The 138532-nt window shown below is 45.7% G+C and overlaps 1 protein-coding gene across 2 annotated transcripts; it reads left to right on the top strand.

Moving 5' to 3' along the window:
- The first annotated feature begins 49566 nt into the window (after positions 1-49566).
- mogs (mannosyl-oligosaccharide glucosidase) lies at positions 49567-85904 on the top strand. Of its 2 annotated transcripts, XM_084319391.1 has the most exons (6): positions 49567-49613; positions 61592-61625; positions 61810-62172; positions 67013-67236; positions 73708-73901; positions 80436-85904. In XM_084319391.1, the coding sequence occupies exons 2-6, from the start codon at positions 61610-61612 to the stop codon at positions 82201-82203; spliced, it is 2565 nt and encodes an 854-aa protein (XP_084175517.1). In that variant the 5' UTR covers positions 49567-49613; positions 61592-61609; the 3' UTR covers positions 82204-85904. The 2 variants fall into 2 exon arrangements, with proteins under 2 accessions (XP_084175517.1, XP_084175518.1); XM_084319392.1 differs by lacking the exon at positions 61592-61625 and having other exon boundaries at positions 80436-85903.
- The last annotated feature ends 52628 nt before the right edge of the window (positions 85905-138532 follow it).

Here is a 138532-nt window from a genome sequence, read left to right as displayed (position 1 = left end):
TCGCTGTCCACAACGCCTGATCCCCACCCATCAGTTTCCCACCCCCTAATACTGCCAATGTGTATTAGTACGGACGACCAGCTAAACTGAAAGCAATGTGGAGCGCTGGGCTCGAACAGGCGAACCCAGCGTCTCCGTCATTCGTGGCGAGCGCCTTTCCCACTGCACCACAAGTTCCTCCTTTCTGTAGTGTTCGCCGTCTTTCTCGACACTTTTTTTTGTTTGTTCATGGTCCGAGTGGATGTAAGAATAGTACAATATCACGATGCTGGAAGAATGTTGGAGCAGCGTGAGGCTGAAGTTGCATTTTCTTTTTCTCAATTCCTGACTATTGTGGTGGTACAGTGTCTTCAACACCCATGGGGGTAATTTGGCAGTATGTTTTTATGGAACTATCATGCTGAACTTAGTGTAAATAGCTGAGGGAAATTAATCTTTAATTTTGTAACATCTTTGTTAATCAATTTTAAAACCATTCTCACCCAGACAATAATTCATGCATGCAGCAGTCTCCTTGTCGAGTAATGTGGATTTGTCTTGGGGGGGAGGGGGGAGGATGTTTAGGATCTCCCTTCAAAGTTATGTATTTCTTATTGATCGGACACATTCTGAAACACGTTTATTTTTTATTAGCAAATTGTTCCAAGCTCCTTTATACAGTATAAGAAGTCCATGACTGTATATTACAATAAAATGTAATATTCCCCTCTTTACTGTCAAATTAGCATTTTGTACAGTGATATGACATTACATATGACACTATGAATTGAAAATGGAGGACCCTGATGTAAACTAGACAAACGTCTTTCTCTGGTCTGCATCCCCTTAACAATTGTGTGTATTGTATTGAGACGTACTGTATTGTACCCATTCTGCAATCTGTTAAATAAAGTTTTCAATACACACACGGAGAGAAGGTAGAGCGGACGACTCAGCCCTGCTGGTCTCTGACAAGAACAAGTTACAGGTTGAAAAAGCCCTCAGCTCGGAACTAGGCAAAATCTGCATATGGCTCGCCGACAACAAACTATCATTACACATGGGCAAAACAGAGTCCATTCTCTTCGGTTCAAATAACAAACTCAGCAAGACCGACGGCTTCTCGGTTACAGTGGGTGACAATATTATCACAAGGAAAGATGAAATTACCTACCTGGGTTCCATCCTAGAGGCTAATCTTTCCTGTGACAAAATGGCATCCAATGTAATAAAAAAAGTCAACCAACGAACGCGATTCTTGTACCGGATCTCCTCTGGTAAACAAGAATACCCTGAAGACTCTAGCAGGAGCACTCATTCAAGGGTACTATGACTATGATTGCACCTCATGGTACCAAAGCACCTCAAAGGCACTAAAAAACAAATTACAAACATCTCAAAACAAGCTAGTCAGACTACTACTTGACCTGACTCCTAGAACCCACCTCACCCCTGCCCACTTTGACAACCTAGGATGGCTTAGAGTAGACGACAGAGTACAGCAACTTGCAATGGGCCTGGTCTACAAGATACACTACGCGACCAAGGTACCCATGTACATGTCAAAATACTTCCCAAAGGTCAGTGAATACCACGATCACAACACCAGAGGGAGCTCCACAAATCATGTAAAACCCAGATTCGGCTCAAACAAGGGACTAAACACGTTTCGCAATTATGCCACATCAATGTGGAACGCCCTACCTAAAGCTGTAAAGGAATGTGAATCACTACCCACTTTCAAAAACACTCAAAAAAACACCTACGTGAGACTGCAATTCGAAACTGGCCCCTACAAATGTCCTAACCTAGTTGTACAGTAAATGACCAAGTAAGGCTTTGTCAATATTCCAATGTACAGTGTAAAATGTGTGTGTCCCCTACCCAACCCCCCCCCCCACCTCCAATGTACAGCCCTCACCCAACCCCACCCCACCCAACCAACCTCCTCCAATGTACAGTTTCTACGCCAAATGTATATACACTCCTTTTCTCGACACTTTTGTATCACAAACAGTACTGTATTTGCAAATCTGATATGTCATATATGTTATGATGAATTGAAAATGGGGGACCCTGATGTAAACAAGACGAAAGTCTTTCTCTGGTCTGCATCCCCTTAACAATTGTATGTATTGAGCTGTACTGTACTGTACCCATTCTGCAATCTGTTAATAAACTTTTCAATCAATCAATCAAAGCAGCGTGATTTCGAAACCTAGCCGCATTTCTGGCAGACGCTCTCTGATTGGCCACTGACGCGTTTGCCCAATCGCGTGACGAGCTGTGTCTTTGCCCATTTCCACGTCAAACAGCCTGCAAACTACCTGGCGTTCTATCGCCATGCTCTAAGACAAACTCTAACCTTAACCAACTTCGAAAGAGTGCCTAAGCTTAACCAGTGTAGAAACGTCGGCCAATCAGAGAGCGTCTTCCCAGAAATGCGGCTAGGTTTCGAAATCACGTAGTCGAGCAGCGTCTCTACATTTCGTAGCCGCATTTATTCAGACCCCTCTCTGATTGGTTGAGCCCATTTCTGCAGACCCCTCTCTGATTGGCCGAGCGCGCGCATGAGCCGCGACAAGCTCCTCTAGCCAGAGGCTGAAAACCCACAGTTCTTGCCCGACGGATGGGAGCCGAATCCCGGATCCGAGTTTTCTGATGAATAGCCCCAAAACATGGAGGTCGCGAACGCAATTTATACGCATGGAAGTATTGATTACGCCATAACGAATCATTAAAAAAATATACCGTTAACTGGAATAGACAGTCCATTCTCTTCGGTTCAAATAACAAACTCAGCAAAACCGACGGCTTCTCAGTTACAGTGGGTGACAATATTGTCACAAGGAAAGATGAAATTACCTACCTGGGTTCCATCCTAGAGGCTAATCTTTGGCATCCAATGTAATAAAAAAAGTCAATCAACGAACTCTATTCTTGTACCGGATATCCTCCCTGGTAAACAAGAATACCCTGAAGACTCTGGCAGGAGCACTCATTCAAGGGTACTACGACTATGCTTGCACCTCATGGTACCAAAGCACCTCAAAGGCACTAAAAACCAAATTACAAACATCTCAAAACAAACTAGTCAGACTACTGCTTGACCTGACTCCTAGAACCCACCTCACCCCTGCACACTTTGCCAACCTAGGATGGCTTAGAGTAGACGACAGAGTACAGCAACTTGCAATGGGCCTGGTCTACAAGATACACTACACGACCAAGGTACCCATGTACATGTCAAAATACTTCCCAAAGGTCAGTGAATACCACGATCACAACACCAGTGGGAGCTCCACAAATCATGTAAAACCCAGATTCGGCTCAAACAAGGGACTAAACACGTTTCGCAATTATGCCACAACAATGTGGAACGCCCTACCCAAAGCTGTAAAGGAATGTGAATCACTACCCACCTTCAAAAACACTCTCAAAGAACACCTACAGGAGACTGCAATTCAAAACTGGCCCCTACAAATGTCCTAACCCAGTTGTACAATAAAGACCAAGCATGGCTTTGTCAGTATTCCAATGTACAGCCCCACCCAACCCCACCCCACCTACCCAACCTCCTCCAATGTACAGTTTCTATGTCATGAGTGTACTCTGTATTGAGCTGTACTGTACTGTACCCATTCTGCAATCTGTTAATAAACTTTTCAATCAATGCCTTTACACATATGTTGGATAGGCTTATGTAATTGGTTTGTCATTAAAAACCAATACAATGTACAGTTTCTGACAGCTGGCTGAATGAATGAATGAAAACTTTATTTAACAGATTGCAGAATGGGTACAATACAGTACGGCTCAATACATACAATTGTTAAGGGGATGCAGACCTGAGAAAGACGTTTGTCTTGTTTCCATCAGGGTCCCCCATTTTCAATTCATATAGACATTTATGACATACACAACATACATGACATTTATGGCATAGGGACATATAGGTATTTAGTACTGATACATTTGTGACATAGGCGGTATTCAAATATACAGTACTGTTACCCCTAGATCCTGACAGAGTATATACATATGATGGGGAGGGGACTGTACATTAGGAGGGGGTGGGTGGGTGGGAGGGAAATATACATACGGCGGGGAGGGAATATATACATGCGGTGGGGAGGAGACTGTCTATTAGGAGGTGGTGGGGGTTTTGGGCATTTACGGTGGCCAGTTTCGAATTGCAGCCTCCCGTAGGTGCTCTTTAAGAGCGGTTTTGAATGTGGGCAGGGATTCACATTCCTTTACAGCTTTGGGTAGGGCGTTCCACATTGTTGTGGCATAATTGCGAAACGTGTTTAGTCCCTTGTTTGAGCCGAATCTGGGTTTCACATGATTTGTTGAGCTTCTGTAGTAAAATCCCACAGACTTCCTACAATAATTTGTGGTTATTGTAGTACAATACAATGAGATTGATTATCTGGACGGAGGAGGAAAGATTCATACTTGATAGAATGGTTGGTCTCCTCATCTGGCTTAATGCAGATGAAGAATAAAACGTGTACGCCAGACAAACCAGAATTGTAGTTCAACTCAGCTGATTTATTTGATCAGAGCCAGGAGTCCAAGGTGAATAGAAGGTTGACTTCTACATACAAAAGATGATCAGATAACCTTAACAGCTGTCTGTTGTACAGAAATATCACAATCAGGTTTGCATCCCAAACCTAAATACTGCACATCAAACAGTCACTTGGTTAACATAATTTGAACATACATGGTTTACTGTACACATTATACATGAGTAAATCTGGTTTACAGATCAGGGATCTGTACAACATTACTCTAATCTATAAACAACCATTTGGTGTTTCCCATGATTTTACTCACGTAAAATGCAATCAGCTCACAGTTGTTTCTGGGTGGTTTCGAAGCGGTGGGGGAGCCCCCAGACCCCTGGTTGGGTCCGAGAGCCCCAGAATAACCCTATGTAGGGCCTTATATCCTATAATTTCTAGCCAATAATACATATGGCTGGTCCAATCCAGCGTCTGCTTGTGGGGGGTGTCCTTGTGGGCGCTGGCAGCCCCCCCCCCTGGGGTTGTGGGGACGTGATGGGACAGAAGGGGCCCATCGGTGGCCCACGTCCGTGTGATCTTTTGCTGAGATGAAGGGACCTGGCTTGTCTCACGAGGGGGGGTGTGACATGATCGCTTTAACCCTTTGGTATGGCTATAGATGTCTAATATCATCCAAGTACAGTCAGTGCTTTCTAAGACTGATACCAGACATCATATGAGACCTTTTGATACTAAACAGTTGATTAATCGATTACTTTGTTTGTGAGTTAGTGTCCATGCTTCAACAAGTCTAAACTGGTCTGCCCTGTGGTCAACCCAGCTTTCTCTGATCAGCATTTACATATAGTCAGTTCGAGAAGGTGTCGTTTGTTCTCTAATTTAGTCATTGCTTGAGTGGGGGTTGAAATAACTGTTGCAGCTGTTATCTGATGCAGCTGTCTCAACTGACAGTTGAGACTGTTTAACCACTGAGTCCACTCTGCTATTGAAAGGTACATCTGGCTTTATATTTATGGTTCTCCAATTTATTCACACATATTAATTATGAAATTCCAAGGCAATATTACCACATTTCCCCACTTTGACAATTCTCATTGTCACATACTGTATATTGACTTGATTTTCTATACATACTAACCATACAATATAATAATAAAAATCATTTTTTCTTCAAATTTCTCAATTTTTATTTTTTCTCATATTTTTTCTTTTTCATTATTCTTTGGTACATATCATCAATTAGTTTCTTCTTGTCTTCTTCTTTTCTCCCCCACATTCCCCTGACTATGGCCCCCTCCCGGGGAATCCTGGTGACCCCTTCATCCAGATCCCCAATTAAACTATTCTGCCTTTAATGAAACAGTGTTTACCACCTACTATCATCAGGCTTTGTTCCTCTGGGCTCACAGCCAGAGGCTTATTTGTTGAAAACAATTAAAACAATGTAATCTAAACATTACACATTAAAGTAAAACACAATTTTTTAAAATTATGGTATCCGTTGACATGATCTGTGGAGACACAGAGATTATTCTTCATTCTTTCATACATTTTGCTTCTCCTCTCCTGTTAATTCTTTTTCCAAGTCAGCCCAATCACATTTTGCATAATCAACCCAGTTGGTCTTCTCACCTCTCCCCCCTTTTATGAACATCCCTATGGACATAAACCTTACCACCTCTGCGCACAGACGGACAGGGAGGGCGGAGCCCCACGCAAGGGAAAAAAAAATTTCCACCACGTCGGCCATAACCTACACCTTACTTTTTACTCTACCTATGTGTATGTGTTTAGTTTAGTACTCTTGCGTTGTGTCATAATCTATATCAGTTGTTACCGTTCAGTCACTTCCCGTCCAACACACCAATCAATCACACAGAGGCCCTTGTTCAACGCTTTGGTTGCACAGTCTCCGACCGTTTTCGCCCCCCCCCCCCTCCACCCCATGTCGGCCAGCCTCAGCTGAAGCCACTGTTTTTAGGCCTGGACCTCGTCATATTCTGTCCCATGACTGTATTTCCATGGATCTACAGACGAACGACTCCGTCAGTCTGGAGGTATGTCTCAACCTCCGGCCTTTGTATTCGGGGCTTATATTGAAGGAGGGGTAGAGTCCCAAGCGACCTCTCTTCATAATCCAACAATCTCCCACAGGAACTGACTGAACGGGTCACACCATCGTGTCATAATCTAATGAAATGTATTCCTACACATTTTCCCCATGATCCCCCCACTCGTGATGGTCCATCCTCCCTCTCCGCCTGAACTGCAAGGGAATAAAAACACAGAACAAATTTTCCTTATACAATATGTCAAATATTTCTCAAGAGACGCCAAATGGTTAATCATTATGCAAAACGTAATGGGACCACTTAACTGCCATTGATCTGATCCAATGTATCTCACGCTCCAACCGTCCTCTCCCCAGATCATAGAGAAACAACAAACAAAACGCAAATAATCAAAAAAAACATTCCAACAGATGTCACATGTAGACCACCTCAATGGTTATTAAAAAAGAAAAGAAAAGAAATTTAAAACCTTTCAAGCCAGCACAGTCACCCTCTACAGGCTCCATTCACACCCATTCAGGCCACACAATCATAGATAAAAATAGAAAAGAAATCCAAAAATTTAAATTCAATACCTCATCCCTACAAAACATTCAACAGAAATCAAATCAAATGCAGTAAAACAAATGATATGAAACAAATGATAATGGTATAACCCAAGTGGTTCGATACACTCCTTACCTAAACACATTTTGTTATTTTTAAGACTAGTCTCACCTTAAGTGAAAGCTAAGTTGCGTGTGTGCATGCATGTGTGACCAAATTGTGTGAATGTGTGTCTGTGTGTGTCTGTGTGTGTGTGTGTGTGTCTGTGTGTGTACGTGTGTGTGTGTGTGTGTGCGTGTCTGTGTGTGTGTGTGTGTGTGTGTGTGTGAATGTGAATGGGTGTGTGTGTGTGTGTGTGTGTGTGTGAATGTGAATGGGTGTGTGTGTGTGTGCCTGTGTGTGAATGGGTAGACAAAGCCCTCTTTGCCCCCATCCCCCGCTCAATCATTCACTAAAGGACATCTCAATCTCACACATACATACAAAAATTAAATTTAAATAAAAAATACCATCTGTACCAGCTCAACCAAACTCCACTCTCACAGTGCCACAACACATTCTCACAATTCAACATCATCCACGCCTCATTCATATTATAAACATATATCTCTCTCATACACTCGTTAATCAACCACAGACCGACAATGGGTTAGTTCCCCTGCGCTCATCTCTTCTACTCTCTCATCCGGCTACACTCATCCCTGGCTAATACAATTCACACTTAATTTCTACACTCCTACCTACTGCCAGAGAGAGTCTAGGAACTCTCCCTCAACGACAGAACCTCAAAGCAGTCCTAGTACCCTGAGAGTCCACCGCTCTTCCCCCTAACCAAAAAGCTAGCCCTCCAAAAGTCATAATCCCATTGAACGACTACCTCCCTGATTGTCTCACTCACTCACCCATGTGTGTTCTGTATTAGCGCTCTTCCTGTCTCAACATTTCCCCTGTCATAAAAATACCTGTGACCCTCTCTCTCCTGTTGCATCTAATCTCACGTCATCCTGTCATAAAAGAACAAACAGCCATTGTAAACAACAGCTGTACATCCTGACCCCCCTTGGGCCTATTGGCCCGCCTCAAAAGGATTCCTACCCCCCTGGGTAATACAACCCTCCATCTGTAAATCATTAAACGGTTAATCACACTTCTCATCTTCCCAGAGGCAAGCGCCCCCAGGTTTTTGAATTAATCAAATTATTAAGGATTAATAAAACACTCATGTCAAAATTTGTCATCTTCAGCAAGCCTCCATCAATAAATTATCCTACTAGTCGAAGGCTTGTGTCAACACTTTAACACTATATCAAAGATTTTAACAATCTAAAACAAGCATAAACACATGTCCTAACCATATCCACAGTGTATTAAAGATTTAACAATCTAAAACAAGCATAAACACATGTCCTAACCATATCAACAGTGTATTAAAGATTTAACAATCTAAAACAAGCATCAGTAAATTATCCTGCTTCACAACCGGGCTTGTATCAAATTCCACTACAAAAACATTTAGTAAATAATATAAACATTATCCTATTTAAATCTCCAGTGTTATTAAAGCTATAACAAGTATCAACCTCTGACATTTCAACATCAATGCATTCCATACAAGCATCTTAATACAAGCTACATAAAACAAAGCATCATTATTCCAAGCATACAATTGTACATGTTACACAAATTTAAAAAACTGGAAATGTCCATCAACTCTAATTATCATACATGTAGGCATCCTCCATCTCAGCATAATTTCTGTAGTGGTTAGTCCTAAATGCTCCTTTCTTCATACACATGTGATAAATTGATTTTACTGCAAGCATTGTGTAACTCTAGTGTAGAGCCATTTTCCAAATTCAGCCTATAACTACTCTCAAACTACCGTTTATATCATGTATGCAATAAAAGTTATGATGTATTTTAACACGGGTGACTGAATTTGCAAATCTGGTATGTAGTTGCAGCAGTACTGACTGACTATCTGATGAATTGAAACTGGGGGACCCTGATGTAAACAAGACAAAAGTCTTCCTCTGGTCTGCATCCCCTCAACAATTGTGTGTATTGAGCTGTACATATCTCTAATCAATCCCTATACATGTTACCGCTTCCCCTGCTTACACAAAAATACAATGCACAATATACAAACACCGCCATATTACATAATGCAGAATACCCTCTTACCCGTTTCTATCCCCTGAGCGAACTATTCCGAATGCACGAGACCCCATCCACGTTGTACCGCGCATGCGCAGTGGCAACCGAAGCGGCTGTTAACGTTGCTATGACAACCAAGGTCTGCCACGACAACATAATAACATGCCCCAATACTCATAATCTGCCACGACATTTATCACGTTTCTTTACCCCTTCCCCAACATCTTTCTCAAAACTCGAAACGTAACATATGCCGCCCCCCAAACGCCACAAAACAACGGCATGCAAGCTAACTAGCTTTAGCCAGCTCTAATGCGACGTTCAAGGCCCTCACGGGAACCGTGCCTTTCAAGATCCGTTCATCCACGCAATTCGCTCAGTACCATCCAAAGCATAAACAATTCACACAAGCCTAAAATAGCCAACCACTCTAACAGAAAATAATTTTTAAAACATTCACACCAACCAACGCCGCACACATAGTTCAACACGAACCCTTTCTCCTACCTTCTCCGCCTCACTCCATAGCACCGCGAACGTTACATACTCTCCACAACACCATGACGTCACCAAGCAGCGAATCCTCAATATCATTTACCACGTTACCGCATTAATAATAACCCTCAAAACGGCCACAATTTTGCCACCCTGCGTCTCAACCGCCTCTTACTTGTAATCGCCGCCACAGTGTTTAATCAATTCTCTCATAACGCCATCGTAACGTCCCCAGCTTCACAGCGGACTTTTCCACAGAGCTAGCCAGCTAGCCCCAACCAACAGCAGGGACTCGCCTCAAACATAATATGTCCGTTGGTCATTAAAATATCATAACAAAACCATTAAGTACTTATCAGCCAGTTCGACCGAATCGTTTTTGTATCACAGCGAACGTAATTAATCAACAGGCCGGTTTCGCTCAAGAGAACGTACTACGCACCCTGAACACGCCGGCACCCTACATTTCCATTAACTACTACGTTTTAATCCTGCAATCGCACAGACCCCTGCGCTGATCATGCCAGGGTCTAACAACCTTTCACCATACTTGACTCGTATGTTCTGAAATAGTAACAGAACCCTTAGCCCGACGCAATTATGCCCATACTGACCCGTCACTCACGGTCCCCGTCCCGCTATCTGTGACTACAAGCAGGGACACAATGCACCTTGGACCCAGCTCCCCTTCCATTTCAGAACAGTCAAATCTCCTCGTCTTACCTGCGCCCTCTTCCTGAGAATAATTTTAGGGCAATTATATACTCAGAACGCGCCCCTGTCGTATACAACAGAATAACCGTGCTTCCTAGCAAGAAAAGCCTTTTACCTGCCGTCATGCGACGCTATCTTCCACAACATGACCAGATAGTCTGTGCGCCACCACCCTTCTTGGTGCAACTCCCCCGTATAGTTCATAACGTACATTCCATACGAGTTAACTAACCCCCGTGGCCCGCTGGGCCGAGACCGGCCTCCTGTGTCTGAATGAACACACAAACACAAAAAGCCTACGTTTGCATGTTCACTGCACAACAAGCGCGATCGTCATACCTCCGGACACACAAGCTAAGATATTGTTGTTGTTGTTATTCTATTGTTAATAATATTGCATTTACCGCTCCAGTTGTTCCCACCGCAACCCCCAACCCTGCATGCAGACGCCATATTCACCGCGGGCCCCAAACAGTGGCGTACACAACCAACCTCCATCCTTCTCCTCTCCCTCATCCATTCAGACAACAAGCCCATCGTTAATCACTTCAAACGCAGCAACACCCCAGCTCTTCGCCCCGTGTCCCCAACACACAGCAAGATCCAGATATGATACATATAACAAGACCCTACCGCACCTTTCCAGGGGGAGACACGAAGGGTAGGGCATCACGGCACCATTTCTGTAGTAAAATCCCACAGACTTCCTACAATAATTTGTGGTTATTGTAGTACAATACAATGAGATTGATTATCTGGACGGAGGAGGAAAGATTCATACTTGATAGAATGGTTGGTCTCCTCATCTGGCTTAATGCAGATGAAGAATAAAACGTGTACGCCAGACAAACCAGAATTGTAGTTCAACTCAGCTGATTTATTTGATCAGAGCCAGGAGTCCAAGGTGAATAGAAGGTTGACTTCTACATACAAAAGATGATCAGATAACCTTAACAGCTGTCTGTTGTACAGAAATATCACAATCAGGTTTGCATCCCAAACCTAAATACTGCACATCAAACAGTCACTTGGTTAACATAATTTGAACATACATGGTTTACTGTACACATTATACATGAGTAAATCTGGTTTACAGATCAGGGATCTGTACAACATTACTCTAATCTATAAACAACCATTTGGTGTTTCCCATGATTTTACTCACGTAAAATGCAATCAGCTCACAGTTGTTTCTGGGTGGTTTCGAAGCGGTGGGGGAGCCCCCAGACCCCTGGTTGGGTCCGAGAGCCCCAGAATAACCCTATGTAGGGCCTTATATCCTATAATTTCTAGCCAATAATACATATGGCTGGTCCAATCCAGCGTCTGCTTGTGGGGGGTGTCCTTGTGGGCGCTGGCAGCCCCCCCCCCTGGGGTTGTGGGGACGTGATGGGACAGAAGGGGCCCATCGGTGGCCCACGTCCGTGTGATCTTTTGCTGAGATGAAGGGACCTGGCTTGTCTCACGAGGGGGGGTGTGACATGATCGCTTTAACCCTTTGGTATGGCTATAGATGTCTAATATCATCCAAGTACAGTCAGTGCTTTCTAAGACTGATACCAGACATCATATGAGACCTTTTGATACTAAACAGTTGATTAATCGATTACTTTGTTTGTGAGTTAGTGTCCATGCTTCAACAAGTCTAAACTGGTCTGCCCTGTGGTCAACCCAGCTTTCTCTGATCAGCATTTACATATAGTCAGTTCGAGAAGGTGTCGTTTGTTCTCTAATTTAGTCATTGCTTGAGTGGGGGTTGAAATAACTGTTGCAGCTGTTATCTGATGCAGCTGTCTCAACTGACAGTTGAGACTGTTTAACCACTGAGTCCACTCTGCTATTGAAAGGTACATCTGGCTTTATATTTATGGTTCTCCAATTTATTCACACATATTAATTATGAAATTCCAAGGCAATATTACCACACTTCCTCTGGTGTAGTGGTTGTGGTATTCACTGACCTTTGGGAAGTATTTTGACATGTACATGGGCACCCCGGTCGTATAGTGTATCTTGTAGACCAGGCCCATTGCAAGTTGCTGTACTCTGTCGTCTACTCTAAGCCATCCTAGGTTGGCAAAGTGGGCAGGGGTGAGGTGGGTTCTGGGGTTCAGGTCAAGCAGTAGTCTGACCAGTTTGTTTTGTGATGTTTGTAATTTTGTTTTAAGCGCCTTTGAGGTGCTTTGGTACCATGAGGTGCACGCATAGTCATAGTACCCTTGAATGAGTGCTCCTGCCAGAGTCTTCAGGGTATTCTTGTTTACCAGAGAGGAGATCCGGTACAAGAATCTAGTTCGTTGGTTGACTTTTTTTATTACATTGGATGCCATTTTGTCACAGGAAAGATTTGCCTCTAGTATGGAACCCAGGTAGGTAATTTCGTCTTTCCTTGTGACAATATTGTCACCCACTGTAACTGAGAATCCGTCGGTCTTGCTGAGTTTGTTATTTGAACCGAAGAGAATGGACTCTGTTTTGCCCATGTGTAATGATAGTTTGTTATCAGCGAGCCATATGCAGATTTTGCCTAGTTCCGTGCTGAGGGTTTTTTCAACCTGCAATTTGTTCTTGTCAGAGACCAGCAGGGCTAAGTCGTCCGCAAACAGGAACAAATTGCAGTCACAGGCTGACGACATGTCATTTGCATAAATTAGGAAGAGTAGCGGTCCTAGTATGCTTCCTTGTGGAACACCACAGCTCACTGTGAGGGGGGGGGATAGAGTACCGTTTACCTCTACCATCTGTTCTCTCCCCTCTAGGTAGGATTGCATCCAGCTCACTGATAGGCTATCAAAACCAATTGCTTTTAGCTTGTCCATTAGAATGGAGTGATTGACAGTGTCGAAGGCCTTTTGTAGGTCCAGCATGACCATGCCGCAGTATTTGCCCGCGTCCACCTCTTGTTTGATGTGGTCGTTCAAATAGAGGAGGCATGTGTCAGTGGAGTGGGACGTTCTGAAGCCAGATTGGAATTCGTAGATTAGGTTTTTTTTTCCGCCAGGTACTTTTCGACCTGTTCGTAGACTATTTTCTCCATGACTTTCGAGATGGAGGTAAGAATAGAAACAGGGCGGTAGTTGCCTGGGTCTAATTTGCTGCCCTTTTTGTGTAGAGGGGTCACTCTCGCAATTTTGAAGTCCTTGGGGACGTGCCCCTGTCTTATAGAGAGGTTTATTATGTGCCAGTGGCCTTGTTAGGTTGGAGGGCGCTAAATTTTTTGAGTAGCTCATCGGTTGTTACCATTTCAAGTTTGAAGTCGTCTTTGTGGTGAGTGTGAAATGTGCATGTGGTGTGTTGTGAAATGTGCATAACGTTATGAATAAACCGCGAAGTCACGCGAAATAACGTTATACGCGATTGATATGATAACATTACATCCGCCTTTTACTGCGTGACGAGCTAAACCAATCAGAGAGGGGCTTCGCTCAACCAATCAGAGAGGGGTCTGCAGAAATGGAGTTCAACCAATCAGAGAGGGGTCTGCAGAAATGCGGCTACGAAATGTAGAGACGCAGTAGAGCAAGCCCACATGATTCAGTGGTTAAACGAGGCAGTAGCAGGAAGTAGCCAGTAGATCATTAGCTTGCAACGGATAATGAGCAGCTGAAAACCGGACAATTTTACAGGTGAGCGATAGTTTCATTCACCATCATTGGTTAATCTTCTGTTAAGTTGCTAACGGAGAGAAAACGTATTAAAGGACCCGGGAAGTGGGGGTGCGGCGGCTGCGCCAGCACCCCCTGCTGGCGGGGAGTGTAACTGCAACTGCAAGGTTGTTTTGGCTTTTATTCCATTGTAATACAGAGGCTACTCAATGTCACAGAGCCGAGCGGCACTGCAGATTTACCCTACTCTTGGAATTCATTGCCAGATCCTCATAGGGGCGCTGTCTCGATAATGCAGTGTTATTAAAGCAGCGTGTAGGCGGTCAGGTGGCGTAGCGGAGATTGCGTTCGTCACCAACACCGGAGACGCTGGATTCGCCTGTTCGAATCCAGCTCACAGCTCCGGCGTTGTCACCAGCTTGGCTGGCCGTTCACACTAATATAATTGGCTGTATTAGAGGGTGGGAAAGCTGGCGGGGTGGGTCCGGGTCGTTGTAAACAGCGACTCCTACAGTTCGGTTGGGGCGCCTGCTCAGCGAGGATAGGATCTAAGGGGGGTAGTGTGATCCTTCCACACGTTACACCCTCTCAGTGAGAGTCCGCGCTGCCAGGTGAAAAGAAGCGGTTGATTGGCTAGACGTGTGTCGGAGGAAGCACGTGATAGCCTCCACTCTCCCAGACCGACTGTGGGGGGTAAGTGCACAGCGACCAGGAAGGGGATTGGGAATTGGCATAACGACTAACATTGGGATGGGAGAAAATCTGAGGAAAAAAAGGAGGGGGAAAAAGATATATAAAAAAAAAAAAAAACAGCGTGTAGCCGAACCAGTTGGGATTCGAATAGACGCGGCCTGGAAGCGTCAAACCGCGGAACTGGAAAAAAAATATCAGCCTGGAATAGTTTTTGGGACGCTCAGACAATTCGCAGTAAAGGAATATATCTGTGGTTTCCTTGGCGGATGGCGAACAAGCCAGCAGAACTATCCGAGCCCCCGGGAGGGTGGTCGAAGACCTTTTGCATGTCGGCGATGTTGTATGCGGGGAACGAATTGCAGAGGGAGGACTGACTGAAGTGGAGAGCTGCCTGTCGCCCATTCTAACGCAGGAGTCCTGGACCCTTGAGCAGACCCGACAGGTAAGGTAAGCGATTTTAGATGTATCACTTTGGAAGTGTGCGGCTGTTGTCCGAATACTAGTGAACATTGAAAAATAAAGGCACGACATTTAGAGACGTCCCCGTCGTAGCGTTCTGGTGCGGGGACATGGGGCTCTCTGAGGGGGCGCACAACAGGTGGGGTAGGCTGGGCAGAGATGTATGCATCAAAACGGTTACATCCGCAGAGCTGAGCGTGAGTGCGAGGAGTTGGGCAGTGGTCTCCTCTAGTGAACGAGAGTGTTGGTTTACCAGAGTGCTAAACCTATGACGTTATTATTATATCACTTATCTCAGCACCCCCACTGCTGACTGACTTCCCGCGTCCCACTCAAGCCACGGTAGTCGAAGACCAGTGTAGCTTGTTGTGACTGTAGCGCACTATACTATAGCCGGACATCAGTGATAGTGACAGTCAGGCTGCTAGCTTACAAGCTAACGTAAACTGATGCCGATAGCATGGCTCCAAGTGTTTCATTGTAACGTTTTCAGCAGCTGACTGATTGATTGATTGAAAACTTTACTAACGGATTGCAGAATGGGTACAATACAGTACAGCTCAATACATGCCACGCAGTTTGCCCCTCTCATACCACTCTCTGCCACCACTCTAAGCCTATGGAGATGTTCACCTTCTTTGCAGGGCTATAACTTTTTAAATTGTATTGCTAAATTGACATTACTATGGCCCATTCAACATCGATTATCTATCGTTCAGGATGTAGGAACGTTATACTTTTTCATTCATAGATTCATACGAAAATACCTTCTAGAATATAAATATGTTTTTATTGTTTTCTGCAGTAATTCCTAGAACGTGAGTTATAGGCATAAACTCATATATAGATTATCAACTGCCGTTTGTTGCCGATCCACGCTATATAAAAAATGTCAACTGTACATGATCCTAAGCGTTATGACCATGATCATGCGCGGCTGAACGGGGGGGGTCGTTTATAATTCCGTGATCGTCAGTAAATGCTTTATGTAGTATGGGTGATATATTGATCAGAGCAGTTTGCATTAATAATAATAAACACTCACGCTGAAAATGACGTCAGTGTCCTCTTACCATTCACCGATGAGACTGGAGGAAAAAGATCCCACTTATTTGACGTGGATCGACTCGATCCATTTCCGGTTTGTATAAACGCCCAAATCATATCGATTATTGAGTTATGGCAGCGATCCATATACACGATGTGTGTCTAGAGTCCCGCAACAATATGTGAGTGCCGGACGCATTTCCCCGGTGCATCGAGATCACCAGAGATCCATTTCCGGTTGTAACTCGCCGATCATCCACCAGGCGGCAGTATTGAAGCGTTGCAGAGTTGTGCAGGCTCCCACTGCATCAGACCAGGCTCCGTGAGGGAATTATGAATAACATGGCGAAAAAATGAAATATGATCTCAATAACGTCGTACGCCGTGGAATGGCAGAATTAGCATGACCTTGAAACACGTTGTACGACGTTTTTGGCGCAGGATGTGTTAAGGGGATGCAGACCAGAGAGACTTTCGTCTTGTTTACATCAGGGTCCCCCATTTTCAATTCATGATAACATTTATGACATACACAACATACAGATCAGATATACAGTACTGTTACATCCAGACATTTATGACATACAAGATATACAAATATACATAGCTGTCAACATTGGGATTTGAAAAAACGGGAGAGCTCAGCTGCCTTGTCGCTGCCATCTGCTGGTCAAAACCTGTATGTACCCAAGGACTGGGTGAACTACTAATATTGCTACATTAAATTAATCAGATACCTGGTTGAAAGTTAAATGCTGTGTACATCCCTGCATTAAATTAATGGAAGTGTCAGTGTTTCCGTAGAGGAGATGGAACGCCTGCCTGCTCTTGTTGGCACTGCGCAGCCGTGGAATCGCAAGGCCATAGATTTAGAATAGATAGAAAAGGCACATTGTGGTGTATCATAATTAATTTGTTGAATACAATAGGATTTTTATAACGTTGACACAAATTAAGGAATATTTACACTAAGTTCTCTTTGACCTCTTATTTAATTCATTCATTCATTTAATTGTAGGTACTGTTTATATTGTACATAGTCCTGTGTGTTGTATATTGTGTCCTATGTTACTTTTGTGTTTATTGTCGCTTTCTATATACACCGTGGGAAGGGGGGCACGTAATTGAATTTTTCTGTATGTCTTGCACAAATTGGAAAATGACAAAGTTGACTTTGACTTTTAACATGTGTCTATAGTGTCACACTAATTGCAATGTTAAAAACGGATACTGCTGTAATATAAAGTGAAATTCTACCATGCCTCAATGTATCAACTTTAAACATACACTAAATGTTAATGTTAGAAATGTTAATTTCCATTATTTCCACCATGTGCAACATTTCCTAAGAACAGCAATGTCCATTCTATCAACTCCAAATCTGTGCTATGAGCTCAATTCTCCCGGTGCATGCAGAAGTAGAATTGCTGTCTTGTTTTGGATGAATGAGTAGAAATGAAAAACGGAAATCTTGTTTTATTAAAGTAGTTTTGACATGTGATATAGATAAAGATATTGTTTCATTGTGTATTGATTAACTTTACATTTGCGCTTCATTACTTTACAAAAGTTATACTGGCACCAGGCCATGTGAGCGGATCGGAGCGTGAGCGGCGCGGGGAGCGGAGCGGGCGGTTTTGACGTGAGCGAGGAGTGGGTTTTAAAATGGGTCGGCGCGACGTCCGGAGCGAGAGTTCTCCTCCGCTCCAATCCACTCCGGGACGCTCACACCAGCGTTTCCGTTAGAACATATTCGTGCCGGTCTGGTTGTCCTGCAAGATTTCTATCCCCGGACATATTCCTGAAATTCCGGTCAGAGTTTTAAACAGCAGTCTGTTATAATCACATTCTTATGAGCTAACGAATTCCGTTATATTGGACATTTGTATTAATTACATCAAGCGAAGAATGAGAAATTGATTTGCAGAATCAAATTACTATCTCTCGCCTCCCAAGTTAGTGCGATACGCTGATCCAGCATCAAGCTCCCGCGCCCTGCTCTCGCACTGCAGCAGCTGTCACACGCACCCCCAAATGAATCTCGAGTCGACATCGCTTCACCTCGTTGTATCAGACACGTCACGCATATCATAATGTTAAACTTCACACACAGCAAACTGTAGTTGATCATCACATTGCCTCGTTTGCATGCAGAGAGCGAGAGGACGAGCCACATGCTCGTAATGCGTTTGTTGATTTCATTATAGCCTACATTTAGTTATAATCAATTATATGCATTACTATGTGACACGGCAGTCAACCAACAGTTGTATTATGATTAAAAAATGTCAACACTTACTCACCCCGTCTCGTTCTGCCTATCCGTTTTGTACCTGCGACTAGATCCCCATTGCATTGGAACAGGTGGACTTCTGCGAGGCTCGCAACGGTAGCAGCAGACTGGGGATGCTCTTTGTGGTTCAATCAATAAAGTGTACTTTGTGTACGTTCAATCAATGTTATCTCTCGTACATCATAGACGCTAGACTACTAGACTATAATGTCGTACCTCAGCCAGGAGAATTTAACTTTCCACTCGGGCCGCCGCCTGAACGCTCGACATTTGTTTATTTTCCGCGGGAGCATCTGCGGTCTCTGTGACTTCAGAAGACTCATCTTCGTTGTCAATGTCATTATTATTAGACCTGCTTGTGCTTGGTTTCATGAAATATTTGTTAAGTTTAGCTTGTTTGGCCATCTCTCTCTCTCGCTCGTATAGCTGTTTGTCGTTTGGCCAGACAGGCTCAAAAAAAGAAAAAAAAAGATTCACATCCGAGCGGCGCCATCCGCGCTTTATTAGAGCGAAGCACAATGAAACAAATGTAATGATTGTTTCGTCCATCGCATAGGCTATTTAATTTTAGCCTATTTTAATACAATTCAAATAATAAAATTGTGCTTAGAGGAATTATTTCCACCGGACATTATGACCGGAGATATTTAAATATTCGGACTTCAACATATTTTGCCAGTCAAATACCGGTAATTACCGGCTAACGGAAACGCTGGCTCACACAGTGGTTTAACACTGATGTAATAATATACATGTAGTACAATGCCAAAGCAACAGATGGCGATGTACAAACATGAAGGCCATTTTCAACCAATGAGAATTGAGAAGGGTGAACCTGTGATATCCTGTTCAGGCTTCACTCCTCCTCCTTCACTCACTCCTGTTAGAAAAGTATCGACGCCATTGTTGTTGTCGTTAGCTTACATGCTAACGTTAATGGCAGCGACCATAGCATTGTGGCTCGGCTAACTATCATCGCTTAATAGAGCTAGTGAATGGATAAACAACGTTATTTAACATTGCAGAATGGGTACAATTACAATGCTGCTCAATACAAACAATTGTTAAGGGGCCCAGGGGGTGTAGACTGTTGTAGTTTGAGCTCATTTACACCATGCTCCAAAAAAAAAAAAAAAAAAAAAGCAGAGCGATCTGGCGCGGGGAGCGGGGAGCGCTCGATTCAAGGTGAGCGGTGAGGGAGCGGAGAGCGACTTGGGGGCGGGGTCAACATGAGCGATTAGCGGAGCGGACCAAGCTTTAAAGAGCGAAGAGCGGATTTCTCGGCCGCGCCGATCCGCTCACGTGGCCTGACTGGCACATGGGTCTAATACAGCAATGGATTATGGGTAAATGCAACATTAAAGCAGTGCCAATGTAAGACTGACTTTACATTAAACGAATGACAATAATATAGTATAAAGTAGGGTATTATTTGGACTAAAGAATGGTGTAGTCTCACCCTACTCGCATGTTGAGGAAGAGCACCATACATACACTGAGAAACCACGGCCGAGAGTGAGCTCTCTGGGAACAACCCCACTTTGCCCAACCATCTTCCAGTCTCACTTCCTGTGCTAACGTTCTAATGGACACTACTGCCAACAGTTGTCACGGAGGGGAATTGCAGACATTTTGCATAAATAAAAAAAAAAATGGAAGAAAACGTGAAAATATTTTAATGGTGGGACGGCGGGAGAGCAGGTTGAAATACGGGAATCCCTGGAAAAACGGTAGGGTTGACATATGCAAATATACAGTACTGTCTGTTTATTTACAGACAGTTTCTAAAAGAATATCAATATATACATTTGAGGGGTATGGTATGGTATGGTATTTATTTTAGACAACAAAACATACAGATCATTACATCACATATTTGCTTTTGTCAAGGAGAGGAACGAAAAGCCAATGACTTATTTACATCGTTGTCCTTGGAAGTCAAGGATGCTTGTAAACAACACATACAACTCATTACAGAAAATCATTCACAATTATACATTTGCATAGCAATAATGGCACAACCCTTAACACTTTCAGTGCCCAGCAGGGGGCGCACGATTTAGTGCTTGAATGCCCACCATTCACTTCAATGTTAGCGTTAATATCGCCTAATCTATGTTTTAAATTATGCTATGTGTCTAATCTGCTCGTCGCTTATCAATGACTCATTTTCCAGTCAACATTGTCGAAGCGGATTGTTTTTTTATCGGTTCATTTCCGTTTTATAGCATCTTGAAAAGCCCTCATTTTCAAGGAAAATAAAAATATTCCATAATAAACGGAATATTCTAGAATACACAAAAAACATTCTCATTTTTAGGCCTATTTATGAATAGTTTTCAAATAAACGCTAGATTATCGATAGTATATGTGTACGTATGCACGCTATATAGGCGATCTGATCTGATATATTTCCTGATCGCTCGCACAGCCAAACAGCCATATCACACAGGGGAAAAGCTTATATCTCCGTGAAAACAGGTCTGATTATCCTAAGACTGGTAAAATAGATTCCTTACCTGAGATCAGATCGTATCCAAAAAGATTATTCCAATTCCTGATCGCCATTCCAAAAATCGATCCTTTTATTGATCCAACGCTACATACTGTAAACACATACACGCTGTTCTGATGGTCCACAATGACTGGGATCATCTCTGGTTACATGCGTGAGAAGTAAAATGTGGATTCCGGATTTCTTTTTCTCATCCATTTTCATTGAGTCCATTCCAAAAGGGTGCATTACCATCTGGGAGACGATAGGGGGCGCTTTTTTCACATCTCAGCTCCTGATGGGGCTGGTTTACCAACGGTAGACTCGGTTGATGAAATATCAATTCTGATCGCTAATAAAAAAAATGTCACGCTAATTGTCGTGCTGGGCATTCAGATAACACGTGTTATGTCGTGGCTGGCATCCAAAGTGTTAATTAATACAAACATGTACATTTGTTGAAACATGTTCATCTAGCCGTGAGTTTGTGTGTCTCTGAGCACCCCCAGGGGAGGGGTTGGTGGGGTGGGAGGGAGGACGGAGAGAGATTCCGGCTTTGACTAATTACAGTTGCCATCAGCCATTCCCCCGACTTCTTTGTTGGTGAATCAAGTCAAATCCTAGGTAAGCATATATTGTGCGTGTGAACGTTGACATGAAAAGAAAAGAGGTACACTGAGGCATAAAGTGTTTAATACGGATCGATAGGCATTATATTTATAGACTTCTGGTCTCTGAGGAGGCAATAATCCAATATTGATATTGGGAACACTGGAATATTCTGGACTCTTCTCTTGACTACTCTGGGCACAATGGAATATGCTGGAAAACACTAGTAGGTCATAACTCCTGGGTAGGAAGATCATTCTGGAACATAACAGCAGTGTCTACGAATTTACAAGGGTATTCTACAACCTTCTAGAATATACTGCACTCATACAATGAAGGCCTGTAACTTTAACATCCGGTATTTATATGCATATGATCAAGTGACGGAAGCTCAATAAGCCACATCTAAAGGTATAAGCATGACAAGGTTATTCTAATATTTTAAACAATTACTCCACTGCTTTAGGGATTTGCATAATTTAGCTCTAATTTTTTTTCTTTTTTTTCTTACTTATTTTTTCTCTGTTGAGTTTTATTTTAATTCTCACTTTTTTATGGTGTTAGTATTTTTCTCCACTCTTTTCTTTTTTCTGATGGTTCCAACATAAGTTAGTAGAAGGTTCAAATGAATATATCAATGAAGGTATATTTTTCATTTTTCACACTATTGTTATTACATTAATGGGAAGGCGCAAGACCAAAAGTGACATTCTATTGAATTAGAATGAAAGTTTTAGATCCTATGGCAATTAGCATAGGAAGATTAGGGTTAGTAAGCTCATTTTGGGCAACCCGGTGGCTTAAGGGAGGGAGTCATACGCGTACGTGTCTATGGAACACAGTCCTGTACAACTCCCGGAGGGAGGGGGAATTAGGGGATTATTATTTGTATATATGTATGTTTTTAAGCTCGGCTCTCAACGGGACCTCAATAGTTGGATGTATATCTATTGTAGCTTCGCACTCCAGAAGCATTACCAACAACTACACAACAACATGTATAGATTATGGCTAGTTTGAATATAATGATCTGCAACACTGGGGGAATAAATAATCAACACAAACACAAAAGCGTGCTCACACTGATGAAAAAAGAACAGGTTGACGTGGCTCTGCTAAGCGAAACGCACATTTTAGAGAAAGACATAGATACGTTAGCGGACAACACATATCATAACATTAGTCACTCTTCCTTTGGAACAAGAACTCGTGGAGTTGCCATAGTCGTTAGACGGAAGTTGAATATTGAATTGAAGGGAGTATGGTCTGATGCAGATGGTCGGATAACTATAGCTAAGATTGTACACAAGAACAGGAAAATAGCGTTGGTAGCGGTATACGCCCCAAATTTGTACGAAGTTAGTTTCTTCACTACACTTACCAGAGCAATGTTTGACCTTCCCGAATACTCATTTATAATTGGTGCGGATTTTAATGCCATTTGGAATCCAAGGATGGACAAATCTTACCCCTCCTTTTCCAACGAACAAAAAAATTCATCTAATGCTTTAAAGGATTGGTCGAAGATTACAGGTGTAAATGACTTATGGCGATCACTCAACCCCACAACCCGGAAGTACTCTTGTCGTTCTGCGAGACATAACACATTATCCAGAATAGATTATGTTTTTGCATCCCCGAGACTATTTGATAACTATGATGTGGAAATGATACCCAATGCATTATCAGATCACTGTTATTTACTCCTAAAAGGAACATTTGGTATACTATCATCCCGAGCCCCAAGATGGCGATTTAACTCGATGCTGCTTAATAACAAGGAATTCATTACACAAATCAAAGAAGCTCTTACAGTATTCCTACGGAGGAATGCGAACTCGGTGCAGGACCCTAGAATATTATGGATGTCGGTAAAGGGAATGATCAAGGATTTCACTGATAGCTTTTCCTCCAAAATACGCAAGAATCGATGCTCAAAACTGGCTGAACTGGAAACGCTTTATTCAACGTTATTTAATTCTTTACAATGCAACAACTCGGTTCTACTGGAAAATCAAGTTAATGTACTAAAAAAAGAGATTAACGCCATATACAGACAACAATCTGAAATACAAATACGCAGCGCAAGACCAGCAGTACTCTCAAGGTTCCAAACCAAGTCACCTATTAGCTATGCGATTAAGAGTTAACGCAAAATTTGCAGATATAACTACCATTAAAGCACACCAAGGACTTGTTACAGACCCTAAAAAAATAAACGCGACATTCAAAGAATTCTACTCCAACTTGTATAAATCAGAAACGACGTTCGATCAAAACAAAATGGACACATATCTCAATCAAATTAACCTCCCTAAACTTTCAGAGGATGACGCTAAACAGTTAGAAACACCGATCACACTAGAGGAACTCAAGAAGGCCATATCCGAAATGCAAAGTGGTAAGGCTCCTGGAAGAGACGGTATCCCACCAGAAATGTACCTCTCTTGTTGGGACATAATTGGACCCTTATTACTAAATATGATTTTATACTCAGTCAAGGAGGGGAACTTCCATAAGAACGACAATATTGCACTCATAACAGTCCTCCTTAAAAAAGACAAAGACCCCACGAGTGCGGTAGTTATAGACCCTTAAGCCTCCTCGGAACCGATATCAAACTGTACTCTAAGGTATTAGCCATCAGACTACAAAAGCATATGAAGCAGGTGGAACAACTCAGGCAGGATACAATCATTGGCCTCAAGCAGATCAACAACACTGCTCTCCCTGGGAAGCTGAAGCTGTGGTGCTTTCAGTTTGGACTGCTGCCCCGTCTCATGTGGCCAATTGCCATCTATGAGGTCACTCTATCCCATGCCAATCGGCTGGAGAGACTGGTGAATGCACATGTGAGGAAGTGGCTTGGACTGCCGAGAGGCCTTAGCAGCATAGGCCTGTATGGCAACGGAGCCCTCTCCCTACCAATCTCAAGCCTGGTGGAGGAGTACAAATGTGCCAAATCAAGGCTGGAAATGACTCTCACAGAATCCCGGGATCCATTCGTCAGAGGTGCTGCTCCAACCCTAGCAACGGGGAGGAAATGGAAGCCATCTGCAGCAGTTGCAGTGGCAAAGACCGCCCTCAGACACCGGGATATAGTGGGGCATGTCCAACATGGCAGAGGGGGCCTTGGATTGGAAGCAACTACACCCACATGGCAAAAGGCTACTCCAACCGAACGGCGGCACATGGTGGTGGAGGAAGTGCGCCACCAGGAGGAAGCAGCCAGGTGTGCCAAGGCAGTCTCTCAAGCCCAGCAAGGCCGGTGGATGAAGTGGGAGGGCGTGGAGAGGAGGAAAATCACGTGGAACGAACTGTGGAGCATGGAGTCTAATAGGCTAAGCTTCATCATCAGAGCCACATATGATGTCCTGCCCTCACCAACCAACCTACATCTCTGGTATGGAGAGGACCCAGCCTGTCTCCAGTGTGCAGCCCCAGCAACCCTCAAACACATCTTAGTGGGTTGCAAGACCAGTCTAACTCAAGGAAGATACACCTGGCGCCATAACCAGGTACTGAAGTGCTTGGCTGCCGAACTTGAGAACAAGAGAGTAACCACCAACGCCATGCCTCTAAATGCCCAAACTACCTTCCCACGGAAAACAACCTTCATCCGGGAAGGGGAGAAACGGCGGACCAAGCCGTCACCTCCGAACTCAGGCCCACTGAACGCAGCCCGGGATTGGGAAATGCGGGTAGACCTCAGCCAGAGGCTTACCTTCCCATCTGAAATTGCAGCGACCAACCTGCGCCCAGACCTGGTCCTCTGGTCCAAATCTTGCCGGCGTGTCTTCATCGTTGAGCTGACGGTCCCATGGGAGGAAGCCATCGATGAGGCATTTGAACGGAAGAGGCTGCGATATGCCAACTTAGCAGCTGAAGCAGAGGGGCGGGGCTGGAACGTGAAGGTGTGGCCAGTGGAGGTGGGCTGCAGAGGCTTTGTAGCCAGTTCCACCACAAGGCTCCTGAAGGAAGTAGGGATCAGAGGACAGGCCCAACGAAAGGCAATCAAAGAACTTGCCACTGCAGCAGAACGGAGCAGTCACTGGTTGTGGCTGAAACGTAGAGACGCATCATGGGCTGCTAAATGAACACGTGGTGCCACTGTGCGACACACACCCAGGCCTGATCAGCCTGTGGTGGGCCAACCTCGGCAGAGGGTGTATTGTGATAAATGGCCGAAACACCCAATGAGGTCGGGGAACACAACTGAAGATGTGTCGTACTGGTGATCATCACGTGATCATTGCCAAATTCCACCCCACTCCAACCTCATTCAATTGTTGTGCTGAATATTTAGGGATCTTTAACAACTAGTCCTATTAAGAATCCTGATGTCTGGTGTCAAAACCAGTGACCGCTGCGAAAGGGCAGCTGACAACCTGGGAAAGACCTGGTGACGGCCTGAAGAGACAGCTGACAGGAGGGAACAGACCCCAACGGGGCTGGCACGGGTTAGCTCCCCGTGTTGGCAGGAGCCATTCACTACACAGTGATTTGGATCCACCCAACTATGGCTACGAAAAGTTTAAAACGAAAAACACCCCTTGAGTCTGCGAGAGCGGGGGCGGAAGATGACTCACCGGCGGACCACACGGTAACAGACCCTGGAACGGAAACGACAACGAATCAAATGATCAGCACAGTAGTTGACGGAGTAACCGCACTGGCAGGACACAAGCTACAAAGCTGCATCTGTGGCTGGAAAAAGATAACATCAGAGAGGGGTCTCAAGATCCACCAGGGCAGGAAAAAGTGCCTGAGAGAGCTTAGCGAGGGGCCTCGCATTGACCACTACTTCCTCAGAGGTAGGCCAAATCAGTCGAGTGAAGCCCAGCGGCAGGATATTCACCACAGTCCACAGGGTATCAGAACCCCAGACGAAGCTCAATCAGGCACAGATCCACCAACGGACATGAGTCCAGAGCCCATCCAGCCACAGACAGCAGTAGAGAGGAAGATGAACGGACGAAAGCCTCAAATCTTGTGGCCTAAATCCTGCCAGAAAAAGGAGTGGGAAACCACCGACACAGACCTTATCCATATTCTAGAAGGTCTGAAAGGGTGCGTGGAAAGAAAGCTGGACAAGATTGGAGAAATCATTTACAGCTATGGAGCAGAGAGATTTGGGGTGAAAAGTCAGAACCTTAGGACACAGAAGGAACCATCAGCTCATCTCAAGTCCAGGAGACAACAAGAGATTGAAAGACTTGTGAAAGAAAGAAGGTGCCTGAGAAAGCAGTGGAAGAAGGCCACAGAAGTGGAAAGGAAAGGACTTGAGGCTCTACAGGGGGACATCAAGCAGCGTCTTGCAACACTGCGAAGAGCAGAATGCTTGAGAAAGCAACACAAGAAGAAAGAGCGAATGAGGACCACCTTCTACAGAGATCCCTACAAGTTTGTCAAAGATCTCTTTGTCAAGGAGAAAACTGGGACCCTCAAAGTACCCATAAGGGAACTAGAGGATCACCTGAGGAAGACATACTCTGACAATCAGAGGCATGTGCCAGCCAGCATTCCGGATGACATGCCACCAATACAACCACCTGAGCACCAGCTGGAAACAAGGCCCCCCAAATGGAGCGAAGTTGAGAGCACAGTAAAGCGGGCAAGAACAGCCTCAGCCCCTGGGCCCAACGGCGTTCCATATAGGCTCTATAAGAACACTCCGGGTGTCTTGAAGTACCTCTGGAAGCTAATGAAAGTGGCATGGGAAAAAGGAATTATACCAAAGGCATGGCGAAGGGCAGGAGGGATCCTGATTCCCAAAGAGAAGAACTCCTCAACCATCGACCAGTTCCGCCAGATCAGTCTTCTGAATGTGGAAGGAAAGATATTCTTCAGTGTTGTGGCCCAGAGGCTCTCAGTATTCTTGCAGAAGAACAACTTTGTCGACACCTCAGTGCAGAAGGCAGGGATAAGTGGTTTCTCAGGATGCCTGGAACACACAAGTGTCATCTGGCACCAGCTGCAGACGGCCAAGAAGGAGAAGAAAGACCTGCATGTGGTTTTCTTAGATCTTGCCAATGCCTTCGGATCAGTGCCTCATGAGATTTTGTGGACAGCGTTCAACTTCTTCCAAGTCCCAGAGGGCATCACAAGGCTGGTCAAAGCCTACTTCCAAGACCTCCAGTTTTGTGTTACAGCACAGGCCAGTACAACTGCCTGGCAGCACCTCGAGATAGGCATAATGGCGGGCTGCACCATCTCTCCACTGGCGTTTACCATGGCAATGGAGCTCATTATTCGAGCATCCCGATGGGTGGTTGGAGGGGAACGGTTGAAGAGCGGGCTGCGTCTTCCTCCAATCAGGGCGTACATGGATGACATGACGACAATAACAACAACAAAGGCATGCACCAAACGCCTGCTGGATAAACTCCAGGAAAACATCAAATGGGCACGAATGGAGATTAAACCAAGCAAATCCCGCAGTATCTCCATTGTCAAAGGCAAGCTCGCCAATGAGAGGTTCCACGTTAACAACGAGCCAATACCAACTGTTCTGGAAAAGCCTATCAAAAGCCTTGGCCGCTGGTATAGCGCAGAACTCAAAGACTCGAAGCAGGTGGAACAACTCAGGCAGGATACAATCATTGGCCTCAAGCAGATCAACAACACTGCTCTCCCTGGGAAGCTGAAGCTGTGGTGCTTTCAGTTTGGACTGCTGCCCCGTCTCATGTGGCCAATTGCCATCTATGAGGTCACTCTATCCCATGCCAATCGGCTGGAGAGACTGGTGAATGCACATGTGAGGAAGTGGCTTGGACTGCCGAGAGGCCTTAGCAGCATAGGCCTGTATGGCAACGGAGCCCTCTCCCTACCAATCTCAAGCCTGGTGGAGGAGTACAAATGTGCCAAATCAAGGCTGGAAATGACTCTCACAGAATCCCGGGATCCATTCGTCAGAGGTGCTGCTCCAACCCTAGCAACGGGGAGGAAATGGAAGCCATCTGCAGCAGTTGCAGTGGCAAAGACCGCCCTCAGACACCGGGATATAGTGGGGCATGTCCAACATGGCAGAGGGGGCCTTGGATTGGAAGCAACTACACCCACATGGCAAAAGGCTACTCCAACCGAACGGCGGCACATGGTGGTGGAGGAAGTGCGCCACCAGGAGGAAGCAGCCAGGTGTGCCAAGGCAGTCTCTCAAGCCCAGCAAGGCCGGTGGATGAAGTGGGAGGGCGTGGAGAGGAGGAAAATCACGTGGAACGAACTGTGGAGCATGGAGTCTAATAGGCTAAGCTTCATCATCAGAGCCACATATGATGTCCTGCCCTCACCAACCAACCTACATCTCTGGTATGGAGAGGACCCAGCCTGTCTCCAGTGTGCAGCCCCAGCAACCCTCAAACACATCTTAGTGGGTTGCAAGACCAGTCTAACTCAAGGAAGATACACCTGGCGCCATAACCAGGTACTGAAGTGCTTGGCTGCCGAACTTGAGAACAAGAGAGTAACCACCAACGCCATGCCTCTAAATGCCCAAACTACCTTCCCACGGAAAACAACCTTCATCCGGGAAGGGGAGAAACGGCGGACCAAGCCGTCACCTCCGAACTCAGGCCCACTGAACGCAGCCCGGGATTGGGAAATGCGGGTAGACCTCAGCCAGAGGCTTACCTTCCCATCTGAAATTGCAGCGACCAACCTGCGCCCAGACCTGGTCCTCTGGTCCAAATCTTGCCGGCGTGTCTTCATCGTTGAGCTGACGGTCCCATGGGAGGAAGCCATCGATGAGGCATTTGAACGGAAGAGGCTGCGATATGCCAACTTAGCAGCTGAAGCAGAGGGGCGGGGCTGGAACGTGAAGGTGTGGCCAGTGGAGGTGGGCTGCAGAGGCTTTGTAGCCAGTTCCACCACAAGGCTCCTGAAGGAAGTAGGGATCAGAGGACAGGCCCAACGAAAGGCAATCAAAGAACTTGCCACTGCAGCAGAACGGAGCAGTCACTGGTTGTGGCTGAAACGTAGAGACGCATCATGGGCTGCTAAATGAACACGTGGTGCCACTGTGCGACACACACCCAGGCCTGATCAGCCTGTGGTGGGCCAACCTCGGCAGAGGGTGTATTGTGATAAATGGCCGAAACACCCAATGAGGTCGGGGAACACAACTGAAGATGTGTCGTACTGGTGATCATCACGTGATCATTGCCAAATTCCACCCCACTCCAACCTCATTCAATTGTTGTGCTGAATATTTAGGGATCTTTAACAACTAGTCCTATTAAGAATCCTGACGTCTTTAGTTCATCCGGACCAAACTGGCTTCATAAGAGGCCGCTTGATCACTGATAACATAAGATGATTACTACACGTACTAGATGCTAACAAGGACGACACCACTCCTAAGGCGATACTGTCCCTGGATGCAATGAAAGGTTTTGACAGGTTGGAATGGTCGTATCTATGGGCAGTATTAGAAAGGATGGGGTTAGGAAAAGGTTTCATTGATATGATTAAAGTATTATACAAAGACCCATCGGCCATGATTACAACAGGTATAATCACCTCTGGAATCTTTCCGGTATCACGCTTATCTAGACAGGGTTGCCCTCTTAGTCCCGGACTATTCGATCTATCATTAGAGCCTTTAGCACAATATATAAGACAATCCCAATCCATAGAACCAATCGTAATCAAGGGCACACAACATAAAATTAGTTTATATGCGGATGACGTAATACTGTTCATGCAAAACCCCAACACCACATTGCCTCATCTGCTCAAGTTGATTGAGGACTTTGGAGATTTATCGGGATTTAAGATAAATTGGCCGAAGTCGGCTTTCCTTCCACTTAACGCCCCTGCAAAAAAAAATATAACCCTCCCAGAAGAGATACCTATGGTAAAACACTAGATGTTTGGGAGTTGAAATATTCCCTACCATAAGCCAAACGGTGAAGCACAATTACATAAAAATCCAAAACAAAATCAAAGACGACCTTGACAGGTGGTCAAAACTTAAAAACTCAGTACAGGCACGGGTATCAATAATTAAGATGGACGTCCTACCTAGAATCAACTTCTTCAGCTCAATGCTACCGTTACCCCCTCCAGAGGGTTACTGGAAAAAATTACACTCCTCCACATACAAATTTATTTGGAATAACAAACCACCACGTATAAAAAGATCCACCGCACAGAGAAACAAAGCAGACGGTGGTATGGCATTTCCAGATTTTTTCCACTATTTTAAGGCGTACACTTTAAGACCACTGACAACATGGTTTGATCCCCAAGCATTAGTATCCTGGAGAAATTTAGAAGAAAATATAGTAGCTCCACATAGACTGAAGGACATAGCATACACCAAATTATCAATTAAGCAATGCGAACGGAAATTTGGCCCCATAATTACTTATGCGATCCGGATATGGCGTGAAACACAAAAAAAATATTCTAACCCACATAAATGGCATAATCATACTCCCTTATTCAATAACAATGCACTCTTGATTGGAAAACGACCTATACGATTCCCTATATGGGAAAAGCAAGGCATACACTCATTAGGAGATGTTTTCAACAAACAGGGTTTTTGTAGCTATGAAGAAATACGCAAAAAAATTAATCTCACCGATTCCACATATTATTTTTACGCACAGTTATTGTTATGTTTGAAGGCTCACGGTGTTCCATTAAAGATACCAATTGTACACCACAGATACCACAAATTCTTCTATGAAAGAGAGACATCGAGAGGTTTTGTTTCAGATTTTTATCATCAATTACTAACGTCCTCCTATGAAACCCTCCACCTAGACTCCGTCTGGAGGAGGGATATACCAGACCTGGAAAAAGATTTTGATTGGCAAGAAGCCTGGGCAAATGTTCGATTTACATCAAGGAACCCGGACCATCAACAAATCAATCTTAACTATATTCACAGGACATACTTGACTCCTATAAGACTGAACAGAATGGGTCTTAAACAAGACTCCAAATGCTCCTTATGTACAAATGGGGACGAGGGGACATTTATGCACATGTACTGGGACTGCCCACCAGTTAAGATATTCTGGAAAGAAGTGACCCAGCAATTATCAAATCTCTTAACTCTGAATATACCTGTACACCCCTCTGTATTACTGCTGAATGATGTTTTTGAGTGTGCAGTACACCCACAGCTAAAGCGATTGGTTTTATCGGGTATCACAGTGGCTAAAAAGCTGATAGCATCACGATGGTTTCAACCGGAAAAAAATTGCCGGAAGGTCTGGATTATTACATATCTCGATGTGATTTATCAAGAAATATCTACAGCAAGAATTTTGGGTCTCAATGAATCCAAAATGACAATGTGGTTAGAAGTGGTGGAGAGAATAAATGCTAGCATATAATGGTAGTGTCTGGTTAGGAGCGAGGGATAATGGATGTATTATCCAATGGGGGGTCCGGGAGGGGGGGGTACGAGCTAGAGCATAATGTGTGTAGGGTACTAGATAGCAGGTATTAGGGGTATATCCTGTATAAGACATTTAACTAATTGGTGATTTCATTGGATGTGCACGTTAATTAATGCTTGTATATCTTATCGTGTGTTGTCATGTTTGTTTATATGTTTGTTTAAAAAATAATAAAAAAAGAAAATACAAAAAAAAGAAAAGAAAAGAAAAAAGAAAAAAAACGGTATCTCACTTGAATCGATACTCTGTAGTACCGACGTGTTTCGGTTCGGTACCTTAAAAGTACCGAATTCGGTACCCATCCCTAATAGCTCCTGATATCAACAAATGCTCCAGAAATAATCTAGTAGTGCATGATTGCTCACGTTAGCTCACGTTAGCTCACGTTAGCTCACTGTTCAAAACAAAATGTCCCATTAATCTAAATAGTTCACTGAGGCGTTGTCTTAACGTTATCTAGCCGGCTAGCAGTAGCTACAGATAGCTCCTGATATCAATGTCTTATAACATTGATTCGATGCGTATTCGAGCTGAGGGCATGCTGAATGTGATTTGACAAAAGCACAGTATACCAATAGGGCCCAGCTGCAGCGCCGGAGAATCCTGGCCGTAGCTGGAGGCTACTCGAGTACACACAGACAGTGGAGCTGTTTGCAGATAGCGAGCATTTTGACTTGTTGCGTGGTGGCGATGTCTCGCAGATAATACAAATACAAGTATGATTATATAATATATATTTTTTATTAAAAAAATTAAAAAAAATTATATATATTACATATATATATAATTTTTTTATACCAAAAACGATCGGTATCGGCCAATATGGCTCATAGACGATCGGTGATCGGTATCTGTGGCAAAAAACGTGATCGGGACATCCCTACTTAGTATGTCCATAGCCAAAGGATCAACCTTCCTCCGAATTAGGTTAAGGCAGTACCAGATCCAAATGCTGAGCGTGCCCAATCCGATCACCATGAATATTAGTAAATACACGTCCTCAACATCATTGATTTCCAGAGGATAGAAACAGATTGGGTTCCATTTCCCGTAAGTATTGATCGTGTACCCCGCCTGAAAGCTCCCGAGTGGGCAGAGCGGATCAGCCGCATCCTGCTTTCGTGGAAAATATCTTTGATCTCTGTTGCTTTGCTGCACTGTGGCCCTCTGTTTATAATTTTGTTTTTGCTGTACAATGCTAAACAACAAAGCACGTTTGAAAGAAATCTCTTACATTTTTTAAAATTCAAAATAAAATACATTGCAAGCACTTGGTAACTGATTTTTGTTTAAATAACAAGGACCTCAGCGTTTCCCCGCCAAATTTCTGTTTGTAATTTCATTCAAGTCCAAATTCTTTAACCGTTTTTTTCTGGTTCTCTTGGTCTTATATTTGCTGGGGTCTTTCTGTCCTCATCTCAGTCTAGTAGTACTTCAGTTCACTATTTTGTTTAAGTTCAAGCGGCTGGGCAATTCAAGGTGATATTGGTTTGATGTTCAGATGGAACCAAGTTCAACGCATATGTTTTGATGGCCCAGACACGGAACACTTCCCATGTCGGGTTTGTTTTTCAGTCACCAGCTGCCAGTGTAATGAAACATGAATGTTCTGAAGGTCCAGATTAAAACATAAAGTCTGCATTTATTATTTTGTATAACTTATATATTGTTTATATATAATATAAGATATATATTTTCACGTCGTCTATTTACCTAACAGTATGCATCATTCGCTTATTTGTATATGTTCCACTCTTAACGCCGTAGACAGCGTGAGCGCATGCGCGGGTTTCTTGGGACATGCCTCGACATAGTGTGAGAGAGAGAAGTAAAGTTTGGCGCAGTTGTAAACAGACGGCAAGCAACGTATCGTAATAGAGAGCCGGACGGCTAATTAGATACAACCATAATATTGTCGAGCCACTATTGGCACAGTATAGTGACTTGTGTGAGCGAAGTAACGTTGAGAGACTTATAGTTGAACCCAGCGGCGTTCTGGATCTAACTACCTTCCTGCGGGTTAGCCTAAGTACAAACGGGCTAACTAGCTATCGGCCATGCCAACGGGCTTTTGGACTAATAGCTATTAATCCTGCCATCGGGCGCTAGGAATACAAGGACCCGGTCCGTACGAGACCCGCCCTCACCAGCGACGACAGGATTATCCCAAGTTTGTCTACAACTCTCTGGTGTAGGATCTCCAGAGAATTACCGTCTCCATCCACCATCTTGCTTTTCCCTGTGCTGCTTGCTCCGTCTCACTTCATTCAGAGCTCCAACGGTCGGGTACCAGTAGTATAGGAATTATACTTACCTCTGACATTGTTGCACTGACATTCTATTAATATTAAAGTGATTGTTCAACTTGGTTTCACTGTCCCCTCGCAGTTAATGGAGTGTCCGCCATTTTGTGTACCTATAATGTCTGGCTAATTAATATTCTTTAGTAGTAGTCTAATCTAACATTTCATTACAGTCCGGGTTGTGTAGCCCCTTAGCTACAATTGGTCCTTCGAGCCGGAGGGTATCAGTAATAATATTAGTGATAATATGGCCAGCGGCGGACACTCTCCAACCAGCTCTCCCCCCTCACCGTGCCCTAGGCGCCAGCGTCAGCCCCCTCCCTACTTGGAGGGCTACGCTGTAGATTTACCTCATAGCTTATCCAAGAGCATGCTAAGCAGGGATAACCTTAGTAGCTCAAGCACGCCCAACCTTACAGAGGAGTCAACCCTAGATGTAGAGACCCAAGCTAGTTTAAGTGAAACTGACTTAGCTTACAGGGGGGGACAAGCGGGGCATGACTTGACTATACCCAAAGAACACCGCGCCCCCGAGAGGGACCTCGGAGCGCATGAAAGTAAAGAACACAGCGCCCCCGAGAGGGACCTCGGAGCGCATGAAAGTAAAGAACACCGCGCCCCCGAGAGGGACCTCGGAGCGCATGAAAGTAAAGAACACCGCGCCCCCGAGATGGACCTCGGAGCGCATGAAAGTAAAGGGTACAGCGCCTCCGAGATGGACCTCGGAGCGCGTGAGAAGACCAGGTCACCGCCAAGCCCAGCCAGCTCCAAATCACCATCATCAGCGTCCTCCCCAAGCGGAGCCGATAGGAGGCTAGCGCAAGTCATGATCGCCACGATAACCGCCTCGGCCGAAAGGGACCGCCTCCAGGCACAACGAGAGAGTGAGCGCAAACATCTCAGACTGGAAGAGAGTCGCCTCCAGGCTGACGCCACGATACATCTCAGACTGGAAGAGAGGCGCCTCCAGGCTCAAGAAACCATGGAGCGAGACCGCGTCAATGCGCAGTGCGACGCAGAACGAGACCGCGCCAATGCGCAGCGCGAGGCAGAAAGAGACCGTCTACAAGCACAAATGATGGTGCAAGCGCTCCAGAACATGACTCCCCACTCTTCCACCCGGAGTTCCCGGAGATCATCACGCCAAGGGTCGAGGGCACCCTCCCCTCCCCGACAAAGCTACATGGGACCCCGCCTAAGGGAAGAACCTGCTTACGTTGCAGAGCAGCTAGCCGAGCGACTACAAAGCCTGACTGAGGACGAGGGAGGACAGAGGGCCCACCCGCACTACTCCATCTCAGACCAGGAGGCACAGCGCAGCCCCGGTCTTAGTCACGACACGTTGCGTCATGAACCCCCAACACGCCCCAGTGGGGAGTTCGAGCACCAGACGGCACTGAGGACTAGCGCCTGGCAACCCAGACCCTGGTTCCCGCCCAGCACGAACCAACACCCCGACGGGCCGGGAGGCTCCCCGAGAACGCCCCTCCCCCAACGTGTGTCACTGTGTCAGTGTCACAGCCCTCCATGGCACCCTACATTGGGAAACCCACATTCCCAGACTTCACAAGAGAAGGCCGAGCGCAGTATACCGAGCTGCGTATGTGCCTAGAGACAATCATGTCAGGAGTACATGACGAGCCATACAAGTACGCCATTCTCCTTAAGCATCTCAAGGTAACTAGAGCTCACAACATTGCGCTGGCATACTCCAATTCACAAACTCCCTATTCTGACGCCCTGGCGGCCCTCGACGGACGTTACGGACGTACATGGGACTATGTCATTCAGGAGATACGTGAGATCGAACGTCTCCCCCCGGCTAGAGACAACCGAGCCCTGGACGACCTATCCGTCAAAGTACAGTCCCTAGTAGGGATGCTCGGGTCCCAACGAGAGAAGGGGATGTACGAGCTGTACGCCAACTCCAACGTGGATCGCATATTGGAGAAGCTCCCCCCATTCCGCCAAGAACGCTTTCGGCGGCAACGAAACTACCGTGACCCGAATGGCCCAGAACAGTCTCTGCTGGATCTTGCTGACTTCCTAGCCAGGGAGGTTAGCAGCCTAAGAATTGACACCTTCGCATGGGGTGGCTCGAACTGTAAAGAGGGACCGAGGAGGTTTAAAGACCAAAGCAGGCCCATCACAGTGATGCACCAGGCCGAGTCGGTGTCACGGCAGAAGAGTCACAACCCCCCCGCCAAGGAAAGATGGAAGATTGCATGTCAATACTGCGACAACGAACACTGGCTGTCACAGTGCGACGCATTCAAGAAACTGACCACCGTCGAAGTAAGTCAGTGGATTAAAGCTAACCGCCGCTGCTTCCGCTGCGCGCGCGGCCACATGGCAGCAGAATGCCGCCTTAAGAAGAAGTGTGGCAAGTGTGACGGCACTCACCTCGAAGCACTGCACGAGAGCAACAAGCGACCACCAGCTTCACAAAGCAACCCGAGAGCAGAAGTACTCTACATCGACCCCGCGAAGAGTGGGAGCTCCAGAGTGCTCCTCAAGGTAGTACGAGTACTCCTCAGTCACGGGGACAAGGTACTCGACACCTACGCCGTCCTCGACGACGGGTCGGAGAAGACACTCCTCCTCGCCTCCGCCGCGACCCAGTTGGACCTGCGGGGCCCAGAGGAGACCATGACCCTCCGTACCATTCGTCGAGACTTAAAGACAATCAAAGGTGAAAACGTCTCGTTCACCATTGCAGCGATCGACCAGCCTGAGAAGCGGTACGCCATCAGCAAGGCGTTCACAAGCTACGACATAGGTTTGTCACGCTACGATTACCCCATCCCACAGCTGAGGGAAAAGTACGACCACCTACGCCAACTGCCCATACCGCTTATCAGCGGCGCTACACCGACCCTACTCATTGGCTCCGACCACGCGGACCTCATTGTCCCAACTGATGCGGTCCACATCGGACCCAGAGGATGCCCAGCCGCGGTTAAGACCCGACTGGGGTGGACGCTCCAGGGCCCCCTCTCCGGGCCTTCCAGCCGACCAACGTCCACACGTTGCCTTTACACCAAGGCGAGCGACACAGACAACACTCTCCTACAGCACGTTGAGAGGCTATGGACACTAGACGCACTGCCATTCAAGAACGAACGCAAGATGGTTCGGTCCAAGGAGGACAAGTATGCCATCGCTCTACTAGAGCAGAAGACTACGAGGGTCGAGGTCGACGGAGTGCTAAGATACGCAACCCCACTCTTGAGGCGTGAAGGGATGCCCACTCTGCATGTGCCTAAGGGAGCGACACACCACTACCTACAGAGCACTGAGCGGCGCCTCGCCAAGGGCAATCCCCTACAAGCAACGATCTATCGCGCCGAGATCGAGAAGCTGGTAACGGCCGGCCACATAAAGAAAATCGATGACCACGAGGCAGAAGGGACGACAGAGTCCTGGTACGTGCCCCACCACAAGGTCACCCACAACGGAAAGAACCGCATTGTGTTCAATTGCAGTTATCAGATTGGACAGCAGAATCTGAATAGCCTACTCCTGCCCGGTCCTACACTTGGACCCTCCCTCCTCGGCGTCCTGATACGTTTTCGTCAGGACAAAGTGGCCATCAGCGGCGACATCAAGGGGATGTTCCTACAAGTTCGACTGATGGAGGAAGACAAGCCTTTACTGAGGTTTCTGTGGAGGGAGAGGCTCGACGACGAACAACCCTCGATATACCAATGGGAGGTACTCCCCTTCGGCACCACTTGCAGCCCGTGCTGCGCCACGTTTGCGTTACAGAAGCACGTGGCCGAAGACCCCGGAGCTGACGATGATGTCCGACACAGCGTTGAACGAAGTTTCTACGTGGACAACTGTCTACAGAGCGTATCAACGCCAGAAGAAGCAGAGAGCATCCTAATGAAGCTACGGGCTTCGTTAGCCAAAGGTGGATTCGACCTCCGACAGTGGGCCAGTAGCGACCCTCAAGTTCTCCAGCACCTCCCTCCAGAGACTAAAGCCGCTAGCAGCGAGACCTGGATGGCGCACACCCCAGGCGAAGCGCAAGAGATGACCCTGGGCCTCGTCTGGCGCTTCAAGACGGACTCGCTTCACTACCGACACACACCTCTGAGGACGGATCAGGAGACGTCCACGACTAGACTGACCACTCGGCGGAGTGTGTACCGAACACTCGCCAGCCAGTACGACCCAATGGGGTGTATTCTCCCCTACACCACCCGGGCGAAGATGCTGGTGAGAGAACTGTGGGCCAAGGAGCAGGGCTGGGACGACCCCATACCCGAGCACCTAGCCACCACATGGAGAGAGTGGGAGGATGAACTTGTCTTACTCCGCGAGGTGGCCATCCCGCGGAGTTACTTCCCCCCTACCGTGCGACTGGAGACGTGTCAGATAGACTTGCACGTCTTCAGCGACGCCTCTGAAGTGGCGTACGGATCAGTGGCCTACCTGAGAGCTCGAGAAGAGGGAGGAGAAGTCCACGTAGCCTTGGTCCTGGCCCGCTCGAGGATAGCTCCCTGCAAGCAGCAGTCGATCCTGCGACTAGAGCTCTGCGCAGCTCTGGTAGGCGCGCAACTCGCCAAAATGGTGCAAAGTGAACTCACCATATGCGTGAGATCATCCTATGGTCAGACTCCATGACCGTGATCACCTGGATCCAGTCCGCCTCCTGTCGGTACAAGGTTTTCGTAGGAGTCCGAGTAACCGAAATCCAAGACCTGGTAGGAGCGGAATGTTGGAGATATGTTGACACCAAGCAGAACCCGGCGGATGTCATCACACGGGGGATGTCCCTAGCCGACCTCACCCGTCCTAACTCATACAGTGATGGCCCAGAATTCCTCAAGCTCCCGGAGGAGAAGTGGCCTACAGTATCTCAACACCGCGGGATGCGAACCAGGACGAGTCAGAAATAAAACCTAGACGACTGTCAAACTCTGGAGAGTGCCCAGAAAAGGACATTCCTATGGCACCACCCGGAGCTCCCCCCCACCACAGACCTCGATGCACCTGCCTACAAGGAAGCGGAACTTCTTATGCTGCAGAGGGCGCAGAGAGACTCTTTCCCAGAGGAAATGGAGTGTCTGATAAGGGCAAAGCCAGTCCCCTCAGACAGTCGACTCCTCACCTTGGCCCCAGAAACCGACGCCCAGGGCCTCATCAGGGTGGGTGGTCGGTTGAGACGGGCCCCGGACTTGGCCGATGATGTTAAGCATCCCATCGCCCTAAGCAGCCGACACAGGATAACAGATCTGATCATTCAGAAATATGACGAGGTGGTGTGCCACGCGGGGACCGAGCGAGTCTTTGCGGAGATCCGACGGCGCTTCTGGATACTCCAAGGGAGAGAAGCTGTACGCCGATTCCAACGAACTTGCCCGACCTGTCGCAAGTGGAGGGCACAGCCTATTATCCCGAAGATGGCAGACCTGCCTCCCTGCCGCCTCCGACTCGGCCTGCTTCGGCCCATTCAATGTCAAGAGAGGAAGAGGAACAGAGAAGAGGTGGGGCATCGTGTATAAATGCATGACCACCAGAGCTGTTCACATTTAGCTCCTCCAGTCAATGAGTACAGACTCATTCCTCATGTCATTCCGGAGGTTCCAAGCGAGGAGAGGGACCCCCTCAGTGCTATTGTCAGACCAAGGGACAAATTTCCGAGGAGGAGACACGGAACTGAGAGCGAGCTTCCTGAACATGGGTGAAGAACTCAAGACTCGCCTTGCTCCAGCTCAGGTCACCTTCCAGTTAAATCCACCGAATGCTCCCCATTTCGGGGGAACGTGGGAGAGAGAGGTCCGATCAATAAAGACTGCTATGTACACCATACTTGGAGCCCAGACAGTGGGCGATGAAGTCCTGGCTACGGTCCTCACCGAGATTGAGGGAGTTCTGAACTCCAAGCCCCTCGGCTACGTTTCAAGCGACGTAGCCGACATCGACCCCATCACCCCAAACTACCTCTTGATGGTGCGGCTGGACCCTGCCCTTCCTCAGACGGTGTACAGACAGGACGAGATGAATGGACGGAGGATGTGGAGACACAGCCAAGTACTGGCCGACCAGTTTTGGGCCCGCTTCCTCCTACACTACTTACCCTCCCTTCAAGCCCGCCAGAAATGGGTGAAAGACAGGGACAACCTGACCGTGGGGACCGTCGTGATGATCATAGACCAGTCACTACCCCGAGCTATGTGGCCAGCCGGCCGTGTCAGCAGAGTGATCAATGGTTCGGATGGGAAGGTCAGAGCGGCAGAGGTCATCGTCCAAGGGCGGACTTATACCAGACCAGTAGCTAAGTTGATAGAGCTTCCTGCGTTCCCTGACCCACCTGACGACGATGATAACCCATCGACTTTATAGGTTACTTCCAACTTCCCATAGCCCATTATGGAGAAATTGAATTAATTGACCTTTAATATTAATCTGTGCCCCAAATTTTATTTGCTAATTAGGTTCCGACTAATTAGGGGGCGGCTGTTCTGAAGGTCCAGATTAAAACATAAAGTCTGCGTTTATTATTTTGTATAACTTATATATTGTTTATATATATAAGATATATATTTTCACGTCGTCTATTTACCTAACAGTATGCATCATTCGCTTATTTGTATATGTTCCACTCTTAACGCCGTAGACAGCGTGAGCGCATGCGCGGGTTTCTTGGGACATGCCTGGACATAGTGTGAGAGAGAGAAGTAAAGTTTGGCGCAGTTGTAAACAGACGGCAAGCAACGTATCGTAATAGAGAGCCGGACGGCTAATTAGATACAACCATAATATTGTCGAGCCACTATTGGCACAGTATAGTGACTTGTGTGAGCGAAGTAACGTTGAGAGACTTATAGTTGAACCCAGCGGCGTTCTGGATCTAACTACCTATTGAAGACTTCCTGCGGGTTAGCCTAAGTACAAACGGGCTAACTAGCTATCGGCCATGCCAACGGGCTTTTGGACTAATAGCTATTAATCCTGCCATCGGGCGCTAGGAATACAAGGACCCGGTCCGTACGAGACCCGCCCTCACCAGCGACGACAGGATTATCCCAAGTTTGTCTACAACTCTCTGGAGTAGGGGCGGCTACGTGGCGTAGTGGGCAAGGCGCTCACCACGAATGCGGAGACGCTGGGATCGCCTGTTCGATCCCAGCGCTCCACATTGCTTTCAGTTTAGCTGGTCGTCCGTACTAATACACATTGGCCGTATTAGGGGGTGGGAAACTGATGGGTGGGGATCGGGCGTTGTGGACAGCGACTCCTACAGGTCGGTTGGTGCGCCTGCGCAGTAGAATCAGGAAGTGTCGGGGGCAGCGTGAGCCTCCCACGCGTTACTCCTCGCCACTGAGAGATCGAGCTGCGCAGGTGAAAAGATGCGACTGCTGGAGGGGACTTGTGCTATGTATGCAGGGGGCGAAATTAAAGCCCGCCGCCCGCCAGGGGCGCTCAGTTTTTACCTTTGGCGCTTGCCACTGAGAGCCCTGCCCGCCGTGTGGCGTGTGGACGTGTAGTTCATAACGATACTCTTATTTTGAAAATCTGTGCGGGTCTCATTTCCGGCCCAAGCGCAGCTAGAGTCATAATATCGATGGCTCCGGCAGTTAGCAGCATTCGGTTCGTATGATATTCTTATTTTGAAAAAAAACGTGGCAACGAGTCATATCCGCCCAGCCGGGCCAGCCCTGCAGCGGGATGCTATTGGCTTCTGCTCGTATCAACACAGAGCGGCCCGCAGCTCTAGTGCCACTGCTAACGTTAAGCTCTCAGAATGATAGCAGCTCGCCCGCAGCTCTAGTGCTAACGTTAAGCTCTCAGAATGATAGCAGCTCGCCCGCAGCTCTAGTGCTAACGTTAAGCTCTCAGAATGGTAGCAGCTCGCCCGCAGCATCTAGTGCTAACGTTAAGCTCTCAGAATGGTAGCAGCTCGCCCGCAGCTCTAGTGCTAACGTTAAGCTCTCAGAATGGTAGCAGTCTGCTCTAGTCTAGATCGGACCTCCATGAGCTGCATAATACCTCCGTTCCCTCGTTAGCTAGCTCGCGTTAGCTAGCTCACTTAGATCGATCTGTCCCAGTAAACTAAATTGTCTTAACGTTATCTACCGGGCTAGCAGTAGCTACAGATAGCTCCTGATATCAATGTCTTATAACATTGATTGAATGCGTATTCTAGCTGAGGGCATGTTGAATGTGATTTGACAAAATAACCGTAACGTTATAAATAGGGTCCAGCTGCATCGCCGGAGAATCCTTGCATGCTGAATGTAGGGTCTAGCTGAATATAGGGTCTAGCTGCAGGGCCGGAGAATCCTTGCTGGAGCTGGAGGCTACTCAAGTATACACACAGACAGTGGAGCTGTTTGCAGATAGCAAGCATTTTGACTTATTGCGTGGTGGCGATGTCTCGCAGATAATACAACTACAAGTATGATTATATAATATATATTCTATTTAAATTTTTTTTTTATATAAAATATATATATATTTTTTTTTTATCAAAAAAATTGGCAGGTAAGAAATATGCTTGGCGGGTACCCGCCACTGGCCGGTGAGTCAAAAAGTTAATTTCGCTCCCTGTAATGTATGACTTAGTCCACATTGCAGCCGGCTTGTGGGAGGCAAGAAACAGCGTTCGTGACAGGGGAGGGTTGAATTGGATGATACGAAATTGGGATGGGAGAAAATATAGAAAATGGGAGAAAAAGTGGATAAAAAAAAAAAACTCTGGAGTAGGATCTCCAGAGAATTACCGTCTCCATCCACCATCTTGCTTTTCCCTGTGCTGCTTGCTCCGTCTCACTTCATTCAGAGCTCCAACGGTCGGGTACCAGTAGTATAGGAATTATACTCAGGGTGTCCGCGGGACCTTAAAAAGTCTTAAAAAGTCTTAAATTCAACTATCAACTATTAAGGCCTTAATTTGTCTTAAAATGTCTTAAATCCGACTTCCGGAGGTCTTAAAAACATGCCATGTCATCTTATGTTTCATTGTGAAATCTGGGGGGAAACTATTAACGGGAGATAAATCAGGCTTTTTTTTTTTTTTTTCACGCAAACGGTACGCAGTGGGGCGGAACCTTAATGTGGTCCTTAATGTGTGTCGCCGTCGGGAGCTATTTCAGAACACCGGAGCATAGGTAACACGTTATTCAAGCCGTAGCGATAACGCTGACGTTTAGTTTAGTTTAATTGATTTGTATTTATTTGCACTCGTTAATTTAACATGGGAAAGTGCAAATTTAATGAGAACTGGCTCGAAAACCCTCTGTTTGCACCGTGGTTGGTCCCAGTGAAAGACATGTACGAGGCCCGCTGCAAACTCTGCAAAAAGGATTTTAAACTGGGAACGATGGGAATAAAAGCAGTCGAGTCACACATGCACAGCGCTAAGCATGTTACCTCTACAAAAACCCGCCTCCAGACAACTTCAATATCAAATTTCTTTTCGACGCCGTCCACATCAACTGCTGAGGGACAGGTAGGTCTACCACCAATTACATCTGCACCTGTCCGGGTAACGTTCGGCTCCACGCCAACCCTTGAAGCTGAGGTACTGTGGGTTCTAAATACGGTCGCAAAGCATCAGTCCTACAATGGAAATGAGGGACTAGGAGAGGTGTTTCAAGCGATGTTCCCTGACTCTGAAGTCGCTAAAACATTCACGTGTGGAAAAGATAAAACGTCCTACATAGCCAGGTTTGGATTGGCTTCTTGCATCCAAAAAATCTCTTCACGGATGTAAACAAGGGCAAGGACACGTTTGTGTTGATGAGAGTGAGAGCTTCACCCCACCCTATGTTGTTTTTTACCACCCACCTACCCCCTCCTAATGTACATCTCCTCCCCATCATATGTATATGTATATATATATATATATATATATATATATATATATATATATATATATATATATATATATATATATATATATATATATATATGTTAGGATCTATGGGTAACAGTACTGTATATTTGCATATCATATATGTCACAAATGTAACAGTAATATATACATGTATGTCCCTATGCCATAAATGTCATGATGTCATGTATGTTGTGCATGTCATAAATGTCACTATGAATTGAAAATGAGGGACCCTGATGTAAACAAGACAAACGTCTTTCTCTGGTCTGCATCCCCTTATTATTGTGTGTATTGAGCTGTACTGTATTGTACCCATTCTGAAATCTGTTAAATAAAGTATTCATTCAACCAAACCACAAAAACAAAACAACTGGATGAATGAAAACTTTATTTAACAGATTTCAGAATGGGTACAATACAGTACAGCTCAATACACACAATAATAAGGGGATGCAGACCAGAGAAAGACGTTTGTCTTGTTTACATCAGGGTCCCCCATTTTCAATTCATATTGACATACACAACATAGAATAGATAGAATAGAAATACTTTTATTATCCCGTGGGAAATTTGACACTGCAAATCGCTCAACATTTAAACATTTAGACAGGACAGGTCACGAATTCGAATAATAACACAAATCAATCAAGTTGCCTAGGATAAGAGTAGAGTAAAATAGAATAAAAATGAAATAAAATATACAGAAATAAATACAGTAAAAACATACATGACATCATGACATTTATGGCATAGGGACATACATGACATACAGGTTATACTGTAGTACTGTTACATTTGTGACATATACGATATGCAAATAATATACAGTACTGTTACCCAAAGATCCTAACAGAAAATATTATATATATATGATGGGGATGAGACTGTACATTAGGGGGGGGGGGGGGGGGGGGGGGGGGTTGGACATTTACGGTGGCCAGTTTCGAATTGCAGTCTCCCGTAGGTGCTCTTTAAGAGCGGTTTTGAATGTGGGCAGGGGTAAAGTGGGTTTTAGGAGTGAGGTTAAGCAGTAGTCTGACCAGTTTGTTTTGTGATGTTTGTAATCTTGTTTTTAGTGCCTTTGAGGTGCTTTGGTACCATGAGGTGCAGGCATAGTCGTAGTACCCTTGAATGAGTACTGAGAGTACCCATGATTTTTGCCATTTTGTTATCGTGAAATTGGTATTAAATGTAATTCTGAGTGGCATTAAAAAGTCTTAAAAAGCCTTAAATCTGACTGGGCTAAACCTGCAGATACCCTGTATACTTACCTCTGACATTGTTGCACTGCCATTCTATTAATATTAAAGTGATTGTTCAACTTGGTTTCACTGTCCCCTCGCAGTTAATGGAGTGTCCGCCATTTTGTGTACCTATAATGTCTGGCTAATTTCTTTAGTAGTGGTCTAATCTAACATTTCAATACAGTCCGGGTTGTGTAGCCCCTTAGCTACAATGAAAGTTCTTGAAACTTTATTGGGCATTCTTTTTCACAACAGGTTAAACTTACTCCTAGAGGGGATGATGCACTGTTACTCAAACGGATATCATGTTGCCTATAAAACTATACAATTATAGTTGCTATTGCTACAGAGAACAGATTAATTTGATAAACATGTTTTTGATGCATACCCCAACCCCCCAAAAAACAAAACAAACATTAAAACAAGAGGTGGACGCAGGCAAATACTGCGGCATGGTCATGCTGGACCTACAAAAGGCCTTTGACACGGTCAATCACTCCATTCTGATTGACAAGCTAAAAGCAATTGGTTTTGATAGTCTATCAGTGAGCTGGATGCAATCCTACCTTGAGGGGAGGGAACAGATGGTGGAGGTAAACGGTACCCTATCCCCCCCCTCACAGTGAGCTGTGGTGTTCCACAAGGAAGCATACTAGGACCGCTACTGTTCCTAATTTATGCAAATGACATGTCGTCAGCTTGTGACTGCAACTTGTTCCTGTTTGCGGACGACTCAGCCCTGCTGGTCTCTGACAAGAACAAGTTACAGGTTGAAAAAACCCTCAGCTCGGAACTAGGCAGAATCTGCATATGGCTCGCTGATAACAAACTATCATTACACATGGGCAAAACAGAGTCCATTCTCTTCGGTTCAAATAACAAACTCAGCAAGACCGACGGCTTCTCAGTTACAGTGGGTGACAATATTGTCACAAGGAAAGATGAAATTACCTACCTGGGTTCCATCCTAGAGGCTAATCTCTCCTGTGACAAAATGGCATCCAATGTAATAAAAAAGTCAACCAACGAACTCGATTCTTGTACCGGACCTCCTCTCTAGTAAACAAGAATACCCTGAAGACTCTGGCAGGAGCACTCATTCAGGGGTACTACGACTATGCTTGCACCTCATGGTACCAAAGCACCTCAAAGGCGCTAAAAACAAAATTACAAACATCTCAAAACAAACTGGTCAGACTACTGCTTGACCTTACTCCTAGAACCCACCTCACCCCTGCCCACTTTGACAACCTAGGATGGCTTAGAGTAGACGACAGAGTACAGCAACTTGCAATGGGCCTGGTCTACAAGATACACTACACGACCAAGGTACCCATGTACATGTCAAAATACTTCCCAAAGGTCAGTGAATACCACGATCACAACACCAGAGGGAGCTCCACAAATCATGTTAAACCCAGATTCGGCTCAAATAAGGGACTAAACACGTTTCGCAATTATGCCACATCAATGTGGAACGCCCTACCCAAAGCTGTAAAGGAATGTGGATCACTACCCACTTTCAAAACCTCTCTCAAGGGACACCTACGGGAGACTGCAATTCAACACTGGCCCCTGTAAATATCCTAACCCAACCCCCTCCAATGTACAGTCATTTACCTAGTATGGTTTTGTCAATAGTCCAATGTACAATTTAATTTTGTTTGTTTGTACAGTGTCTCCCCCCCCCCCCCCCCCCTCAATGTACAGTTTTGCTTGTATATACAGTGTGCCCCCCCCCCCCAACCACCTCCAATGTAGATTACCCAGTATGGTTGTCAATATCCCAGTGTACCCAACCCCCCCCCCACCCAACCTCCTCCAATGTACAGTTTCTACGTCAAATGTATATACTCCCTTTTCCTGACTCCTTCTGTATCACAAACAGTACTGTATTTGCAAATCTGGTATGTCATAAATGTATAGATGTAGCAGTACTGACTATCTGTATGTCATGTATGTCATATATGTCCTGATGAATTGAAAATGGGGGACCCTGATGTAAACAAGACGAAAGTCTTTCTCTGGTCTGCATCCCCTTAACAATTGTGTGTATTGAGCTGTACTGTATTGTACCCATTCTGCAATCTGTTAATAAAGTTTTCAATCAATCAATCAATCAAGAACTAGCAAACCGTAATGCCTCTGGACTAGAGAACACAAATCAGAATTGATCATTGAACATTCAATGCAGCATTTTTATCATTTGTGTCTGGGAAAATGTTGGGTCATTTACCGGGGACAGTTTCCCATAGGTGCTCTTTTAGAGCGGGTTTGAAGGTGGGTAGGGATTCACATTATTTTACAGCTGAGGGTAGGGTGTTCCACATTGTTGTGGCATAATTGCAAAACGTGTTTAGCCCCTTGTTTGACCCGAATCTGGGTTGAACATGATTTGTGGAACTCCCTCTGGTGTTGTGGTTGTGGTATTCACTGACCTTTGGGAAGTATTTCGACATGTACATGCGTTATGATGCGTACCTTAGTGGTGTAGTGTATCTTGTAGACCAGGCCCATTGCAAGTTGCTGTACTCTGTTGTCTACTCTAAGCCATCATAGGTTGTCAAAATGGGCAGGGGTGAGGTGGGTTTTAGGAGTAAGGTCAAGCAGTAGTCTGACCAGTTTGTTTTGTGATGTAATCTTGTTTTTAGTGCCTTTGAGGTGCTTTGGTACCATGAGGTGCAAGCATAGTCATAGTACCCTTGAATGGGTGCTCCTGTTAGAGTCTTCAGGGTATTCTCGTTTACCAGACAATATTGCCACCCACTGTAACAGAGAAGCCGTTGGCCTTGCTGAGTTTGTTATTTGATCCAAAGAGAATGGACTCTGAATTACTCGACATGCACAAATTAAGCCATTGACTGTCCCTTTGAACCTAAACATCTTCTCTTCTGCACTTCTCCACTCAACTCCAGTGGGCAGGATGGGAAGGCAGAGGAAGAGGGTGGTGACCGGTGAAGCTGCTCCCCTCCAGAGGAAAGAGGAGAATCCTGCTGCCTTGCACCGCAAGGAGAAGAAGAAGGTTGACATGGGCAAAGTGTTCATCAACATCTCCATCTGCGTGTGCATCTTCAGCGTCGTCTGGTTCTTCTATGGCCTCTACATAGCCCTCACAGCTAAACGGGTGGTGACAATCCACCCCTCACCTCCTGTGCTTGACGCCAACAGCACCATGCCTGGGAAAATTATGCCGATATTATGTTACAAAAAATGCATTGATACATGTGGGCAGGCTATTCTGCCTCCGTCTGTAAACATCAAAGTTAGGGATATGGATTAAAAGAAAAACCAAAAAAGAAACAAAACTCATTCTGTCTCTATATTTGTTCACGCCAACTGTTTTGGAGATGAGGGTGGAAGGGAAGAAAAACCAAAAATGGTAAAGAGCAAGAATAGTTTGGTTTTCCATTATTGTTGATTAATCATCAATTGTAATGCATAATCTTTACATCTCTTACTTAATTTCTCCATTCCATCCCCAAGTTCCTCCTTTCTGTAGTGTTCGCCGTCTTTCTCAGACACCTTTTTTTGTTTGTTCATGGTCCGAGTGGATGTAATAATATTACAATATCACGATGCTGGAAGAATGTTGGAGCAGCTGAAGTTGCATTTTCTTTTTCTCAATTCCTGACTATTGTGGTGGTACAGTGTCTTCAACACCCATGGGGGTAATTTGGCAGTATGTTTTTATGGAACTGTATCATGCTGAACTTAGTGTAAATAGCTGAGGAAAATGTATCTTTAATTTTGTAACATCTTTGTTAATCAATTTTAAAACCATTCTCAATTCATTATTCATGCGTTCAGCAGTCTCCTGTCGAGTAATGTGGATTGTTCCAAGCTCCTTAGACAGTATAAGAAGTCCATGACTATATTTCAATAAAATGTCATATTCCCCTCTTTACTGTCAAATGTGCATTTTGTCTACTCTACAGTGATATTACACACACACACGCGCACACACGCACACACACGGAGAGAGAGAGGGAGAGCAGATAGAGCAAGCCCACGTCAGTGGTTACATCCAAACGAGGGAGCAGGAAGTAGCCAGTAGATCATTAGCTTGCAACGGATAATGAGCAGCTGAAAACCGGACAATTTTACAGGTGAGCGATCGTTTCATTCACCATCATTGGTTAATCTTCTGTTAAGTTGCTAACGGAGAGAAAACGTATTGGCAAGCCACGGTAGTCGAAGAGCAGTGTAGCTTGTTGTGACTGTAGCGCACTATAGCCGGACATCAGTGATATAGTGACAGTCAGGCTGCTAGCTTACAAGCTAACGTAAACTGATGCCGATAGCATTGCTCCAAGTGTTTCCATTGTAACGTTTTCAGCTGCTGACCTCGGGATTATTTCAGGAAACGGGATTTTTATAAAAGATATGGATATGTTTTTAATTTAAACAATAGCCGACTGCTTCAATAAATACATGTCTGATTCTAGCCTGACTTTATATTAAGGGACGCTTGGCTACACGCTGTGTCAAGTTTGTAACGTTGATTACCCCATCAGGGACCCTGATGGAAACAAGACAAACGTCTTTCTCAGGTCTGCATCCCCTTAACAATTGTATGTATTGAGCCGTACTGTATTGTACCCATTCTGCAATCTGTTAAATAAAGTTTTCATTCATTCATTCATTCATTCATTCACGTTACATGATTGATTGAAAACTTTATTAACAGATTGCAGAATGGGTACAGTACAGTACAGCTCAATACACACAATTGTTAAGGATTGCAGACCAGAGAAAGATTTTCGTCTTGTTTACATCAGGGTCCCCCATTTTCAATTCATCATCATAACATATGACATACACAACATACAGATAGACAGTAGTACTGCTACATCTATACATTTATGACATACAGATTTGCAGATACAGTACTGTTTGTGATACAAAAAGAGTCCAGAAAATAGTATATACATTTGACGTAGAAACTGTACACTGGAAGAGGTTGGGTAGGTGGGTGGGTGGTGGACACTGTACATTGGAATATTGACAAAGCCATACTTGGTAATTTACTGTACATTGGAGGGTGTTGGGTTAGGACATTTGCAGTCGATACATTTATTTTGCAGTCAATACATTTTATACAAATGCAGTCAAAACATAATTGTGTTCCTCTTCAAGATAGTATGGGTCTCTGATTGATTGATTGCAAATTTTATTAACAGATTGCAGAATGGGTACAATACAGTATGGCTCAATACACACAATTGATAAGGGGATGCAGACCAGAGAAGGACTTTCGTCTTGTTTACCACGGTCCCCCATTTTCAATTCATGATAACATTTATAACATACACAACATACAGATCAGATATACAGTACTGTTACATCCAGACATTTATGACATACAAGATATACAAATATACATAGCTGTCAACATTGGGATTTGAAAAGACGGGAGAGCTCAGCTGCTCTCTGCTGAGCTGGCTCGTCGCTGCCATCTGCTGGTCAAAACCTGTATGTACCCAAGGGCTGGGTGAACTACTAATTGGAATATTTACACTAAGTTCTCTTTGACCTCTTATTTAATTCATTAATTTAATTGTAGGTACTGTTTATATTATACATAGTCCTGTGTGTTGTATATTGTGTCCTATGTTACTTTTGTGTTTATTGTCGCTTTCTATATACACCACGTAATTCTCTGGGGGCACCAGATTCTCAAACATAATCATAAAGACGGACAACACGCTCATCACAGACAAGCTGGATCATGTAGCCAATACTTAAACATTTTCTTCACAAACATAGCCACAACACTGGTAAACAAACTACCCTCCCACTCAGGGAATTATGGGGTAGAACACATAGTAGCATACTACAAGAACCTAGGGGTCCACAAAGACTACTTCAAACTGGAAATGGTAACAACAGATGAGGTACTCAAAAAACTGAGCGCCCTCCAACCGAACAAGGCCACTGGCCATGACAACATCCCCTCCAAATTCCTCAGAGACTCAGCAGCCGCCATCACCCCAGTCATCACACACATAATACCTCTCCATAAAACAGGGACACGTCCCCAAGGACTTCAAAATTCCGAGAGTAACACCCCTGCACAAAAAAGGGCAGTAAATTAGACCCAGGCAACTACCGCCCTGTTTCTATCCTTACCTCCATCTCGAAAGTCATGGACAATTTTTTATACAAACAGGTCGAAAAGTACCTTGTGGAAAAAAATCGAATCTATGAATTCCAATCTGGCTTCAGAACATCCCACTTCACTGACACATGCCTTGCTTCTCTATTTAAACGACCACATCAAACAAGAGGTGGACGCGGGCAAATACTGCGGCATGGTCATCCTACAAAAGGCCTTCGACACTGTCAATCACACCATAAACGGTACCCTATCCCCCCCCTCACAGTGAGCTGTGGTGTTCCACAAGGAAGCATACTAGGACCGCTACTGTTCCTAATTCATGCAAATGACATGTCGTCAGTTTGTGACTGCAACTTGTTCCTGTTTGCGGACGACTCAGCCCTGCTGGTCTCTGACAAGAACAAGTTACAGGTTGAAAAAACCCTCAGCTCGGAACTAGGCAAAATCTGCATATGGCTCGCTGATAACAAACTTATCATTACACATGGTCAAAACAGTCCATTCTTTTCGGTTCAAATAACAAACTCAGCAAGACTGACGGCTTCTCGGTTACAGTGGGTGATAATATTGTCACAAGGAAAGAAGAAATTACCTACCTGGGTTCCATCCTAGAGGCAAATCTTTCCTGTGACAAAATGGCATCCAATGTAATAAAAAAAGTCAACCAACGAACTCGATTCTTGTACCGGATCTCCTCACTGGTAAACAAGAATAGTAGAATACCCTGAAGACTCTGGCAGGAGCACTCATTCAAGGGTACTACGACTATGCTTGCACCTCATGGTACCAAAGCACCTCAAAGGCACTAAAAACAAAATTACAAACATCTCAAAACAAACTGGTCAGACTACTGCTTGACCTTACTCCTAGAACCCACCTCACCCCTGCCCACTTTGACAACCTAGGATGGCTTAGAGTAGACGACAGAGTACAGCAACTTGCAATGGGCCTGGTCTACAAGATACACTACACGACCAAGGTACCCATGTACATGTCAAAATACTTCCCAAAGGTCAGTGAATACCACGATCACGACAACACCAGAGGGAGCTCCACAAATCATGTTAAACCCAGATTCGGCTCAAACAAGGGACTAAACACGTTTCGCAATTATGCCACATCAATGTGGAACGCCCTACCCAAAGCTGTAAAGGAATGTGAATCACTACCCACTTTCAAAAAACACTCTCAAAGAACACCTACGGGAGACTGCAATTCTAAACTGGCCCCTGTAAATGTCCTAACCCAACCCCCTCCAATGTACAGTAAATTACCAATTAGGTTTTGTCAATATTCCAATGTACAGTTTTGCTTGTGTAGTTGTACAGTGTCCAAAAAAATAGATTTGATCGTAATATTTATGAGAATGCATGTTTTTTCACACTACAGGAGGAGACACAATGATGTAAACATTTAGAATGGCAAAAAAAAAATCAACAGATATTTTTCTAACCTCACCTTTGGTCATGAAGGGCTGTTGTATCAATATGTGAATTATGTACTTTGTGTCTTTCCATTGGCAGGTGAAGCATGCTGTTATAATGCCCCTTTAGGGACAGCGAATGTAACATCCATAACGTTTTCCAGGAAAAGTTGTCATAAAACATGCATCTGGAATGCAATGTCAACCAAACTTCCTAAGCAAAGCTAACTTTTATAAAGATGACATATTAGCAACAATATCTTTTGTATTCTTTACAAGTGTTATGGATGTTACCGTTATGGATATTACATTGCGAATGTGTGTTGTTAAGTCCGATTATGACCCCTTTGTTTAAAGTATAATTTACACATTTTAGTTACACTTATTGAGATAAAGATGAGCCTGCAATAAAAAATGTTTTGACCTTTTGGATTTTGAGAGAGGTGACAAAATACACAGCGTTATGGATGTTACGGAAATTGACAAGCTTTTCGGACTCACTGAACACATGAAAACTCTGTGAATATCTTTTTCAAAGAATAACATGTTTACTATCACTTTGTAGGGAAGGGTTTGAGGTACCCAAAAAGCACATTCAGGAAACCTGGCATTTCCTCTCAAGGAATGAATCACAAAAAAGTGCCGTTATGCCGTTATTTTTCCGTTATGGATGTTACACGTCTGAAATAGACAAAAAAACACTATAAAAAATGTGTGTTGTTAAGTCCGATTATGACCCCTTTGTTTGATTTAAATCAGAAGTATTTTATGACTCCTTGTTTGATTAAAATCCAACATATTTCCAGACACAACTTTTTCACACATTGTTGGTCTAGGCAGAGCAGTGTCCACGTTAGCCTACTGCTAATCGGCTGCTGTCGGCCATCTCCCCCTCGCGTCTGCTCAGCCTACATGTGTATTTGTTATTGTTTTGCCGAGTATCGTGACAAGAAACCCACCCCAAAAAACACAGAAACCCCAAATGAAACCAAACAGAAAGTAAATGAGTATTATTCCAGGGACGACATTTCAAGACAGGCCCCAGGAATGAAGGATGCAGTGACCATAAGAGAAGGAGTCAAGCAGAGGGTTCAGAAACGCCACATGTCCATGTCCCTTATGGAGGCTTACCGCTGCACTTCCAACCAAAGAGGACAAGTCCTGGGTCAGTTTTGATCAGATTCGTGAACACCTCAATCCTCAACATGGATAACAGAGGGAGATACCATTTCTCTGAACCAGTCCAGGCAGAGTGAATTGGACTTGATTTTTTATAACTTTCTTTTTCATGGTGAGGACATTTTCATGGAATTGCTCCAAAACTCATTTTCTGATTTAACCGATATTAATATTGCTGTTCTCATAGAAAACACCTTTTTATGTTAATCAAATAAAGAGCTATTTTCCAAAAACTTTTTGTAATTTATTTTCAGAAGTGACTGATATTTTGCAACTATTTAAGACCAAAAATGATGTCACAGTATGATGTCATAATAGATCATTCTAGAACATTTGTGATGTCATAATAGAACATTCTAGAACATTTGTGATGTCACAGTATGATGTCATAATCGAACAGTCTAGAACATTTGTGTTCTATATATTCAACAATTCTCTAAGCATTTCCTGGCATTTTTTCAGACTACAACATCAATCCAGACTGGTTTTGACCCTCAAAATGGTCCACCGAAGTCAAACACATGTGGGTAAAGCTCTATTTTTGATAGTGTTTTTTGTCTATTTCAGACGTGTAACATCCATAACGTAAAAATGTAACATCCATAACGGCACTTTTTTGTGATTCATTCCTTGAGAGGAAATGCCAGGTTTTCCTGAATGTGCTTTCTGGGTACCTCAAAGCCTTCCCTACAAAGTGATAGTAAACATGTTATTCTTTGAAAAAGATATTCAGAGTTTTCATCATGTGTTCACTGAGTCCGAAAAGCTTGTCAATTTCCGTAACATCCATAACGCTGTGTATTTTGTCACCTATCTCAAAATCCAAAAGGTCAAAACATTTCTTACTGCAGGCTCATCTTTATCTCAATAAGTGTAACTAAAATGTGTAAATTATACTTCCAATTCAAATCGATGCCTTGTCAATGTTAAGTTAAAGGTGACCTGGGGGGGGGGACCTGCCGTGCGGCACACACCTCCGAGTGAGGGAGGGAAAAAAAGGAAGAGAGAGGGAGGGAGGTAGGGCCCCCCCCCCCACAAGCTGCCGCGCGGCACACCCAGGGGGCGAAATTAAAGCCCGCCGCCCGCCAGGGGCGCTCAGTTTTTACCTTTGGCGCTTGCCACTGAGAGCCCTGCCCGCCGTGTGGCGTGTGGACGTGTAGTTCATAACGATACTCTTATTTTGAAAATATGTGCGGGTCTCATTTCCGGCCCAAGCGCAGCTAGAGTCATAATATCGATGGCTCCGGCAGTTAGCAGCATTCGGTTCGTATGATATTCTTATTTTGAAAAAAAAACAGTGGCAACGAGTCATATCCGCCCAGCCGGGCCAGCCCTGCAGCGGGATGCTATTGGCTTCTGCTTGTATCAACACAGAGCGGCCCGCAGCTCTAGTGCCACTGCTAACGTTAAGCTCTCAGAATGATAGCAGCTCGCCCGCAGCTCTAGTGCTAACGTTAAGCTCTCAGAATGATAGCAGCTCGCCCGCAGCTCTAGTGCTAACGTTAAGCTCTCAGAATGATAGCAGCTCGCCCGCAGCTCTAGTGCTAACGTTAAGCTCTCAGAATGGTAGCAGCTCGCCCGCAGCATCTAGTGCTAACGTTAAGCTCTCAGAATGGTAGCAGCTCGCCCGCAGCTCTAGTGCTAACATTAAGCTCTCAGAATGGTAGCAGTCTGCTCTAGTCTAGATCGGACCTCCATGAGCTGCATAATACCTCCGTTCCCTCGTTAGCTAGCTCGCGTTAGCTAGCTCACTTAGATCGATCTGTCCCAGTAAACTAAATTGTCTTAACGTTATCTACATTTACATTTACATTTACATTTAGTCATTTAGCTGACGCTTTTATCCAAAGCGACTTACAAGTTCTGTGCGACAAGACAGCAAGAAGGGTATAACTCTATCAGCTGAGTAACAATGTTCATCAAAGTGTTGCGTGTTACAGTGTAGGTTAGTTTATTAGGACAAGTGCATGACATTAAGGTTAGTCGGGGTTAGATTTTTTTTTTTTTTTTTTTTTTTTTTATCATTTCAGATAATGGTTGAAGAAGTGAGTCTTTAGTCGACGGCGAAAGATTGGACGGGATTCGGCTGTCCTAACTGGGATGGGTAGTTCATTCCACCATTGTGGGGCAAGGACTGAGAATAGGCGGCTTCTCTTTGATGACCCTCCGGGAGCTTGGATAGGAGTAGATCTGAGGCGGCCAGAAGACGCAGAGCGTAGGGGTCTTGAGGGTGTGTAGTTAGAGACCATTGACCGGAGGTAGGCGGGAGCGGTTCCCTTTGCCGCACGGTATGCTAGGTCGAGGGCCTTGAAGCGGATACGTGCAGCAATGGGGAGCCAGTGCAGGTCCCTAAGAAGTGGGGTGACATGGGCTGACTTCGGTAGGTTTGAGATCAGGCGGGCCGCTGCATTTTGAATGAGTTGAAGAGGCTTGGTGGCAGTGGCCGGGAGGCCAGCTAGCAGTGCGTTGCAGTAGTCGAGGCGGGAGATGACTGTTGATTGGACGAGGAGTTGGGTGGCTTCTTTTGTCAGGAAGGGGCGTATCCTTCTGACGTTGCTCAGGAGGAATCTGCAGGTTCTGGTTGTCGCTGCGATGTGAGCAGAGAAGTTCAACTGGTCGTCGAGGACAACACCAAGGTTCTTGGCGGTCGGCGACGCGGTCACAGCTGCATTCTCGACTGTGATGGAGAGGTCGGTCAGGGGGGAGGATTTGGCCGGCAGGTGGAGCAATTCTGTTTTGCTTAGGTTCAGTTTGAGGTGGTTGGTCGTCATCCAGGCGGAGATGTCGGACAGACAGGCCGAGATCCGCTCAGAGACGTGGATATCTGAGGGAGGGAAGGAGAGGAAGAGTTGAGTATCATCGGCATAACAATGATATGAGAAGCCATGAGATGTGATAATGTTACCCAGTGATTTAGTGTAGAGGGAGAAGAGAAGGGGTCCTAGGACCGAGCCCTGGGGGACACCCGTCCGGAGGGGGCGGGTGGCCGACAGAGTCCCTCTCCATGACACTTGGTAGGAGCGGTCATTGAGGTATGATGTCAGCCATGTCAGCGCAGATCCAGCCACTCCCATTCCTGCGAGGGCCGCGAGGAGGATCTGATGGTTGACTGTGTCGAAGGCTGCAGATAGATCTAGGAGAATCAGGACAGAGGAGAGGCCTTTCGCTTTTGCTAAGTGAAGTGCCTCTGTGACCGCAATGAGGGCCGTTTCTGTGGAGTGGCCAGTCCGGAAGCCAGACTGATTGGGGTCTAGGAGGTCATTCTGTAAGAGATAAGCAGTAAGTTGGTTGGATACAGCACGTTCAAGTGTTTTAGAAAGGAAGGAGAGAAGAGAGACAGGGCGATAGTTGGCTATGACGGTGGGATTCAGGGTTGGTTTTTTTATGAGGGGCGTGACTCTGGCTTGTTTTAGGGAGGTGGGGACCACCCCCGAGTTGAGTGAGGAGTTGATGGTTGCAGTTAGGAATGGGAGGATGTCCGGTGCTATGGTCTGGAGGAGTGGGGAGGGTAGCTGGTCCAGCTGGCATGTAGTCGGACGGTTCGACGTTACCAGTGTCAGGGTCTCGGCTTCTGTAATGGGAGAGAAAGATGACAGAGTGAAGGATGAGGTTCTCGATTCAGCGTTTGGAATGGGTGGGGGTTGGGAGAAGGAGCTGCGGATGTTCTCCACTTTTTCCTCAAAGAAGATCGCAAAGTCTTCGGCAGAAAAAGATGAGGGAGGAGGAGGTGGGGGGGGAGTGAGGAGGGAGGACATGGTAGCATGCAGTTTGCGAAGATTCTTGGCAGAGGCCTCGATCCTATGGTGAAAGAAAGAAGCTTTGGCATTAGTAATGGTTTTGGAGAATGTTAACAAGTGGTTGTGATATGTGTCGATGTCAGCAGTGAGGCGTGACTTTCTATACTTCCTCTCAGCCGCTCTCAGGACCTGTCTTTGTTCTCTCACTGCATCCGTCAGCCATGGACTGGGTGGGGAACGGCGGGCAGGTTTCTCAACGAGGGGACAGAGCTTGTCGAAGGAGGTTGCAAGGGCTGAGAGGAGGGTGGAGGTTGCCATCTCTGTGGGGAGAGCAGAGAAGGTGTCCCTCAAAGGTAGAGCGGATATTATGTCAGAGGAGAGGGTGGAGGGGGATAGGGAGGGCAGGTTGCGTCTGAGTGAGACGGTTTGAGTTGGGGTGAAGACTTTTCGGTTAAGCATGAGAGTTAGTGAGAAGGATATGAAGGAATGGTCAGATACATGTAGGGGAGTTACCATGGTGTTAATGATGCTGGAGTTACGGGAAAATATGAGATCCAAGGAGTTGCCTGCTTTGTGGGTGGGAGGCATGGCAGTGGGAGTCAGGTCAAATTGTTGTAGGAGGGAGACCACTGGGACCGACTGAGATGAGTCAGGCAGGTTGAAGTCGCCCAATAGAAGGAGCGGGGTACCATCTTCCGGTAAGGAGCTTAGAAGCATGTCCAGCTCATCTGTGAAGTGATCGAGGGGACCTGGAGGGCGATAGAGTGTAACAATGGTGAGATTGAAAGGATTAGAGACAGATACTGCATGATATTCGAGGGAGGAGAGTGACAGTTCTGGGAGTTGCGTTAGGTTTGTAGCCCATGAAGGAGATGTCATGAGGCCAGTGCCTCCACCCCGTCTGGAGGGTCGAGGTGTGTGAGTGAAGTTATAGTTTGTAGATAATGCTGCAGGTGTTGACGAGTTATTGGGGGTTATCCAGGTCTCAGTTAGAGCCAGGAGCTGCAGATTTAGACTATGGGCGTAGGCAGTAATGAAGTCAGCTTTCTTGACTGCTGATTGACAATTCCATAAGCCTCCCTGTACTGTGACAGGTGTATTAGTGGCTGTAGGAGGGTAGGAGAGATTAGCCGGGTTGCTAGCAAACTGGCGTGGATGGGTTGATTCTGTTCTTGAGGAGCAGATTGTGGATATAGGTATGAGGCACATTGTGGTGTCAAGAGTGGTAGGAGGAGGTTGAAGGGGCTAGGGAGGAAGCGAGATAGTAGGGAAATACCGGGCTAGCAGTAGCTACAGATAGCTCCTGATATCAATGTCTTATAACATTGATTGAATGCGTATTCTAGCTGAGGGCATGTTGAATGTGATTTGACAAAATAACCGTAACGTTATAAATAGGGTCCAGCTGCATCGCCGGAGAATCCTTGCATGCTGAATGTAGGGTCTAGCTGAATATAGGGTCTAGCTGCAGGGCCGGAGAATCCTTGCTGGAGCTGGAGGCTACTCAAGTATACACACAGACAGTGGAGCTGTTTGCAGATAGCAAGCATTTTGACTTATTGCGTGGTGGCGATGTCTCGCAGATAATACAACTACAAGTATGATTATATAATATATATTTTATTAAAAAAAAAAATGTTTATATAAAATATATATATATATTTTTTTAATCAAAAAAATTGGCAGGTAAGAAATATGCTTGGCGGGTAGACTCTTCCCATCTACCCGCCACTGGCCGGTGAGTCAAAAAGTTTATTTCGCTCCCTGGGCACACCCGAGAGGGAGAGAGAGAGGGAGAGGAGGAGAGAGGGAGAGAGGGAGGGAGGGAGGGAGGGAGAGAGGGGGCCTTATCAATAACGGCCTGTATTTTCTCTCTCTCTCTCTCTTTCTCTCTCTCTCTCTCTCTTTCTCTCTCTCTCGTTCTCTCTCTCTCTCCCACCCCCCCCCCCCTCTCTCTCTCTCTCTCTGTCTACCAGTCGCAGACTGTGTGGACTGACTATCACTCAAAGTGCTTATGGGCGGAGCCAGGCCATAACAGCCTGAAATCTTGAAGCTGAAAAATTATGGTTTTGAGTACTTGATTAGAAATATAAAACAATGCGTTTAAAAAAAAAAAAAAACATTACAGATGTCTTCAATAGACTCTCAGGAATTGTGTAAAGTTGCCCAAATAGTGCTAGGAATAGCAACGCATGTCCCCTTTAAGTTTCCAATGTTCTCTCTGAATGTAACATCCATAACGCTGGAATTGCCCCCCTGTCTTATTCTCCATCTTTATAAATGAACTAGGAAATGGGATAAACCCAGCACGTTTTCATTTATACGCCGATGATACAGTTGTTTACACAGTGGCTTCCTCTTTAACTCAGGCCATAGAGCTTCTACAGGATGCTTTTAATTAGGGCTGTCTTAAATACTTCAAAGCTTCGAAGCTTCGTTCGATGGCACGAGCTTCGAACAAAAAAATAATAATCTAAGTAAATTATTATTATTATTTTTTGCTTCAAATCTTGCGCCTCCATTCCAATGAAACGAAAGTAAGCGGTGCCTTCCCGCCTCCATTCCAATGAAACGAAAGTAAGCGGCGCCTCGACTCCACCTCTCTACAATAAGCACGTGATCCTACCAGATCCTACCTTCGCTGAGCAGGCGCCCCGACCGAACTGTAGGGGTCGCTGTCCACAACGCCCAGGACCCACCCACGGCTCCCCTCCCCCTAATTCAGCCAAACGAGTTAGTATAGCGATCAGCCCGAGCCAAGGCAATGCTGACTCTCCGGGAGTCGAGACCGCAGCCTGCTTGTTGTAGTTAACAAAGAGAGGCAGAGTTGATTTTGCACAAAAAAAAAAGTTCATATATTTTAAAAAATTTTAATAATTGAATTTTATTTTCATATTTGAATCCCATGCCCATCGAACGTAGCTTCGAAGTATTTAAGACAGCCCTAGTTGACAGGTATGCAAATATACAGTACTGTCTGTTTATTTACAGACAGTTTCTAAAAGAATATCAATATAATACATTTGAGGGGGAGGAAACTACGGGGTCATTTACCGGGGACAGTTTCCCATAGGTGCTCTTTTAGAGCGGGTTTGGAAGTTGGTAGGGATTCACATTATTTTACGGCTGAGGGTAGGGTGTTCCACATTGTTGTGGCATAATTGCAAAACGTGTTTAGTCCCTTGTTTGAGCCGAATCTGGGTTGAACATGATTTGTGGAACTCCCTCTGGTGTTGTGGTTGTGGTATTCACTGACCTTTGGGAAGTATTTCGACATGTACATGGGTACCTTAGTGGTGTAGTGTATCTTGTAGACCAGGCCCATTGCAAGTTGCTGTACTCTGTCGTCTACTCTAAGCCATCATAGGTTGTCAAAATGGGCAGGGGTGAGGTGGGTTTTAGGAGTAAGGTCAAGCAGTAGTCTGACCAGTTTGTTTTGTGATGTAATCTTGTTTTTAGTGCCTTTGAGGTGCTTTGGTACCATGAGGTGCAAGCATAGTCGTAGTACCCTTGAATGGGTGCTCCTGTTAGAGTCTTTAGGGTATTCTTGTTTACCAGAGAGGAGATCCGGTACAAGAATCTTGTTCGTTGACTTTTTTGATTACATTGGTTGTCATTTTGTCACAGGAAAGATTTGCCTCTAGGATGGAACCCAGCCCAGGTATGTAATTTCATCTTTCCTTGTGACAATATTGCCACCCACTGTAACAGAGAAGCCGTTGGCCTTGCTGAGTTTGTTATTTGATCCAAAGAGAATGGACTCTGAATTACTCGACATGCACAAATTAAGCCATTGACTGTCCCTTTGAACCTAAACATCTTCTCTTCTACACTTCTCCACTCAGCTCCAGTGGGCAGGATGGGAAGGCAGAGGAAGAGGGTGGTGACGGGTGAAGCTGCTCCCCTCCAGAGGAAAGAGGAGAATCCTGCTGCCTTGCACCGCAAGGAGAAGAAGAAGAAGGTTGACATGGGCAAAGTGTTCATCAACATCTCCATCGGCCTGTGCATCTTCAGCCTCGTCTGGTTCTTCTATGCTCTCTACATGCGCTCTGCCCTAGCTAAACGGGTGGTGACAATCCACCCCTCACCTCCTGTGCTTGACGCCAACAGCACCAGTGCCGAGGTATCTCCAGAGAGGTTTTGGGGGTCATACAGGCCTCAGGTCTACTTTGGTATGAAAACCAGGAGTCCCAAGTCTGTTGTGACGGGTAAGTAAGCACTGTTTAATCCCCCCACCCCTCTCTTTCACAGTCTCATCTTGTGATGGAGTAATTATTTTGCCTGGTCCTAATCCACACACTCACTGAAATAAAAACGTAGTCTGGTGAGTTTCTTTTGAAGGAGCCAAAATAAGAGATCAAGTGATGTTCATTAAAGGGGAATACCTCACATTTTATGCATTCACATTATGCTTTTCCTGTGCCCCAGCCCCAGGGGCAGTTAAGTCAATATTTGAAAAGCAGCTGTATGAAACATTACACATCAGCAGCTGTTTGAAACATAGAAGCATCAGCAGCTGTATGAAACACAGAAGCATCAGCAGCTGTATGAAACATAGAAGCATCAGCAGCTGTATGAAACTAGAAGCATCAGCAGCTGTATGAAACTAGAAGCATCAGCAGCTGTATGAAACTTGAAGCATCAGCAGCTGTATGAAACAGAAGCATCAGCAGCTGTATGAAACATAGAAGCATCAGCAGCTGTATGAAACTAGAAGCATCAGCAGCTGTATGAAACATAGAAGCATCAGCAGCTGTATGAAACTAGAAGCATCAGCAGCTGTATGAAACTAGAAGCATCAGCAGCTGTATGAAACTAGAAGCATCAGCAGCTGTATGAAACTAGAAGCATCAGCAGCTGTATGAAACATAGAAGCATCAGCAGCTGTATGAAACACAGAAGCATCAGCAGCTGTATGAAACTAGAAGCATCAGCAGCTGTATGAAACTAGAAGCATCAGCAGCTGTATGAAACTAGAAGCATCAGCAGCTGTATGAAACAGAAGCATCAGCAGCTGTATGAAACATAGAAGCATCAGCAGCTGTATGAAACTAGAAGCATCAGCAGCTGTATGAAACTAGAAGCATCAGCAGCTGTATGAAACTAGAAGTATCAGCAGCTGTATGAAACATAGAAGCATCAGCAGCTGTATGAAACATAGAAGCATCAGCAGCTGTATGAAACATAGAAGCATCAGCAGCTGTATGAAACTAGAAGCATCAGCAGCTGTTTGAAACTAGAAGCATCAGCAGCTGTATGAAACATAGAAGCATCAGCAGCTGTATGAAACTAGAAGCATCAGCAGCTGTATGAAACATAGAAGCATCGGCAGCTGTATGAAACATAGAAGCATCGGCAGCTGTATGAAACATAGAAGCATCGGCAGCTGTATGAAACATAGAAGCATCGGCAGCTGTATGAAACATAGAAGCATCAGTAGCTGTATGAAACTAGAAGCATCAGCAGCTGTATGAAACTAGAAGCATCAGCAGCTGTATGAAACTAGAAGCATCAGCAGCTGTATGAAACTAGAAGCATCAGCAGCTGTATGAAACATAGAAGCATCAGCAGCTGTATGAAACATAGAAGCATCAGCAGCTGTATGAAACTAGAAGCATCAGCAGCTGTATGAAACTAGAAGCATCAGCAGCTGTATGAAACTAGAAGCATCAGCAGCTGTTTGAAACTAGAAGCATCAGCAGCTGTATGAAACTAGAAGCATCAGCAGCTGTTTGAAACTAGAAGCATCAGCAGCTGTATGAAACTAGAAGCATCAACAGCTGTATGAAACACAGAAGCATCAACAGCTGTATGAAACTAGAAGCATCAGCAGCTGTATGAAACTAGAAGCATCAGCAGCTGTATGAAACAGAAGCATCGGCAGCTGTTTGAAACATAGAAGCATCGGCAGCTGTATGAAACTAGAAGCATCAGCAGCTGTATGAAACTTGAAGCATCAGCAGCTGTATGAAACTAGAAGCATCAGCAGCTGTATGAAACAGAAGCATCAGCAGCTGTATGAAACTAGAAGCATCAGCAGCTGTATGAAACATAGAAGCATCGGCAGCTGTATGAAACATAGAAGCATCAGCAGCTGTATGAAACTAGAAGCATCAGCAGCTGTATGAAACATAGAAGCATCATCAGCTGTATGAAACTAGAAGCATCAGCAGCTGTATGAAACTAGAAGCATCATCAGCTGTATGAAACATAGAAGCATCAGCAGCTGTATGAAACTAGAAGCATGAAACTAGAAGCATCAGCAGCTGTATGAAACTAGAAGCATCAGCAGCTGTATGAAACATAGAAGCATCAGCAGCTGTTTGAAACTAGAAGCATCAGCAGCTGTATGAAACATAGAAGCATCAGCAGCTGTATGAAACTAGAAGCATCATCAGCTGTATGAAACATAGAAGCATCAGCAGCTGTATGAAACTAGAAGCATGAAACTAGAAGCATCAGCAGCTGTATGAAACTAGAAGCATCAGCAGCTGTACGAAACACAGAAGCATCAGCAGCTGTATGAAACAGAAGCATCAGCAGCTGTATGAAACTAGAAGCATCAGCAGCTGTATGAAACTAGAAGCATCAGCAGCTGTATGAAACACAGACGCATCAGCAGCTGTATGAAACATAGAAGCATCAGCAGCTGTATGAAACACAGAAGCATCAGCAGCTGTATGAAACATAGAAGCATCGGCAGCTGTATGAAACTAGAAGCATCAGCAGCTGTATGAAACTAGAAGCATCAGCAGCTGTATGAAACTAGAAGCATCAGCAGCTGTATGAAACATAGAAGCATCGGCAGCTGTATGAAACTAGAAGCATCAGCAGCTGTATGAAACGGAAGCATCAGCAGCTGTATGAAACACAGAAGCATCAGCAGCTGTATGAAACTAGAAGCATCAGCAGCTGTATGAAACATAGAAGCATCAGCAGCTGTATGAAACAGAAGCATCAGCAGCTGTATGAAACTAGAAGCATCAGCAGCTGTGTGAAACACAGAAGCATCAGCAGCTGTATGAAACACAAGCATCAGCAGCTGTATGAAACAGAAGCATCAGCAGCTGTATGAAACACAGAAGCATCAGCAGCTGTATGAAACACAAGCATCAGCAGCTGTATGAAACACAGACGCATCAGGCCCACACAGACATAAGCATCAGCTGATCTGATAACAGAAAAAAGCCTGCACTGTATGTTTTTAGTTAAAACCTAAATAACACCACTGGAGTGGCAACACTGGGTTACAACATATTAAAGGGAGACAGACAATACTATGTCAAGCTTGGAGATCATGTATCTGAGAAACATGACTGCTCCTTTGGAGTTCCACAGGGGAGCTGCCTTGGTCCACTATTGTTCTTCTTCCTATATATGCTACTACTTGGGGATATCACCAGAGAACCCAATGTATGTTTCCCTAGCTACGCAGATGACACACAAAGTTCTGTACATCTCCGCTGAACCAAATTACGCTACAGCCATATATTATATTACTGTCTCTTAGCAATAAATAAATGGATGAGCAATAACTTCCTAAAATTAAACAAAGACAAAACTGAAATCCTACTAGTCAGCCCTGGAACAAAAAGAGAAATACTACTGAAAAACATGGGAACACTTACTCCTTGGATTAAACCTGAAGTTAAAAGGCTTGGTGTCATCATAGACCTTTCATAAAATGTTAGGGCTCGTGTCCATAGCGGACGTTTTTTTCAAGGCGGACCGCTTTGGAAAAAGAAAAAAAAAAGCTCGGAGCGTTTTCCTGGGTCTCGCGACTGCCCTGGCTCCGCCCCTTCCTCGATGTTGATTACCTTGATGAGCGCGCTCCTTTCCAAAAGTTTAACTAGTTTCAACTTTATGCGCTGAGAGCGCTCCGCCCAAAAACGCTGCCGCCGAGAGCTCATAAACGCGAGGCGCGGGGCTGGGAAAAGGAGCGCGCCTGTCGCGTCTCCAGCATAGAAATGAATGACAGGAAGGAGCTGACAACTCATAAAACGTCCGCTATGGACACAAGCCCTTATGCAGCGCAATCCTCAGTGCACAAGGTACAGGCTTTTCCATTCCTTATTATAGGAGAGCACCTAGCGGTGACAAGCGGCACGGTGGAGTAGTGGTTAAACACTGTCGCCTCACAGCAAGAAGGTCCAGGGTTCGATTCCCGCTTGGGGACCAGGTTTCCATGATGCCAGTTACCCAGGTGGGGTATCTCCCAGGCCTTTCTGTGTGGAGTTTGCATGTTCTCCCCGTGCTCGCAAGGGTTTCCCCCCCGATAAGATAAACCCAATGGAAAAACATGCACAACAACAAGATCGCTAACGCTGTGGCGTCCTTGACGAAGACGGACAGGAGCACTTGGATTGGTCCCCTGGCGCGGCTCACGTTGACGCCTGTCTGCTCCCGGCTGCCCTTGGGGGGGAAGGGCGACGGGATGGGTTAATCGCAGATACGAATTGCATGCATGCATCGCATGTGTGCCAATTGATGACCTCGGAGCAGGTCCTAAATTATTATTATTATTATTAAGTGGAACAGCAACCTCCATTATCCCCTATCCATGGTGCTGCATTCATTCATTCTGCATAAAATGAGTCTAAACTGCCGCCTTGTTATTTCGATGGTTTACAAAATTAGAACACTACACTGTCCCATTTGGAAAACAGTATTGTTCATTAAAATTTTTATTTTGAATAGGCTATTTTGGAAACCGGTATAGTTTTTAGAACATTTTGAATAGGCCATTGCAAAATAAAAAAAAGATGTCTGATTACTACTATTACTGTGTCGACACAGAGAACACGTCGAAAGTCGGTCGTTTAGTCGACACATTATCACATCCCTAGTTTCCCTAACTCTCCGTAGGCCTGATGCGTCAGTTCTCCGGCTAACAAACGTACTCCGCTGTGTTCTTATATCTCTGTAGGCCTGATGCCTCAGTTCTCCGGCTAACAAACGGACTCCGCTGTGGTCTTATATCTCTGTAGGTCTGATGCGTCAGTTCTCCGGCTAACAAACAGACTTGGCTGTGTTCTTATATCTCCGTAGGCCTGATGTGGATGCGTCAGTTCTCTGACATGGACGTGAACCTGAGGCACACCTGTGAGCAGGGCGACCGCCTGCCAGGCTACGGCTGGCTGATGCACGACGGGCTCAGCTTTGGTGTCCAGGAGGTCCGGGACAGTGACTTCATCTTGACCACAGAGTTTGTCAAGAGGATGGGGGGTGACCACGGAGGAGACTGGACCTGGAGGATCACTGCCAAACAGCATGTGAGAACCGAGGACAAAGCTGTGCTTTCTACAGGTTCCTACTAGATTGTTTCTGATGCTGACTATCTGGGATGGCCGAGATGCTCCAGACCACCAGCCGTGCAGGAGCTTGCAAGAGACAAGAAATATTCTTAAAAAGTCTAGCATTTAATTATGATTATATTATGATTAATTATATAATTAAATGCTAGCCTTTTTCAGAATATTTCTTTCCTATCAAAATAATATTTAAGACTTTAATATTATATTAACGCTTTCAGTGCCATTAACGACTTAAGTCGTTTCTGGGCCTAAGTCGTTTAGTGCCATAAATGACTTAAGTCGTTTCTGGGTCGATTTTAATACCCTATTTCAATGTCAGTATGTATGTTGCCTGTAAAAGGCATACTGGGACTCCGAAGGTGCAGTACCGGCCAGATCCTTTCAGGCGGCGGTATCGAGCACCCTTTGACATTTTTGAAACCGTGTGTCTTGGGCTGTGCGTCGATTATATGGGTCCAGGTGGGTGATTTTTTCCCGTAGCCTCTGTGAGCGAAGACGCTCTTTGTACGTGGCCTAGCCAATCAGAGAGCGTCTTCGCAAACAGAGGCTACGGAAAAAAATCACGCGGTCCAGGCCGGCTCTTTTTCTCCGGGCAAGACGAGCGGTTATAACGCTCGGATTGAGAAGAATCAAATACTCCCGATCCGTGTTTTGTGGTGGATTATGTTGGCGACACGCTGGACATCAATACTTGGAATGGCGATCAGATAATTGGAATATTCTTTTTGGGGTACATCCTAGTCAAGGTAAGGGCTATATGATATCAATCTTGCGTTGATCCAAGAATGTCTTCATTGCGATCCGAGCGTATGTGTGTAACGTTAGTCCATAACGTATTCCGGTGGTGACGATCAAAGCATCAAAAAACGACCCCCCCCCCCCCCTTTCATGGATTCATGATGGAACATAATACCCATCATATGCATTTGATTTTTTTATTGTAGCGTGTGTAGGGACTAAACACCAATGCATTTAGTATAATACACGTTGCGGGCTATTACCAGCCTCCCAGGAATGAAGGAATTACCAAATTACCATAGACCGCTGTAAGATTCTGATCAAACTGGCCAGTATCACGTCTTCGTCTGTTTGGCTCTCCATCCAATTCCTCTGCGTTGTGTACTTTTAATGGTCCTGACGTCTCCGATACTGGTAGATAAGATCCTTATCTTCCCCCGTTAGTGCAATCCATAAACCATAATACTTCTCCACTTCCGTAAGAATTCGACACTTCGACACTGTGAGATACCTTATGAGGAGAAGCGTTGTTTTATTGCTATAAACAGAACCTCATAATCAGATGTTATCAGATGTTATCAAATTGTATCGTCCTTGAAGAGTCTATTCTAATGATCTCTCGGTGTGTTCAGAATTGTCCTTTTGTTATTCAGTCCAATAGTGGTCAGGCCTAGTCGTTAGCCTGAACCCTCCTCGTGTTAGCCGAAGCTAATGATGTCGTGGCATTCTTCCTCCTTCCCCCCCCCCCCCTCTCTCGTGATAAGAGGAGAGAGAGAGTCCTCTGTGTGATCTCAGTCCTACTCGCTCTCGGTCAGATTATAGTCTGCCTTACACCCGGAAACACCGTCCGACTTATAGATGTTCGTCGTCGCAACGACGGCCCCGCCTTCTGGTTGTCATGCGACGTGTTGTCATGACAACTGAATAACCTTTAACACTAATAAACTCACGTTTCATTAAGATGAACCTCTCTCCCTCCTGTCCTGGGAGACAGTACACTCTAATCTCAGATGTTCCTCTAAGGAATTCATAACAAAACCCTCGCTGACGCGGCCTGTGCCTGTGAAACCACTGGTTCCACCACCGTTCTATCACCGTCTCCTGCTTCCATGCACATTTCGTTGTTTTACCATTTTAGCTGTCATCTCTCCCCAATCTATACATCACATACATTGAAAAACCACCATTTTCTCTCAATCCCCCCTTGATTCTTATCACCCCTTCAGAATCATAAATCATTATTTGGTTTTTTAATTAATTATGCCAAAAATAGCCTGTGGTTGAAGCAAACCAACCTCGTCTCTCGTGCACAAGAAACGAAGACGGCCCACGGTCAACCCAGTGATCCTGCTGCCTGATGTCTGTTTGCGCCCCCCTTCGTGCACAAAGGGAACCGAAACCGACCACCAAAACCAACAACATCCAACGACTCATAACCATTGGAGCCCCCCCTGTCTGCTCCCAATAATTATATCCTGTTGTTCTACTGTTCTCCCTCTTATCTACCTTCTATATATATATATATATCCTTCTATACATATATCTTATATATGAATCCTCCATTTATATCTCATACTCCTAATCAATGAACACAGGACTTCTCGCTGTTGTCTCGTCTCTCGATCTCCTGATTGACTCTGAAAGGAAGTCCCTGTTTGTTCATGATTCACCGCCCGTGCTCTGTTGTTTCAAAACGCTCTCTAAACAGCGTCTCCGCAGGGAAACCCCCTCCAATGTCTGCCTCGTTCTCCCCTGGGCAAACACCGCCTGCGACCGCTGGACTCCGCCTCGTCGGCCGTCTCCGCCCCGTCGGTCATCTCCGCCCCGTCGGTCATCTTGGTTGAGGCTCATCTCCACCGCCGTCGGCCCTCTCTCTCGTCGTGGACGATCTGTGTACCAGGCTGCCGTGCCTGGCCCCTGCGTCTTCCTCCTCCTCCAGTCTGTCTCCTGGCCATCTCCATCGCTGTCGGTGTCATTCCCCCCTTGAAAGCAGAAACACAACACCGGCAGTCTTTCTGTACACTCGACCCTGTGTTTTCTATTAGTCTACCGTGGCTTTGGGCCTGCAGCTCGTTCTCTATATATTTTTTTTCCTCTGCAAGCCCCTGCCATGGCCACGCCCTTTCAGACTGTTGGACGGTGTGAGTGTCCTACAGCCCATGGCGCTATTTGTTCTCTATTAGTCCCCCACCTTCTCAACACCCATATCTAATCCTACAGGGCTGTTCCCTGTTTTGTTGTCTTCCGGCGTGACACCAGCAGCTAAACGATACCCACTCGGCGCTCTACGTTTGTCCCACGGGTGACCCCCAGCGCGCGCCAGTTCTTTCTGGTGACGTGTCCCCTCAAGACTCTGCCTATTTATTAGGTGTGAGAAGGCCCCACTGGAATTCAACCTCCCTCTTTATTCAATAATTAACCCATTCAAATAACTGCACCATCTTTCTGTGCAATTCTTATTTAATCAATTAATAATTAAACTTATTTAATTAACCTGTATATCGATCTTATTATTATGATAATAACATACAACCGAGCACACAACATAAGCCCTGTCCCCCTATCTTTTGGCATCCCACGCACTTGGTATCCTCACGCACGGACCCTCTTCCCGCCTCTTTGTGATAACCCAAAAACAGTGCAACAACCAAAAAACCCAGAATCAGTGCCTAAAACTATTTGCATCGCTCTAACATACAACAGAGCAGGTTGGTTCCCTGCTCCTAACTCACATACGTACTCGTACTATCATCTAACATACAACAGAGCTGTCCGTCGCCCTATACCCTACGGGGCTGTCTACCGTCGCCCTGGAGCTGTCACCGTTGCTCTATACCCTACGGGGCTGTCTACCGTCGCCCTGGAGCTGTCACCGTCGCTCTATACCCTACGGGGCTGTCTACCATCGCCCTGGAGCTGTCACCGTCGCTCTATACCCTACGGGGCTGTCTACCGTCGCCCTGGAGCTGTCACGTCGCTCTATATACCCTACAGGGCTGTCTACCGTCGCCCTGGAGCTGTCCCGTCGCTCTATATACCACACTTTGAGTTCCTTTACAAAGTTCTCACATACACCACCGTGTATACACACAAGCAGTTGGTAATTTTGAAAAAATTCAACTCCTTAATTAACTTAAACTCTACATATTCGCCTATGGGTAATGGAAACTGTCCAGCACTACCCCCCCCCCCCTCCGCAATTAAACTCCTTAATTGAATTAAACTCTAAATATTCCCCTATGGGTAATGGAAACTCCCCAGCACTACCCCCCCTCCGCCACTAGGTGGCGACCTACTCCTCCTCCATGGTGTTTTAGTTGACGTGTCACTTCCTGGTTCTTTATCTGTTGTTATCTCCTCGTGGTGCTCACGGCCATTTTGACTCGCTCATAATGGCTACTCTCTCAAACAAACAAACGCTGCCCTTCCTTCCACGGCCTAAAAACACAGCTGTTTTTCCTCTCTTTCCTATCCATTATCAGGGGACGCTTTCTCAGACTAATACTCTTGCCTGATCGGACATAATACACACTGGTACAATATCCTTTCGACTTTCCTTCTGTTATGAAAACAGTCCCGCCATAACAATTTTTCGATCTGATTCAAGCGCCCCCCCCCCCTTTCATTTACCCTCCTTAAACCAAAACTGTGCAGCCTGCCTCGTTTGCTTTTCATTCTCTGTAGATAACACCCTCGATTTTCACCATGGCTCTCTGCTCATATTATTACAGCTGGCATTCTCTCTCTGTGTCAAACTAGAAATGTTTACGTTTACGGATTCACTATCTGTTCGTTTTTATTTGGCTTAAAATCAAAACAACCGTGTGCACAGTGAACTCACATTTTTGATCGGAGCGCTGTTTCCCCTACAGCGCTGGTTCGCCTCCTGACCGCTCGACTCGCCGCTCTCTCCCAGGGCTGACTGGCCTTGCTTCGATCATGATTCTCCCACACATTGATGACTGTTGTCCACTGTCGCCCCATTATTGAAAAAGTCTTTATCCGTTGTTCTTATCTCTTGCTTTCTGGCTGTCATCAACAACCAACTGTTCCTGTTTTAATCTCTTGCAAATCCGGGTCCCAACGGCATCAACTGTAAGATTCTGATCAAACTGGCCAGTATCACGTCTTCGTCTGTTTGGCTCTCCATCCAATTCCTCTGCGTTGTGTACTTTTAATGGTCCTGACGTCTCCGATACTGGTAGATAAGATCCTTATCTTCCCCCGTTAGTGCAATCCATAAACCATAATACTTCTCCACTTCCGTAAGAATTCGACACTTCGACACTGTGAGATACCTTATGAGGAGAAGCGTTGTTTTATTGCTATAAACAGAACCTCATAATCAGATGTTATCAGATGTTATCAAATTGTATCGTCCTTGAAGAGTCTATTCTAATGATCTCTCGGTGTGTTCAGAATTGTCCTTTTGTTATTCAGTCCAATAGTGGTCAGGCCTAGTCGTTAGCCTGAACCCTCCTCGTGTTAGCCGAAGCTAATGATGTCGTGGCATTCTTCCTCCTTCCCCCCCCCCCCCCTCTCTCGTGATAAGAGGAGAGAGAGAGTCCTCTGTGTGATCTCAGTCCTACTCGCTCTCGGTCAGATTATAGTCTGCCTTACACCCGGAAACACCGTCCGACTTATAGATGTTCGTCGTCGCAACAACGGCCCCGCCTTCTGGTTGTCATGCGACGTGTTGTCATGACAACTGAATAACCTTTAACACTAATAAACTCACGTTTCATTAAGATGAACCTCTCTCCCTCCTGTCCTGGGAGACAGTACACTCTAATCTCAGATGTTCCTCTAAGGAATTCATAACAAAACCCTCGCTGACGCGGCCTGTGCCTGTGAAACCACTGGTTCCACCACCGTTCTATCACCGTCTCCTGCTTCCATGCACATTTCGTTGTTTTACCATTTTAGCTGTCATCTCTCCCCAATCTATACATCACATACATTGAAAAACCACCATTTTCTCTCACCGCTCTAAAACCATACTTATATTCACCACAGTATAAAGCGGGAATGTATGGATGAAAAAATTATTTCTTTTTCACATATTGAACGATAGATACTCTGTCAAATGGGCCATAGTATTGTATCCATAGCTATAATATAGAATATAGTTATAGCTCTACAAACAAGGTGACCGTTCCCTGTCTATTTAGTGGTGGCCTTGCTACAGACTGCTACGGATAATAGCTGGCACCCAAAGTGTTCATAATAATTTTAAATATAATTTTGATGGGTCTTAATAATATATTGGGTTAAGAAGTTACTTCTATGTCGTGATAACTTTAGTTTAAATGTGTTTGGGGGAAATGTCTGGGCTGCAAAGGAAGCAGTACGGTAATAGCCTGACGGGACCTGATTGGATTGGGCAGCGCTGTATTTTTCACTTCTTACTGGTTTAGATTTGGGTTTGGGTTGAAAAATACTGTTATTATAATTTCTTTATTGGCAGATTCAGGCTTCATGTTTGGGCTAACAAAAAGCTAAAGCGAGTTTAATTTGTGTTTAGTCTGACATTTTTGGGATCTGGGTCAGGCAAAGCGCAAATCTTTAAACCGGAATTGAGCTCTAGCTCCATTGCCTTTCATGACAGTATTTTAAGCGATCTGTCCCCAGCAACGATTGTTATAGATTATTGCTCTTTTGACAAATCTAATTTCCCATTTCCTCTCGCAGAGTTCTGGCCCGTACGCACCGGTGATCTCTCTGATGTTCTACGCGGCGGCAGACACTCAGGGTTCCCTGGAGGCCCACGTGGAGGAGAGGGACCGTCTGAGCTCCATCACCGGGTTCTCCGAAGAGCTCGGCAACTTCAAGATCACCTTCCGCAAACCCGTGGCCGGGGAGTCCTCCAACGTCAAATATGCAAGGTGAGTGGATACACGGCACACACACTAGTGCCCTCACCTTGTCCAAAGAAATCAAGTCCAAACCAATCCAAAGTGAAATTGAATTTGATCTAATTGACTCAAACTTTTCAATTATCCTCTGTTATTTCAGAGTGACATTAACCCTTTTCTCGCCAAGAACGTGTTACCACGTCATTGCTCGCCATGCGTAATCTGCCTTACGGCGTCTTTGAGATCAATATTTCAAAAATCTGTGATGGCAATCATATTTCACCCACGGAGACTGGAGATCTCCTGTTGATCTCCTCTCAACTCTCCAACGGTTCAAGAGCACCATCTGGTGGCGGATCGGCGGATCGCCCAAACAGGAAATGAGCGGCAGGAAGTGGTGCTCATCCATATTCGGACTCGAGCTCGACACAATGGATAGCGATCCGTTGCCAATAACTCGATAAACAACATGATTTGGACGTATATATTATTATACAACCTGGAAATGGATCGCATATATCAACATCCCATAATCGCGACCTTTCTGCTCCACGCTGACCACCCAACGGTCAGAGGAAGATGCGGTAAGTTTCAGCGTGTTTGAATATTATGATCCATATAAACTGCTGTGATCTATGTCAGGGGTTCCCAAACTTTTCAGGCCGGGACCCAGAAAATAAGGCGTCAGAGAGCCGCGGCCCAATGCACATCGTCGGGCTTTTTTTTTTCTTTTTTTTTGCCAGGCGACCGATTTTTTAAGCCAAATATCACTTCAATCCTATTAAGTTAGTTCAAGTTAGTTATTCATTTATATGTGCTATTTATGAGAGGGCTAACTTGTTGCAAAATAATAATGATAATAATAATAGCCTCATTAAAATACTATTGTTGCTTCGGTTGTTTTCAGCGTTTTATGTGCATAATCTGTTATTTAGTTTGAAATGTTTGTTGAAATAAGTAGATTTTTCGTTTTTGTTTATTTATTAAGTTAATATAAAACCATATAGTCACATTTTAGAATACAATAGAATAGAATTTTAGAATACAACTAGAAACACTGTCCTGGCCTGCTTCTAAGTTCAGTGGCCTGACAAAAAAAAAGAAGAAATTATATTTTGTATTTTCTTTGGAAACCATCTCGCGGCCCTCCCGTGGCTGCTCGCGGCCCACCTTTGGGTCGCCACCCCGACTTTGGGAACCACTGATCTATGTATCGCCCATACTACATTAATGATTTAACGTCGGCCACGGACTTATAAACCCCCCCCCCCTCCGGTCACCAGCAGATGATGATGCATGACGCTTAGGACCTTGTACAATTGAAATTTTTAATCTGACGCCAATCGGTATCAAACTACATTTGATGATCTAATATATGTATTTAGGGCTATAAATCACGGTCTGCAGAATGCTGCAGAAAACGATAAAAACATATTTATACTTTAGACCGTATTTTAGTATGAATATGTGAATGAAAAAGTAGAACGTTGCTACATCCTAAACGATAGATACTTGACGTTGAATGGGCCATAGTAATGTCAATTTAGCAATACAATTTAAAAAGTTATAGCCCTGCAAAGAAGGGGAACATCTCCATAGATTTACAGTGGTGGCAGAGACGGGTATAAGATCAGAATAATCCCTGGCAGATAAAGGGTTAATGTGGGATGCTGGAAATCAGATATACACGGTAGAAACGAACAGTAATATAATAATAATACACTTTATTTGTATAGCACCTTTCATACAAGAATTGCAGCTCAAAGTTCTTCAGTAAAAAGTAAAGTAAAAAAAGACAGGCATAAAATGAGCACAAAATTGGCAGATCAAGAGCAGACATAAAATAAGTATAAAACAAGCATAAAATAGATAGTAGCAAAATAGACGAGGTCAAGGTAAGGCATAGAGCTTTAAATCCTAGTTTTAGGATCTAATAGGCCTCTTTGTTTACGGTTTGATTCTATGGCAATTTTAAAATAGACAGTAATAAAAGAATAGTAGGGCTCCAATAATGTGTCTTTGAGCATTTGGAAAAGCGCTATATTATTCCGATCTATTATTATTAATAATGAATTTGAAAACATTACAGTGGACACACGGGTCAAGACCGTCTAGTGAACTCTGGAGTAGGATTTTCTAAAGGTCAATGCCTTAGAAATGTGTATGAAAGCCAAATCAGAGTAGTGTATATAAAATGAACCAGAGGAACATCAAATGTGACTAAGGGCAAGGGGTGAGTGTGAAATGCCATTCTATGTAATTGACAACACTGCGCTGTATTGCTTGAATACATCCATTCAAGAAGGGAATGACGAGATGTCCACTTAAGTTTCAATGTATCGGTGCACAGCCCTTCGTCCTTCAGAGCGGAGCAGGAAAGCAGTGCATAATTCACACTGCTCAGCACGGGCCATACAAATGGCTGCTCCCGGGAAGCGACATTCAGATGCAGCTCTGATATCTTCACACCAGGACTGTTAATGTTAGGATGTGTTAACGCAAATGTGTATTAACGCCACTCATTGAAACATTATGCTAATTTGTATTACCAAAAAATGTTAAAACATTCAGGCATACCAGTTCATAATAATAATAATAATAATAATAATAATAATAATAATAATAATAATAATAATAATACACAAGACAGTACTTCAACAATAATAATTATAATAACGACAAGACAATTAGAAATAATAAATACAGAATATAAAGATCAAATTATATTATCACAGACACCACAAAAGACATTTCCTGTATGTATGTATGTATGTATGTATGTTAGAGAGCTGTTAAGAGAGCTGTCCCCGAAGCCTGTTTTTGGGATTCAAACTTCGGCAGGGTTTTTGAACGGATGTTCAAACCGTCGTTTTTAATCATGCAAAAGATTTGCTCATAAATAATTGTTCTGGTTCAGTACTGTCGAGTCTTGACTTTAGGCACATAGCGCACATTTACGCATATAACGTAGAACATATGCGCATATTGCTGCGGTAAAAAATGGTTATTAAAAGTAGTAGTACCTTCAATAACGTTTGGATGGTAATCCATTTTGTGAATCCATTTGTTGAAAATCCATTTTCTCTTAACGTTAGCAAGCTAAACGTGCATAGTTTAATGTGCATAATAGGGATGTTCGATATTGGCTTTTTTACCTATACGGATATTGTCCAACTCTTAATTTCCGATACCGATATCAACCGATACCGTTATATGCAGGGTGTCCCCCGCCAAAAAACTGAATAATTTCAGGTAATTAACATTACATATGTCTTGTTGTGGAATTAACATAACATTATGCATACTTTTGACAATAAATAAAATCAGAATTTGTTCTTACTTGCTTGCCTGGGTAAATAAAGGTTATAGAAATGTAAATATATATATATTTCTTTTTAAACCGATACAGATATTTTCCGATATCACATTTTAATGCCGATATCGGCCGATAATATCGGTAGGCCGATAATATCGGACATCCCTAGTGCATAACATACCTGTGTAACGTTAAGTAACTTGTGTTCCGCTGGGAAAGTTCAGCATCACTGCATACACTTGGTTTAATCCAAACGTCCATTCGGAAACGTCGTATTATGTAATAAGATGGGTGAGTGTGAGTGAGTCTCTCTTTTTTGCATGATTGATTAATTTCCTCAATGTATGACGGACGGTGACCCCTCCTCATCTCGACTAGACTGTGTTGTGTCTGTGTTCGTGCATGATTTCAAATTATTGTAAACACAACATAGTACTGTGATATTGTGATATATATTTTTTCTGTAAAATAAATAAATAAAGGGAAAAAAGTGGAGGTTCGAACCCATTAATTAAGATTTGAGTGCCAACGTAACGAACGAAGGTCAGAATCTTCTAATGTTTTAGGCTCAGCCCTAATGTATGTATATGTGTCTGTTCCCCAATATGCCCAGACATTGAAAATATCCTCTCACATGGTACTGTGTGAGAGGGGGAGTTTCTACTGTACAAAAGTACTGTTTTTACTGTACAAAGGCATAATAGTCGGTAAATGGTTGGCAGGAGATTAACATTGGACTCCATTCAGTTGGATTTGTAACACTGTTGATTCCATGTGTATTTTGACTAGGGATGCACCGAAATTTCGGCCACCGAAAGTTTTCGGCCGAAAATGGCTAAAAATTGCCTTTCGGCTTTCGGCCGAAAGAGTTTTTTCACCGAAAATATATCACCGAAACAGAAACAACCTGTAACCTAACGCGTGTTGTTGTGATGATGTCATCAAAACGCGGCTTCAGTCATTACATGCGCAATGATAACTCCTCTTGGGACTCGGGAGTCGCGCTGTTTCTATGTAAACTCTGCGCGCAACGCATCCAATAAATGCGTCTTTAACATGCTTTATATCCTTATTTACTATATGCCCGTCGCGGTTAATCACTGAGTGATCTAATATGCATATTCTTCAGAGCGAGAGGGGGAGGGATTGTGTTTCTCACATTGACGCTGTCTGTCGTTGATAATATAATCTGAAGAGTATTATTATCATTCTCGAGAATACACATTGCACGTCTACTGTGCCAAAGTCAAGAGAGCACATTCATCTGGGGACTAGAAAGGTGCGCTCAGTAGAGCACAGATGTCTGCCATGGCGGCAGCCACACATGTCTTCTCTCTCTCTCTATCTATCTATCTACCTCTCTCTCTCTCTCTCTCTCTCTCTCTCTCTCTCTCTCTCTCTCTCTCTCTCTCTCTCTCTCTCTCTCTGATTGATTGATTGATTGAAAACTTTATTAACAGATTGCAGAATGGGTACAATACACTACAGCTCAATACACACAATTGTTAAGGGAATGCAGACCAGAGAAAGACTTTCGTATTTTTTATCCCCCCCCCCCCCTTTTTCCTCCGATTTTCTCCCATCCCAATGTTAGTCGTTATGCCAATTCCCAATCCCCTTCCTGGTCGCTGTGCACTTACCCCCCACAGTCGGTCTGGGAGAGTGGAGGCTACCACGTGCTTCCTCCGACACACGTCCAGCCAATCAACCGCTTCTTTTCACCTGGCAGCGCGGATTCTCACTGAGAGGGCGTAGCGTGTGGAAGGATCACACTATCCCACTTAGATCCTATCCGCGCTTAGCAGGCACCCCGACCGAACTGTAGGAGTCGCTGTTTACAACGACCCGGACCCACCCCGCCAGCTTCTCCCACCCTCTAATACTGCCAATTGTATTAGTGTGAACAGCCAGCCAAGCTGGTGACAACCCCGGAGCTGTGAGCTGGATTCGAACAGGCGAATCCAGCCGCTCCGGGGTTGGTGACGAACGCAATCTCCGTTACGCCACCTGACCGCCCCAGGCTCCCCCATTTTCAATTAATCAGGACATATGACATACATGACATACAGATAGACAGTACTGCTACATCTATACATTTATGACATACCAGATTTGCAAATACAGTATTGTTTGTGATACAAAAAGAGTCCAGAAAAGGGAGTATATACATTTGACGTAGAAACTGTACATTGAAGGAGGTGGGGGCGGGGTTGGGTAGGAGGGGTTGGGGGGGGAAACACTGTACAACTGTACAAGCAAAGCTGTACATTGGAATATTGACAACCATACTAGGTAATTTACTGTACATTGGAGGGGGTACTGAACACCTGTTGTTCAGGTAGCTGAACAACATTGGTAAAAAAAATATTCTATTCTATGAATCATTTTCGGCCTTTCGGCATTCGGTTTTCGGCCAACTGTTTTCTATTTTCGGTATCGGTTTCGACCAAGAATTTCCCATTCGGTGCATCCCTAATTTTGACCCTTTATTTTTCCCCATGTGAGGATTTTTCCCCATTGTGTGATTTGCTTTAGAAGTGCGAGGAATACAGGGAATGATCTTTGAGTAATGGAAAATGTAGCTTACCAATGTTCCTGTTGTACAATATGTCTGTTGTTTAAGTTTAAGTTTAAGTTTAAGTTGCAATGCATTGAGGTACATCATTTGGCTTTAATGCTTAAAAATAAATGTGATTAATATGTGATTAATCACAGTTAACTATGGACAATCATGCGATTAATCGCAATTAAATGTTTGAATCGATGGACAGCCCTACTTCATGCAAGTGACTGGACCTGGGAAACATTCAGAGGGACCACCGACAATTTCACAAAGGCCAGTGTAGACTTAAGAAGAAAAACCACAAGGTATGCAATCATCATATGGCTTGTAAGAGTAAAGTCAGATGGGTGGTGAGACAAATATGCACTGAGGTATGACTAGCTAGGTGGGAGTTTATAGTACAGCTTTTGAGTGTATTGATGCTTTGTATGACCTGTGGGTGTCCACCCTCCAGTGCACCATACAACAAAGGATTATGATATGCTGAAATTCAAGTCTTAAGAGGCAGAGCTAGCATAGTTAGCTAGTGTTGGTTAGTGTTACTTGTTTGAGAGTAGTTGATCAAACCAAATAGACACAGTTACACTCATTATCAAAGGTTTTGAGAAAAAGCCTTTGAGAGCAGGGGACAGCATCGGAGAACAGACGGTGATGTGGTTAACAATGATTTCTCCTCTCTTCCCAGTTACAACTACCTTCAGACCGTCACTCCAGGCTTGGAGAAGCTGACGGACATTGTGAAGAACAGTCTTAACCACAGGTTTGTCTACAGCGCTCCCTCTGGTGAAGAGAGGCAGTACATCGCTGTGGACACCTACAAGCCTCGTCATCAACACCAGCAGAAACCTGCTGACTCAAGGAAGGAGAGTGACTTTGTGCTTCACCAGGTGACCGTCCAGACACCGTTCCAGATCGAGGTACTGTTTGAGTCCGGAAGTTTCCGCAGCCGGCCCAACCAGCTGGTGGGGTCTACCATGACTGAGGAGCTGGAGAAGAGGAAAGCTGCGTTTGACGCCAAGTTCGAGAAGACTTTTGGCCTTGATGCCAAAGGCTTCAGCCAGGCTCAGGTCAAATTTGGCAAGGCAGCACTCAGCAACATGTTGGGTGGAATGGGCTACTTCCACGGCCAGTCGGTGGTCCAGTCAGTCTACAACGAGTACCCTCTCCTGTACCCCGAGGGGGCTCTGTTCACAGCCGTTCCGTCTCGCTCCTTCTTCCCCAGGGGCTTTCTCTGGGACGAGGGCTTTCACCAGATGCTGCTGAGCAAGTGGGACCCTCAGGTGACACGGGAAGCCACTGCCCATTGGCTGGACCTTATCAATATGGAGGGCTGGATTCCCCGTGAACAGATCCTTGGAGACGAGGCTCGCAGCAAGGTCCCGGCAGAGTTTGTGGTCCAGCGAAACGAGAACGCCAACCCGCCGACTCTCTTTTTGGCTCTTCAGGAGCTCGTCAAACAGCTGTCTTCTGATCCAGACGCTGTGTCATCTCAACCAACCTTGCCTTTCCTCCGGAGGCTTTTCCCCAGACTCAAAACCTGGTTTGACTGGTATAACACTACACAGTCAGGGCCCCTACCAAACTCATACCGCTGGCGCGGACGCGACAAGGACACCAACCTGTTCCTCAACCCCAAGACCTTGACATCCGGGCTGGATGACTACCCGCGGGCCTCTCACCCATCGACAGATGAGCGGCATGTGGATTTACACTGCTGGATGGCCCTGGCCTCGGGCATCATGGCTAGTATAGCTAAGCTCCTAGGTGAGCCCCATGAGGACTATGAGCAGACCCACCAGGTGCTCAGTGACAACAACCTGCTGTACGAGCTCCACTGGTCGGAACAGCTCCGTGCCTTCAGTGACTACGGCAACCACACCCAGGTCGTGTCCCTGCAGCAGGAGAAGGTATATGTGCCCCCCGGACAGCCCCGCCATCAGTTCCCGGTGGCGCGCCTAGTGCGCTCGGTCCGCCGCGCCCCAAAGCTGCAGTATGTCAACGCTTTAGGCTACGTTAGCTTGTTCCCCTTCCTGCTGCACATCCTCCAGGCCGACTCTCCCAAACTGGAACACATCCTTCGGGACATGAGAGACTCGGATAAGCTGTGGACACCCTACGGCCTGCGCTCGCTCTCCAGGGCCGATCCCCTGTACATGAAGCGCAACACGGAGCACGACGCCCCCTACTGGAGGGGACCGATTTGGATCAACCTAAATTATTTGGCGGTCAGGGCCCTGCATCACTACGGCAACACAGAGGGGCCATATCGGGACAAGGCTGCCGCCCTCTATGAGGAACTCAGGACTAATATCATCAACAATGTTTACAGACAGTACGCAGAGACGGGGTATATCTGGGAACAGTACAGTGACGGCACTGGTCGGGGCCAAGGAAGTCACCCCTTCACCGGCTGGTCAGCCCTGACACTTTTAATGATGGCTGAACAGCACTGACACTGCAGATCTCACAGTTCTGTTCCACTTCTACAAGGTCAATTTGCATGTTCTTGGTATCTAGGAACATCTAGGGGCCTGGGGGTATGTATTCCCAGTGTCAGAAATATCGTGTCTGTTACTAGGCTTGAGTAAATTGTAATGAAGAAAAGGAGAATATAAATTATGATTTATTTTTGCATCTTTGACGGTGAATAATAACATGTTAAATCTGCGGGGTAAGAGAAAATGCTCACTGAGCTCATTCACCACCTTATTGAGATCATGAACCTTCCTACCAATTGATATGCAGCATCCAATATGAAAGGCTCGTTCTCAAGAGCACGGTAATGTATCAGAATGTGGCAATGCCGTCCAACGTAATCCAGAGATAAAGCTGCTGCGATCGTGAAACGTTTTAATTTCTGTAATTATTGTCTCGCAAAGTATTGAGATTGATGATTCTAGTATTCTACATTGTGATAATAACGGTGGAGCAAGCGAAACCCTGCGTTGGAGCAGCGTCCGACCTCTGAACCGTCTCTCCTGCACAGAGCTTCAGGCTTTTTACCAGGCGACTTGATCTGAATCAAAATCACTGCAATTGTCTCATAATAATCGACACGATTTATTCAATTAGTGATAAATGGACTCTGGCATACTGGTTTGTAGAGTGGTGGATGTGCGGTCTGTTTGCTGCCTAATACTGCAAGGCTCCACTTCTCATTTCTCACAGCATTGCAGCTAGGAGCAGGCTTTCCATTTATCCCCTAAAACGAAACACTTTTTTTGCGCAAATCAAATATTAAGTCGGCCTATTAAACTTAATTTCAATAAGATTGAATAATCACTTGTCTGAGACTTGAAGCCTGGAAGCCAGTTTTTATCACACATCTTTCGTATCCACATAGATTTCCAGAAATTGCAATGCAATCATAGCCAATCGGGGACTGCGTTCTAACTGCTGTTCTGTCCCCCAGTGGAACGCAGCTCCGGATTGGTTCCTTCCTGTAGTTGATGACGTATGTCACAGTCTCTGAAACACCTCTGCCCAAGAGGTTAGGACATCCACGACCGTGAGAAAATGCAACTAATGTTGAATTTGGTGTATACACAGTATCGCTAATAAACAAAAAATTTATTTTGCCTGAACATTTATGAGTTATGCAGTGATGTAGTCATCAGAAAAATAAACAGACTATAGTTCTAAGTCTTTTCTGCGTAAGGAAACCATACCTTTATGGCTGCGTTCATCGTCGCTTCCATGGACACATGGACAAGGCTGCACAGATGCCGTGAAATTTTATTATTCACTTTTTTCCCAACAATATTTCTGTTCTTAGTTTGTTATGAAAGAGACAAAAAAAATATGAGCAGGGAACAATAATCGAATATTATGTATTCAATATGGTAAGATAATACAAGTAAACGTATCACTGGTTAGTTTACTTTACGTTAGTTTACTAGTACTACCTGTTTGGGCAGAGATGTTTGACAGGAATGCAGTGGAATGTCATCCAACTCTTGAGTAGGAGTGCCGACCAGCTGGACCAGGAGTGCTGTCCAGTCTGCTGACTGGACTACTTTTGTTAGACTCATTGGCTGAAGGAGTTTGTCTGTCAAGGCAAGTCTGACTAGGACTCCAGGTCCAGTTTGCGGTAGCAAATCAGCTTGGCTTCCAGGCTAAGAGGCTTGATTGTAAAATAAAAACATCACAGTCTGATGTAGCAGAAATAGTGTGTGGAAGATAAATAATACTTATAGAGAGAGTTAATAAATCATCATTTGTATTTCTGTTACATGAAGAGAAGCCATTGTCCACCTCTCCAAAGGAATACACACGCTTTCAATGCCAATGGACTGCATTTATAGGCAACCGGCTCATCTGGAGCAGTAAGGGGTTAAGTGTCTTGCTCAAGGACACCAACACGCTGCCGGGAGGAACCGGAAACGATCCAGGAGCCTTCTGATTTACTAGACGACCGCTTTACCTCTTGAGCCACTGTCGCCCGCACTGTAGAAGTGAGGTAGATCTTACAAATATGATCAAGATAAAATCTTATTTCAGCAGGATAATGATTGAGATTAAATTGGGTTGTAATCTTGCTTAATAAATGAGGGCCATTGTCTTCTATGGTGCCATTTTTGTCGTTATGCTGTCATCTCTTCTATTCCCTTCAGTCTTAACACTTTCGGGGCCATTTGGATCCGTCTAAAATCACTGTAGACGGCCAGCATATTATAATAGACTTGCACAGTCCGTGGGGCTGTTTGTAGAGCTAAATCTATACTTTATAGTATTGCTATCTGTCCATTCTCATTGTCAATTGAGACCATAAACCGTCCCTTCAAAATGGCTTAAAGAAATAATTTTTTCATCAATACGTTCTCATTTTATAGCGTCTTGAATATAAGCGTTATAAGGGATTTCGACTAGAATATTTCCTGGAAGGTGAGATACAGGCAGCTAAGCTACTAACGTTAAATCCAATGGCATTTCGGATATACAGAAGCTACAGTTAAAACTCAAACTGCATATGATCGTTATTGATGGTCCACCATGAATGCATGAAGGGGGGGGCGGGGGACGTCATTTCTGATTATTGATTACCAATAACCGTGTTCGCCTCAGTAGCCACAACATTCATTGATCGAGTGGATGGCTATCAAAACAATGCCTGATCAGTGTGTAATTTACGTGAAAAAGATCTTACCGTGGGCCGGTTGGATCCCCCAGAGCATTTCCCAGTTATCGATCACCATCTGGTAGATCGATATGTCCATTGGCTGATGATAAATTCCTTTACTGCATAGTGAAATCCGCGTCCCAAAACGCAATCTGTGTAACATGCTATAGGCATCGCTTCAGGTTAGTAGAAAACTACATTGGAAATCCAGAAAAAACTAGACAACTTCTGCCACAGGGAACACTGCATTATCGAGATAGCGCCCTTAAGAGGATCTGGCCGGTAATGCACTTTTTCAAATTCAAAGAGTAGGGTACTTCTGCTGTGCCGCTCGGCGACCTTGAATAGGTTATTAAAATGGAATAAAAGCCAAAACAAGCTTCCCACGGACATGTCCGTGGTCGGTCCTCAACGGGTGGATTCGAAACATGGATATATACGTGGTCGGGCGGGAATGTGTTAACAGCTAATTATTTTGAAAGGAAACGGTTGGATCCCAGTCTTTCAAATGGATGTAGCTTGTTCAGTGTTGCTCAGCTTTTATAATGTTTTGCACCTCCGCAAGCAGAATAATTTTGTACACACACACAATCTGTGGTTTGACTGATGGGGAACAGGAAATTAATGGCATTGTTTTGTTATTTTAGGATACAATAAATGATTTAAACCACTTGTTTTTGTCTCACTTAACCTCATGTTGTGTTAGGAATTGGCACCACTGACCGTTGTTAGCGGGTCAATGTTGACCCGGGGTTTAACTCAGTCCTGACCACTAAAAAGAAAGGAGTATCACGCAATATAGTTAATACTACATCCTAACTAACATTATATGCATTCATAACCATATAATCCCATGTCCCTTATTTTTAAGATGAAAATGAGGTTGTTCAATCATAATATACTAAATGTGAAACCCATAGATAATAATGTTTTCTGACTATAATAGAACAATATTAGAATATAACTTCTGAAAAAAAAGTTTAGTATATTTATTATTTTATTTATTTATATTTAGTATTTGTATAGTATAGTTTTACCTTGCCGGGTCAAGAATGACCCTAACACCACAGTCGTACCTTTTTCTCAGCAGATACCTTCAGCATTTTCAAAATGGTGAAACATAGTTTTGCTGTGCTTATATATGTGTTGTGGAGGATATCATAAAGCCTTGTTCTGGGGCGCCCTCGTGGCGCATAACATAGTGCCTTGCGCACCTACGCGGCCGACCCGGGTTCGATCCCAGCTCCTGTCGTTATTTGTCGCATGTCCTCCCGTTCGCCCTCTCCTCTGTCGGTCCTGCGTGACCAATAAAGCTGTAAAAATGCTAAAAAAATTATAATAAAGCCTTGTTCTTTTTTTTTTTTTTTGTCTTTTTCCCCCTCCATTTTCCTCCGATTTTCTCCCATCCCAATGTTTAGTCGTATGCCAATTCCCAGTCCCTTCCTGATCGCTGCGCACTTACCCCCCACAGTCAGATCATCTGGGAGAGTGGAGGCTACCACGTGCTTCCTCCGACACACGTCCAGCCAATCACCACTTCTTTTCACCTGGCAGCGCGGATTCTCATTGAGAGGGCGTAGCGTGTGGGAGGACCACACTATCCCCCTCACGTCCAATCCACGCTTAGCAGGCGCCCCGACCGAACTGTAGGAGTCGCTGTTTACAACGACCCGGACCCACCCCGCCAGCTTCTCCCACCCTCTGATACAGCCAATTGTATCAGTGCAGACGGCCAGCCAAGCTGGTGACAACCCCGGAGCTGTGAGCTGGATTCGAACAGGCGAATCGAGCTCACAGCTCCGGGGCTGGTGACGAACGCAATCTCCGCTCGGCCACCTAACCGCCCATAATAATAAATAAAGCCTTGTTCTAATAAAAAATTATAATAAAGCCTTGTTCTTTTTTTTTTTTTTTTTGTCTTTTTCCCCCTCCATTTTCCTCCGATTTTCTCCCATCCCAATGTTTAGTCGTATGCCAATTCCCAGTCCCTTCCTGATCGCTGCGCACTTACCCCCCACAGTCAGATCATCTGGGAGAGTGGAGGCTACCACGTGCTTCCTCCGACACACGTCCAGCCAATCACCACTTCTTTTCACCTGGCAGCGCGGATTCTCATTGAGAGGGCGTAGCGTGTGGGAGGACCACACTATCCCCCTCACGTCCAATCCGCGCTTAGCAGGCGCCCCGACCGAACTGTAGGAGTCGCTGTTTACAACGACCCGGACCCACCCCGCCAGCTTCTCCCACCCTCTGATACAGCCAATTGTATCAGTGCAGACGGCCAGCCAAGCTGGTGACAACCCCGGAGCTGTGAGCTGGATTCGAACAGGCGAATCGAGCTCACAGCTCCGGGGCTGGTGACGAACGCAATCTCCGCTCGGCCACCTAACCGCCCATAATAATAAATAAAGCCTTGTTCTAATAAAATCAACTACATGGTAGTTATTACATATTATAACCTTGAAACGGGTCGCTGGAGACCCTAACACCACATAAGGGTTTAAATGATTGTAATGTAGATTCATGGAATGTTTTTAGCATACAATAGGAATATATGGCTTCCTGGTTGAGAGCTTCCAAGGAGAGAGTAGGAAGAGTATTGAGAGTAGAAAAAATGCATTGTAGGTTTTGGTATTTGCGTAGGCTATGCTGACGATAACGAGAAATAAATTGACACCGGCCTTATCCTTTAATCCTGTCTTTCTGTTTTGAGGAGGAAGTGACTGTTGGATATAAAAGTGTGTTCTCTGTATTTCAAGAGCTCCACCTTGTTACCTGGCGTCGAGCAGAAAAGTTTAAGAAATTAGTCTGTCCTACGCCAGGCGACGGAGATGCAGCTCCACTTTAGACACAGAACACATTGGTAAGTTTTATGTCTGATCATGCGACAATTGGATTAAGGTCAAACAAAATCTGCTAAATGCCTCTTTAAGGGTCACAGACTTCAGACAGAAAGGATTTGCTACCAATTATTAACTGATTACTTAATTAATGTTAATTTGTACAATTACTTTTGGTCCCCTAAAATTGGGGGTACTATTTATAAAAAGGGCTACAATTCTTACATGGTTCACACAAGATGGATGTTAACTTCCTCAAATTAACGCTGGAAGACTTTAAATCGCATAGTGATTGTTCTATTTCAAATCCAAGACTTGATATATATATATATATATATATATATATATATATATATATATATTCACTGAGCTGTGTTTATTACTTCCTAGATTAAAATGCATCATACATTTTAACTATTGAACCCCACAACGCGGGCAAATACTGTGGCATGGTCATGCTGGACCTACAAAAGGCCTTCGACACTGTCAATCACACCATTCTGATTGACAAGCTAAAAGCAATTGCTTTTGATAGTCTATCAGTGAGCTGGATACAATCCTACCTGGAGGGGAGAGAACAGATGGTGGAGGTAAACGGTACCCTACCCCCCCCCCCTCCCAGTGAGCTGTGGTGTTCCACAAGGAAGCATACTAGGACCGCTACTGTTCCTAATTTATGCAAATGACATGTCGTCAACTTGTGACTGCAACTTGTTCCTGTTTGCGGACGATTCAGCCCTGCTGGTCTCTGACAAGAACAAGTTACAGGTTGAAAAAACTCAGCTCAGAACTAGGCTAAATCTGCATATGGCTTGCTGATAACAAACTATCATTACACATGGGCAAAACAGAGTCCATTCTCTTCGGTTCAAATAACAAACTTAGCAAGACCGACGGCTTCTCAGTTACAGTGGGTGACAATGTTGTCACAAGGAAAGATGAAATTACCTACCTGGGTTCCATCCTAGAGGCTAATCTTTCCTGTGACAAAATGGCATCCAATGTAATAAAAAAAGTCAACCAACGAACTCGATTCTTGTACCGGATCTCCTCTCTGGTAAACAAGAATACCCTGAAGACTCTGGCAGGAGCACTCATTCAAGGGTACTACGACTATGCCTGCACCTCATGGTACCAAAGCACCTCAAAGGCACTAAAAACCAAATTACAAACATCTCAAAACAAACTAGTCAGACTACTGCTTGACCTGACTCCTAGAACCCACCTCACCCCTACCCACTTTGACAACCTAGGATGGCTTAGAGTAGACGACCGAGTACAGCAACTTGCAATGGGCCTGGTCTACAAGATACACTACACGACCAAGGTACCCATGTACATGTCAAAATACTTCCCAAAGGTCAGTGAATACCATGATCACAACACCGGAGGGAGCTCCACAAATCATGGTAAACCCAGATTCGGCTCAAACAAGGGACTAAAGACGTTTCGCAATTATGCCACATCAATGTGGAACGCCCTACTCAAAGCTGTAAAGGAATGTGAATCACTACCCACTTTCAAAAACACTCAAAGAACACCTACGGGAGACTGCAATTCAAAACTGGCCCCTACAAATGTCCTAACCCAGTTGTACAGTAAATTACCATGTATGGCTTTGTCAGTATTCCAATGTACAGTGTACAGTGTCCCCCACCCACCCCCTACCCAACCCCCCACCTCCAATGTACAGTGTCCCCCACCCAACCCTACCCAACCTCCTCCAATGTACAGTTTCTACGTCAAATGTATATACACTCTTTTCTGGACACTTTTTGTATCACAAACTACTGTATTTGCAAATCTGGTATGTCATAAATGTATAGATGTAGCAGTACTGTATGTCGTGTGTGTCATATATGTTATGATGAATTGAAAATGGGGGACCCTGATATAAACGAGACGAAAGTCTTTCTCTGGTCTGCATCCCCTTAACAATTGTATGTATTGAGCTTTACTGTACTGTACCCATTCTGCAATCTGTTAATACAATTTTCAATCAATCAATCAAAAACAATGCGATGGTTTACATTTCGGTTGTATGATAGTGATAGTGTACTGACAACTTGTATGTGTATTGTGCTTTATGTATGTATGACATAACTTGTGCTTGCCTTCTTGACCAGATCACCCTGGAAAAAGATACCTCGCCCCCGATGGGTTTTTTAATTCTGTTTAAATAAAGGTGTGATTGATTATAGTTTTGGACGTGTGAGTGCTCTTTTTCAGCAACGCCTTGTTTCTCATTCATATAGCTAACTCCTCAAATGTTCTACAGAGGTGTCGGAGCCCTTCTTACATTCAGAGGCAGACTGAACACACACCGCGACGAGCACAGTTGCCTGCTCCTCCTTTTGTAAGACTGCATAGTTGAAGGCCACTAGCTGACGTCAATATGCTGTGAGCGCTTTCTTTTCCCCCCACCTGGTTTCCATGGTGCAGTATTTTTGTGCAGGCCTGGCGCTTAATTAGATAACACAGGGATGTGTTTTTAACCGGATTTCTGTTTTTTCGGACCTAAAATCATGATACGTTTCTTTTTATATATAATTTTAAAAAGAAAATGTAAAAGAAATTTAAATAATTTGTTTGTAGCAGGGTGGATTATCCCTGCTTCGTGGGAACGGGTGGGCACAATCACTGGGTAGCGAGACACAGTAGAGCTCTGTCTGACTGCACCTCCGTCTTTGAGTCTGGAGCTTCGACTGGAGGCTGGTAGTGTGAGTGGATGGGGCCCGGGATTTACCAACCTGGTCTGGTACTCTGGTCTTCCTTCCCTGCAGCAGGGCGGTCAGCAGTACTCCCCAACACGCTCCCACTTCCCCCAGACGCTCCTTAAACCCTCCCACACCTAGTGACTGAATTGTAAATAAATACCCTGAGTTCCCCCCGCAAGCAGTACCCTCCCTCAGTGACACTAGAAACCTTACAATGAAAAGAGAAAGGTGGAATAAGAAAGGGTTAATTAGGTTAACGTTACCCACACCAAAAGAGTTGCTGAACCGCTCATGAATGGACACGCACACAGAACTCCCATCTAATTCTTTAATATTAACTATGCTGGTCAGTTACAAGGATTTAATGATAACGACCAAATGGACTGAAGTCTCACTATAACTCCGTTTCATCGACTCAATACCTCCTAAACCCGTATTTTATACACCCACCTCTGGGTTAGTATCAGGGGTAATATACTGCAATAGGTTTGGCTCCTCACCCACGTCTGGGTCGCCCTGCATAATACCTCTGTCAGGCTTTAATTATACGGCAAGAATAATACCTCTCTAGGCTTTACTTGTAATGCAACAGGTCTGTAACCTCCCCACAGGGAAAGGGTTACTTAGATGGGAAAATATTATTAAACACAAACACGGTATCACACTCAAAGAAAATGAAAAGAAATCAAAAGGTGGGCCCACAAATACCTTACCAAAGTCCTATCTTAATGCCGGCATATATTGTTTGGGGTTCCCCTTATGAACTGTAGTAGCAACGTTAACTTCGCCCGCAGGCTGCACCACACTGTGTACGGTGTAATAGCTCCGGAGCATAGATGCTCATTTGTACTCATCCAAAATGGCGGGCTCGCCGCGCCACCGTCGTCCGGAAGGCAAGATGGCGTCGAACGCTCTCGGCGGGGTTGGAGCAGAGGGCAGTGTTGGGCTGAGAGCGTGTGCTGGGTGGTAGCGACCTCTGTCGGTCTCTGAAGGCAGCCGGGTGCAGATCTGGTTGTAGACAGCCGGGGCGGACTGGTTGTAGAGTTGGTGCTGGGTCGACACGCGGATCTAACTTGCCCTCACTCACAATGCAGCTAAACTCTGGGTCCCAAACAGCCCTTCTGCTAGACGGGATATATCATAACGCAGGGTGCTCCTAAACACCGGTTCTCTTCGCGCCACGCTGGCGGGGCGCCTCGCTAGAGGGAATAACTTTAACTTAAGCCCAACTCGGCTATACCGTTCTTATTCTAGGATAACTCGTGGTATATCACTAGGGATATTCAGGGAGAAACATGCAAGGCTCCACTACGAGTACATTCATAGGATAACCCGTAATATACTCAGGTTCAATACGGGGCTCTCCAGACACGACCGAACCGGTCCAAGTCCAATGTCGAAGAGGCTGCTTCCTCGCACTTCCGTCCACTTCCTTCTCCGTCTCTCACGTACGCTCTCTGCCTGCCACCGCCCCCTGCTGGCGCCGCCAACTAGTCACAAGGAAGATGCTGATAGAGTAGGGTCCAGTAATCCTGTTCATAATCCATATTCCAGTGAGTAGAACAAGGAGGGGCGAGCATCATTGTTCGAGAGAATATTAGCGGAGACTAATTAGAATGTCTTGGTGCATCAGGGGAGATAGAAAGGCAAGTCAGCACATCTGGATAATAGGTATATTTTCCAGGTTGCTACATGTTTAAATTTTTTTTTGATTATAAACATTTGGGCGGGGGTCAGGATCAATATTGAGCTTTATGTACGTTTTGATTATTTTTCCACTTGGTCTAAGCGAAACGCGAAAGTAACATCTATCAGACCTGCTATTCTTGCATAACAGATCTTCAACCCCTCCCACCTTCCTCTTCCCTGTGAACAGTTCAATCTATACAAATAAAATGTGTTCATTCATTCAAATGGAGTGTTTATTTAAAACATATATATAATAATAATTGTTTCGAAAATGTTAAGTTTTTTTTCTTAACTCATTCATTGCCAACAACGATTAAACTCGTTATTGGCCGCCAATCGCTGAACGCCAACAACAAGTATCCTCGTTATTTGATCGTTATTTCTTTTATTCGATATTTCCATTCATTATCCACCCAGGGAGCCTGGTGTTATCATAGGGAATGAGTGAGATCGCAAAAGTCCAATACCGGCGCCTGGTAGGATGCGGCCGGTATTGCACATCCTTTGAAACTCTGTGTATTGGGCTGTGCGTCGATTATATTGGTCCGGGCGGACTTTTCTAGTAACCTGAACCTAGGGCTTCACCCGATCGCATTGAATCGTTTTCGGGACCCCCGATTCATTATGCTGTGGTGGGTTATGTCGTGGGGCAAATGGACATACGATCTACCAGATGGCAATCAAATAATTGGAATATTCTTTTTGGAATCCCACCGGCCACAGGTAAGAGCAATTTAACGTCAATTTCAGCTTGATTGTGCCTTGTTTTCATAGCCATCGCCCTGATCAGCGTGTTGTATTGTATGTATGCATGTTGTTGTACTAACGAATACCGTTATTGACAATCAATTAATCAGAAACGACCCCCCCCCCCCCCCTTTCATGCATTCATGATGGAACATAATACCGATCATATGCATTTGAATTTTTAATTGTAGCGTGTGTAGGGACAAAATGCCAATGGATTTAGTATAATACACTACTATTACCAGCCTCTCAGGAATTACCCTAAACCGCTCTAAAACCATACTTATATTCACCACGGTATAAAACGGGAATGTATGGATGGACATTTTCTTTCCTTTTCACATCTTGAACGATAGATACTCGATGTCAAATGGGCCATAGTATTGCATCCATAGCTATAATATAGAATATAGTTATAGCCAGTGGTGCAGTCGTAATATGGGAACTGCCCAAACGCCACGTGCATGCGCATACATGTTCCCTCGGTTGCGCACAGAACAGATGATTATTATGCATAACAATGTTTTAAATGTAATTGTAGTTACAATTTCTTTAATTGAATTAACTTAAACTAGAAAAGTAAATACAAACTAAATTAACAATGTAACTTAGAGTTAGTTTACAGAAGGACAGTTTCCTTCAGACTGAAGCACAACTCTCATCCTTCCAGTCGGGACCACAGATCAAGCAACCCCCCACCAATTGGTACAGGGCTTGTATTTTGGTTTGGCACTGCTCGTTGTTATGCTATCAGTATCCTATTATTATGCAAAGTCTAGGTGATAAGTGCCGGCACGACGAGTCCAGTGACAATTGTGAACGCATTTTTGTGTGCGCGCGTGTGATCTACTAAAAATAATAATAATGGATTGGATTTATATAGCGCTCTTCTCTGACTGACTGTTGCTCTGACTCAGAGCGCTTCACAGAGTCCATTATTCGTTCATACACAGTCATACCGGTGGTGGTAAGCTACAATTGCAGCCTGAGCTGCCCTGAGGCAGACTCACGGAAGCGTGGCGAATAATCAACGCCTACGGCCCCTCCGACCACCACCAACATTCATTCACATGCATACACATTCATACGAGGCAAGTAGGTTAAGTGTCTTGCCCAAGGACACAACGGCAATGGGATGGACATGGGCTTGAGCGGGATTCGAACCACCAACCCTTCGATCATTGGACGCCCCACTCTACCCCTGAGCCACGCCGCGTGTGTGCACGACTGCATCGCTGGTTATAGCCCTGCAAACAAGGTGACGGACTCCATTGGTTTAATGCGTGGCAGCGCATAGCCATATCCCGGAAACAGCGTGGCAGCCAATGAGTTAAGGCGCAATCACATCCCTGGATATATTACTTGTCCCAGACAAACGGTGAGCGTCTGCTGAGTGCTCGCTTAGTAGTTGACAGTGGCATGAGCAGTGTTGGGCAAGTTACTTTAAAAAAGGTAATTAGTAGGGATGTCCGATATTATCGGCCGACCGATATTATCGGCCGATATCGGCAGTAAAATGTGATATCGGAAAATATCGATATCGGTAAAAAAAAAAAAAAAAAAATTTTTTTTTTTTTTTTTTTTTAACCTTTATTTACCCAGGCAAGCAAGTAAAAACCAATTCTTATTTTATTTATTGTCAAAAGTATGCATTTTGGTTTAATTCAACAACAAGAGATATGTAATGTTAATTTTTACTTTTTTAATTACATTTACATTTACATTTAGTCATTTAGCTGACGCTTTTATCCAAAGCGACTTACAAGTTCTGTACGACAAGCCATCAGGAAGAGCACAATTCTATCAGCTGAGTAACAATGTTCATCAAAGTGTTGAGTGCTACAGTGTAGGTTAGTTTATTAGGACAAGTGCATGACAGTATGGTTAGTTAGGGTTAGATATTTTTTTTTTTTTTTTTTTTTTTTTTTTAATTCAGATAATGGTTGAAGAAGTGAGTCTTTAGTCGACGGCGAAAGATTGGACGTGTTTCGGCTGTCCTAACTGGGGTGGGTAGTTCATTCCACCATTGTGGGGCAAGGACTGAGAATAGGCGACTTCTCTTTGATGACCCTCCCGGAGCTTGGATAGGAGTAGGTCTGAGGCGGCCAGAAGATGCAGAGCGTAGGGGTCTTGAGGGTGTGTAGTTAGAGACCATTGACCGGAGGTAGGCGGGAGCAGTTCCCTTTGCCGCACGGTATGCTAGGTCAAGGGCCTTGAAGCGGATTCGTGCAGCAATGGGGAGCCAGTGCAGGTCCCTAAGAAGTGGGGTGACATGGGCCGACTTCGGTAGGTTTGAGATCAGGCGGGCCGCTGCGTTCTGAATGAGTTGAAGAGGCTTAGTGGCAGTGGCCGGGAGGCCAGCGAGCAGTGCGTTGCAGTAGTCGAGGCGGGAGATGACTGTTGATTGGACGAGGAGTTGGGTGGCTTCTTTTGTCAGGAAGGGGCGTATCCTTCTGACGTTGCTCAGGAGGAATCGGCAGGTTCTGGTTGTCGCTGCGATGTGAGCAGAGAAGTTCAACTGGTCGTCGAGGACAACACCAAGGTTCTTGGCGGTCGGGGACGCGGTCACAGCTGCATTCTCGACTGTGATGGAAAGGTCGGTCAGGGGGGAGGATTTGGCCGGCAGGTGGAGCAATTCTGTTTTGCTTAGGTTCAGTTTGAGGTGGTTGGTCGTCATCCAGGCGGAGATGTCGGACAGACAGGCCGAGATCCGCTCAGAGACGTGGATATCTGAGGGAGGGAAGGAGAGGAAGAGTTGAGTATCGTCGGCATAACAGTGGTAGGAGAAGCCATGAGACGTGATAATGTTACCCAGTGATTTAGTGTAGAGGGAGAAGAGAAGGGGTCCTAAAACCGAGCCCTGGGGGACACCCGTCCGCAGGGGGCGGGTGGCCGACAGGGTCCCTCTCCATGACACTTGGTAGGAGCGGTCATTGAGGTATGATGACAACCATGTCAGCGCAGAGCCAGCCACTCCCATTCCTGCGAGGGCCGCGAGGAGGATCTGGTGGTTGACTGTGTCGAAGGCTGCAGATAGATCTAGGAGAATCAGGACAGAGGAGAGGCCTTTCGCTTTTGCTAAGTGAAGTGCCTCTGTGACCGCAATGAGGGCTGTCTCTGTGGAGTGACCAGTCCTGAAGCCTGACTGATTAGGGTCTAGGAGGTCATTCTGTAAGAGATAAGCAGTAAGTTGGTTGGATACAGCACGTTCAAGTGTTTTAGAAAGGAAGGAGAGAAGAGAGACAGGACGGTAGTTGCCTATGACGGTAGGGTTCAGGGATGGTTTTTTTATGAGGGGCGTGACTCTGGCTTGTTTTAGGGAGGTGGGGACCACCCCCGAGTTGAGTGAGGAGTTGATGGTTGCAGTTAGGAATGGGAGGATGTCTGGTGCTATGGACTGGAGGAGTGGGGAAGGTAGCCGGTCCAGCTGGCATGTAGTCGGACGGTTCGACGTTACCAGTGTCAGGGTCTCGGCTTCTGTAATGGGAGAGAAAGATGACAGAGTGAAGGATGAGGTTCTCGATTCAGCATTTGGAATGGAATCATATTTTGCACAGATAATGCTTACATTTAGAAAGCCTTTTGAATGCATCCAGTGAAATTATTAGTTACCTGAAATTATTCCGTTTTTTTGGGGGGAAACCCTGCATATATCGGTATCGGTTGATATCGGTATCGGTATCGGTATCGAAATTAAGAGTTGGACAATATCGGAATATCGGTATCGGTAAAAAAGCCAATATCGAGCATCCCTAGTAATTAGTTACAAAAAAGTTACTAAATTACTTACTCAGTTACAAATTATAAAAGTAACTAGTTACTTCAGAAAGTAACTATTGCCTTACTTTCAAGTACATTTTTAAATGCTCAAATGTGACCCCATCTTTAATGGAACATAAAATACACGTGCATGATAAATCTGATAAATCTGATCAATCTGAATATTATAATGAAATGGACAGTTTCTTTAAATATTTCTTTTATCAAATCTATGAAATGGACACTTAATACAATACTATTAACAGACAATGTACACAAATCTAAACTATTTTAATGTTGCTGTGGGACAAAGTGATACTAGCCTCCAATCAAATGCCATGTATGTATATTATAATTACTATGTTTATATTGGATCGATACAAATAACAATATAGATGTTTTGGAACTTATCAGTGCAAATCCATTAGAGAGTCTATCCCTTGTTCTCCTAATTTGAATAACTTATATTACATGTGTTTTCTTCCCAAAGTGTTTGTTTGGAACACGTTGCATTTGATTTACAGGACTTGTGATTTCACACACACACACACACACACACACACACACACACATACACACACACACAGGATCTTCATGGTGTCGCACTGTGAACCGTGAATGTTTGATTTGCGCCTTGATCGCATGTAATCACATCACATCATCGCGATTGCATGTGACCGTTTGCGAAGGCAACCTTTCAAATCCAAATATAAAATTTTCGTCCATATGTAAGTAGACGATCGCATCGATACACGTTTTGGATTATTTGCGCTTGTCTCGTGCACTGCCCACTAACCAAGGAAGAACAGTTAAAAAAAAGTATTTGCCTCTCGGCTCAGAGATCTAAGTTAGTTGGTCTGATGAAACAAACAGCTTCAATTATAGTAACGCGCCGCATTTTTTGGCAGTAACGGTAACAGTGTTATTAAGATTGGAAGAGTATATATTATACTGTATGATTAATGCAATGTGATGTTCAATATGACACAAAATAAAAGAAAGTTCAAAAAAAAGATTGGAAGAGTAGTCCATTAGATTACTCGTTACTGAAAAAAGTAACTGCGTTATTCCCATCACTGGGCACGAGACCCGCAAAAATAATCAGAATGTTTCATAAAAGTTCCCGCGATACTGGCCATTCTCTCAGTCAATGGAGCACTCGGAAACATGCTGCGATATTTGAAGAGGATGGAGAACAGACAGACTGACCAACAGGGAACTGCATCCAACCCTAGTACAACCCTAGAGTCTAAGGTAAGGACACATTAAAATCACAGAGGTGTAATGTTAATCTATTGAAATTGAACTGTATAGTCGGCTGCTAGTTCGTGTTCTAGCTTGATAGCGGGCTGCTTGCTACAGTAGCTAACGTTAGCCCTGTATGTGAAAAAACGTTACACAGCAGTAATAGCTAACAGTTGAGCAGTTGATTTGATTGAGTGTGTATCGTTCGCTCAAAGCAGCCCGCCCCATGTTGTATCTGTTATATTGACGAGGCTTGACAACCGAGGTTCAAAGTTAACTTCACATTTATTGGTTGTTCGTTTACATGTCGTTAATGCATCGGAGTCCAGCGTGTTTGTCTTGGCTTCCGGACCTAGTGTGACGCACTTGTGATCACTCAAATACGGCATCCAAGAGGCTCAAATGCAAACCCAATACATCACAGTGTCTGTTGTATGACTACGCTGCCACTGAAAATGCCAGTTTGGATTTCTGTACTTTTCACTACATGTTTTATTACTTCATAAACTATCCCATCAGTCCTTAACACTTTGAATGCCAGCCACGCTTTTTGTCGTTAGTTCATGCCGACCTTTGAGTGCCCGCCAACGCTATATAGCGTTTGTTTGTCGTATTCTTTTTTATTGGCGATTTGAATTCATATTTCATCAATCGAGCCTCATGCTAGTGTTGCAGACTCTCTCTGAGCTCAATTGGGAAGATACCGCCCCCTATCATCTCTCCCTGTGTAACTGCACCCCATTACTTTAGACTGACGAAGGGGGGGGGGGCAGTTTCCTCATTTTACTTTTCCGTCAAGGCCAACTGAAGAATCCATTGTGCTCACCGGCCCGGAAAACGCGTGGATTATGTATTTACAGTACCCAACAATGTAATCAATAAGCGTGGTCGATATTTGGAATGGCGATCAGGAATTGGAATAATGTGTTTGTGTATGCCAGAATATTCCAGTAAATGCCTTTTATCACGGAATCTTTATATTTTCCTTGAAAACGAGGGCTTTTCAAAATGCTATAAAAACGGAAATGAACCGATTAAAAAACAATCCGTTTTGACAATGTTGACTGCAAACAAGTCATTGATAAGCGACAGGCAGATTAGACACATAGCCATAATTTAAAACAGAGATTATGCGTTCACAACGCTATCATTGAAGTGGGTGCTGGCATTTAACCATGCTTTACCATGTTAATGGCCGGCACTGAAAGTGTTAAAAGAATAGAGTTGCAAATATCCATAATAATCTACAAGACATCATTAACACTAACAATATATATATTTTTAATTTGTATGTTATAATGATTGTGAAATCTTTCCACCTGGGAGCCTTTTGACTAAATCAATTTTCTCTTTCTCTTGATTGATTGATTGATTGATTGATTGAAAACGTTATTAACATATTGCAGAATGGGTACAGTACAGTACAGTTCAATACATACAATTGTTAAGGGGATGCAGACCAGAGAAAGACTTTCGTCTTGTTTACATCAGGGTCCCCCATTTTCAATTCATCATAACATAATATGACACACATGACATACAGATCGACAGTACTGCTACATCTATACATTTATGACATACCAGATTTGCAAATACAGTACTGTTTGTGATACAAAAAGAGTCCAGAAAAGAGAGTATATACATTTGACGTAGAAACTGTACATTGGAGGAGGTTGGGTAGGTGGGGTGGGGTTGGGTGGGTACAGAAACAAAGACTGAGGCAACTGACTGAGATTTGACTCTCTCTCTCTCTCTCTCTCTCTCTCTCTCTCTCTCTCTCTCTCTCTCTCTCTCTCTCTCTCTCTCTCTCTCTCTCTCTCTCTCTCTCTCTCTCTCTCTCTCTCTCTGTCTCTGTCTCTGTCTCTGTCTCTGACAATAATATAAGAAAGGTGTTTCAATATTGTTATTGTTTTGGTTGTTACCTGTTGATCTAATATGCCTATTGTTAACTCAATGGACGCCACGGTCTAGCCCATATTTTGTTCCTACTGGGCCAACGCTCTAAGAGATAGGAATAAGTGGCGGTGTTTGCAGGGCTATATATATATTCTATATTATAGCTATGGATACAATACTATGGCCCATTTGACACCTATCTATCGTTCAATATATGAAAAAGAATAAAAATGTTCGTCAATACGTTTGCGTGTTATACCATGGTGAATATGAATATAGTTTTAGAGTGATCCTGTCTAATCCCAGAAAACGACGATATACAGTAAATGTGATTTTCACTAAAAACGTTGCCGTTTCTTGCCTGTACACGCCTGCTCCTATTTCCAAATCAAATATATAAAATAGGTGTTATGTTTCATCATGAATGCATGAAAGGGGGTGGGGGGGGGCGTTTTTTGATGCTTTGATCGACACCAACGGCATACGTTGTGGAGTAACGTTAGACACACATGTTGCGATCTAGGTGAAGTCATGGTTGGATCACAGCAGGATTGATATCATATGGTCCTTTAATACCTTCACTAGGATGTACCCCAAAAAGAATATTCCGATTGTCTGATCACGAGTCCAAGTACCGGTGTCTATCGTGTCGCCAACATAATCCACCACAACAGACGCATCGGAGGGATTTGACGCTTCTCAATGGGATCGGGATACCCGCCGCCTCGCCCGACAAAGAAAAGTGGGACCGGAGACATTTGATCGATGCACAGACCAAGATATAATGTTTTAAAGGGTGCTCGATACTGCCACCTGGGTGGATGCAGCCGGTATTGCACTTTGGCATTCTCAGGATGATTCCCCATGTTAACCCCCGAGTCCGTGTGTCTGTAATGAATGGAAATATCGAATAAGAGAAATAACGATGAAAACCTGACTATACTCGGGTCTGGCGCTGAACGGTCGGCAAGATAACCCGACTATCATCGGGTCTGGCGTCCAAAGAGTTAAAATAATTTATTTCAAATAAAAATACAATTATTTATTTTAATGGTGTTTTTTATGGCAATAACAACTATACCGTAATTACAACTATACCGTAATTACAACTATAGGCGTAGACCAGGGTTTAACCCCTGGTCGTCAAGAGAGAGGAGATGAGGAAGATGAGCTGGTGCTGATGGGGAGTGAAGATGGGCTGGAGGACTGATCATACAGTATATACCACCCACACAAATGCACACACACACTGTGAGGGAATGGAGGTTTATCAAGCGTCCGAAACGCTATACCGGAGGAGTAGCAGCCCGAAAACCGGGCCCCCCAACCAGCTGAAAGAGAAGGTTAAGAGCCCCGAAACACCCTGCTACCTCAACCCCGCCCCATACACCCGACAACCTGTAGTGTATAATGATATTATTAACAGATATTAGCAGATTATTGTTAATACTTGTTAATGATTGTTATACACAAGGGGAGATAGCTGCTCTCAGCCTAACTTTACAATGGGTAGGGGCCTTTCCATATTTTGATTGTACTGATGCAGGTATTATATATGAAAATCAACGAGGAAAGATCTACTATTGACACACCACTGGGGGGCACACAATGCATTCACACAATCGGATCTGCTAATTTATGCTATTGCTAGCCATAAACAGTTTAGGGTAAAAATTGTATACAAAGATGTATAATATCATCATCATCATCTGTCAGAGATTTAGCTAAGCAACAGATCCAATGTAACATCTACATACAGATCCAATGTAACAAGACAAGTGGTGAGACAAAGATGTATAATATCATCAGCATCATATCTATCATATTTTGTCTATCATATTTCTGCACACTGTACTGGTATATAGCTTATAGCTGATATAACATTTGTATCAAGTACTTTAAATTACATTAAAAGATTAAATGTTTAAAATTGACCCCTGCCAGCAAATACAGAGTGCAAAAGTGCAAAAGTGATTGTAAAATGCTAACAATGATGTTACAAGAAAAAGCCGTATTGTGGAATGTTAATGTCAGGAGTGCAATTCTTTCAGCTTCAGATGTATCATAGATTTGTTATAACAATCGGATCTGCTAATTTATGCTATTGCTAGCCATAAACAGTTTAGGGTAAAACCTTTTATACAAAGATGTATAATATCATCATCATCATCAGCATCATATCTATGATACATCTGAAGCTGAAAGAATTACACTCCTGACATTAACATTCCACAATACGGCTTTTTCTTGTAACATCATTGTTAGCATTTTACAATCACTTTTGCACTTTCTGCAATCATCCATTATAACCTCCGTTAAACCTCCTCACTGTAGCCTACACCTGATATTACACCCTACATAAAAATGTCTGGCTATGTTGCAGTAGTGTGGCCTACCTTGTTGTTCACTCATGTTGGCTGTTACAGTAGTTAAAGTTACAACAGTTGTGCAAGTTTGAATTCAGATGATGTTTCCAGGCAACATATTAAGTGCATTTCCATAAGAGCAATCTTGGCCAAGAGGTAAACAGCACTGTAACTTTCAGCTAAATGGATCATCACGATTTTGTTTACATTCGATTTTTGTTATTTTTGTTACATTGGATCTGTATGTAGCTGATCATTTAGGCTACCTTGTTTATTGTTGCTTACCAAAACCCTATTACCATTTATTACAATTTATGGTAATAAATAGCTCTGTATTTGCTGGCAGGGGTACATTTTAAACATTTAATCTTTTAATGTAATTTAAAGTACTTGATACAAATGTTATATCAGCTATAAGCTATTTTTTTGCACACTGTACTGGTATATACTGTAGCTTATAGCTGATATAACATTTGTATCAAGTACTTTAAATTACATTAAAAGATTAAATGTTTAAAATTCACCCCTGCCAGCAAATACTAGTGGGAATCGAACCAGGAACCTCCGGATTGCCAGACGACTGCAATACCTCCCGAGCCACTGTCGCCCCCATATCACAGGTTTGTCAGAGCAAAAGTAAAACACTCCTTCGCACACAGAACGACATATCTGTTGCAAGGAGGCCGGATACCGTTGAATAGAGTAGCAGTCGTCTTCTCCCTCCTTCCATGGCTCGCATGTCTACCAGGTGCAGGGAGTAGGAAGGCAGGATATTCGTAGCAGGTGTGGTTTGTACAGGCCGCGTGTATATTTTCCCTAACGGAGTTGCACTTCCGCGTTCGGTTTGCGCAATCTGATTGGCCACTGACGTTTTTTTCAGCGCCAATCGCGTTACTCCTAACAAACTGGTTAAGCTTGGCGACTCTTTCGAAGTCGCTCTCTTTCGAAGTTGGTTAGGGTTAGTTGGTTAAGGTTAGGGTTAAGGTTAGGGTTATGGTTAGTTGGTTATGGTTAGGGTTAGTTGGTTAAGGTTAGGGTTAGGGTAACAGCCTGCTGGCGCGATTGTTAGGAGTAATGCGATTGGCGCTGAAAAAAACGTCAGTGGCCAATCAGATCGCGCAAACCGAACGCGAAAGTGCAACTCCGTTAGGGAAAATATACACGCGTACAGGCCGGGGGTCGTCATTGGTGTGGTGGGGTAGGTCCTACTTATGCATAAGGGTTTGGGTCTCACAGTGAGTACTGATACACTCACACAAACCCCTTGACAAGCAGCCTCACAGTGAGTACTGATACACTCACACAAACCCCTTGACAAGCAGCCTCACAGTGAGTACTATACTCACACAAACCCCTTGACAAGCAGCCTCACAGTGAGTACTGATACACTCACACAAACCCCTTGACAAGCAGCCTCACAGTGAGTACTGATACACTCACACAAACCCCTTGACAAGCAGCCTCACAGTGAGTACTGATACACTCACACAAACCCCTTGACAAGCAGCCTCACAGTGAGTACTATACTCACACAAACCCCTTGACAAGCAGCCTCACAGTGAGTACTGAGTCGTTTTGTTTTTACCCTGCATGGAAAGTTGTCAGTATGTACTCTACTTGTTATGTTAAACACAGCAGTATACGTATTCATATATTGTTTCTACCTCTTTTATCAGTGTTTTATATTGCATAATATTACTCCTTACTTATGATCCTTTTTTTCTTATTTGACTGCATTCTCTTCCAACCATTGGCGCATAGTGCTGCTGTGTTGATGACCACGCCGTGTACATACTGTGTAGAACTAACCAATCACGTGCCTCCCACAGGATCAGATCTGAAGCCATTGGATGGCTCTCGCCCCGGTTCCCGCTTCCCAGACTCCCCGGCCCCGCCCCCCCTCCTCCCAACCAAAAATCAAAGTGAAGCAGGAGCCCAAGACGGCCATCGCCCCTAAGAAGACACAGGTGAGGAGCGTGAGACGTGTGAGGGAGGATACTGTCACATCCACATGTCTTCTAGATTGATTTCAAACAGGGCTGGACAGATACACCAACCGATGTTAGCCGTTTACCAATATGTCGTTGTTGGCGAAAGTAAACACGGATGACATTTTTTACAATAATAAAATAAATGCAGGACCCTGTGGTGGATAAAGATAAAGTTCCATGTCTTTGTTCTAATAGAACATGCCTATTAATTATATTTGCCTGAAAGACTTGACAATACATGTAGCATTGTCAGTATTTTAAGCTCTCCTCTCCTCCCCCTGCCCTCTCCTCTCCTCCCCTCTCTCCTCTCCCCTCCTCCCCTCTCCTCTCCTCCCCTCTCTCCTCTCCTCTCCCCTCCCCTCCTCTCCTCTCCTCCCCCTCTCCCCTCCTCTCCTCTCCCCTCCTCTCCTCTCCTCCCCCTCTCCCCTCCTCTCCTCTCCTCCCCCTCTCCCCTCCTCTCCTCTCCTCTCTTCTCCTCTCCTCCCCTCTCTCCTCCTCCCCTCCCCTCTCTCCTCCTCCCCTCCCCTCTCTCCTCCTCCCCTCTCCCCTCTCCTCTCCTCCTCCCCTCCCCTCTCCTCTCCTCCCCTCTCTCCTCTCCCCTCCTCTCCCCCCTCTCCCCTCCTCCCCTCTCCTCTCCTCCCCTCTCCCCTCCTCTCCTCCTCCCCTCTCTCCTCCCCTCTCTCCTCTCCTCTCCCCTCCTCTCCTCTCCTCTCCTCTCCTCTCCTCCTCCCCTCCCCTCTTTCCTCTCCTCTCCTCCTCTCCTCACCTCCCCTCTTTCCTCTCCTCTCCTCCCCTCTCTCCTCTCCCCTCCTCTCCTCCCCTCTCCCCTCCTCCCCTCCCCTCTCTCCTCTCCCCTCCTCTCCTCCCCTCTCCCCTCCTCCCCTCCCCTCTCCTCTCCTCCCCCCTCTCCTCTCCTCTCCCCTCCTCTCCTCCTCCCCTCTCTCCTCCCCTCTCCTCTCTCCTCTCCTCTCCCCTCCTCTCCTCCCCTCCTCCCCTCTCCTCTCCTCACCTCCCCTCTCTCCTCTCCTCCCCTCTCTCCTCTCCCCTCCTCCCCTCCCCTCTCCTCTCCTTCCCTCTCTCCTCTCCTCTCCCCTCCTCTCCTCCTCCCTTCTCTCCTCCCCTCTCCTCTCCCCTCCTCCCCTCTCCTCTCCTCCCCTCTCCTCTCCCCTCCTCTCCTCCTCCCCTCTCTCCTCCCCTCTCCTCTCCCCTCTCTCCTCCCCTCTCCCCTCCTCCCCTCCCCTCTCCCCCCCTCTCCTCCTCCCCTCTCTCCTCCCCTCTCCTCTCCCCTCTCTCCTCCCCTCTCCCCTCCTCCCCTCCCCTCTCCTCTCCTCCCCTCTCTCCTATCCTCTCCCCTCCTCTCCTCCTCCCCTCTCTCCTCCCCTCTCCTCTCCCCTCTCTCCTCTCCTCTCCCCTCCTCTCCTCCCCTCTCCCCTCCTCCCCTCTCCTCTCCTCGCCTCGCCTCCCCTCTCTCCTCTCCTCTCCTCTATCCTCTCCCCTCCCCTCCTCCCCTCTCCTCCCCTCTCTCCTCCCCTCCCCTCTCTCCTCTCCCCTCCCCTCCTCCCCTCTCCTCTCCTCTCCTCCTCCAGGACGTGAAGTATAAGAACATGGGTTCGTGGGCCAACTGGGGCCAGAGGTCTCAGTCCACGCCAGCCTCCTCAGTCCGCTCCTCCAGTGAGAGCTTCGAACAGTTCCGACGAGCGAGAGAGAGACAGCTGAAGCCGCAAGCGGAACAGGCCCGGAGGGAGCAGGAGAAACTACGGTAGGGAGGAGACGGCATGAGAGAGAGAGAGAGAGAGCAGGAGAAACTATAGCAGGAAGGAGGAGACGGGATGACAGGAGAGAGAGAGAGAGCAGGAGAAACTATAGCAGGAAGGAGGAGACGGGATGACAGGAGAGAGAGAGAAAGCAGGAGAAACTATAGCAGGAAGGAGGAGACGGGATGACAGGAGAGAGAGAGAGCAGGATAAACTAGCAGGAAGGAGGAGACAGGATGACAGGAGAGAGAGAGAGCAGGAGAAACTAGCAGGAAGGAGGAGACGGGATGACAGGAGAGAGAGAGAGCAGGAGAAACTAGCAGGAAGGAGGAGACGGGATGACAGGAGAGAGAGAGCAGGAGAAACTAGCAGGAAGGAGGAGACGGGATGACAGGAGAGAGAGAGCAGGAGAAACTATAGCAGGAAGGAGGAGACGGGATGACGAGAGAGAGAGAGCAGGAAGTAGTAGATGAGGGATAGGAGGATAAACTATTGTACAGTAGGAATGAGATGGGATGACTGGAAGAGAGAGATAGCAGGAGAAACTATGGTAGAAAGGAGAAGATGAGAGAGAGGAATAGCAGGAGAAACTGGTAGAAAGGAGAAGATGGGAGAGAGAGGAATAGCAGGAGAAACTACGGTAGGAAGGAGAAGATGGGAAAGAGAGGAATAGCAGGAGAAACTACGGTAGAAAGGAGAAGATGGGAGAGAGAGGAATAGCAGGAGAAACTGGTAGAAAGGAGAAGATGGGAGAGAGAGGAATAGCAGGAGAAACTGGTAGAAAGGAGAAGATAGGAGAGAGAGGAATAGCAGGAGAAACTACAGTAGAAAGGAGAAGATGGGAGAGAGAGGAATAGCAGGAGAAACTACAGTAGAAAGGAGAAGATGGGAGAGAGAGGAATAGCAGGAGAAACTACGGTAGGAAGGAGAAGATGGGAAAGAGAGGAATAGCAGGAGAAACTACGGTAGAAAGGAAAAGATGGGAGAGAGAGGAATAGCAGGAGAAACTACGGTAGAAAGGAGAAGATGGGAGAGAGAGGAATAGCAGGAGAAACTGGTAGAAAGGAGAAGATGGGAGAGAGAGGAATAGCAGGAGAAACTACGGTAGAAAGGAGGAGATGGGAGAGAGAGGAATAGCAGGAGAAACTACAGTAGAAAGGAGAAGATGGGAGAGAGAGGAATAGCAGGAGAAACTGGTAGAAAGGAGAAGATGGGAGAGAGAGGAATAGCAGGAGAAACTACGGTAGAAAGGAGGAGATGGGAGAGAGAGGAATAGCAGGAGAAACTACGGTAGAAAGGAGAAGATGGGAGAGAGAGGAATAGCAGGTGAAACTCGTAGAAAGGAGAAGATGGGAGAGAGGAATAGCAGGAGAAACTACGGTAGGAAGGAGAAGACAGTGGGAGTGAGAGACCAGGAGAAACCTTGAGGAGCATACTGACATCTTTGCTCTGCTCCCCTGTCCCTCATCTGATTGTGTGTTGGTGACACGTGTAGAAAGAAAGAGAGAATTATGTTTTTTTTTCTTTTTTTTTTTTTTTTTAAACTTTGACCAGTCAGCTGGTTCTTTTAGCGTTTATCGCTTTTTTCTGGTCAAGCATGACCGACAGAAACAGGTTGAATGGGGTATAGATCGGGGGAAAGACACTCTGAGAAAATACGGCGAGTCCGGGAGTCGAACTCGTGTACCCCAGATCCGTGACGCGCACGGTTGTCCCCGACGCCGAAATAGCGTCCGAGGTACGCGGTGAGCTACTGGAGCTCCCCGAGATAATTATGTTTTAATTGCCTCTGCCACTAACCCTAATCCCCCCCCCCCCCCCTACAGTAGCCGTGACGACGATGACGCCGTGGAGCATCCCCCTCGGCGAGGAGCACAAGAGGACACCCGCCGTGCCCGCCAGGAACCGCCACTGCCGGCCCCCACGCCCCCCGCCTTTCACCTCGTTTTGTCAGCTTATGCGACCAATGGGTACAAAAATTAAATCTACTGTAGTGTTTTTTATATCCAAATTGAACTATACTCTGTATCTGAAATTGTACCTTTTTAGGGCACAAGTATGTCGTGTTCTATTGTAAATTCAAGCCTTTTTTCATTTAGAAAATACCAAAATATCTTATGATTGCTTATGTAACAGAGGATGGTGCCGGTGGTGATCAATATCATTGTTTGCTTCATAACCATCCAACACCATTCTCTCTCTCTATACTGTATATATATCCCTCTCTCTATCCTTGCTCTCCCTCTCTTTCTCTCTATCTCTCTCTCTTTCCTCTCTCTCTGTCCTCATCTCTTCCCCCGCCCCCTCACTCTCTCTCTCTGCAGATGGCCAACCCCATCGACATAAACTTCCAGAGCGACCTTATGGCCATTTTTGAGAGCGGTTTTGAAGGTGGGTAGGGATTCATATTTTCTTTACGGCTGTGGGTAGGGCGTTCCACATTGTTGTGGCATAATTAGTATTATAATAATAATTAGTTGTGGCAAAAAAGTATTTCGACATGTACATGGGTACCTAGTGGTACCGATGTAGTGTAGTGTATCTTGTAGACCAGGCCCATTGCAAGTTGCTGTACTCTGTCGTCTACTCTAAGCCATCCTAGGTTGTCAAAGTGGGCAGGGGTGAGGTGGGTTTTAGGGGTAAGGTCAAGTAGTAGTCTGACCAGTTTGTTTTGTGATGTTTGTAATCTTGTTTTTAGCACCTTTGAGGTGCTTTGGTACCATGAGGTGCAAGCATAGTCGTAGTACCCTTGAATGAGTGCTCCTGCCAGAGTCTTCAGGGTATTCTTGTTTACCAGAGAGGAGATCCGGTACAAGAATCTTGTTCGTTGGTTGGCTTTTTTGATTACATTGGATGCCATTTTGTCACAGGAAAGATTTGCCTCTATGATGGAACCCAGGTTTTTTTTTTTTATCAAATTTTTTTTCTTTTTTTTTTTTAACATGAAACAAAACATATCACAATACAATAATAATAATAATACATAAAAAGACTTCCCAGAACAATAACTTAACACCACATGACAAGACAATAACTGAGACAGACTGTACAGTGATCATCTTACATGGACACTCGCTCGTTCTCTTCCCCCCCCCCCCCCGCTCACCCAAGGACCTCAACGTGAGTCACACTCACAATACATTATTCAGTAATCAAAAACAAAAATCAAAGCAAAAATTTCCAAACTTATATGCGTTCTTTTAACTTTGCCACTGCAGCCAACCAAATTGCGATATTAGATTCCTTAACCCCTATAACACGTGCCGTGGATATCTCCAAATAGATCACATCAAGGTATAGGTGAGAAACCATACCTTCGGGCAGAGTTTGTCTGGGTGAAACCAACGTGAGGCAATAAATTTTTTTGCGGCTGTGAGGCCGGCCAAAATGAGTCTTTTCACCTGTATAGAGGTCGGTAATTTAGAGAGATCATTCAATAACAATACAGAAGGAGATACAGGTATGGTCAAAGAGAAAATGTCTGAGAGCTGAGATGTAACATTTCCCAAAAAAATCACAACAGGAGGGCATTCCCAGTACATATGCACAAATGTACCTGTGGCACCGTTTGGACACAAGGTACATAAAGAGTCAGGTCTGAAACCCATTAAATTCAATTGTCTAGGGGTTAAATAAGTCCTGTGAATAAAATTTAGATGAATCTGTTGGTGATTTGGGTTGTGTGAGGATAACCGAACATTTTCCCAGACTGCATCCCAATCAAAATCTACATCCAACTCCGGAACATCCCTTCTCCAAATCGTATCCAGGGGGAGGTCTTTATACGAGGACATGAGTAAATGGCGATAAAAGTCAGAAACGAAGCCTCTAGATGTCTCTTTGTCATAAAATAATTTGTGAAATCGGTGATGCACTAGTGGAGCGTCCCATGGAACACCATGAGCCTTCAGAGCTGCTCTTATTTGTAAATAAAAGAAAAAGGAGGTTACGGGGAGATCATATCCGTTGGATAGATCCTGGAAAGAGCGGAGACCAGAGTTATCGAAGATATCCCCCAACGTGTGGATGCCTTTCTTTTCCCATCTAGGGTACCTAATAGGTTGTTGTCCAATAAGGAGAAGATTGTTATTAAATAGAGGGGAATGCGTGTGCCATTGATGGCGGTTAGTACCCACTTTCTGAGTGTCACGCCAAGTCTGGATCACAGTGTGATAAGAGGGCCAAATCGCAATTTACATTGTTTAATTGATATGTTGGTATACACAATATCCTGAAGTCTATATGGGGACACCAACTTCTCCTCCAATGGTCGCCAAGATACAGCTGCTTGAGCGTCAAACCAAGTGATCAGAGGTCTCAGAGAGAAAGCTTGAAAATAATATTTAAAATCTGGAAATGCTAAGCCCCCATCGAGTTTACTCCTTTGGGCAGTTGATCTCTTCAAGCACGGGCGTTTATTGTTCCAAACGAATTTATATGAGGCAGAGTGCAATTTCTGCCAGTAACCAACAGGAGGAGGTAACGGGAGCATGGAGCTGATAAAGTTAATTCTGGGTAAAATATTCATTTTAATTATTGACGCACGGGCCTGTAATGAATTTTTTAATTTGGACCATCTGTTGAAGTCATTCGTAATCCTGTCACCCAAGCTGGAGTAATTATACCTTACCGTCTGGCTAATAGTGGGGAATATTTCAATCCCGAGACATTTAAAGTGCTCCACCATAAGTATGTTTGCCGGTAGGATGGTAGCCTTTGCAGGCTCATTAAGTGGAAGAAAAGCAGATTTTGGCCAGTTGATCTTAAAGCCGGACAGGCTGCCAAATTCATCTATCACGCCGAGCAGATGAGGTAGAGAGACGGAGGGATTCTGCATAAACAGGAGTACATCATCTGCGTATAAGCTAATATGGTGATGTGTGCCCTGAATTGAAATATATGAGATATAATTTGGGATTGTCTTATGTATTGAGCTAGAGGTTCGAGGGATAAAGCGAAAAGTCCGGGACTAAGAGGACAACCCTGTCTAGAAGAGCGCGAGACAGAGAAGAGTGGCAAGCAGAACTTCCCCGTTAAGATCATGGCCGAAGGCCCTGTGTATAGAACTTTGATCATATGAATGAAACCCTCACCCAACCCCATCCTTCTAAGAACTGCCCATAAGTAAGACCACTCCAATCTGTCAAATGCCTTCATTGCGTCCAAGGACATGACCGCTGTAGGGACTGCAACATCCTTGCTGGCATTAATCACGTGCAGTAACCGTCTGATGTTGTCAGTAACCAGGCGGCCTCTTATGAAGCCGGTCTGATCAGGGTGAACTAGAGATGTCATGTGCTTTTGAAGTCGGGTGGCTAGAACCTTGGCATATAGCTTAAGATCGGCTCTGAGGAGACTTAGGGGCCTGTAGCTGCCACATTCGGTGGGGTCCTTATCCTTCTTGAGTAAAACAGATATAAGCGCCATATTGACATCTCTAGAAAAATTGCCCTCTTTGATTGAGTGTAAAATCATTGAGAGTAATAAGGGACCGAGTACATCCCAGAATGCAAGATAGAGTTCCGGTGGAATGCCGTCCCATCCGGGAGCCTTGCCCCGTTGCATATCCGCAATCGCCTCTCTAAGTTCAACCAGCGTGATAGGTGCAGCTAACAGCCTAGCACTATCTTCTGAGATCTGTGGTAGGTTGATTTGATAAAGAAAATCCTCCAGCTTGGTATGATCAAAGTTTAAGTTTATTTGGATCCCCATTAGCCACAGCAGTGCTGGGGCTATTCTTCCTGGGGTCCATGAAAGACCACCTCTGACTTGTACAGGTTGGAATAAAAAGAGCGAAATGTATCATTAATCTTTTTGGGGTTGGTGGTTACCTCCCCCTGTTGGTTCTTAATGGAAGGGATATCCGCAAATTGCTCACTGGCACGTATCTTCATAGCTAGTAGGTGACTAGGCCTGGAGCCGTGAAAGTAGTAGTGCTGTCTTGTTCTGTGCATCTGAAATTCAGATTGTTGTCTTAAAATGGAGTTAATCTCTTTTTTCACTATCTTAATTTGAAGCTCCAGTCGACTAGAGTAGTTGTGCTGCAAGGAAGAGATCAACATGGCTTGAAGCTTTTCCAGTTCCTCCAGCTTGGAGAGACGTCCCTTGCGGAGATTGGATGCAAAGAGAGTAGTGTTACTTCGGATAAAACCCTTAACCGAATCCCATATAATTATGGGGTCCTGTACAGAGCCAGCATTAAACTGCAGGAATTCAGTGAGCTTCTCTTTAAATTGCAAGTTAAACTCTCAGTTTTTCAGAAGTGTTGAGTTAAAACGCCATCTAGGGGCACGGGATGTTATTTTACTGAGTGAACCTTTGAGGAGGATACCTTTGTGGTCTGAAAGTACTATGGGCAATAAGTCAACATCAAAGCTATCAAAGAGATGTGGGGAAGAAAAAACATAATCAATTCTGGAGGAGGTCTTATGTCTCAACGAGAAGGAGTAATCCCTCGCGGATGGGTTGAGCGAACGCCACATATCAATTACCCCTGTGTCCAGGTATGTAATTTCCTGTAACTTTCCTTGTGACAATATTGTCACCCACTGTAACCGAGAAGCCGTTGGTCTTGCTGAGTTTGTTATTTGATCCGAAGAGAATGGACTCTGTTTTACCTAGGTGTAATGATAGTTTGTTATCAGCGAGCCAGGTGCAGATTCTGCCGAGTTCCGAGCTGAGGGTTTTATCAACCTGTAACTTGTTCTTGTCAGAGACCAGCAGGGCTGAGTCATCCACGAACAGGAACAAGTTGCAGTCACAAGCTGACAACATGTCATTTGCATAAATTAGGAACAGTAACGGTCCTAGTATGCTTCCTTGTGGAACACCACAGCTCACTGGGAGGGGGGGGGGGGATAGAGTACCATTTACCTCCATCATCTGTTCTCTCCCCTCCCCTTGTCAATCAGAATGGAGTGATTGACAGTGTCGAAGGCCTTTTGTAGGTCCAGCATGACCATGCCGCAGTATTTGCCCGCATCCACCTCTTGTTTGATGTGGTCGTTCAAATAGAGAAAGCATGTGTCAGTGGAGTGGGATGTTCTGAAGCCAGATTGGAATTCGTAGATTAGATATTTTTCCACGAGGTACTTTTCGACCTGTTCGTAGAAAATCTTTTCCATGACTTTCGAGATGAAGGTAAGAAAAGAAACAGGGCGGTAGTTACCTGGGTCTAATTTGCTGCCTTTTTTGTGCAGGGGGGTCACTCTCGCAATTTTGAAGTCTTTGGGGACGTGTCCCTGTTTTATGGAGAGGTTTATTATGTGTGTGATGACTGGGGTGATGGCGGCTGCTGAGTCTCTGAGGAATTTGGAGGGGATATTGTCATGGCCAGTGGCCTTGTTAGGTTGGAGGGCACTCAGTTTTTTTAGTACCTCATCTGTTGTTACCATTTCAAGTTTGAAGTCGTCTTTGTGGACCCCTAGGTTTTTGTAGTATGCTAGGATGTGATCTACCCCAAAATGCCATGAGTGGGAGGGTAGTTTATTAAGTTTATTAGTGTTGTGGCTATGTTTTTTTTTTATCAACTTTTTCTCCTCCTTTTTTTCTGTGATTTTTCTCCCCATCCCAATTTACCTCTCGTGCCAATTCTCCCTCCCCTGTCCTGATCGTTGCTCGCATATGCCCCCCACTGGCCGGTTGTAGGGAGGATAGAAGCCTTGCATCACATGTCCCCTCCGATACATGTGGAGGCAGTCTGTCACATCTTTCCATCTGCCAGCGCAGACTCTCATTTGGCAAGGAATAACGTGTAGGAGGCTCACACTGCCCCCGCCATTTTCCTGACTTTGCTGTGCATGCGCCCCAACCGACCTGTAGGAGTCGCTGTTCACAACGACCAGACTACCATCCTTCGACTTCCCACCCGCTAACTCTGCCAATTGAGTTAGTATGACGGCCGGCCCAAGCCAGAGGCAACGCCGACAGCCGGATTCGAACCTGGTGTCTCTTGCGTTGGTGACGAGCACAATGTCCGCTGCGCCACCCAGCCGCACGTGTTGTGGCTATGTTTGTAAAGAATATGTTTAGGTATTTGGCCACATCCAGCTTGTCTGTGATGAGTGTTTTCTGTCTTTATGTTTATAAATCTGGTTTTTAGTTTTTTGCTGCAGCCTAGTTGGTTGTTCACAGGGTTTGTTTTAGTTTTCCTCAGTTTAGTCATCGTCGTCGATGACATTTTTTTCCCCGGATTTGATCATGGTGTTTACATCGTTTCTTAGTCTGTTTTTTGTATTTTGAGTTCAACCACGTGGGCTTGGAGTTCACTGTTTGAGCTTTTGGTAAGCTTTGTCTGACTTTTATGAAGTTCAGAGAATTTTTTGTCTCTGGTTTTCATAGCGGTCAGTATTTCAGAGTGCATCGATGGCTCAGCGCGATTTTTAACCCTGGTGGTTCTTAGGGGGGCCATGTTGTTAAGTATTGTTGTGAATTTGGTTTTGAATCCAAGCCATGTTTCTTCAACTAGTGTACCACTGAGCTCATCTGACCAGTCCAGGCTCTCCAGTTCTTGGTTAAAGGCCTCGCTAGAGTAGGTTTTGAGGTCCCTAGATGTGACTGTTTTGTGACAGCCAGCCTTTTGTTTTAGCTTTTTGCGGGTACAGAATATCATATAATGATCGCTTAACCTGCATGCTATAACTCCTTTATTGGAGATCCTGGACTTGTCAGATATCAGAATGAGATCAATGGAAGTTTGTATTGAATCACACACTCGTGTGGGTTGGGTGATTAGCTGGCTGAAGCCGTGCAGATCACAAAATCTACTGAAGGCCTTGAAGACAGGTGCTTCCTTACGTTGCATATCCGTGTTCCAGTCCCCAATAAGAATTTTTTCTACATCCTCAACTCCAGCTAAGCACCCATCCAGTGTATCATAAAAGCCACTCTGTTCTGGCGGTCTGTAGATTGTGCCGACTAGTACAGATTTAGCCCGTTCTAATATAATTTCAACCCATACAGTTTCAATTGTCTCATGATTCAGGTCAGTACGGTTAATGAATTTGGTATCTTTATGTATGTACATGCAGACACCACCTCCATACTGGTTCCTATCATTTCTGACGATTGAGTTCTCAATTTCTATATCTGGATCTTTTAATGATTCATCTAGTTTGGTTTCAGAGAAGCATAATATGTCTGTCTTACTGTTAGTAAACAATTGTCGGATTTCAGCCAGTTTGGGTCTTAGGTTGTTTGTGCCTTAGGTAGCTAGCAGGCAGCTATGTGTTAGCAGCACAACACACAATTGTGCATAACAAGCGGTAGTGTCACTAGAGGGTTTAATAGACAGCTCGCTCGTTCCAATCATTTGACTTGGTCATTCGTTTGATTGGATGTCATTAGCTCCTACCCCTTACTTATATCTTATTTCTTTTAGTACTATCGTTTACTGTTGAGATATATAACACAGCCTATTGATCCTTTAAATAGACATACATTTACATTTAGTCATTTAGCTGACGCTTTTATCCAAAGCGACTTACAAGTTCTGTACAACAAGTCAGCAGGAAGGGTACAACTCTGGCAGCTAAGTAACATTGTTTATCAAACCGTGTTGAACTTGGGTGCTACAGTATTGAGTGCATAGTAGTATAGATAGACAGATTAGCATAGTAAGTAGTAATATAGGCATGGAAGATTACTTAGTAGCAAAGTGCATGATAGTCATCATCATCATCATTTATTTATTCGTACAAAGACATTTACGTATAGTAAAAGACAGTACAAAGCTTAGTATTTTTTCATTTCAGATATTGATTGAAGAAGTGTGTTTTTAGTCGACGGTGGAAATTGGGTGGGTTTTGACTGTTCTGACTGGTGGGAAGTTCGTTCCACCATTGTGGAGTGAGGACCGAGAATAGCCTCCTTCTCTTAATTGCATGCATCAAATAATTTAACACTGTAACTCTGCACCCTCCCTCCCTCCACTGGTTTGTCATGTCTGTCCAACAGCCCTGTCCTTGTATTGTCCTACTCTTTTTCTCGTGTGTCCGTCTGTCACGGAAAATGACATGTCAACTTATTTTCTTTCATTGACGCTTAGAGCACACGGCATACATTCACATACTAGGGTGAAATAAAGTAGACATGCTCTCCTATTTATACTTCAACTCCAACGTACTGGAGTATATAGTCAAAACACAGTTGCCTGGTCCTCCTTTTGTAAGACAGCATAGTTGAAGGCCACTAGCTGACGTCAGTATGCTGTGAGCCCCCCCCCCCCCCCCCCAACCTGCTTTCCATGGAGCGGCGTTGTGTGTACGGGCCCGGCGCTTAATTAGATAACAGCGAGAGGCAACTGCTTTTCTTTCATTGACACTCAGACACTCATACTTATACTTACTTATACATTCACATGCTAATGGTATATGTAGTAGACGTGCTCCTATTTACACACGATGTATATAACCAGTGTTGGGGTTCAGAGAGCACTCGTCCTGGCTGCATGTGACCCTGGGTTTCAACCTCTCGAGAATTATGTTGAATAGGCTGGATGTGCACTTGTGTAGTTTAAGGCCTACTGTAGCATTGTGCGGTAAGGTTGCAGAACTATAAATAGTGATTCGCTCAGAAAGCAGAGCTACGGCAGACTGGCTGTGGATCCAGACTGGCAAACAGTATCTACCTTTTCTTTTTCTTCTCCCCCTCACAAGCAAAGGATAATATAATATTCATTGAAATGGAAACGAATGGTAAAAATGTTTAGACGTCTGTGTATAGTCGCTGTTAACCAGCGGATGATGTGTCAGACTCCAAGTCAATGTCTCCGGGAGATCGTACAGACGCATGATTTGACCCCACGGCCTCCTCTAAAGCCAAGCACATCATCGCAGGGATCTGGACACCGATGAGCCATAGCCTCTGTATTTTTCTCTCCCTCCCAGGAAATGGATCCCACATCTCCTCAGAGCAACAGCAGTCGAAAAGAAAAAATGCATTTATTCCTTTGAAGCGTGTGGCAATCTGTGTGACTAAAGCACTCGCGGCCCAATCCACCCCCCCCCCCCCTCGCCCAAGACCCCCTATTCATGGCGTGGTGGGATAATAGCCAAAATGCATCCGCACTAACTAATGTGACTGCATAACAAACAGATGAGTCAGGGGCCTGTTCATTTGCATCTCTCGCCTATCAGAGCCTCCTAAGAGCAACGTTGAATAGTTTGTCACCGAATAACACAAAATGCACTGGATACAGTGTCAAAGATGACCACTGCTGAATCACAGTGTTGAAACTGAACTGTAGAATGTATTGTACATCCCCAGAGCATGAATAAAGTTGTCTTATTAGTCGCTGGAAATAGTCCCCCATCCAGTGCTGACTGGCTCTCGAGAATGTAATTACTGGAAACGTATGCTAGAGGGAGCTAATTAATAAGGCATTCGTGAGTCAAAAACAGCCCTTTTGAATACGGCTCAGTTTTCATTTGACTTACAATAGGGAACAACTGAGCATTAAAGTGGCATAAGTGGATAATTATGTTAATGGTTCCATTTGGATATAATACAGGGTGGCAGGGTGTATCCCTCCGTCCACGGGTTACCTATTCATCCCCCATGCGGGTTGTGTGCACATATACAAGCTCGAATATCCTCCGTGTTTCACGGGAGATGTCAGTGGTGATAGTGTAACGCTCCTAACTGAGCTCTGACATAGTTGTATAACCCCCCCCCCCCCAGACGAGGCCAGGCAAGGCCGTCAGGCAACCTCTCCATGAACTAATGCTAGTTAGTACATGGAATTCTGCACAGAGCGTACATCACCCTCTCCCGCGCCCCCCCCCCCCCCCCCCTCTCTCTCTCAGGATCAGATCCTCTCTGCTGGCATGGTTGTGGGGAGGTGAGCACCCTCATGCACTGAACCGGCTAATGTTTTGTTAACACTCGCAATTATTAATTTGTTCCCGCTACACGACGACTCCCTGTAGTCGGTGAAACACACCAAAACACCGGTGGTGGTGGTGGTGCTCCGATCCCGGCATCATTCTCTTCCCAGGGGGAACCTGGCCATGTTGGAAGACACAAACAGAGTCATTGAAACAGCAAGCCTAGTTGTCACCATCATCGTCATCATTATCATCGTTGTTGTTGTTGTTGATCAGATCAGTTAAAACACTTTCCGCGCCAGACCCGATGATAGTCGGGTTAACTTGCCGAACGTGCAGCGCCAGACCCGAGCATAGTCGGGTTTTCGCCGTTTTTTCTTTTTTTCAATATTTCCATTCATTATCCATCCAGGGAGCCTGGTGTTATCATAGGGAATGAGTCTGAGATCCCAAAAGTACAATACCGCCGCCTGGTAGGATGCGGCCGGTATTGCACACCCTTTGAAACTCTGTGTCTTGGGCTGTGCGTCGATTATATTGGTCCGGGCGGATTTTCCATGTCGGGCAAGGGGAGCAGTTGTCTCCGATCGGCTTGAGGAGCGTCAAATGCTCCAGATGGATGATGTATGGCGGATTATGTTGGCGACACGATCGACACCAATACTGGGACTCGCGATCAGATAATTGGAATATAAGGGCGGTCGGGTGGCCTAGTGGAGATTGCGCTCGTCACCAATGCAAGAGGCTGCGGTCTCGACTCCCGGAGTCAGCATTGCCTGCGGCTTGGTCCGATCGTCATACTAACTCGTTTGGCTGAGTTAGCGGGAGGGAAGTCGTGGGTGGTAATCTGGCGTTGTGGACAGCGACGCCTACAGGTCAGGTCTGGGCGCCTGCTCAGCGAAAGGCAGGAAGTGGTGAAGGCAGCGTGACCTCCCACTCGTTACACTTCACCAATGAGAGTCCTCGCTGCCAGGTGAAAAGAGATGTGTCGGAGGAAGCATGTGGTAGACTTCAGGGTTCCCTTGTACCGACCAGCAGGGGGAACATGCGCACAACGACCAGGTAGGGAATGGGGGAATTGGCATAACGACTAAATTGGGATGGGGAGAAAAGCATAGAAAATCGGGCGGAGAAAAAGAGGATAAAAAAATATATATAATTGGAATATTCTTTTTGGGACACATCCTAGTCAAGGTAAGGGCTATATGATATCAATCTTGCGTTGATCAAAGCATGCCTTCATTGCGATCCGAGCGTATGTGTGTAACGCTTGTCCATAACGTATTCCGTTGGTGACGATCAAAGCATAAAAAAACTACCCCCCCCCCCACCCTTTCATGCATTCATGATGGAACATAATACCCATCATAATGCATTTGATTTTTTAATTGTAGCGTGTGTAGGGACGGAACGCCAATGCATTTAGTATAATACACGTTGGGGGCTATTACCAGCCTCCCATGAATTACCCTAGACCGCTCTAAAACCATACTTATATTCACCACGGTATAAAACGGGAATGTATGGATGAAAAAATGATTTCTTTTTCACATATTGAACGATAGATACTCGATGTCAAATGGGCAATAGTATTGTATCCATAGCTATAATATATAATATAGTTATAGCCCTGCAAACACCACCACGTATTCCTATACTTTAGAATGCTGGACTTTTAACCACACAGTACACAGCGCCCTCTGGCGCTAAAAGTGTTAACAGGTCTTCATACTGGATTATCTTTCATTAAAGAATTCCCACCATCCATCCTCTGCACCCCTTGTTCCCTCAGGCGCAGTCCCTTTGCCCCCTGGAAGCTTGCTGTTTAGCACCAGAGCTGCCTCAACACAACGCAGGCCTATGTGTATGTTATGTAAGGCTCACTATTAATAGATTCACCCGAGATCTTTTGTATTTACCTGATTCGCTCTTAGCCCAACCGTTTTTTATTTCTGGACAGAGCTGTGTGGAAGCTAGTGCAATGTGGAGCTGGCTGTTTCCATAGTTACTTTTGTTAGCTGCGAGCTCTTAACATTCTTCATCTGTTTTCTCACATGCGTCCTTATTTGTTTGGATCTGTCTCATTTATTCTCCCTCCCCGTTGATTGTGCAATCAAAGCAGTGACGGAAAAGTATTATTGTTGATATCGCTAATTACCTTGAAGGGATCAAACGCTCACCGTGCCTTTCCACAGACTAGTGCATTGATCGTGTTGCCATTGCATAAGAGCACGGGCAACATGCCAAACAGGAATCAATATGTGAGCAGGAATTTCTGTTTCATCCTCACCAATATAAAGAATTTGTATAGTTATTGACTCATACCGGTCAAAGGTGCATGCGTGTGATTGATCCTACGTGGTGTGCTATAAGGATTTTCTGTAGAGGATGTTATCAAGCCTCTGTGTCCAGGGATTTGCTATATCTTGTAAAAAGAAAAATGCATAAATGACGTTGGTGCATTTTTAGCACTTTAATTACAGTTACCTACCATACCATGAATTGACCTATATCAAGCCCGCCCTCTTTTCTTGTTCCTCCAACCACAGCCTTTGCTTCCCCTTGGACAAACATGGGGGACAGTGGCTCCGGAGGTAGAGCAGTCGTCTGGTAATCAGAAGGTTCCCGATTCGATTCCAGCTCCTCCCGGCAGTGCGTCGAAGTGTCCTTGAGCGAGACACTTAATCCCTAATTGCTCCCAATGAGCAAGTTGGCACCTTGCATGATCGCCTCCGCCGTTGGTGTGTGAATGTCTGAGTGAATGTGAAGCATAAGTTGTAAAGCGCTTTGGATAAAAGCGCTATATGAATGCACACCATTTGCCATTTACAAACAGCGAGAGTAGTGATTGGAGGAAGAGAAGAGGGCAGAGCTCGAGATAGGTCAGTTGTCTTGGACTGAAAGCATCCTGTAGTTTGAATAAAAAAATCATCTGTTGAGCACCTACTGTATAGGCCGCAGTGCAAACTGCGTTTTCACCCCAAGTCATTCAAGCTCTGCTCAGTGCTGCTTTGAGCAAACGGTGGCCAAAGAGTCTGCATGGATCTATCATGAGAGGCTCAGAGCCATTAGGTAATGGCAGGTAGCTGGACAGGGGCCAGGCCTTAGTCTGTCATAGTGATGTGGAACATGGGTCCTGCGGAGAGGAGAGCAAGGTGATGGTGGTGGTGGGGGCTGTGTTTTTTTGTGTGTGTGCGTGTGCGTGGGGGAGTCTGGGGGCACGGTTGATGAAACAGCGGGGGCCTTCTTCAGTCACGACTGGAGGGCTGAGTACAATCCCAACCCATCCCTGTCGGAGAAGCAAGGAGCACGGGTGGCTGGGGACTGAGGTGGGCGAGTGGGGAGGTATTTTTGGAACATATATGGGAAAAACCTTCCACACCAGAAGTAGCAACGGGGCCTGGTACCAGGCTTCCCTAGCCCACCCCCACACTGTAGAGAGAGGGGGAGATGAAGAAGAAACACCATGCTTCCGCTCCCTTCCTCCCTTCCTCCCTTTCTCCCTTCCTCCCTTCCTCTCTCCCTCTCTCCCTCGCTCCATTTCTCTCCCGATTGCCCAGTATTTGAATGATGATATACTGTATGTACCATGCATAGAGAGAGAGAGAGAGAGAGAGAGAGGGAGGGAGAGAGGGAGAGAGAAGGGAGCTTGGCAGCTGAGTGTCTTGTATTTATAGCGAGTCGTGTTTCCGGCAGAGGTTTCTCTGGTGTTTGCTCTGCACCCAATCCATTTTTGCGGTGTCTTACAAGCCCTATTGTTCCAGGTTTAGATTGAAGATGTTCTCTCATCTGTCGCCTTGGGGAGAGATTTGAATGTGGGACATGTTGTCAGAATGTGATTTTCTTGGGGGGTGGGGGTGGGGGGGCGGACGGACGGATTTCTCCTGCTCTTGTACCATCCTGTGTTTTTTTTTTGGCAGGATTGCCAACAATCTGCTGTGCATCTGGGAAGCTGAAATAGCATCAGAGTACACCATAGCTCTTGAGGCTGAATAAGAATCGAATGTACAGTTTGATAAATATGAATTTCATTACCATATGGAGGCTTATAATATAAGTGTCTGTTAATAGTCAGTGCTTTGTTTCTGTATTTACATATAGATTATTTTCTTCATACTGTATACAGTAAACCAACCATGGTAAGATACGCTAGCAAGGGCTAGAAAAAATAAAAACACAAGTAATGCATTTTACTGTATGCTCAGAAGATTTTGATCAGAGGTAATTGTTCAGGAGATTTCCTTATTTCCTATTTGTGATAACATTTGTTTAAATGAAAACTCACAATTGGGTCCTTCAGGTGAAGAACCATGTACTGGTAAGTCTGCTTTAAATTGCTTTCAGACAAGTGATATATTCAAATCTCATAATCTGAAGATATAAAGTTGGAGTGTTTACATACAGTCATAGTTGAAGACAGCAGGCTATGTGCTTTCCGGTGAAGTATCACCCTGGTTCTCGAAATTATTTGAATTAACTATAGAACAACAAATATGTTGCCTGATCAAAATGTTCAAAATTGCCTCTAATGTAATTGCTCAAGGCTTCAATAATTGGCAAAGTTTGTAATTTGGCTAATTTGAATTCAAATTTTTAACTGCTTCAAGATTACCCATCTACACGAAAGGTGGTGGTTTCTTTGAGATACTTTGTCAAACATCAACTCAATTGTTTTTCTTATTTTTATTTAATTTAAACGTTTTTAGTGTAAATAGTTTGTTTGTAAACACTGCAGTAAAACTGACTTTTTGCACTGAATATTTGTGTTGGAATAGTTCTTCCAACATGGCTGCCTGTAACATAGCACCCATTGTTTTGTACATGGCAAGAGGAAGAGTTGCTATGTGTTGATATATGAGAAATATATCAACAGAAACATAATAATTTGGTATCTTATTGCTGGATCTTGTAAACAAGTCACAGTAGAACAGCAACAGCACGATTTTCCGGTGTTTTACCGACTCTACCTGTAACTGAGGGGTACAATTCCCTGACTGTATTACTAGATATGATACTTACTACCACTACCTTTGTACTTAATATTCGGCCACCCAGTACACGGCATAAATATATTATGATGAACACTGTCACGTAGATGAAACGGATCCAACACAAATGTACGAATTAGAAATAGGTCTTTATTTCTACACAGCGATGGTGTGTAGAGCAAGCACTTAATCAAATCAATCACATTTATGAATGGGAATTAGTATGCACTTTTATGGCAAGAGTATTCGTCGGTATATCAATAGAGAATGTCCAATCTCTGAAGGCGCAGGTGGTACATATACGACCTGGAATAGTTTAAGGAATAACAGCAATGATACTTTAATGATTATATACTGGACACACTAGGGGGGGTTAATCCGGTCGCTTGTAAGCCGACAGGAGTAGGAAGGGGGGGGGGGGGTAGAATCCGGCTGCCTCATCCGGCCAAGGGTATCCCAGGTGAACCCACTGTAGTGCCGTTCAATGCGCCGGCGATCCTTGGACCACAGATGAAAGCAGGTGGACTCTTTGTGGGCCGGCGTCATCCGGTCCACGGAGGAGAGACGTGAAGCGGCCTCGTCTTGCAGAGCGTCTCCTCACCTTGCGTCCTCTCCAGGGGGGGGGGTTCCAACACACGGCAGTGTCGGGGGTCTTTATCCATGGAATAATCAAAGTATACAAAGCATAATCCGTGCCTGGGAAGGCGGGCTGTCGTCGGTAGAATAATCCGGTATACAGGTCCACTCGCTCGTCGGCTCTGGGGCTCCTCGGGTGCAGCTTCACGTGGGGTCAACCACCCTGGATAAGCAGCCAGTTCTCTGCCCGAAACGATGGGGTACTGACTACGGTAGTATTCTCACCGCACGAAGCACTATATATTAACAGACTATTATTAGCTTAATAGACTACGTCCAACTCGACGATATAGTGCCAAATATGACTATTCAAATATTAATATACACGATGTCTCAATACCGATGGTAGGCGAACTTGGCCTTACTCCCACACGTGGCGTCGCGGGGAGGCTTTACGTCTGTGACTCTATTGGAGGGTAAGAAACTGGACTGAAAAGGAAGTCCTACTTTAGTAGCGCAGTATATATACGCACTATGAACAAATAGTCCCATTAGTGGTGCGGTAGTCAGATTCCTACGCGGAACTAGGACTTGTACGTACATGTGGAGCGGTACGTTTGAACTGGGTCTGAGGGGTATGGCAGCCTGGCACCAAGGTCTCGACCAATAGTAGAATGGAGACTATTATGGGATGTTCAGTAGGCTAGAATGGATATTCAATGCATATTGTACAAGGAATATACAAGGGATATCAGGGAATATTAGAGAATATACAAATACAATTAAATATATATATATAAATAAATATATATATTCGGTTTAATCTGGCCCTTCACAACAGCCACCCCCTGATTGGTCCCAGACCTAATCAGTTAAACAGAGACAGATTAATCGCGTTGTCTATTTACACATAAGGGTTTGCTGTAGGGGTCAGTCAACTTCACAAAGTCATAGGGTTATAGGGTCATGGTCATCATCGATTGTGTCTGGGAGTCGGGGCAGTTCTATGAGCCTCGCCACGGGACGGGTGTAAGTGCGACCCTGGACGAGCACTTCAGCTGCTCGGACCTTGCCGTCGGCACCGGTGATCACTTTGCTTACGCGGCCGGCCGGCCACATAGCTCTGGGCAGTGATTGATCAATAATCATGACGACTGTTCCTTCTGTCAAATTGTCTCTCTCCTTTACCCACTTCTGGCGGGTCTGTAGAGACGGTAGGTAGTGCAGTAGGAAACTGCTCCAAAACTTGTCGGCTAATACTTGGCTGTACCTCCACATTCGTCGGCCGTTCGCTTCTTCAGGCCGGTACATTGTCTGGGGTAATGCAGGATCTAGCCGCCCCATCAGGAGTGTGTTGGGGGTAACTGGGTCGATATCCGCCACATCACTGGAGACATATCCGAGGGGCTTCGAGTTAAGTACTCCCTCAATCTCCGTGAGGACTGTCATTAGGACTTCTTCCGCCACAGTCTGGGCCCCAAGTACTGCGTACAGGGCTGTCTTTATGGAGCGCACTTCTCGTTCCCAAGTGCCACCGAAGTGGGGTGCGTTTGGGGGGTTGAATTGGAAATCAACCTGTGCTGGAGCGAGGTGGGTCTTAAGTTCTGGGCCCATAGCTTGGAAGCTCTCTCTCAGCTCTCTTTCGCCGCCTTTGAAGTTTGTCCCATGATCGGACAATAGGGTAGACGGTCTTCCTTTCCGTGATGTGAATCTACGGAAGGCCATAAGGAATGAGTCTGTGCTCATGGTCGGGAGAAGCTCGATGTGTATCGCTCTGGTGGTCATGCATTTGAATACAATACCCCACCGCTTCTCGGTTCCTCTTCCTTTCTTTATGTGCAGCGGGCCAAAGCAGTCCATACCCGTTGAGTGGAATGGCTTGTCACCGATTCGGAGGCGACATGGAGGAAGGTCAGCCATCCTTGGTATGCTGGGCTGCGCGCGCCACTTGCGGCAGTCTAGACATGTTCGCTGGAAGCGTCGTACCGCCTCTCTTTCTTGTAGGATCCAGTAACGACGTCTGATTTCCGCGAAGACTCTTTCTGCTCCTGCGTGATGTACATCCTCATCGTATTTCTTTATAATCAGCTCTGTGACCTTGTGTCGGCTGTTCAATACGATCGGGTATTTAATGTCATCCGGTAGATTGGGGGCTCTGCGTAGGCGACCACCCACTCTGATGAGGGTATGAGCGTCGCTCTCGGGGGCCAGATGAATTAATCTGCTGTCGGATGGGACGGGCTTTCCTCCCTGTAGACAGGCCAATTCATCGGGGAACGAGTCTCTCTGGGCTCGCTGCAGTAGAAGCAATTCTGCTTCCTCGTAGTTAGCTGCTGACATATCAGCGGGGGACTTGCACTCCGGGTGGTACCGCAGGAATGTTCTTTGTTGTGCACTCTCTATGGACGTGCAATCGTCTATGTTAGGGTCGGTGGAGGCTACGGTGCTCAATCCACAGAACACAGACTTCTTATTTTCCACCTCCTCTGGACTTGCTTCCCTCGGGATAGGCATGGGCCACTGTCCTTCCGGGAGTCTTAGGAATGCGGGGCCGTCACTGTAGACATTGCGACGGGTGAGGTCATCCAGGGGCATCCCCCGGGTGATGACGTCAGCTGGGTTCTGTTTTGTATCAACGTAGCGCCACTCTGTTTCTCCGGTTAACTCTTCGGTTAAGTCTTGAATCTCGGTGACTCTGACTCCCACGAAGACTTTGTACTTGCATGAGTCCGATTTGATCCAGGCGAGTACCGTCGTGGAATCTGACCACAGGATTGTTCTAGACACCGGTATGGTGAGCTCACGTTGGATGAGCGTGGCTAGGTGCGCTCCGGCTAGGGCTGCGCAGAGCTCTAGACGTGGGATAGATTGTTGCTTGCGTGGGGCTATTCTCGAGCGGGCGAGGACAAATGCTGTGTAGATCTCTCCCCCCTTCTCTTGGGCCCGCAAGTAGGCTACTGATCCGTATGCGACCTCTGAGGCGTCACTGAAGACGTGTAAGTCCATTTTACATGTCTCTGGCCTCACTGTGGGTGGGAAGTAGCTTCGGCGCATATTAACGCCTGGGAGTGAGTGGAGCTCCATCTCCCACTCTCTCCAGGTGGATGCAAGGTGTGCGGGAATGGGGTCGTCCCAGCCCTGGTCCTTGTCCCACAATGCTCGTACAATCATTTTTGCCCTGGTGGTGTACGGTAGAATACATCCTAGCGGGTCATATTGTCGGGCGAGTGTTGTGTACACACTCCGTCTGGTGGTCGGCGCCGCCGCCGGCCTTCCCTGCTCCGTAGTCAGGGGCTTGTGTCTGTAGTGAAGCGAATCTGTTTTGAATCGCCACACCAATCCCAGGGTCATCTCCTGGGCTTCTCCCGGGATTGTAGCCATCCAGGTCTCGCTGCTGGCTGCCTTGTCCTCGGAGGAGAGGCTGCGCAGTACTTGCGGATCGCTGCTGGCCCACTGCCTGAGATCAAAGCCGCCTTTGATCAATGAGGCGCGGAGTTTAATCAGGAGAGCCTCGGCTTCTTCCTGGGTTGAAAGGCTTTGTAGACAGTTGTCTACGTAGAAGCTGTTCTTTACGCTGTGTCGGACCTCTTCGTCCGCTGCTGGGTCCTCTGCTACATGTTTCTGTAGTGCAAATGTAGCACAGCAGGGGCTGCACGTCGTTCCGAAGGGGAGGACTTCCCATTGGTAGATGGCTGGGTGCTCATCTCCTGGCTTCTCTCTCCATAGGAACCGTAACAGGGGCTTGTCCGCCTCTACTAGTCTCACCTGCAGGAACATTCCTTTAATGTCCCCGCTGATGGCCACCTTTTCCTGGCGGAAGCGGAGTAGAACGCCGAGTAGGGAGGGGCCGAGTGTGGGACCGGGCAGTAACTCTTTATTCAGATTTTGGGATCCGATCTGGTAGCTGCAGTTAAATACTATGCAGTCTTTACCGTTGTGATGGACCTTGTGGTGAGGCACGTACCACGATTCAGTGGTCTGGTCAGCCTCTTTAATGTCCATCTTTGTGACGTGTCCCGCTGTGATGAGCTTCTCAATCTCAGCGCGGTATACACTCTCTTGGGCGGGGTTCTTGGCTAAGCGCCGCTCCGTGTTCAGCAGGTACCGTTCTGTGGCGTCTGTCTTGGCGTGGAAAGTAGGCATTCCTTCTCGCCGCAGGAGTGGCGTGGCGTATCTCAACACGCCGTTGACCGGGACTCTCTTGGTCCCTGTCTCGAGGAGGTGAATGGCGTAAATGTCATCTTTAGAGCGAATGTCTTTCTTTCCGTTCTTAAAGGGCATTTGTTCCAAGGTCCATAGCCGCTCTACGTGTTGCAGGAGTGCGGTTTCTCCCTCTGTGACTCGGGAGTGGAGACATCTAGTGGCTGTACTTCGGTTGAGAGATTTGGCGAGCGGGCCTTGGAGAGTCCATCCCAAACGGGTCTCGACTGCTGCAGGACAGCCTCGGGGTCCGGTGTGAACCCGGTCTATCGGGACAATGAGGTCTGCATGGTCGGAGCCTATCAACAGGGTCGGCATAGCATTGTCTATGAGCGGGATCGGTAACTTGCGCAGATGTGCATATTTCTCCATCAGCTTGGCGACGGGGTATGTGTACCACGACAGTCCTATTTCTTGGCTGGTGAAAGCGTCTGTAATCTGGTACCGTCGCTCAGGCTGGCCGCTTGCTGCGATAGAGAATGAGACATTCTCGCCCTTTATCGTCTTCAAATCTCGTCTTATTGTCCGAATTGTCATTTGGGTTTCGCTTCCCCGCAGCCCTAGCTGGGCCGCAGAGGAGGCGAGCAGAAGGGTCTTCTCTGACCCGTCATCGAGGACGGCGTAAGTGTCCAGGACTTTATTCTGGTAGCTTAGTGTCACACGCACTACTTTTAGGAGTACTCGGGCTCCACTGCTGCTGGCGGGATCGATGTACATGACGCTCGCTTTGCTGCTGGATGGTGCGGGTGAAGGGCGCCGTCTGTTACTGTCGTGAAGTATGTCCAGATGGGCTCCATCGCACTTGGTGCACCTTTTCTTTAAGCGGCATTCGGCTGCCATGTGTGAGCGCGCACAGCGAAAACAGCGCTTGTTGGACTTTATCCATTGACTTGCTTCCTCCGCGTTCAGCTTGGGGAAGGAGTCACATTGCGCTAGCCAGTGTTCTTTCTCACAGTAGGGGCACACTATCTTCCACTTCTCCGTTCTGGAGGGGGTACTGTGGCTCCTGCTGCTCGGTACTGACTCCGATTGGTGCATCACAGTCACCGATCTTCTTCCATCATTTAGTCGTCTGGTTCCTTCTCTGGAGCCAGGGGTGCTCCGTCCGAATGTATCTAGCCGTAGGCTGCTGACTTCTCTCGCCAGGAAGTCTGCTAGATCGAGGAGGTTCGGTTCGGGGCCATTCGGGTCTCGGTGGTCCCTCTGTCGCCTAAAACGCTCCTGTCGAGCGGGCGGCAGCTTCTCCAAGATCCTTTCCACATTTGAGTTGGCGTAAAGTTCATGCCTCCCCTTCTCTCTCTGCGCTCCCAACATCCCTACCAGGGACTGCACTCTGATGGACAGGTCGTCCAGTGCTCGATTGTCTATTGCTGGGGGTAAGCGGTCGATGTGTCGGATCTCCTGGATCACGTAATCCCATATGCGCCCATACCTCTGGTCCAATGCTACCAGCGCTGCTGTGTATGGGGTGGTGGAAGTCGCGTAGGCGAGCGCTATATTATGTGCGCGGGGCACCTTTAAGTGCTTCAGTAGGATGGCGTATTTATGGCGTTCATCCAATACATCCACCAACATGGTCTCCAGACACATGCGGAGTTCCGTATACTGGGCCCGGTTCTCTTGGGTGAAGTCGGGTACCATAGGCGGGCCAATGTATGACGCTGACTGTGGATACATCGGCGAGCGTTGGGGGAGAGGCCTCCTAGGCGAGTCTCCTCCCGCTCCTTGGTATGGGCTGGTACTGGCAGTGTACCATGGCCCGCTTGTCCAGGTGCTGTTCCTCGGTGCGGGTCGTGCGTCGTGCTCACCCGTGTATAGAGTCGGGGGTCTGTAGCGCAGCTCCGCGGGAGTATAGCCTGGGCTGTACCGGACCTCCTGGTCCGGTAGAGTACTGTGCTGTCGTCGGGCGTGGTTCTCCTCCTCTTCCTCTTCGTCTTCAGTTAGGTCATCCAGTGCTTGTAGTCTCTGGTTTAGCCTCTCCACAGGATATGCTGCTCGTTCCCGGTTGCTAGGTCTCGCTTGGACCGGTGGGGGGAGGTGGTCTGTGGGGGGTATAGACCTCGTCTGTTGGTCAAGTTCAGGGTTGTTTACTCGGCTAGGGGATGCCGCCCTGGAGGTGTGTCTAGACGAGTTCCTGGAGCCTCTGGCGGAGGGAGAGGGTGTTGTCCGTCTGATCAGCTGTTCTATTAGTTGCGCTTGCTGTCTGTCGCGCTCTGCGTCCCGTAGAGCACCAGCAGCTGCTCGCTGGCTGTCTGCTCGGTCTCGGGCCACATTCTCTTCTCTCTGAATGCGTCTTAGTTCTAGACGTATATGCTCTTCTTCGCTCCGCTGCTGGATCTGCAGTCGGTCGCGTTCAGCAGCGGCGTTCAGGCTGATGAGGAAGGCCTGCTGTAGGGTCCTCTCTGCCTCGCTGGGAGAAGGCGGTTGTATAGGGGAGCCTTCCCTCGGGGTACTCCTTGCGGAGCCTTGGAGCTCTATCTCCACGGTGCTCTCCCCGTCTTCTTCCGTGCCGAGTTCTCTCTCGGTAGCGTTGTATTCCTCCCGGGACTCATCGGGGACTACTTCTTCAGTACTGGCGGGGTGTGAAGTCATGTCTGGTTCCCACTGGTCCCCACCGTGAACTTGGTCAGTTACGTTAGAGCCCGTAGGGGCCTCTATGGTCGGGGTAGTCTGGGCGTTGGGGTTAGACATACTTTTACTTTCTAGTTTTACCGCGTTTACTGTTAGTAGAAGACTAGGTTGTTGACTGACAGCGTAAGCCTCTAAGTACTGAGGGAGCCGTCGTTCGCGCTGCGGGCGTTGGTTAGGAGGATCGTTTCGTGGAGTGTTCATCATAGGCCATTTCAATATTAATAACACTATATTAATATTACACTAATTACCATCCGGCTCGAAGGACCAATTGTAACTGAGTGGTACAATTCCCTGACTGTATTACTAGATATGATACTTACTACCACTACCTTTGTACTTAATATTCGGCCACCCAGTACACGGCATAAATATATTATGATGAACACTGTCACGTAGATGAAACGGATCCAACACAAATGTACAAATTAGAAATAGGTCTTTATTTCTACACAGCGATGGTGTGTAGAGCAAGCACTTAATCAAATCAATCACATTTATGAATGGGAATTAGTATGCACTTTTATGGCAAGAGTATTCGTCGGTATATCAATAGAGAATGTCTAATCTCTGAAGGCGCAGGTGGTACATATACGACCTGGAATAGTTTAAGGAATAACAGCAATGATACTTTAATGATTATATACTGGACACACTAGGGGGGGTTAATCCGGTCGCTTGTAAGCCGACAGGAGTAGGAAGGGGGGGGGGGGTAGAATCCGGCTGCCTCATCCGGCCAAGGGTATCCCAGGTGAACCCACTGTAGTGCCGTTCAATGCGCCGGCGATCCTTGGACCACAGATGAAAGCAGGTGGACTCTTTGTGGGCCGGCGTCATCCGGTCCACGGAGGAGAGACGTGAAGCGACCTCGTCTTGCAGAGCGTCTCCTCACCTTGCGTCCTCTCCAGGGGGGGGGGTTCCAACACACGGCAGTGTCGGGGGTCTTTATCCATGGAATAATCAAAGTATACAAAGCATAATCCGTGCCTGGGAAGGCGGGCTGTCGTCGGTAGAATAATCCGGTATACAGGTCCACTCGCTCGTCGGCTCTGGGGCTCCTCGGGTGCAGCTTCACGTGGGGTCAACCACCCTGGATAAGCAGCCAGTTCTCTGCCCGAAACGATGGGGTACTGACTACGGTAGTATTCTCACCGCACGAAGCACTATATATTAACAGACTATTATTAGCTTAATAGACTACGTCCAACTCGACGATATAGTGCCAAATATGACTATTCAAATATTAATATACACGATGTCTCAATACCGATGGTAGGCGAACTTGGCCTTACTCCCACACGTGGCGTCGCGGGGAGGCTTTACGTCTGTGACTCTATTGGAGGGTAAGAAACTGGACTGAAAAGGAAGTCCTACTTTAGTAGCGCAGTATATATACGCACTATGAACAAATAGTCCCATTAGTGGTGCGGTAGTCAGATTCCTACGCGGAACTAGGACTTGTACGTACATGTGGAGCGGTACGTTTGAACTGGGTCTGAGGGGTATGGCAGCCTGGCACCAAGGTCTCGACCAATAGTAGAATGGAGACTATTATGGGATGTTCAGTAGGCTAGAATGGATATTCAATGCATATTGTACAAGGAATATACAAGGGATATCAGGGAATATTAGAGAATATACAAATACAATTAAATATATATATATAAATAAATATATATATTCGGTTTAATCTGGCCCTTCACAACACTACCACTGCACAGAAATTAGGCATCTGCTTTCGAAAGTGGTTACCAATGGTTACAGGCAGCCATACGGGAAGAAAGCTAACAACACAAACATTCCATGCAAGGCCTGAATTGGTTAAAGGTACACTACACAACATTTGACCACTAGTTAAGAAAGTGGCACTAGTGGGTACAGTCGGGAGACATTTTGATTTGATTTGATTTGATTTATGTAGCGGTACAGTATAGGGGACTGAATGGAGGGAGTACATTTCAAAGCATAACTGTACTACCACTGTACATAAAATGGTAAATGATAAATGGTGCATTTATATACTGCTTTTATCCAAAGTGCTTTACAATTTGTTACTCACATTTGACCCATTCACTGACACATTCACACACAGACGGTGGAGGGAACCATGCAAGGTGCCAGGCAGTTAGGGGTTTAGTGTCTTGCTCAAGGACACTTCGACCAGACGACTGCTCCATCTCCCGAGCCACTGAGATTTTCTGTAAGATTTATTCAGTTTTGTCTCACTTTTCCTATCGAATAGTAATGGAGAATCTAACCCCACCTCAACCTGCTATATTTTTGAGATTTTGGATTGACTGCTGCTAATACCGTAATTCAAAAAGCAGTACAGTCGACTCTTTGAACCTATATCGCTTTTAAAATGTCAATGCAAATCTATGTTTGACCTAGTAAAATCAAAGATTGGTTATAGATTTTAACAGTAAGGCTTATGGGGGATGAACGCCTGTTTACAGTATGTAGCCTTTAAACATCAGAGGCAGCTCTCACCAGAATTGCTCATTTGCATCTTGTAACTGAGGGGTACAATTCCCTGACTGTATTGATAAGTATGGTATCATTAAACCACTACCGCTTTATGTACTTTAACTACTGGCCACACAGTACATGATATAGATATGATGAACACTTTCCCACCATGAAACCAAGTCCACACAAATGTATAAATCGAATATTTAATATATAGCAAAGGGTATATACAACGTTCACTTAATGACATTTATGATTTGAATGCACTTGTAAGGCAAATGAGTATTCGTAGGCAAATCAACATTGAATGTCCAATCTCTGGTTACGCAGGAAGCAATTATACAACCTGGTTCTTTAGGGAACTATAGCGATGGTACTTAATGATTATAGCTGGATACACTAAAGGGGGTCCCGCTGGTTGTAAGTCAGTAGGGGGGGGGGGGGGGGTTAGGAGAGCCGCTGGCGATATCCCATCTGGCCAACGATTTCTTGGGAGAATTCAGAGTGCTGAACACGGTGCCCACAGAACCTTGGTCCACAGATGAATACAGTTGGGCCCTCTTGTAGACGGTAGCTGCCGGTCCACAACGAAGAGACGTGAGGCGACCTCACTCGGGGTAGAGCGCCGTCTCACCTGGACTCCTCTCGGGGGTAGTTCCAACACTCACCAGTGTTGGCTGTTATCCATGGCATAATCAAAGCACCCAAAGCAAGTAGATAATCCAAGCCGTGTAGGGCTCGCCGTCGTCCGGGTAAGGTAATCCAATGTGCAGGTCCACTCGTCCTGGCCCAGAACTCCTCGGATGAAAGCACCACACGTGGTCTGCCCAGCCTGGTTAAGACTCTAGATAATGCGAGGAAACGATGGGGGTACTGCTCACTTTATAACTCTAACCGAACGATGCACCATACATAATAGACTATTATTAACTTAATAGAAATACGTCCCACTCGACGGTATAGTGCCAAACTATGACAATTCAACTATTAATCCACACGATGTCTCAATGCCATTCTAAGGCCAAGTTGACCATACTGCACCACACGTGGATCGTGGGTGAGGCTTAACGTCTTGCCACTAGGTTGGAGGGTAAAGAACTAAGGGCTAAGGGACTAAAAGAAAGTTCTACTTTACTTGCGCCATATATATATGCGCTGTGAACAAATAGTACCATTCGTATTTCGCCAGACGTATTCCTACGCGGAACCGTGCTAGTAACGACATGTTCGTCGGCACGATTGAACTTGAACCAAGGGGCTTGGCTGCTGGCGCCAGGTTCTTGTCCAATGAGAGAATGAAACTATTATGGGCTGTTAGTAGACTAAAGGGATATTCAGTGTATATGTACAAGGAATATACAAGGGATATCAAACGATATACAAATACTATTAAATATATATCCATAAATAAATATATATATTCGGTTTAATCTGATCCTTCACAACAGCCGCCCCCTAATTAGTCCCACCTAATTAGCTAAGCAGAGACAGATTAACCGTACTGTCTACCACTCAAGGTCCGCTGTAAGGGTCAGTCAACTCACAAAGTCGTGGGGTCATGGTCGTCATCGATAGTGTCTGGGAGTCTGGGCAGTTCTATTAGCCTCGCCACGGGTCGTGTGTAAGTTCGCCCTTGGACGAGCACCTCAGCTGCTCGGACCTTGCCATCGGCACCGGTGATCACTTTGCTTACGCGGCCAGCCGGCCACATAGCTCTGGGTAGTGACTGGTCGATAATCATGACGACTGTTCCTTCTGTCAAATTGTCTCTCTCTTTTACCCACTTCTGGCGGGTCTGTAGAGACGGTACGTAGTGGAGTAGAAAGCTGTCCCAAAACTTGTCAGCTAGTACTTGACTGTACCTCCACATTCTTCGGCCGTTCGCTTCTTCAGGCCTGTACATTGTCTGGGGTAGCGCGGGGTCCAGCCGCCCCATCAAGAGTGTGTTGGGGGTGACTGGGTCGACATCTGCTACATCACTGGAGACGTAGCCGAGGGGCTTGGAGTTCAATACTCCCTCGATCTCCGTGAGGACTGTCATTAGGACTTCTTCCGCTACAGTCTGGGCCCCAAGCACGGCGTACAGGGCTGTCTTTATAGAACGTACTTCTCGTTCCCAGGTTCCACCGAAGTGGGGTGCGTTCGGGGGATTAAACTGGAAGTCAATCTGGGATGGAGCGAGGTGGGTCTTAAGTTCTGGGCCCATAGCTTGGAAGCTCTCTCTCAGCTCTCTTTCTCCGCCTTTGAAGTTTGTCCCGTGATCAGACAACAATGTAGACGGTTTTCCTTTCCGTGATGTGAATCTTCGGAAGGCCATAAGGAATGAGTCTGTGCTCATGGTTGGAAGGAGTTCGATATGTATCGCTCTGGTGGTCATGCATTTGAATACAATACCCCACCGCTTCTCGGTTCCTCTTCCTTTCTTTATATACAACGGGCCAAAACAGTCCATGCCTGTGGAGTGGAATGGCTTGTCGCCGAGTCGGAGGCGACAGGGAGGTAGGTCAGCCATCCGGGGTATGCTGGGCTGCGCGCGCCACTTTCGGCAGTCTAGACAGGTTCGCTGGAAGCGTCGCACTGCTTCTCTTCCTTGAAGTATCCAATAGCGACGTCTGATCTCCGCGAAGACTCTCTCTGCTCCTGCGTGGTGTACATCCTCGTCGTATTTCTTTATGATCAGCTCTGTGACCTTGTGTCGGCTGTTCAAGACTATCGGGTACTTAACGTCATCCGGTAGATCGGGGGCCCTCCGCAGACGACCACCCACTCTGATGAGATTATGGGCGTCGCTCTCGGGTGCCAGGTGGAGCAATCTGCTGTCTGATGGGACGGGCTTTCCTCCCTGTAGACAGTCTAGCTCGTCGGGGAACGAGTCTCTCTGGGCTCGTTGTAGTAGAAGAAGTTCTGCTTCTTCGTAGTCAGCTGCTGAAATGTCGGCAGTGGGCTGAATCTCTGGGTGGTGCCACAGGAATGTCTTTAGCTGCGCACTCTGTAGGGTAATGCAATCATCTATGTTGGGGTCTGTGGAGGCGACTGTGCTCAGTCCACAGAACATAGGTTTCTTGTTCTCAGCCTCCTCTTTACTCGCTTCCCGTGGGGTGGGCGTAGGCCACTCTTCTTCCGGGAGCTTGAGGAACTCTGGTCCGTCACTGTAGATGTTGCGACGGGTGAGGTCATCTAGGGACATTCCCCGGGTGATGACGTCAGCTGGGTTGTGTTTGGTGTCCACATACCGCCAGCTCGCTGCTTCTGTTAACTCTTGAATCTCTGTGACTCTGACTCCCACGAAGACCTTGTATCTGCATGAATCAGACTTGATCCATGTGAGTACTGTCGTGGAATCTGACCACAAGATTGTTCTGTGCACCGGAATGGTGAGTTCACGTTGGATTAACGTGGCTAGATGCGCTCCTGCTAGGGCTGCGCAGAGCTCTAGACGCGGGATAGATTGTTGCTTTCGTGGGGCTATTCTTGAGCGAGCCAGGATGAAAGCGGTGTGTATCTCTCCTCCCTTCTCTTGGGCACGCAAGTAGGCCACCGATCCATAGGCTACTTCGGAGGTGTCACTGAAGACGTGTAGATCCATCTTGCATGTCTCTGGCCTCACTGTGGGTGGGAAGTAGCTGCGGCGTATATTGACGCCTGGGAGTGAGCGGAGTTCCGTCTCCCACTCTCTCCATGTGGAGGCAAGGGGTGCGGGTATTGGGTCGTCCCAGCCCTGGTCCTTGTCCCATAGTGCTCGTACAATCATCTTTGCCCTGGTGGTGTAAGGTAGAATACATCCCAACGGGTCATATTGTCTGGCGAGTGTTCTGTACACACTCCGTCTGGTGGTCGGTATCGCCGTCGACCTTCCCTGCTCCGTGGTCAGGGGTTTGTGTCTATAGTGGAGCGAGTCTGTTTTGAAGCGCCAGACTAGTCCTAGTGTCATTTCTTGGGCTTCTCCTGGGATGGTCGCCATCCAGGTCTCGCTGCTGGCAGCCTTGTCCGCGGGGGAGAGGCTGCGCAATACGTGCGGGTCGCTGCTGGCCCACTGCCTGAGATCAAAGCCGCCTTTGATCAGGGAGGCGCGGAGCAGCGCACGGCGTCGCCAGTCAATCTTCTTTACGTGTCCCGCTGTGATTAGCTTCTCAATCTCAGCGCGGTACACACTCTCTTGAGCGGGGTCTTTGGCTAGGCGCCGCTCTGTGTTCAATAGATACCGCTCCGTAGCTTCTTTCGTGGCGTGAAAGGTGGGCATTCCCTCTCGCCTCAGGAGTGGAGTTGCGTATCTCATCACTCCGCCGACTGTGACTCTCTTTGTCCCTTGCTCGAGGAGGTTTATGGCGTAAATGTCTTCTTTAGAACGAATGTCTTTCTTTTCGTTCTTAAAGGGCATTGTCTCTAGTGTCCATAGCCTCTCGACATGCTGCAGGAGAGTGGTGTCTTCCTCTGTCACTCTGGAGTGGAGGCAGCTAGTGGCTGCTGTTCGGTTGAGAGATTTAGCGAGGGGGCCTTGTAGTGTCCATCCTAGGCGGGTCTCGACTGCTGCAGGACAGCCTCTGGGTCCTGTATGGACCCGGTCTATCGGGACTATGAGGTCTGCATGGTCGGAGCCTATCAGCAGGGTCGGGGTGGCGCCGTCTATGAGCGGGATAGGTAGTTGACGCAGGTGCACATATTTATCCATCAGTTTGGCGATGGGGTAGGTGTACTGTGATAGTCCTATTTCTTGGCTGGTGAAAGCATTTGTAATCCTATACCGTCGCTCTGGCTGCCCGCTTGCTGCGATAGTGAAGGAGACATTCTCGCCTTTTATCGTCTTTAAATCTCTTCTTATTGTCCGAATCGTCATTTGGTTCTCGCTCCCCCGCAGTCCCAGCTGGGCCGCAGCGGACGCGAGCAGAAGGGTCTTCTCTGACCCGTCATCAAGGACGGCGTAAGTGTCCATGACTTTATCTTGGTAGCTCAATGTTACACGGACTACCTTTAAGAGCACTTGGGCGCCGCTGCTGCTGGCGGGGTCAATGTACATGACACTTGCCTTTGTGCTGCTCGATGGTGCAGGTGCAGGCTTTCTTCTGTTACTGTCGTGTAAGACATCTAGGTGGGCTCCGTCACACCGACTGCACCTCTTCTTTAGGCGGCACTCGGCTGCCATGTGACTGCGCGCACATCGGTAACAGCGCCTGTTGGACTTTATCCATTGACTCACTTCTTCTGCATTCATCTTTGTGAACAGGTCACATTGTGACAGCCAGTGTTCCTTCTCGCAGTACGGGCACACCATCTTCCACTTCTCTTTCCTCGAGGGGGTACTGTGGTTCTTACTGCTCGGTACTGATTCTGATTGGTGCATGACAGTCACCGATCTTCTTCCATCGTTTATTCTCCTGGGTCCCTCTCTGGAGCTTGGTGTGCTCCGCACGAACGTATCCAGTCGTAAGCTGCTGACTTCTCTCGCCAGGAAGTCGGCTAGATCGAGGAGGGATGGTTCGGGACCGTTAGGATCACGGTGGTCTCTCTGCCGCCTGAAGCGCTCTTGTCTGGCGGGTGGCAGCTTCTCTAAAATCCTCTCGACGTTAGAGTTGGCGTATAGCTCATGCATACCCTTTTCTCGTTGCGCTCCCAGCATCCCTACCAGGGACTGCACTTTTATAGACAGGTCGTCTAATGAGCGATTGTCTGTTGCTGGGGGTAGGCGGTCAATATGCCTTATCTCTTGGATTACGTAATCCCATATACGTCCATATCTCTGGTCCAGCGCTGCTAGACCCGCGGTGTATGGGGTCGTAGAGGTGGCATAGGCTAGCGCTATATTGTGCGCTCGGGGTACTTTCAGGTGCTTCAGTAATATTGCATACTTGTGGCGTTCATCAGCGACATCCACCATCATTGTCTCTAAGCACATCCGGAGCTCCGTGTACTGTGCTCGATTCTCATAGGTGAAGTCTGGAAATGTCGGTGTGCCAATGTATGACGCCGTGGATG

The sequence above is a fragment of the Notolepis coatsorum genome (assembly GCF_963971535.1).
Source record: "Notolepis coatsorum genome assembly, chromosome: 7".
Classification (NCBI taxonomy): domain Eukaryota; kingdom Metazoa; phylum Chordata; class Actinopteri; order Aulopiformes; family Paralepididae; genus Notolepis; species Notolepis coatsorum.
This window is presented reverse-complemented; position numbering and strand designations above follow the sequence as displayed.

What these genes read in the sequence shown, in the direction of transcription:
- mogs (XM_084319391.1), top strand. An exon ending in TCCCAAGTCTGTTGTGACGG is followed by an intron (nt 62,173 to 67,012) that starts GTAAGTAAGCAC and finishes ATATCTCCGTAG; the next exon opens with GCCTGATGTGGATGCGTCAG. An exon ending in TCCAACGTCAAATATGCAAG is followed by an intron (nt 73,902 to 80,435) that starts GTGAGTGGATAC and finishes CTCTCTTCCCAG; the next exon opens with TTACAACTACCTTCAGACCG.